Source organism: Garra rufa, chromosome 18 (genome assembly GCF_049309525.1).
Source record: "Garra rufa chromosome 18, GarRuf1.0, whole genome shotgun sequence".
NCBI lineage: Eukaryota > Metazoa > Chordata > Actinopteri > Cypriniformes > Cyprinidae > Garra > Garra rufa.
In genome coordinates, this window is record NC_133378.1 from 10,690,153 (window position 1) to 10,834,331 (window position 144,179).

General features: G+C 39.0%; 1 protein-coding gene and 1 pseudogene across 1 annotated transcript; both read left to right on the top strand.

Moving 5' to 3' along the window:
* Positions 1-45,831: 45,831 nt before the first annotated feature.
* LOC141291507 (uncharacterized) lies at positions 45,832-100,306 on the top strand (annotated as a pseudogene).
* A 766-nt stretch (positions 100,307-101,072) lies between these two features.
* Positions 101,073-101,814, top strand: LOC141291509 (uncharacterized). The gene is made up of 2 exons (XM_073823665.1): positions 101,073-101,137; positions 101,271-101,814. Exons 1-2 carry the CDS (start codon positions 101,073-101,075, stop codon positions 101,812-101,814), a joined length of 609 nt encoding a protein of 202 aa, XP_073679766.1.
* Positions 101,815-144,179: the final 42,365 nt, after the last annotated feature.

Below are 144,179 nucleotides of genomic sequence, written 5' to 3' on the forward strand. Positions count from 1 at the left end.
ACTTCAGGTGCAAAACCCGCAAAACGGCACACGTCAAAAAAAAGAGATGACACTGAGTGAATGCTCTCCTGATAGACGATGTTGAGCCGGCATCAGGATCCCCCCAAATACTTTCTCTCGCAATTATATTGTCTATTTGAACAGTGAGAGACAATATAACAACAACAACAACAAAAAATCCAGAAAAACCCATTTCAAAAAAGTTATACATTGATTTGCATTTTAATGAGTGAAATAAGTAGCCTATTTGATCCCCTATCAATCAGCAAGATTTCTGGCTCCCAGGTTTCTTTTATACAAGTAACAAGCTGAGATTAAGAGCACTCTCTTAAAGGGAGTGCTCCTAATCTCAGTTTGTTACCTGTATAAAAGACACCTGTCCACAGAAGCAATCAATCAGTCAGATTCCAAACTCTCCACCATGGCCAAGACCAAAGAGCTGTCCAAGGATGTCAGGGACAAGATTGTAGACCTACACAAGGCTGGAATGGGCTACTGCACTGCATCAAAGGGACGATGGACGGGGCCGTGGACCGTCAAATCTTGGGAGGGAACCTCCTTCCCTCAGCCAGGGCAATGAAAATGGGTCATGGATGGGTATTCCAGCATGACAATGACCCAAAACACAAGGCCAAGGCAAAAAAAGAGTGGCTCAAGAAGAAGCACATTAGGGTCCTGGAGTAGCTTAATCCCATAGAAAATCTTTGGAGGGAGCTGAAGGTTCGAGTTGCCAAACGTCAGCCTTGAAACCTTAATGACAAAATCCCTCCTGAGATGTGTGCAAACCTGGTGGCCAACTACAAAAAACGTCTGACTTCTGTGATTGCCAGCAAAAGTTTTGCCACCAAGTACTTAGTCATGTTTTGCGAAGGGGTCAAATACTTATTTCACTCATTAAAATGCAAATCAATTTATAACTTTTTTGAAACGTGTTTTTCTGGATTTTTTTGTTGTTATTCTGTCTCTCATTGTTCAAATAAACCTACCATTAAAATTATAAACTGATCATTTGTCAGTGGGCAAACGTTCAAAATCAGCAAGGGATCAAATCACTGTAAAAAATGACAGTGAATTTAACAATAATAAAAAAAAATTAAAAATGCCACTCAAATGCTTTCTAGAATAAGTACTTTGACGTGCCCCTCCCAAAAACTTCCTGTATGAAATCAAGTCATGTCTGAAAGATCATATTGAGCACAATCACAGCGTGATAATTACGGGTTGACAAATGGGAAAAGTGAGAAAACACAGCATTGTGCAGAAGACAAAGAGTTGAAGAGTCTAGGTATATTTTTGTAGAAAGATGCATCTCCATTTTCCTCTGATTTGAAAACACGTCTTAAAAACGAACAACCCAGCTCACACAAAAAATGTCAATAAAACAGAAAACTGCACCAAAGCAATTTGCTAAGGTCTTGAACTTTTTGTTTTGTTTTGTATTTTTAGTTCATTTGATATTGTATTTTATATGTCAGGCCTGTTTCACAGCTCACTTTTGAGCAATGCATGAGTGAGCATAAGGCTTGCAATATGCTTTCATAGTACTGTATAAGAGATCTGTAAACTGCTTACATCATCAGGATTCTGAAAGATTCTTTGAATAATGATAGTGTGTCTGTCACGCATTGGTAATGTGCATCAAACCTGACAAACAATGGAGAAAGTCACTCCATTATTATACCAATGGGGTTTTTCACATTTGTTCCAAGGAATAGGTAACCAAAAATGAAAATTACCCCATGAATAACTCACCCTGAACCCATCCTATAGTCTTAAAAATAAAGGTGCTTTAAAAGGTTCTTCAAGCGATGCCATAGAAGAATCATTTTTGGTTCTACAAAGAACCATTCAGTCTTCAAAGTCTTTAAAGAACCATCTCTTTCTTACCTTTTTAGAATCTAAAGAACCTTATTTTGCCACAAAGAACCTTTTGTAAAACAGAAAGGTTCTTCAGATGTTAAAGGTTCTTTATGGAACCATTTAGACAAAAAGGTTCTTCTATGGCATCATGAAGAACCTATTTTAAAGAGTGCAGGTGTATATGACTTTTCTTACTTTTTCAGACAAATACAATTCAAGTATATTAAAAAATGTCTTGGCCCTTCCAAGCTTATATGTAAATTGTGCAAGCATATTTCAGATACACTGGCCCATGCAAACTGTCACGTCAAAAGAAATCAGGACAGAAGGGGTTGAAAGTGAGAGAAGAGACGGATTAAAACACCAGGTGCAAACGGGAATGTGTCTCCCTCGTCTACTTGCGATTCAGTCAACAAAAATGAATCTTAATACTAGGTGTAACCAGGGCCAAGGATGCACTGGGCAAAAGTGTATGTTTGTCAATCAGGGAACGAATGGATGGGATGATGTTTGATGAGAATGAGAAATGAAAGAGAGAGATGGATGGGCTCAAAGTCAGCAGAGGTTAATTGGCTGTGAGATGAGGCTTTGATAGCTAATGGTGAGAATGCTGCTTAACTAGCTGAAGGTGGAGCATAGTCACATTCAGTGGGGGCTGGGAAAACAATATCGACAACCAATAGATAGAAGAAAGGACTGAGACGCAAGGTGGTTATAAATGATTGGCCAAAGGATGGGAGAAGAAACAGCCCTGTCAGAAAACCCATTTGCTGGTTTCCAGCAGGTCATTAACTGGTCAGACAGATACCATGTTCCAACAAATAGCTTGATCACCTCGAGCTAGTATGACTGAAACTCTACTACTATAATAGATATGGAAAGAGTGGAGGATCTTTGTATCTTTGGGCAAAGGAACAATAATTATTCCACATGTAGTTTTAAAAAAACGTTGAACTATTTTTGTCAAGTCAAATGTCTTTGTTATATTATAGATGTATTATGAGCTATTCGGCTTTTAGTTGCTCCAGTAGCAGCTGCGGTGTCACTATCATGAGAACATGTCCTCAGTGAAAAGGGCACACTGATTTGTTCTGCTGTACCAGAACACTGACTGTCCTAAAGAGGTCCCTTGAGGAAAGAAACGTGTACTAAATTGTACTGAATGTCCGCTAGTGCTTCAAACTGTAAAACTGTTTGAAGATTATATAACGATGAAACAAAAGGCCACTTATGCAAAATTAAAGGGGTCCTATTATGCTCTTTTACAAAGTCTTTATTTGGTTTGGGGGGTGCACTAGAACATGCTCCAATGCTTGCTGATTCAAAAAAAAAACGCATTCTTTTTCACATAATTTACATTACAATAGCTTTCTCCCCAGGCTGGCACAAATGGCTTGATTAGTTCCGGCTTTGATGAAGGTCCGCCTTCCGAAAAACGAAATGTGTTGTGATTGGTTAGCAGTTCCACTGCGTTGTGATTGGTGAACAGCTTAGACAGTGTTTTAGTCCTGCCACACCCCTTTCTAAAGCAGCAAGTTCCGTGTACAACTGCACAAACTAGATTAAAGTAATTCTTACGTTTTAAATATGGATATTTTTCTTACAAAAACACATTGGATTGCTAAAGGAGGCTTTTACCGACCCATCCGAAGACTGATGGAGAGAAAAACTTGTCTATGCCGTTCAGTCTATGCTGTTCTAAAGCTTGGGAGTTCTCAGCGTCCCACCCCAGTGCCCTTCTTCCCGGAAGTGCATGAAGAGCTCACTTCGACGTGGAAGGCACCTTTTACTGCCCAAAACCGTTCGAGTGGGACCTCCTCCCTCACCACCCTTGATGGCGGACCAGCGCGGGGCTATACAGGCGTCCCGCCTGTGGAGTGTGCTGTCGCGATGCAGCTGTGTCCTGGCGCCGCTTCCACTTGGTGGGGCAGCCCGTCGCTCCCTTCCCGGGCCTGTAGGCACTCGTCGGCTCTGATCAGCAGTGGCTATTCGGCCTGTGGCACCGCTGGTTCCGCCTTGCATGCCATGGCGTTGCTACAGGTTCATCAGGCTCAGGCACTGAAGGACCTGTACGAGGGTGGTCATGACCCAGAAGTTCTCTGTGAACTTCGTATCGCCACGGACCTCGCGCTAGTGCGACGAAGGTGACCGCGCGGTCTCTGGGTCATGCCATGTCCACTATGGTGGTAAAGGAATGCCATCTCTAGCTGTGTCTGGCAGATATGAGGGACTGTGATAAAACCAGGTTCCTCGACGCTCCGGTGTCAGATGTGTCCGTCTCCAAGATTGGTTCGCAGCGATCGACCTGAAGGACGCGTACTTTCATGTTTCAATCCTTCCGCGCCACAGACCCTTTCTGTGGTTCGCGTTCGAAGGCAGAGCATATCAGTACACGGTCCTGCCCTTCGGGCTGTCCCTCTCTCCCCGTGTCTTTCCGAAAGTCGTGGAGGCGGCCCTTGTTCCTCTCAGAGAACAGGGCATTCGCATTCTTAACTACCTCGACGAGTGGCTCATTCTGGCACAGTCTCGGGACCAGTTATGCAAACACAGGGATCTGGTGCTCACACACCTTAGCCGGTTGGGCCTTCGGGTCAACTGTGAAAAGAGCAAACTCACTCCAATGCAGAGGATCTCTTTTCTCTGTATGGAACTGGACTCGGTCAGTCAGACAGCACGCCTCACGCAGGAACGTGCTCAGTCTGTGTTGAACTGCCTGAATACATTCAAGAGCAGGACGGCGGTCCCACTGAAACAGTTTCAGAGGCTCCTGGGGCATATGGCAGCAGCAGGAGCAGTTACACCACTAGGGCTGCTCCATATGAGACTGCTTCAACACTGGCTTCATGGCCGAGTCCCGAGGAGAGCGTACATCAACTGACAAGGTGGTCTACGCTCCCGTCGCATGTCGCAACTCGCCCGTCATCTCCTCCTGTGGAGTCAAAAGCATCTGAGGTCGCTTCGTGCCATTCACATTCCTGGGTTGCTCAACTGTGCGGCCGACGAGCTCTCACGAGCTGCACTTCCCGGAGAGAGGAGACTCCACCCCCAGTCGGTCCAGCTGATTTGGAGACGCTTTGGCGGGGCTCAGGTAGACCTGTTTGCCACCCCGGAGACATCTCACTGCCAGTTGTTTTACTCCCTGACCGGAGGAACTCTCGGCTTGGACACACTGGCATGCAGCTGGCCGCGTGGCCTTCACAAATATGCGTTCCCCCCAGTGAGCCTTCTCGCACAGACACTGTGCAAGATCAGGGAGGACGAGGAGCAGGTCTTCCTGGTAGCCCCTTATTGGCCCACTCGGACCTGGTTCCCAGAACTGATGCTCCTCGCGACAGCCCCTCCCTGGCTAATACCTCTGAGGAAGGATCTTCTGACTCAGAGACGGGGCACCCTATGGCACCTGCGTCCAGACCTCTGGAAATTACATTTCTGGACAGGACGCGGAGGTTCTAGGTGACCTACCCCAAGGGGTAGTTGACACCATTATTTCGGCACGAGCGCAGTCCACGAGACATGCCTACGCCCTAAAATGGAACCTGTTCGTTGATTGGTGTTCCTCTCATAGAGAGGACCCCCGAAGATGCTCGATCAGAGCCGTGCTTTCCTTTCTGCAGCAGAGGGTTGGAGCGCAGGCTGTCCCCCTCAACCCTTAAAGTCTATGTGGCTGCCATTTCTGCCAACCACGACCTCATAGAAGGAAGGTTGGTGGGGAAGCACGACCTGGTCACCAGGTTTCTCAGGGGCGCCAGAAGGTTAAATCCTCCTAGGACCCTTCCGTACCCTCTTGGGACCTGTCTCTAGTGCTCACAGCACTACAGCGGGCCCCCTTTGAGCCTTTGCAGTCAGTCGAGCTGAAGTTTCTTTCAATGAAAGCTCTGCTCCTGCTTGCACTGGCCTCCATCAAGAGGGTAGGGGACCTGCATGCATTTTTAGTCGACGAATCATGCCTAGAGTTTGGCCCGGCGGATTCCCAGGTAACACTGAGGCCCCGGCCTGGTTATGTGTCCAAGGTTCCTACCACTCCCTTCAGGGACCAGGTAGTGAGCCTGCAAGCGCTGCCCTCGGAGGAGGCAGACCCAGCCCTAGCTTTGCTCTGTCCCGTCCGAGCACTAAGATGCTACGTTGACCGGACACGAAGCTTCAGGACCTCAGACCAGCTCTTTGTGTGTCATGGAGGCAGGCAGAAGGGGAATGCTGTCTCCAAGTAGAGGATGGCCTACTGGATAGTGGATGCCATTACCCTGGCCTATCAGGTTCAGGGTGTGCCCTGCCCCCTCAGGCTGAGAGCACACTCAACTAGAAGTGTTGCATCCTCCTGGGCGTTGGCTCGTGGCGCCTCGCTAAATGACATTTGTAGAGCTGCGGGCTGGGCGACCCCTAACACGTTCACTAGGTTCTATAGCCTTCGTCTAGAGCCAGTCTCCTCCTGTGTTCTCACCTCAAATAGGTAGAAACACAGAGAGGCCTCTGGCTCGGGTCGGCTTGCTATACTGCTCCAGAGTACCCCTGAGTAACTCTGTCGAGCTCCTCCGCTGAGCTTGACAGCCTGACGTAGCGGAGCGTCCGGCCTCAGGCCATCACTCGATGAATCCTTCAGAACCAGTAGAGGGCCAGGCTCCACATAGAGACTTAACTGCATCTCTTATATATTCCACAGTGCGCCCTAGAGGCTGTGTGTTTCCCCGGTAGACCTTCTACCATCATATGAGGGTTCAATCACCTCCAATCTTCCATATATCCTGAATTGAGTTATATGTGTATTGCTCCGAACTGCCAGAAAGGACGTGAGCTCCGCACATTCCCAGTGCTCCAGCTTCACTGAAGTGGGTGGTGCTATGCTATACGGTGACTGGTATTCCTTCATGCGAGCCCTGGCCGAAGCCAGAAAAGGGGCCCAGGAGGTTCGCTCAGGAAACTGGAAGGGACAGCAGCTGCGGCGTTTTATTAGGGATCCCAATTCGTCGGTCTCGAAGAGACGTCAAAGAGACCGACTGAGAGGGAATGTCTCGGTTACGTATTGTAACCCTCGTTCCCTGAAGGAGGGAACGGAGACGTCTCGTCCCGTCGCCTTGGCTCCTGTACCGCCGCTGTACGGCCGGGCCTTGCTCGGCTCCTCAGCGAAAACATATTTTCTATGTCTATGCATGGCACCTGCTGCTCATTATATGCTCATGCTGTGATCAGCCGCAGTTGGTTGCAATCATGCATGCCAATTTGCATCGGCTCGTTTAGTTTACACACAAAGTAGATCCAGGCGATATCCCAATTCGTCGGTCTCGACGAGACGTCTCCGTTCCCTCCTTCAGGGAATGAGGGTTACAATACGTAACCGAGACGTTCTTCTGTGTCACCTCTGTTGTACAAATTAATTTTGTTAATACTGATTTCATTTGACTGGTAACTAATTTAAAGTTAACACTGTAAATGTACTAAATTGCAAAGTCATCATTATTTATGTGTAATTACAAATATATTTAAATACACTGGAAATAAGGTTTAATAGAAGTGACATTAAAGTATGATTAGTTTACCTTAAAAGCTTGTCTGTATTATTTCTTTCTAAAAGTATATGGTAAAGTGTATTTCTTTTTCACAAGGGACAGTCCAACAAATGTAATAAGCGGAGGCTGCTTTATGTGAGAAGCGGTACCTGTTCAGGTTGTGACTGTATGTTGCCTTAAGCAGAAAATGGTGACATTTCTTGTTTTGTTACTTTCATAGATAATGACAACTAGCCTAGAGGAAGCATGGTATTTCATAGCAAGGTACATGACACATTCGGGTACAGATATAAAGTCAAGTGCTTCTAGGGATGAGCGGTTATGCATCAGTTGCAGCGAAACTCATATTTGCTGAATTCTGAATTTCATTTATGTCTTGATGTCATTTTTTTTTTAATTTGCATTTGCAGTTTTGTGCACAGAAGACATGGGAACAGGATATGTGAAATTAAATTATATGTAAATCAGTGTGTGTGTGTGTGTGTGTGTGTGTGTGTGTGTGTGTGTGTGTGTATGTGTGTGTGTGTGTGTGTGTTAAAAGTGCCTAGGCTGAATAAACTGAATGACAAATATAAGACAATGAATGTGAAAGAAAAAGAAAGAAATGAACCCCAGTGACTGAGAAACATGAAACCATGCTGCCTATGGAGAGTTTGTGTTTGTGATTAATTGTTTTTTTCTGCAGATGTTTTGCATGCTGTTTCATTTCACCCCAGACTCAGTATTAAATCTATCTTGTGGTCTTAAATAAATATGAATTTGCCAGAAAAATAGACACAGTACTGTATCTGGTCAACAGCTTCTTATTAGATATGCAGAGTGCTTCTCACAAACGCTGCAGTTTTCTTTCCCCTGTTGTAATCTAGTTTTGCTGTCATCTCTCGAGAGCCCAGACTCGATCAATATTCTAATGACAAATCTGCCTCAAGTAATTTTTCTACGTAAACAGCACAAACCATTCTTAGGGAGAAAAATCGCTCTCTTATTTTCCTCTTAACACCCCTCCTTTCCTCTTCATCCCTTGATAAGCGGTTTCATGGAGATTAGGGCTAGCATTTACGCATCTGCGTGTTGATTTAATCCAAATCAATACGGGAGCAGTGACTGTGGATACTGTCTTGATCACTGCTGATATACAACTCCCCTGGGTGTTCTGTACAAATTGCATATGGAGTAAAGAAGAACTTTGCTTGTTTTTATTTTATTTTTTTTAAATCAAAAACTCATAAATTATTTGATTTTTGGTTGGATATGACTGCTGACATAAAAAATTTCTGTTCTCAAATGAAATGCAGTCCTTAAAATGCAATCATAAAAATCTATGTGAGAGATTTACAGACCCCTTTATGCCCTTTTATTGCTGAAGAAATTAAATCAGATGAGACAACATCTGAATGGAAATGAGCTGAGCTGCAGAGCTTCTATACCACAGTTAGATTTACTGAATTTAGCACTCATAACAGCTTTAACCCTAGTTTTTGTGTACAAACCCTTCAGAGTTGAAACTAGACAAAGAGTCATCTTTTGAGAGTGATCTGAATCTAGAATGAATCTAGAGTGAATGTGAATGAGAGCAATCTGGAGTGGACTAAAATAAGTGTTTGTAGTAATTAAGTGTGTTTTAAAACCAAGTTTTTTATGTATAAAACCATTAGGGCTCAAACTGTCAGCTTTTCAACCCCATGGATTTACTGGATTTACAAGTCATCTGAATTAATGTGAATATGACAAATATGATTCAGTTAGACTCTAAACCAGTGGATCTACAAGATTTGCATGTGATCTGAATCCAGAGTGAATGTGAATGGGAGTAGATTACAGATTAACATTTTAGTTTAAAAAGATACAGAGTTTTACATTTGAACCCTTTAAAGATGCTTTGAACCAGTGGATCTACAGGATATGCAAGTGATCTGAATCCAGCGTGAATGTGAATAGGAGTACATTACAGATTAGCATTTTAGTTGAAAAAGTTACATAAAGTTTTAAATAACCCTTTAGGGATCAAACTAGGCATGCTTTGAACCAGTGGTTCCCTTCCAGGAACGTACGCTGCGTCGAAACGCTTTGGGAACGCCTCCAGCGTGACCACGCTCTGAATCACGTGTACAATCAGTCCAATGGAATCGCAAGACGTCACGTACGTGATGACGTCACCAACCAGGAAGCTTAAAAGCACGTACGGTGAGAGCAGCGCTAGCTTTCTGCCATTCAGCAAGTGCTCTATGTCTGTCTCTCTGCTTTTTCGTGCCAGTTTGCACAAATTTTATTTGAGAGAGATTGTTTGTCTGTGTCAGTATGTCCAAGAAGGGTGAAACAAGCTATAAGCAGCAACATCACAGGCCGTGTGTTCCTCCTTGCCCGCGTTTTATTACGGGTGAGGATACACACAGTCTGTGTGTTGTCTGTCTGGGAGCAGCACATGCCGCATCAGCTCTTGAGGGGGCTGGTTGCGTGCAGTGTGAGCGCATGCCGTTGCGTGTGCTCCGCTCCCGGAAAGCCCTCTTCGAGGAGGGGGCTTTCACCAGCGTCCCTCGCGGGTCTGGCCCCGTGGGCGGCTGCACTCGTGGGGTTCGCAAATGGATCTAACAGCGGGCTTGGAGACGGGCGGGTCCCTATCTTCAGCCTCACCTGTTAGATCCATCGCCCACTCTCTGGGAGAGATCCATCGCCCACTCTCCGCGCGGCGCTTCTCTTATCTTCCTCTGAGGAGGTTGATGTAGAGGGCGTTGGTGAGGATTCACCCCCTCACTCTCCCCAGTACGAGGAGCTTTTAGAGGTGGTCACTCGTGCCGTAGCCACATTAAATCTAGAGTGGCCGGCCGAGAGACAGACCGAACCGCAGCGAAGCAAATTGGATGAACGCTTCCTGCGGTCTCGGCCACCACCTCTGCGCAGGAGCCTTCCGTTTTTCCCGGACCTCCACACCGAGGTGTCGAGGTCCTGGGGGAAACCTTATTCTTCGCGGCTCTACAGCCCTTCCGCTGCACATTATTCTAATGTGGTGGGGCTGTCAGAGCATGCGTATATGGCGATGCCCCGGGTTGAGCAGACTTGCGAGCTATCTGTCCCCCGAAGCGGCATCGGCGTTGAAGGCTCCAGCGCTGCCCTCCAGAGCTCTGAAAAGCACCTCAGCTCTGGTGGGCAAAGGGTATGCGGCGGCAGGTCAGGCTGGTGCGTGTCAGCACACCATGGCGGTGTTACAGGCGTACCAAGCCGACCTGCTAAAAGAGTTGGATTCAGGTGAAGGGGCTCAGCCTGACGATCTTGCTGAGCTCCGGAGGACCGCTGATTTGTCTCTCTGCGCCACCAAAGAGACCGCCCGTGCTATTGGCAGGTCGATGGCAGCAATGGTGGCTGCGGAGAGGCATTTGTGGCTGACCTTGTCCAGTATCAAAGAAAAGGACAAGGTCTTCCTTATGGACGCCCCGCTCGTGTCTTCGGGCCTGTTCGGCGACGCAGTCGATTCTGTCGTCGACAGGCACCAGGAGGCACGTCGTCAAGCGGCGGCGTTCCAGCGGTTCCTCCCCCGCCGTACTCCAACTCAAGGGGCTGCAACATCACAGCAGTCCCAGCCGCATACCAGCCCCTCGTACCGGGAGGCTCAAAAATAGAGTTTTTTCCCTGTTGGCAGGGACCGCGGGTCTCGGCGACGCTCTAAACCGGGCTCTTCTAAGCCCAAGACAGATCTGAGGGTCGTCTTGCAGGCTAAGAAGGGCTCGGCTAAACGGCCCTGACGGGTATGGAGGGCCGTTGGGGACAGTCCCCTCTGGGGAAGAGCGGTTAACACCTCATCATACGGTGCCCGTCTCTCCTCGGTGTCCCCAGGGGTTTGTCTTGCCAACCCTGCCACCTATGGTGCTTCAGGGCGCAGCAGATCCCAGCGAGCGCATCTCTCGGCTACCGCCCGTTACCGTAGCGGTACCGGGAAGCTTGTGACCTCTAAGGAGGTCCCTTCTACAGCTGACTGGGTGTTTTCCTGCCGGTCCGCCGCTTCAGGACCCCGTGTCAGCTGTCTCTCAAACACCAGAGGTCAGCCTCGAGAGGCTGATTCCCTTAGTAGACTTTCTGGCAGCGTGGAAGCTTCTGCCGAATGTCTCTGAATGGGTCCTGCATACTGTAGAAAGAGGGTATCGCATTCAGCTCGGTGCTCCTCCTCCCTGTTTCAGCTGAGTATTTCCCACTATTGTGGGTTCTCAGCAGGCTCTGGTTATGGAACAAGAAGTAAACACTCTTCTGGGGAAGGAGGCCATCGAGGTGGTCCCTTTTCACGAGCAAGAGTCCAGGTTCTACAGCCGGTACTTCATAGTTCCGAAGAAGGATGGGGGCCTCAGGCCCATCTTAGACCTGCGCATTCTAAATCGGTCAGTCATGCGTCTCAAGTTCAAGATGTTGACTATCAAGCAGGTTGTGTCACAGATTCAGTCCGAGGACTGGTTTGTGACCATAGACCTGAAAGATGCATACTTTCATGTCTCCATCCTTCCTCAACACAGGAAGTTCCTGAGGTTTGCTTTCAGGGGCGAAGCATACCAATATCGGGTTCTTCCCTTCGGCCTTGCACTCTCACCCCGCACTTTCACGAAGTGTGTGGATGCAGCTCTGGCTCCGCTGCGACTCCAGGGCATCCGCATACTCAACTACATCGACGACTTGCTTATTCTGGCCCAGTCCGAACAGTTGGCGGTTCAACATCGAGGTGTTGTTCTGTCACACATGAAAGAGTTGGGGTTAAGACTAAACGCCAAGAAAAGTGTGCTTTCTCCAGCACAGAGGACCACTTATCTTGGTGTAATTTGGGATTCCTCCACGATGCGGGCACGTCTGTCTCCCGCTCGTGTAGAGTCGATTCTCAAACAAGTCTTGAGAGTGAAAGAGGGCCGGTCACTCACTGTCAAGCAGTTCCAGAAACTGCTGGGTCTGATGGCAGCTGCATCCAACGTGATTCCTTTTGGCCTGCTGTACATGAGACCCCTACAGTGGTGGCTCAAAACCAAGGGGTTTTCCCTTTTCGCATGATCAAGGTCACGCGGCGATACTTTCGTGCCTTGGACATGTGGAGAAATCCTTGGTTTTTAAATCTGGGCCCGGTGTTGGGAGCTCCTTGTCGCCGCGTTACGCTTGCGACGGACGCATCCCTCACCGGTTGGGGAGCAGTCATGAGTGGCTGCTCCGCCCACGGTCTTTGGAGGGGCCATCATCTCACATGGCACATCCATTGCCTGGAGATGTTGGCTGTGTTTCAGGCTCTGAGACACTTCCTCCCAGACCTAAGAGGCCACCATGTGTTGGTGCGCACCGACAACACAGCGGTGGTCTCTTATATCAACCACCAAGGAGGTCTGCGTTTGCGCCCCTTGTACAAGCTGGCGCACCAGATACTTGTGTGGTCCCAGGGGAAACTCCTCGCGCTGAGAGCTGTTCACATCCCTGGGCGTCTAAACACGGGAGCAGACATCCTGTCGAGGCAGGGGCCGAGGCCCGGGGAATGGATGCTTCATCCTATTGTAGTGAAGCAGATCTGGAAGGTTTTTGGCCAGGCTCAGGTGGACCTCTTCGCGACTCAAGAGAATGCGCAATGTCCCCTCTGGTTCTCTCAGAGTCATCCAGCTCCTCTTGGACTGGATGCCATGGTACAGATGTGGCCGAGGCTACGTCTGTACGCCTTCCCCCCGTTTGCTCTGCTCCCGGGAGTTCTGGCGAGAGTGCCCCGGGACGGGGTTCGTCTACTCTTGGTAGCCCCGAACTGGCCGGGTCGAGTTTGGTTCTCGGACCTGATTTCCCTCCTAGACGGTTCCCCCTGGGAGATTCCAGTCAGGAGGGATCTCCTCTCACAGGTGGGAGGTCACATTCTCCACCCCCGCCCGGAGCTGTGGAAATTATGGGTGTGGCCCCTGAGGGGGCACAGCTCATAGCTTCCGGTCTCTCAACCGAGGTTGTTGAGACTATCCTCCAGTCCAGAGCTCCCTCAACAAGGAAACTGTACGCCTTGAAGTGGAGACTCTTCACTTCTTGGTGCGGAGACCGCCAGTTTGACCCAGTTAACTGCCCAGTTGGTACAGTGCTGGAGTTCTTACAGGCCCGTCTCTCCGCCGGGTTGACCCACTCCACCTTGAAGGTTTATGTGGCGGCCATAGCTGCTTACCACGCCCCTCTTGGTGGCACTTCAGTGGGAAGACACCCATTAGTTACACGTTTCATCCGTGGTGCGCTGAGGTTGAGGCCTCCAGTACGCTCTCGAGTCCCTACGTGGGACCTGGCTGTGGTGCTTGAGGCTCTTTCTAAGCCTCCTTTCGAACCTCTAGAAGAGATCTCTGATCGTCTTCTCACTCTTAAGACCTCCTTGCTTCTAGCGATAACTTCTCTTAAGAGGGTTGGGGACCTTCAACACTATCATCCCAAACCTCCTCCTGCCCAAACTAACTCAGCTCTCTGTGCCCACATCAGTCTGTCAGTGGATCAACAGCTTCCTGACAGACAGGCAGCAGCTAGTGAGGCTGGGAAAATTCTCATCCAGCACCCGGACTATCAGCACTGGCGCCCCTCAGGGTTGTGTCCTCTCCCCACTGCTCTTCTCCCTGTATACAAATGACTGTACCTCCAAAGACCCCTCTGTCAAGCTCCTGAAGTTTGCAGACGACACCACACTTATCGGCCTCATTCAGGACGGTGACGAGTCTGCTTACAGACAGGAGGTAAAAGAGCTGGCTGTCTGGTGCAGTCATAACAACCTGGAGCTCAACACGCTCAAGACTGTGGAGATGATCATAGACTTCAGGAAAACCCCCCCTGCTCTCCCCCCACTCACCATCATGGACAGCACTGTAAACACAGTGGAGTCATTCAGGTTCCTTGGCAACACCATCTCTCAGGACCTGAAGTGGGACATTCACATAGACTCCATTGTGAAAAAGGCCCAGCAGAGGCTGTACTTCCTCCGCCAGCTGAGGAAGCTCAACCTGCCACAGGAACTGCTGAAACAGTTTTACTCTGCCATCATTGAATCCGTCCTCTGCACTTCAATTACTGTCTGGTTCAGCTCAGCTACAAATTCTGATCTCAGAAGACTACGTCGGATAGTCCGGACTGCTGAGCGAATCATTGGTACTACCCTCCCTACCCTTCAAGATCTGTACTTATCCAGAGTACGAAAAAGGGCTGCCAAAATTACTCTGGACCCCTCACATCCAGCACACTCACTTTTTGAACTGTTACCATCCGGTCGGCGCTACAGAGCACTGAGCACTAGAACGACCAGACACCGAAACAGTTTCTTTCCTCAGGCAATCCATCTCATGAACACTTGATCGTGGAACATACAACACTATACATTCTTTATTCATTTTTCCGTTATTTATTTAAAGCACATACTTACTTCCATTCAAATGTCTTTGCTATTTTTGCACATTGTCTGTCTTGTATACTTGTATATTGTTCTTTTTATAATATGTATCGTCTTGTCACTGTCATTCTGTAGCACTGTGGAGCTCTGTCACAAAAACAAATTCCTAGTATGTGCAAACATACCTGGCAATAAAGCTCATTCTGATTCTGATTCTGATTCTGATTCTGACCTTCAAGCCCTCTCAGTGGCTCCCTCGTTCCTCGAGTTTGCGCCTGGTATGGCCAAAGTTTTTCTGTATCCCAGAATGGGATACCTCCCTAAGGTCCCCACCGTTGCACCACAGCCTGTTGTACTGCAGGGGTTTCATCCTCCTCCCTTCCGGGAGTCCGGCCAACAGAAGCTTAATTGTGTCGCATACGTCCACAGAACTGCCCTGTGGAGGAAGGCTGACCAACTTCTGGTCTGCTACGGCCCTCCGAGGAGAGGCCGTCTTGCTGCCAAGCCTTCCATAAGCCGGTGGATTGTGGATGCCATTTCCCTTTCGTATGAGTCCTCTGGTCTCCCCTTACCATTGGGAGTCAAGGCTCACTCAACTCGCGGTATGTCTGCCTCTAAGGCCTTTCTTTCGGGTCTTTCTATCCAAGATGTCTGCAACGCTGCGGGTTGGTCCACGCCCCTTACGTTCACTAGATTCTACGGGCTAGATCTTCCAGCCACTCCTGGCTCCTTCGTCCTTTCAGCAGGGACATCCTCAGTATGGCAGCGTGGGCATTCTCGTTCCCAAAGCGTTTCGACGCAGCGTAAGTTCCTGGAAGGGAACGTCTCAGGTTACGTATGTAACCCTAGTTCCCTGAAGGGAACGAGACGCTGCGTCTCGAGGCCATACTTCCGGCATCCCTGCGGCGCTTGCTGTCTCCAGAAAGCTAGCGCTGCTCTCACCGTACGTGCTTTTAAGCTTCCTGGTCGGTGACGTCATCACGTACGTGACGTCTCGCGATTCCATTGGACTAATTGTACACGTGATTCAGAGCGTGGTCACGCTGGAGGCGTTCCCAAAGCGTTTCGACGCAGCGTCTCATTCCCTTCAGGGAACTAGGGTTACATACGTAACCTGAGACGATCTACAAGATTTGCAAGTGATCTGAATGCAAAGTGAATGTGAATGGGAGTAGATAACAGATTAGCATTTTAGATTAAAAATATATAGAGAGTTTTATGTATTAACCTTTTAAGGATCAAACTAGGCATACTTTAACCAGTGGATCTACAGCATATGCAAGTAAACTAGATCCTGAGTGAATGTGAATAGGAGAAGATTAAAGATTAGAATTTTAGTTTTAAAAGATACATAGAGTTTTATGTATTTACCCGTTAAGGATCAAACTAGGCATGCTCTGACCCAGTGGATCAACAGGATATGCAAATGATTTGGATCCAAATTAAATGTGAATGAGAGCAGATTACAGATTCCCATTTTAATGTAAAAAACGACATGAAGTTTTAAATATTAACCCTTTAAGGATCAAACTAGGCATACTTTGAACCAGTAGATCTACAGGATATGTAAGTGATCTGAATTCAGAGTGAATGTGAATAGGAGTAGAAAGATTAGCATTTTAGTTTAAAAAGATACATAGAGTTTTATGTATTTACCCGTTAAGGATCAAACTAGGCATGCTTTGACCCAGTGGATCAACAGGATATGCAAGTGATTTGGATCCAGATTGAATGTGAATGAGAGCAGATTACAGATTCGCATTTTAATGTAAAAAATTAGGGATCAAACTAGGCATACTCTGAACCATTCGATCTACAGCAGATGCAAGTGATCTGAATTCAGAGTAAATGTGAATGGGAGTGGATTACAGATTAACATTTAGTTTAAAAAGATATATAGAGTTTTATGTTTTAACCTTTTAAGGATCAAACTAAGCATACTTTGAACCAGTGGATCCACAGTATGTGCAAGCAAACTAGATCCAGAGTGAATGTGAATAGGAGTAGATTACAGATTCACATTTTAGTGTAAAAAAATGACATGAAGTTTAAAATATTAACCCTTTAGGGATCAAACTAGGCATGCTTTGAACCAGTAGATCTACAAGATATGCAAGTGAACTGAATCTAGAGTGAATGTGAATGGGAGTAGATTACAGATTAGCATTTTAGATTAAAAAGATATATAGAGTTTTATGTATTAACCTTTTAAGGATCAAACTAGGCATGCTTTGAACCAGTGGATCTACAGCATATGCAAGTGATCTGAATCCAGAGTAAATGTGAATGGGAGTAGATTAAAAAGATATATAGAATTTTATGTTTTAACCTTTTAAGGATCAAACTAAGCATACTTTGAACCAGTGGATCCACAGTATGTGCAAGTAAACTAGATCCAGAGTGAATGTGAATAGAAGTAGATTACAGATTCACATTTTAGTGTAAAAAATGACGTGAAGTTTTAAATATTAACCCTTTAAGGATCAAACCAGGCACACTCTGAACCATTCGATCTACAGCATATGCAAGTGATCTGAATCTATAGAGTAAATGTGAATGGGAGTAGTATGGAGTAGTCTAGAGATCACTATTTGTAGTAAATGAAAGGATTTTAATGTTACATCCATGCAGAGCAACAAGCTTCCTACAACAACAGATTGTATAATTAAGTTTTCATTTTGGCAGCTTGTCAGCCACCAGAGGGGCACAGTTCCTCTCAGTTCAGAGGAAGTGTTTGTGTTGGTCCTAAAGGGAAACATTACAGTTGCAATCACAAATGAGATCAATCTTAATAGGAAAATAATCTCACATCCTCCCTACTGTGCACACGCTCAGACACACCGCTACCTCCATTCCGACGTGGAAGTAACACACCTTGCATGCAAATACACACACATTACAGCCAGACAGAGAAGTATGTGCCTTGCGGCTGTGTCAGATCAATACATCATTAGCTCGGCCCTCTTTCTGCAGTCCCCATTCCTCTCTGCTTGCATCAGCACTTTTAGACCATCTACAGCCTTCACACCCAACTGCACCCATTTTCATCAAAGCTACACATTCTTTTTCATCTCTTGTCTAATTGATTTATATCAAGCCACTGTGTTAAAACAACGCACAGATAAAAACGCAAAGATGGAAGGATCAAAGAGGTGATGAGGGGAATTTAACGGAGATCAGCAAGACATGAAGAAAAATGAGCGATGTCTGTGTGCGACAAGGGATAGTGAGAGAGGTAGAAGGTGGACCAGAAAACAGGGGGAGGTGCGGAGAGTTAAATTAACATGTAATCGTGCTTTGGGCACTCGAGGCTTCAGTGCCGTGTTGACTGATGGTACCGCATTCTGCAGAGAAGCGGTCACTCTCTGCACCTACTGTGTAAACAATAGATGGGTTGTTGACATGAAATGGCATTTTTACTGTCCCATAAGATAAAAATTAATATATATTGTTGTTATTTAAAATGCAGTAAATCGTTAAACATTTCTTTGTCCTACATGGACCTGTTGCTATAAAAGCTGCAGCGTTATTCAATTTGTTTAATTTTTGAGCGAAATCTCAAAATTGTCCTATGGTGTGTCTTACTCAACTTATATAAATTAAAAACAAAAGCATTAAAATGTTAACAAATACCTCTGGAATAATTGTACAAGTGTATATTTAAGTAAATGGCAATCGCTTTTTCGTCCATATATTTCTGAAAGCGGAACCTGATACATTTTGTCTCTGAAAAACATGTCCTCTGGTGTGACACCATATCCTGATTTTAAATCGGCTAATTTTAGAGAAAACTTTAATTATTTGAAGGACCCCACTCATGATTGTGTTACTAAAGCCCGCTGTCAAGCTCATGACGTGCACATGGTCATTTTTTCATTATATATAATGATAAAAATTATACATTATAAATTTTTTTAAACATGTTGATATTGTTTGTATCAAAATTAAACTTACTTTCTCCTTTGACATGTTCAAAATTAATTAGACTTTAATAACTACCATTTCTGTCCTATGGTGTTACACACATACATTTTTTTTAAAATCTCAAAATATCGTAAAAAAAACAAAAACAAACGTTGAGTATTGAAATTGGGGGGAAATATAAATATCACTCATCATAAAATGATGTAATTTTCAGCAGTTCTGAAGGGATGACAGCAAAGTTTGTCTTGTTGTGTAGTTTTATTGTATTATTTGTATTGAAATCGTCCGACATGTCATGGGGAAAAATTATGCTAATTACAGGTATGTGTCAAAAAAAATTAGAATATCGAGGGAAAGTCCATTTATTTCAATAATTTGTTTCAAATAGTGAAACGTGTATGTTATATTAGTTCACTACACACAAAGTGAAATATTTCAATATTTCAATATTTTTTTTTATTTGTTTCAATTTTAATGATTATGGATTAAAGACAAAAAAAAAAAAAAAAAAAATCCAGTATTTCACAAAATTAGAATATTTCATGTGACCAATAACAAAAGGATCTTAAACACATGTTGGCCTTCTGAAAAGTGTGTTAATGTACTGTATTACGCCCTCAGTACTTTGTTGGGCCTCCTTTTGCACTAAGTCCAGCATCAAGGCGGCGTGGCATGGAGGTGATTAGCTTTTGACACAGTTGAGGTGCTATGGTAGCCCAAGTTGCTTTGATATTGGATATCGTCTGCATTTCGGGGTCTCTGTTCCCTCATCTTCCTTCTGACACTACCCCATAGATTTTCAATGGGGTTTAAGTCAGGCGAGTTTGCCGGCCAATCAAGTACAGTTATTTCATGGCTATTAAACCAGGTACTGGTAGTTTTGGCTTTGTGGGCAGGTGCCAAATCCTGCTGGAAAATAAAATTATCATCTCTAAAAAGCTTGTCGGCAGCAGGAAGCATGAAGTGCTCTAAAATGTCCTGGCCCATACCGAAATGTAATATATGACATATATGTCCCTATATCAGAAGTGCTACTCTCATATATGTTAAATATAGGGCAATATATTATTATCACATATATACATCTTCTGGATATATGTAGATATATGTTTATAACATATATGAATTTCCCATAGTACAATTTGTATATAAACATATATTGAAAGTATATATATGGTCAACTTTTATATGGTATTGCATGTTATGACCATATATTTTTACAATATATATTAAAATTGTATATTGTATTATATGATAAGACCATATATGTTAACAATATATATAAAAATTACCAATATATATATTGAATTTATGCAAGTTTATTAACCATTTATGCCTAAAAGATACTGCTTATTGTAAATCACATAACAAAATATTTTTTTTCTTAACTTTATTGTTTCAATTCAGTTTTCTGGGGAAAAAATACAGATGAATATATAACCTGTTCAAAAAATGCCAATGTACTAGTTACTTGTAGTAAAACGAATGTATTATGGAGTTATTGAGGGGGAAAACACTTAATGTAACTGTTTGTCCATATGTGCTGTCATCATCAATGATCTAAAATGCATTTCATTAAAATACATGAGCGATTGAGTGCGTATGTCACAATACCGCTACTGCGCATGCGCCAAAATTCAAACTCACCCGCGCTAACGGCAGAGTCTGAGCAATGGCTGGGCAATGATACAAGTCATCTGCGGTAAGATGTTTTTCTTAGTAAGTGGAAGGATAACAAATGGGCCAATACATTCACATAATAAACGACAATGATTTTATAGACGGGCACGAAGACAGACCGACATCACTGAGAGGAAACGATGAAACGCCTTTGAATGTGGCAGCGGTGCAGGTAATTTATGCTAATTTACTCAACGCTTTATACCTACGCTAATATTTCATAGAAATTAAGTGTTATATGATTGTTTTGGTCTGCAAGAGCCTCTGTCTCTATATAGAGCAGATAAGTTTTTTTAAAAATATTCCCTTGCATTGTTTTATATTTGATGTTATGTTGCTGCATTGATGTGTTTTGCAATTTGCTTGCATTAAAGTTAATTTTAGCTAACGTTATTGGGTAGGTTAATGAACAATCTGTATGGAGATACTGTGAGCTCATTGTTTTCACTGGATAAGCAATGCCACATTTGGAAATTATTTAAAGCTGTCTGACAAAAATAACGGATGAAAATTATAATGTTTATCTCTGAGATGTAGTCTAGACTAGAACTATAAAACTGCACAAAATGGAATTATTTAAATAAAAGCACCTTGAATTCATAAAGTAAATTACAGTACTTGGTTATATTGCACCAAGTGCATTGACATGTCAGTGACAAACCTAGAGTGGGTGCTTAAGAACATGCATGTTGTGTACATTGCATAAAGGTACAGTTCACTAAAGGATGTGATTATGGGGTTTTAAAAATATGGTTAATCTATCGTAGTAAATTTTGTTCATATCTTTGCTGATAATTGTGCTATTCTCGTTTGTGTCCCATGAATAGGTAATGAGTCCCGAAATTCTCATAAAACAGAAATGGAGGCCGAACCTGCAGATGTGGATGGCAGTGATGTGAATGATGGAGCGTACACAGAAAAGGTTAAATATGTAGACAAATCAAATCAACAAAATATGTGTCTCCGTGTACTATTTAATAAAATTCTAGTGCATTTAATCTATAAATAACTGTAGAGGTTTTGGATATGGTAAGATTAAACTTATTTTAGTGAATGAAGTACCACATTTCAGCTATCATGTTGTTAGGGTGGGTACACAAAATGTTATTTTTGTCCTTGCTTCTAGAAAATCCTCAATCTATCTGCTTTCTAACAGCTTCATATGGCCGTAAACATTTATCTTAAACATGGCTTTAAGCACTATAGATTATTAAAGTTTCACTTTCACTGTGACAAAGGCAGTAAATGTGGTGCGGGAAACTTAATTGATTATTCTACAATTAATTGCACTATAAATTACACTACAATGCAAAACACAGTAAATTGATAAACTGTTTGGCGTGATGACGTTTAATGCCTCCGACAGGCCCTGTAGTCCCATTTAGCAGCATGTTAGCAACCATCTTTTTTAAGAAACATAAGAGTTTAAAAATTAAAATACGAATCAAAAGTGGGGTTTAACTGGTGTTTTTTATGTCATAGAATAAAATGTGAAAGGATTATGAGTTTGTGTGAACGGCGGACCTTATTTTAGGGGATTTAATCAAAATTGTCTTTCAAAAATCCATGTAATAGTTCCACCCTGTTTTCTCCAGGCCAAAACGATGCACATATTAGGTATTATGAATGTCAACACTTTATTTAATTGATGCTAAATAGCAAATTAAATTGTAACCTTAGCTGTGAACTCTGTCATTGAGCATTTGGGTTACTATATTTTAGTTCTTCATGTATATAGAGACATATTATTTGAATGGGCATGCAGGCTGTGCTCTGTTGTTCTGCCATGTCCTTGTGGTATCTGGGAATATTTTACAACTACAACTTACAAACATATATACATAATTAGTATTCTGCAGTTTTAAAAGAATCTTTAACTTTACCAACTGTTTAATATTCAGTATATTTGTCATCTTATAGTAGTTTATCACTTTGGTACAATGTTGGATTGCAAGTCTTAAGTATATAAGTAATTTATTGTAATTATCTTATCAAAATCTAACTTTTATCCTTTTTTTTATACAGATGCTGGAATCCAGACATTTCTTCACCTGGGGCCTTCTGGGGATGGCAATAAACCAAAAACTAACCAAGCTGTGGGAATACAAACCTGTAGACCTTTAGCTGAACCACTACAATTGATGTTCTGTTTCTTATGCCTGTTCAGTGTTTTGATCAGTTATATATGTAATTGGTTCTTTTTTTATTCTGTTTGATTGTGCATGTCAGTAACATTTTTTTTTCCTATTTAAATAATTTTTGTTTAAATAAAGATGTTTCTTTGTGTAGCTTACTGTACCATTTAACATTTAAAGCTTAAGTTATGAAATGTGCAATGCACTGCAACTTTGTAGAGTGTAGTTGTCTCACATGTGTCCTGTATTTAAAGATCAAAGATCACATATTAAAATATTAAATATGCATGAAATATATGGTTTCATATATGTCTAATTTGTATATAACATAATAAAAAAAATGCATATATCTCACATATATAAAATAATTATATACATTCAATATATGGCAATACATGTATTATACATACATAAACATATATTTTTGTATGGGGTAGACTTATATGTCAATATATGAAATTGTTCCATTTTCTAATAGGAATCATATATGGATATGGCATATACAAGACATGTATTTAATACATGGGTATTTCATATAAGCACATATATTACATTTCGGTATGGGGGTAGACAGCTGCGTTGACTGTGGACAATGGACCCACACCAGCAGATGACATGGCTCCCCAGTAGGGCTGGGCGATTAATCGAAAAGTAATCGAAATCGACATTCAGAACCTATAATCGTTCAAATTTTTCCAGGACGATTATTTCGATTACTTTCCCTTTAAAAACACCGAGGCGCCAGAGTTCACAGAGGGGGGCGCGGGAGCTGAAATGCTTAGAGATAGAGACCTGTGCGTGACAGATTTTTCAGTCAGCACGGAATATGTTATCTCGTCTCACTCCTGCCCGTGAGATTCATGTTTTGTCCCTCTCCCGCCTGCAAAAGCCTGCATTGTGGTTACCTATACATATTTTTTGAGTACATCGATCTTATTCTCAACAGAAAAGCAAGCATGGGCTGCTGTGTGCATGCATGGCAGAATGCGAGCAAACAATGCTCCCTGCCTATCTCAGTTCATCGCGATCTCATACAACTCTTATAACACAATGAATATTTGCACAATGAATATTTAACAGTGTCTACACCTCGTGTGTTGCAACGAGTGGATTCGTGCGCACGCAATATTAAGCAGTGCGCAAGAACTTTTGAGCGGTGAGTGGATTCTTGCATTCCAGAAACTTCCTATTCTTGCACCTGTTAATCATTTTGAAGTTATATTGTTCGTGTTGCTTTTGTGTAATAGATGAATAACAATTTGTATGTTTTTAGATATTTTATGTTTATATATTTCTATTTTCCGGGAGTCCCTTCAATCATTTTATTCTCCCGCATCCCGCACACACACACACGAGTTTCTACCCAATCGCGCATCAAGTTTTGTCCCGCGCCGCACTCTGTTTCTGTGCAGGTCTCTACTTTGAGGTCAAATAAAGATGTATAAAATGTTTTACTAATAATTTTATATAAAAATGTTTTTAAATCATATGCTTACAATGCCAATATAGGGCAATTAAAAAAAAAAATTAAACAAGTGTAATTGACAGTATTCTGACGATCCGGCGTTTCAATCTACAAACAGAAAAGTAAAATATTCATATAGAATTTTATTATACTTATAATGTGCTAAATATATTAAAGGAGTAATGGAATATAATAACAATATATATATTTTTTGTAAGTCATTACAGTTGTTTGTTGTACATTTGTAATTATACTGAATGTCTTCAGGATGCTGTTTTTCATTACAAATTCTTTACCGTGGTAGTGGTAATCTACAAATGTATGCAAATGTATGAAAGATACTCATAGAAACAGAAGCTGTCAACTCTGCTACTGGCAAATGTGCATTTCTAAAATCTAAAACTTGTGATATATATGCATACATACATACAAGAGAAATTTTATTAAGAAGAGATACTGCTTATTTTCATTGAAACATTGAAAATAATTTATTTTGTTTCCAAAAGTGCAAGTTATTTATTTTCACTAATTTAAGAAAAATGTGACTGTTCGTTTTAAGCAATGTGTGCTTTAATTTCAGTTGTTCAACACTGATGTTCAATAAATAATCGTAGATAGTTGATAGTGTGTGTTTCCTTCAATTATTTTAAAATCAAGTAATGCACCCTTCATTCAAAAATCTCTCACTTGTAATATGTGAGCATATTTACTGTACAAAACTTGTCAGTGAACTATGAGGGCAAAAAATATATATATATAAATATAATTAAATATAATTGTATTAATAAATAAAATAATCGTTCATTAATCGTAATCGAGTTAAAATGTTCAATTAATCGAGATTTTGATTTTAGGCCAAATCGCCCAGCCCTACTCCCCAGTCCATCACTGACTGTGGAAACTTCACACTGGACTTTAAGCAGCTTGACTTTTGTGCCTCTCCGGTCTTCCTCCAGACTCTGGGACCTTGATTTCCAAACGAAATGCAAAATTTGCTTTCATCTGAAAACAAGACTTGGGACCACTGGGCAACAGACCAGTACTTTTTCTCCTCAGCCCAGCACAGACACAGTGGCTTGAAGCATGGAATTCTCCAGCTGTAGCCCATGTCATGCAGATGTCTGTATGTGGTGGTTCTTGATGCACTGACACCAGCATCAGTCCACTCCTTATGAAGCTCCCCCAGATTTATGAACCGTCCTTGCTTGCAATCCTCTAGAGGCTACGGTCATCCCTGTCACTTGTGCACCTTTTCCGACCACATTTTTTCCTTCCTCTTTACACTCTGCTAATGTACTTCGATATTGCACTCTGTGAGCATCCAGCTTCTTTTGCAATTGCGTTTTGAGACTTTTCCTCCTTATGGAGGGTGTCAGTGATGGTCTTCTGCTCAACCGTCAAGTCAGCAGTCTTCCCCATGATTCTGAAGCCTACTTAGCCAGACTGAGACAATTCAAAGGCTGAGGAAACCTTTGCAGGTGTTTTGCGTTAATTAGCTGACTAGATGGGGACACAAGGAGCCTACAATGTTGAACTTTGTCATGATATTCTAATTTAATGAAATACTGGATTTGGATTTTTTTTTTTTTTTAATCCATAATCATTAAAATTAAAACAAATAAAGGCTTGAAATATTTCACTTTGTGTGCAGTGAACTAATATAACATACAAGTTTCACTTTTTGAAAGAAATTATTGAAATAAATGGACTTTCCCTCGATATTCAGATTTTTTGGCACATACCTGTATAATTCCATATTAAATATATATTAAATAAATAACACTATGAGTGTCTAACAATGAAGATACATCTATAAATATAGTATTAAGAGTTTTTTTCTTTTTCTTAATTTGTGACCCTGGACCACAAAACCAGTCATAAGGTTAAATTTTACAAAATGGGATATATACATCATATGAAAGCTCAATAAATAAGCTTTCTATTGATGTATGGTTTGTTAGGATAGGGCAATATTTAGCTGAGATACATCTATTTGAAAATCTGAAATCTAAGGGTGCAAAAAATCAAAATACTGAGAAAATCACCTTTAAAGTTGTCCAAATTAAGTTCTTACCAATGCATATTACTAATCAAAAGTTAAATTTTGATAGGTTTACAGTAGGAATTTTACAAAAAAATCTTCATGGAACATGATCTTTACTTAATTTCCTAATGATTTTTGACAAAAAAGAAAAATCAATAATTTTGACCCATACAATGTATTTTTGGCTATTGCTACAAATATACCCCAGCGACTTAAGACTGGTTTTGTGGTCCAGGGTCACATTTTTGCTATGTCACACCCCTGGATAAATTTATGGTACATACTTTGAGCCAGTGGATCTACAGTATATCCAAGTAAACTAGATTCCGAGTGAATGTGAATAGGAGTAGATTACAGATTAGCATTTTAGTTTTAAGAGATATATAGAGTTTTATGTATTTACCTGTTAAGGATCTATAGGCATGCTTTGAACCAGTGGATCAACAGGATTTGCAAGTGATTTGGATGAGAGCAGATTACAGATTTGCATTTTAGTGTAAAAAATTACATTAAGTTTTATATTTTATATTACATTATGACCATTTATATTTTCTCAAAGATCAGACTTCACAATACATAAATATATGCATTTCTTCTTCAAAAATTGTCTTTTACAAAATAAGCATTTTTTACTGCCTATATTTGTCAACTACCCACACGCATGAAACACCTATACTTCACATTAGACAATCTCAACTCCAGGTTTTGCCTTAATAAACATAGTCCTATTTTGTTTTTGCACATTTTCATCTTCCTTTAGTGCGCAATGTTGCTGAAAAAAACATTTGCAAAGTTAAAAAAGCACAAAGTCAATATCTGATTTATAATATCTGGTAAAATCTTTATTTGTCTATTCCATTAAAATTTTAAAAAGAAAAAAAAGGCATCTGTGCATTCTTCAAGAGAAAATGGCTGAGAAAACGTGCAACAACACAAAAAGCTCAACAAAGTGAACCCTGTTCCATCAAAGATCCACAGATCAGGGCTCTAGAGTGCGACCAATTTGGTCGCACGTGCGACCTAATTTCTCAATGGTGCGACTAAAAAAAATCAAAGGTTGCACCGGTGCGACCAGCCGTTCGAGGGGAAAAAAACGAAACTCCGTCACTCTTAAAGTCTCCCTGTTGCTCAACAACAGACACACATTAGACCCATATCGTGGTCTAAACCAATCAGAGATGAAGGACGGATCCCGCCCCCCCTCTGATTGGCCGTGGTCCAGATATTCCTGTACGTGTGTGTACGTTTGAAAATGCATGTGATGCAGATGCAGTCAGGATGTCTCTACATTGTTAAGCGTTCACAATGCCTCCTCCGCAAAAACACGGACTGGATCGCGGACTCCATTCATAAAAACCGAATTTACTATGGCACGGAATGCCACGTAATACGTCGATTTCTGGATTGATAAATCAAAAGTTGGACTGTCACTTAATTCAAATCGCGATATGGACTAGTGTCTATGAAAACTGAAAAGCAAAAAGACCGTTTAAAATGAATCCTGCATGTTCCGTTTGCCTCTATGTATTAATGGTGGAGACGTGTATTATTATTTTTTAACTACACGCGTATAGACTACTGAAGCACGCGTGACGCTCCCGCTAATTTTTGGCATTTGCATCTCACATGAACAGATAAATCTCCAAACCTACTGTGTCACTTTTACCGTTTCATTTGAGAAAGCATCATATCATACAGTACACACAGAAACTTCACGGCAACCTATCAAAAAAAAAAAGTACGGTTTAACATGAAACAGAACAATATTAGTCATGTATTACTTTTTTACAGTATAATGTAGGTGTTTATATATTCCCATTTATAAATCATATATATGTTTGCCAAAAATTAAAAATGTTTATTTTTCATTTGATTAAAAATAAATGTTTATGCTTTCATTTGATTATGAGAAAAATTAAAACAAGAATTTCAAAAAAAAAAAAAAAAAAAAAAAAAATGGTAGAGCCCTATTGTTCAAAATGTTAAAATAGAGAGTTTTGGACTTATTTTTTCACTGAAATTTTTTCGTTATTACACAAAGTAGGGTAAAGTAGCCTACTGGGGGTAAAAATATGCTTCAAATAAACAACTTTATATTGACCAGATTGTTAGTTAATCATTTACAAGTCAATATTGCCTATATGGACAGGGATTAAAAAATAAATAAAATAAAAAAGTAAAAAAAAAGTGAACTTGTAAAACTGCGGTGTTAAATGTGATGGTGTTGAAAATTTGGGTGCACCTAACTTTTGTGCTGGTGCACCTAAGAAAAAAAGTTAGGCGCACCAGTGCAACCAGTGCAAAAAGTTAGTCTAGAGCCCTGCAGATCCTGACACGGACTCAGCTCCTCAACCAGACCCATTACTCCTCAAACCAACAGCGCTGCATAATCCTCAATCAGATCATCAATCCAGCTTAACCCTACCGGACGGCCACCACATTTACCTACAGTGTGAACATAGCCTAAGTCACTTCCAGTACTGCTGTTGGACTTCATATAAGACAAAGAACTTTATTTGTGATCGACAGCAGGTAAAATCACTCTTGCTGCATTCTGAGAAATCAAACATATCCATAGTCAGCTAACCTTTTGTTGAACCCTTTTTTTCTAGCCTGGATATTACAAGCCAGTGTTTGCAGAAGTGGTTATAAATCCGGTGATGAAACAGTCTGTGTTAAGCCCCTACACTGTGTATATGCTGGATTGGTTTGAAGAGGAAAAGGATTACATCCTCATCCTGGAGTATCTGCAACCCTGCAAGAGCGTGCACAGATTTCTCTATGACAATGAACCACGTAGTCTGATGTTGCAAGCAATGCTTAGAGCCAAGACTGAGGCGTCTTCTACCGTATCATCAAACCTGAAAACATGCACTGTAACAAGATTACTGTGAAATTTACAGCAACTTGCTGGCAGCAATTGGCAAGTAAGTTGCTGTAATATATTCCACAGTATGCTGACTGTAAGTTTAATCACAGTAACTTACTGTACTACTTCAATTTTTATACAGTGAATATCACAGTACCATAATTGCATTCAGATTAATATAATGCTCTTTTTGAATGAATTAATTCATGAATAAATTAATTTTTAACAAATAGTAATTATTATACTGTACTATAATGAACATTAGTGCTTTAATTATGTGTAGTCTAAAAAGAAGACACTGTTTTTGTCACAAAAATAAAATTTATTGACTTTAAATTGTGAAAATACATAAAATAGCATAGCATACAATACATTTCAATTTGGTATTTTTCACTGTGTAAACATTTTTTTTATTTTGCATAAACCTAAAAATGTATAGATTCTAACTATAAAATCTTTAGCTCCAGTACAGGGTATATATCAAACATTACATGACAAACCAGAAAATAGTTTTCATTACTGCCGCTTGTCAGAGAAAGTTTTAACAGCATTATAAAATAACAGCAATATCAATTGATTTTATTTTGAGTTAAGAAGCTAACTTAGCAAAGTTTTTTTCAATATAATTTTTTAATATCAGTGAAAATAAACAATTAACATTTATACAGTGGTGGCCAAAAGTATTAGAACACTAGTATTTTCACCAGCTAAAATCTCACAGAAATTCCACTGGATTATTACAATTAAAGGCAAAAATTAATGTTTGGAAATGTAAACTGATATTCCTACTTACACTACAGCAAAAGATTGAAATAACTGACTTAAACCCATGTTTAGCTGGGAAAAACACTAGTGTTCTAATCATTTTGGCCACCACTATATATATCAGTCTTCATATATTACAGACATCAATTAAGCTAATATTTTGGTATCTTTTGATCAAAGCATTTTAAGTAAAACAGCTCTTTATGTAACAAGTGCAAAAAGAAGACCAAATATGTGATGCAATAATTCTGGTTTCTGCATGTGACGTTCAGCATGAATCCTTTTTTTTCTTTCCTGAGATGGACATGAGCTGGCATCATTGTCCTGGGCTGGAGTCTTCTTCCCTGCAGCAAATAAGAAAAAAATGTTATTCATGTGGAAGTTTATAAGCAAAACTGACAGCTTCATTATATTTTAAAATATAGAAAATCAGATAGGGGTCTACATATCACCAAAAATATTTTCAGTACACAAATAGCAACAAATATCAAGGAAGGAATTTTATTTCACTATATACAGGGTATCTGCAGAATTTTTAAAATATTAATTTATTGCCAATTTATGACCATTTTTAAGAGCTGCACAAGTAAAATAAACACAGTATGAGTGGAGTTGGAAAATGTACGGTAACATATTAAGCCATAAAATGACATACAGTTCTGATAAAGGTTTTCACACAAAAACATTCTTATACAATGATTTTTCAGCCTTTATACCATTAAAAGAGATAAATCAAGTATATAATTTAGTATATTTATTTAAAATATAAATGTTACTGTCTTAATTGTTTAGATATGTAGAAGGCACATTAACTTTTCACATTTACAACTCTATGTGTTTTCTGCATAAAAACATGGGTCAATAACTAGTAATTTGACCATAAACAGCTGAAAAAGAAATGTATTGGAAATAAAAAAAAATTCTGTCACGAGGGGGCGCTTCAGGAGCGCTGAAATATTACGGTTGCCCTAGTAAGGGCTGCACACAAAGCAGCATTAACACTGTTTTATCAGGCATTATATGTTTAATTTAAGGTTTAGGTTTAAGATTAAATGAAAATGCCATCTTCATGATTTTGAGGACAGTCGGTTCCCTTCAGATACATTCATATAAAGACATCCGTGCTGCATTTTGACTTTGAAACATGCAGCACGCATATATCATTGCCTTTTGAAGTTTAATCCAGCCCTATCGCGATTCTTGTCTTTCTGTCCCTAACTGTAAAAGACCTTTCGAAATTATAATTAAGACTTTTCTTATACTGTTTAACGCATTAAAAACTTTGTACGGTCAGGCTGGTGAAACATTTTGGCAGCCCGACTGGAAAACACAATAGCCCCAGGACACTGGGCTAGCGATTTTGCGAGCCCTGTATTGCAATGTATTATAATATCCGAAAGACAATCGATGCATTGTGACAGCGGATGTTACTAACATGATGTAACCATTAAATAACAAACATTAATTATTTGATAGACGGAGGTTTACGAGGTCTGGTGTCTTTTACTCTGAGGCCGTTTCGCCTTTATTAGTCCTTTAGTCCTGAGTGACGCAGTTTTTCTGACAACTGGTGGCGCGAAGTAGGGATGGGCGATACCACTCATTTTATTTTCGATACGATACCGATACTTTTAAGGCCAGTATCATCGATATCGATACCGATACGATATTTCTAAACTTAACTTTTAAATTATTACATTTATTAAATAAAAAAAGTAAAATATGTAATTATAACCTTAACTTTATATTTGAAATGCATTTTAACATTTAATATGCCCTAATTTAAAATACATAATTTCATAAGGGGCTGCCAGTGACCGGCTGTTGCACAAATAAAATCCAAAATTTTTATTCTGACAGTGTATAATTTATATTAACTTTACAAAAAAACATAATCAATGAACTTTAAGTGTTAATTTAAAGAAATTTAATTTTGCACAAATTATGTAGGCTACAATTTCAGTTTGTTTATTGTGAAATAGCTCAAAAATGTTTTTATTTTCTGTCCTCTGATAAGCATTGTTCTGAGCTGCTGTTCCCAAAAGCATCAATGTTTTCTTATACTTTTGGGAAACGCATCTCTGATTGAATGCAATGTCTGAAGTGAGTGAATACTCTCTGTGATTGATTGGTTCGTTTAGATGAGTAAGAAAATTGTTATATCATGAACAGTCATACCCTAACATAGGTTATACGTCCAATTCAATGCACACTGTATGCCTTGCTTTTTGTTAAATAAACAAAATCACTGGTAAAAAAAAACAAAAAAAAAACACCTTAGTATCGATATTTTTAATTTGAGTATCGATACTTTCGATACTCGCATCAGTATCGTTATATCGATACTTTAGGATCGATATGCCCATCCCTAGCGCGAAGCCATTTTAACTGATATATGAGGACTGACGCAGCTCGAGTAAAAAACACATATTCTTATGAAAAATGTCTTGCAGTTTTAACGCCTTTCCTGTTTCTGCATTTTCGTCCGTTTTAAAGCAATATCCATCGCGCAGTATCTATCAGAAGAAAAACACATGTGGCTTCAAATGGCTAATCCACAAACAAACGCACTTCCAGTTAAAATTTTATACAGCCATGTCAGTTCTTTCCCGAAATAATGACTTTAGCAATAAAATGTTGCCATGCCTGAAAATCTATCAAAATTTAATGCTTTTTGCAATAATACGCGAACACTTACCGGTAAATGTGGATGTCTGCCCGGTTCTACCTCTCCTTCTCACGGTCAACTCTCTCTCTCTCTCACTCGCTCTGAAAGTTAAACACGCATAACGTCTCGAGTGAAAACTGTAAATATAACAATAATGACAAAATTTATGGAAAAATAAAGAGCAACTTTACCTTTCTAAGGTCAAATTGGAAAAAAATACGCCAAAATACGCCAAAAATATAATTTTACTGTAGAATTTCCCGCGGTTGTATTTTTACCCATGATGCATTGCCTATTTACAGCAACATACTGTATACATATTCTACAGTATGGATTTGTTCATTTTACAGTAATAATGCTGTGAAAACTACAGAAATTTGTTACAGTGTGCCGGTCAATACAAAGATGATGGCCCTCAAATTAACTGACATTAGTGACAGTAGCATCGTCATCAAACCTTCTGAATACAAACATAAACAACTAGGTGTGTTCTCTCCCCTTACGAAAAATAAGTTTATTCAAGTGTGCTATTAGTATACTGCTTTTAATCTAAAAAATAGGAAAGTATACTTTCAGTCTACTTCTCAGAAATGTGCTTTATATTCTTCTCAGAGATATACTTAAGATGACATTTAAGTATACTTGACTTATACTTAAAAAGTCTAAATATATTTGAGCTATACTTGTGCTCTGAGAATCTGTGTTTTCATTGTTATACGCTAGGGATGCTGTTCTTGAAGAAGAAACCGAAACAACAGATGCTTCCACATGTAATCAAACACAATCGTCAGACATAAAACAGCATCAAAACCATAGATATGGAAAACTGTTTAACCTTATGGAATAAAATGTCGACCCATGAAGAGGTTAAAATGACTGTCAAGCTTTAGGGTGTTGATCAACTCCATCTACGTTTTGATTATCATGAATAGTCTTTTTGCTCAAAATGTTGTTAATTCATTTATTATTTGTTAAACTTTCAAGTGTTTATAAAAAAATAATGCATGAAGCTATAATAAATTGTTTTTTTTTTTAACAAGCAGATACCCTGTTCTTTCTTTTGATGTATTGTATGTTCAGATATTCATATAACAAAATATATACAAATTAATACCTATGTAGGGACACAGTATTATACTTAAAGTATGATGTTAAGTTCAATTAAAAAAAAACTTACAAGTATACTTGCAGTATAAAACTACTAAACTAGTAGTTTACTGAGACTTTACTTCAAAGTGTACTAAAAATGCATAAAAAGCATTTAATTAGTAAACTATCAGTATACCTATAAGTTCACTTTTAGTATACTTGCATTACAAACTCGAAACAGATGTAAACTAGTTCCCCTTCAGTCGTTTCACTACGACGTTACATATGGGAACTCGCCTGAGAGACCAATCATCTCTGAGCCTTATTCATAAGGCCAATGAACACGGTGAGTGGTATTTGCATGCCAAGCCACTCCCCCGTACATATTATAAGATGGCGGCACGCACCACTCATTCAGATTTTCGTTTCGGATCCTCTCTGCTCGAGCCTGTTTATGCCTTTGTTCCTGCGAGTTGATACTCTCTCCCCGCTGGCACGCTGCCAATCTAAAAGAGCAACATCTAAAAGAGTGTTTGGCAGCCGTTAGCGGGATCCTGCGGGCGGCCGTTCTCACGGCCAAAACAAGCCTCCTGCTCTCCAGCGAGCAAGCCCCTTGAGTGCACAGTGGTGCAGCGGTTTCCTCCCTGGGCAGACCAGGACTAAAAGAGTAATTTCTCACAGCTGTGTAAGACGTTCTTTTCAGAATGGCTTTCCGGCCGTGCGCTTCTGGGTGTGGCAGTTTCCTCACCTCTCTGGACGGACATGAACACTGCCTCACATGTCTGGGCCGAGAACATGCTGAGGCAGCGTTCACATGGTTTGTGCATTCATTGACAACGCATGACCATGATTACGCTTAAGACCTGCTGCTCTTTTGCGCGCAGCTCCCCTCGTCGTCCTGTGGCAAGTCGTTAAGCCGTCAATGTTTTTCGGCCGCCGTGGCAAGACACGAGGGGGACTTACGAGTCACCATGCAGAACGTGCCGCCGGCTCCCAAAGCCCTGCGACCTTCTGCACCTCACCGTGATCCCGTTGAGTTGCCAGAGCAGAACGCTTCCCCGCACGCCGGGCTGAGCGTCTCCTTTTGCGCTCCACAGGAGGAAGAGATGTCTGTTGCAGCATCAGAGGGAGAGTCTGAGGGGGAAGCGTGGAGCCTGGAGGAGGCAGACCCAGCTTCTGCGCTGTTGTGTCCATTCCGTGTTTTACGCATATACGTAGACCGCACTCAGAACTTCAGACGCACCGAGCAGCTCTTTATCTGCTTCGGAGGTCAGCAGAAATGGAATGCTGTCTCCAAACAGAGGTTGGCCCATTGGGTGGTAGAAGCCATCTCCCTGTCTTATCTATATCAGGAAGAGTCATGCCCCTTAGGTGTTCGGGCCCACTCCACACGGAGTGTTGCCTCATCCTATGCATTGGCTCATGGCGCCTCACTAGCAGATATCTGTAGAGCTGCAGGCTGGGCGACACCTAATACCTTTGCCAGGTTTTACAACCTTCGCGTAGAGGCTGTATCCTCCCGTGTCTTAACATAAGACTTCAGGTGAGCGGGAGAACGGCTGGTGTCGGCTTGTTGTGCCATTCCCAAAAGGATCCGTGCGCTATTTCCCAGAATGTTCCCTCCGGGAACATTTGGCAGAAGTTTCCACGCTGCTAAGTGTTCTACTAAGGGAATCAGCCCCTCGAAGGCTGACCTCTGGTGGTTTTAGAGATGGTGAGGGACCGCTGCACCCTGAAGCACCAAGGGTGGCAGGGTTAGCAGACCGTTCTCTCGAGGGCACTGGGGAGATGTTAGTATTTCCCCAGGGGGGCCTGCCCTCAGCTCGCTGACGTCGACTGCCGCCCTGTCCTCACCCTTATCTAGCTCTTTCAGCAGGTCCGCCTGGTATGCCTGCAACACCGCCATGGTGTGCAGGCAAGCTCCAGCCTGACCTGCTGCCGAGAACCCTTTCCCCAGCAAAGATGATGTGGTTCTTAGTGCTTTGCTGGTAAGTGCCGGGGCCTTTAGGGACGATGCCGAGCCAGGGGACAGATAGCTGGAAAGCGTCTGTTCCACCTGTGGCATCGCCTCATAACCGTGTTCACGTGCCCCAGCCACGTTACAGTATTTGGAAGCTGTGGGGGAGTGAACACAGGCCGAGAATGGTTTAGCCCACGATCTCTTTACCTCAGTATGGAGATCGGGGAAAAACGGTAGGCCCCGACGTGGAGGTAAAGATTTGGAGCGCAGAAATCTTTCATTTAATTTCGTTTTAGATCTCTGCTCTCCGGCCACAACGTCCGGCCAGTCGATATTCAGCTTGGCAACGGCACGTGTGACCACCTCCACTACCTCCTCGTACTTGACAGGCTGGGAGGGCGTGGGACCAGCCTCCTCGACCATCTCCTTGTCCTCCTCCTCAGAGGAAGACAAACGGAGGGACGAGTGCTCCTCCTGGAGGGAAGAAGCCGCAGTGCGGGCTTCCACACCAGAGAGGAGAACGGATCTGCCAGAGGAGGATAGAGAAAGGGGCTCGCCCGACTCTAAACTAGCTAGCAGATCCATCTGCGATCCCCACCAATGCAAGCGCCGCTCTGCCTCAGCAGAGGCGGGACCTGATCCGCGGGGAACGCTGGTGAGGGCTCCTTCCTTAAAAAGAGCCCTCCGTGAGCGAAGCGTGCGGAGAGGAAGCCGCAAACAATGCACACAGTCAGCCTCCTCAAACGATTTTTGCTGTGGACCCAAGGGAGTGCAGTTTTGCATTTTGGTGCAATATGGACACACCACACGTTCAGAATTAATAAATTGTAATAGAACATTGCGAGTTGGATGCGGCGCGCCTCGCGCAGGCAGAGCTTATGCTTCATGAACGGACACTGCGCTAGTGTTACAAAACACAGGTCTGTTAAGAGCAATACTTTAATAAGGTAGCCTAACATTTTTTAACAAACAAATCACTCCCAAATCAGAAATTAGCAGCACAGTAATTACTGGCATCGTAAAGGGTAGGCTATTTAAATAAAAGAAGAACGAAAAAAATGGCGCGGTGTTTATATATTATTCATATCTAAATTATTTATATATATATATATATACACATTATATATAACGTTTGTGTATATAAGCCTGTATATAAAATACATAGCCTATGTATATTATTTTGAAACCCATTATAAATGAGGCCCAAACATTATTAACAAACGTGTGTGTTTATTTGAGCACTTCCGTCAGTGAACAAGCAGCCTACACAACGCTAAAATAAATCAAATAAATAATACATTTAAATATGAAACTAGCCTAAATAAGAATGTTAAATCGGCTATTAAACAAACATTCGTTGAAAAAATTCCTAAAACCTCACCCGGACCTATTCCGACAGAATTACTGGCCCGAGTCCGACTGGAACCGGTCTGTTTTCTCTTTCTCTTCCCCATTGCACAGCTGCTGTTTTTAATAGCAAAGTGATTACATTTATTTTCGTTTATTTAGGTTATAAAGTTAAATTAGAAATATATATTTGGAACACTTTTTATTTGTTAAATCACGATTTCAATTAAAATCCATAGATTTAAGCACGCTTTGCAGAACATGGAAGCGCAGCCACCAGCGCTATGTGAAACTTCATTTTTGCTCATAAAGGTAAGACTAATATATCATCCGAAACTGTAAAAAAATTATTTAAATAATTCAAATCGAAAACAAAACTCTTCCATTAGCTATAGGCCTAATCCATAAATATGCATTTAGGTATTAAAGGCGCGTCCAATGAGCAAATGGCATCAGGATCGTCAACTTCATCTTTGTGTCAAATACTAGTTTATTAATAAATAATTCAAATATCTCTTACTTTTTCCCTGACACATTCATGATAATTATTTTTGCTGGGGCTTTGCGGTCAGCTTTAGCCTACTGCGTGCATTTAAACATGGAGGCGCGGTTGTCATTGCAACAGTCACAGTCCTAGTTTTGCTTCCACCATTCAAGTGGGCCCGACTGTACTTTATAGTGTCTCTCAAATATTACTCAATTTCTCTCTCTTTTTTTTTTGTTGTTTCTGTGTTAGTGGCACAGCAGTCTGATCTTCTTCATTCTTATTTAAGCACGAATGAGAACCGTTTCGCAGGGGATGCAAGGTGTATGAAAAAAAAAGAATATTAGAATCTCAAAATTTAAAATCGAATGCCAACCCACAGAACGAATATTCGAATAATCGAATATTCTAGTCCAGCCCTAGAAATTAGAGCAAACTGGCTCTGAAAAACAGCACTGAGGGACAAACACATTCACATAGAGCGCGACTGAAAGACAGAAGCTGCCGGTTGCATTCACCGCACGTGCTTTATAGCTTCCTGGTTCATGACGTCACCCTGTCCGTGACGTCGCAAAAAGCTTTCCTATTGGACTGATTACACACATGATTCAGAGCGTGGTCACGCTGGAGGCATTTCCAAAGCGTTTCTGACGCAGCTCGACGTCCCGAAGGGGAACTTACTAAGCAAAATTTCCTTAACAGAAAGAGAACTTGCTATAAAAAATAAGCAGTGAATTTAGTGCATTGAAGTGAAGAAAAAACATTCTATAAATAGGAGCAGCAAATTGACACTTCACAAACAGCTTGATTGACAGGCGATCTGAACAATCATAAAGCCAAATCTGCCATTTTGTCCGACAAACAAATCAGACTGGAGAGTAGATTAACTTTGGTGGACTTAAACTTGAAAAAAATTGTGTGTATTATTGACGTTTTTCTGTGGTTAAAATAAAATACATTCTGATTTTCATTTATGTCTTTCGTGCTTTAAGTGAAGAAGAAAAGACGATCGGAATACGTGTCTATTGATCTTATAGAGCAATACAGAGATCTGTCACAACACATTAGAGGGGGAAACTTGCACCTATTAAGTTTGAGATTTTGGGCTTTTTGGTTTTTCAAAAAGTGTTTTTTTTTTTAAATTGTGGAAAGAAAACATCCAAAAAACACTGTTAAGTGTTTCTTTTATAGCACAATTTGTCAATAGATTTCAATTACAATGCATATTTTTAAAGGCCGTTTTCTTAAAATGAGTTTTTTCTCCTACACTGAGCCATAAATCTCCACTTCAGTATCACTTACACACACCAAACTTGATATTTTTATTCCTGTCTATATCCTGAAGGTTTTTACAGAGGGATTTGTTCATATATAAATAGCTTGATACTATACAAAATTAGATACCAAAATTCTCGAAAACTTCCGACTCTAATATGTCAGAAAAAAAGAATTTTGAAACTGACTTCATCCAGTGTTTTTTGTACTAGTAGAAATGTATGCAAATTAGCGCATATTTCATTAAATAATGCCTCATTTGCATATTTAAACCTAACACTTGTAATACACAAAAAAATGTTTGCAGTTATCAAAGTAATCAATCAGCTGGGTAAGTAAGGTGATAACTGTTAGTTAATTTTTTTACCATATTCACCTGCAGTGTCTCGCCTTAAAGAGCCACGAAACAATATTTATCGTTTAAATTTCTTTAATAAATGACAACATTTTGAAGCAACAAATGTAGTGCACAAACTATATTAGGAGATCATCATATATTAAAATTACTGGTTGGGTGGAAGGACAATAAATAAATAATTTAAAAAACCATAACATTTTACATTGAGTAACCAGAAGCCAGACTATTAAAATATGGGATTATTTTTGTGCCTATAAAACTGAACGTAACTTTATAAAACTGAAAGTAACTTTCCAAGAAACGATCAAAAATATGCCACTGCAAAAGAAGAAAAACACAATGAAAATGAAAAAATGAACTCAGTCGCACGAATTTAACATGCTCTTCAAATATGATTCATTCTTTGTTAATGATTTTCAAAGAATCGTTTTCGTGAATCATGGATTGTGAATGCGTTGCCACAGCTTTCGCTTACGCTTCGCAAATTTTCGTTTGCTGTTTTGGCACAAACCTCTCGTGGGGGCGGGCTTAACAGCGATCTACTCTGATTGGCTAATGAGCTTTTGATGGACAGTTGCTCTCTGACCTGGAAGCACAGGATATGTCTCTGTTAGATTTGTTGAATTTGTAATACATTGTCAGCACAGCTGTAATTTCCCCAGTTTCATACAATAAAAATCACAGATGAACATGTTTATTTAAAATCAAGTAACATAAGTAATAAAAACAATATCTTAAATATATAGCCTTGTGTTTTATTTTATTTAAAGGAATGTATTTGCATTTTACTTAAAGGGATAGTTAACGAAAATCAAGAACTTCAAAACCAAGTAATCACTATAGACTAATCATTTTAATTTCATTTCAGTCCTATTGTTATTTTCTTTCTTCTGTGAAACAATAAAGTTATTGTTTTTGTTTTTAAAATCTCATAACCTGAAGGCACTGTTCGTACTCTCTTTGCACATGGAATAAAGCTAAGAATGAAATCATAAGTTTTGGATTGTCAGAATACTAGATCAATAGAAAAAAATCTTAAGAATAAAAATCAAAGTACACTTTCATATTATTATCCAATTATTTTGATGACTAAAAGATACAAAATAGACACAATGTTTTTTTTTTTAAATAATTAATACATTTTCCAGCATGAATAAAAATCACAAGAACAATACGTAATGTTTCATATAAATGTTTAACCATTTAATAATAAAAATTGTAAAATGCAATACAAATCAGGAATCTGTAAATTTGATAATTCTCTTTAACTTTTATTTAATTGACAAAAGTACAAAGAAAAGATTTTCAAAGTTTCACTGACCAACTTAAATATATTTTGTAAATATAAACAAATTTTGATTTTGATGGCTACACCACACTAGAATAAGTTGGGACAGAGGCAAAAAAAAAAAGGGTTATAGAATATCCAAATAAGCTGTTTTGGAACAGTTTGTGAGCAGGGTAAATTAGTAATAGGTAAGGTTATCAGGTTTGGCTCATCAGAAAGCTATATATCAAGTGATGCTGCTGGTTCACTGGGCCAGAGCTCATCTCAGATAGTCAAAGAGACAGTGGAAATGTGTGCTGTGGCCAGATGAGTTCACTGGGAAAAATGGATGTCGAGCTGTCAGTCCCACTGATCGAAGGGAACTCGAAAAATATTAGGCCTAGAAGATTCCTTATCCTGTGGCTCCATCTAGTGGACAACATCAATATCACCGCCTTCATCTTTCAGTTAAAATGGCTGATTAGCGTCCCAAACATGATAAATTCGTGAAACTAAAGCCGACACGCTACAGGACTGTCATGAATGGAATTTGGTCTTGACGACGGATAGTGCCCAATAGGTCTGGGTCTGTTCATGGCAAAAAAAAAGTGTCAGACTGTGTCTAAAGATAATAATCTTAGAATCCAATAACCAGTCATTGCCATTCGTTTTCACAAAGATTTTTTAAATATTTAATATTTGTCACTGATACCAAGTGCAGCTATAGCGGAGAAGTGTTCCCTGTCATATATCATTCAGCATGAATTTTGTAATTTTATCAAACGTTTTTCTTGATAGGAAAAATCTCTATTGTTGTGATTTATTTCTTGGCTTTTTCAATTCATAAGTTTACGCTGCAAATTTAAATAGTTTCTTTTTTATGCAGTCAATAGCCTAAATTATGTCAGTGATTCTCTCATTTTTAAAGATGATCAAGTATTATTTTATTTCGATCGGCAGTCTAACACAAGTAAAAAAAAAAACTTTTTGCCCCATCTATTGAATACAGGCTAATTCCTTAATTTTTAACTTCTTAAAAGGAGGTTGCTAGTATCCTTATATTTTGGATTTGGATACACAGCAGACGAATTTCAAGAATTTAGATTTTTTATTATTATTATTTATTTATTTTGCCCTTAAATGGATTGATGCATGAACAAATAATTTTATTTCATCATATTCGTGATTTATTAATTTATGTAAGCTTCGTTTTGAAGTAGGCTATTCGTTCTGAAGAAAATTTAGGCTAGCATAAAGTTCATTTAATAGTCTTCATAATACATTTTATTTGTTTTTTTTTTATTATACTGCAGATCAAAATAAAATAATTTTAGATGCTCTTTAAAAATGAGAATCACTGACATAATTTAGGCTACTTTTTTGACTGGGGAAAAACGATTTAAATTATCATTACTATTTGTTTTGCTCTTTAATGGATTCTATTATTGACTTGAAATCGTGTTACATGTGAATGGTCTACATGTATATTATTGCTCAAATAAATGTTTTTAAAAACGTGCTAGAAATGTTATAATTAAGACAATTTAACATAGACCTACGCATTTTAAAAGACATGATAAAATGTGTCTACTCATAATTACAAAAAGAAAAAGAAGCATCGGACTTAATGCAAAACATAATATAACAGCTAAACAGTTCATGAAATATCATTATCACATCATCATCATCATCATACATGAAATAGACTTTATTACACGGACTGACAGCGACGGAAAGGTAGACTGAGCCTTCGTCTTCTTCTGAAAAGGCATTAAAAATTCGCCATACTTTAATACTTAATATAAACAAAGCACGACGTATTGCACACCGCAACAACTTTCCAATATGCGCGCCACTGACGTCACCGTCTGTGCTTCAAGGTCAGAGAGCAACTGTCCATCAAAAGCTCATTAGCCAATCAGAGTAGATCGCTGTTAAGCCCGCCCCCACGAGAGGTTTGTGCCAAAACAGCAAACAAAAATTTGCGAAGCGTAAGCGAAAGCTGTGGCAACGCATTCACAATCCATGATTCACGAAAACGATTCTTTGAAAATCATTAACAAAGAATGAATCATATTTGAAGAGCATGTTAAATTCGTGCGACTGAGTTCATTTTTTCATTTTCATTGTGTTTTTCTTCTTTTGCAGTGGCATATTTTTGATCGTTTCTTGGAAAGTTACGTTCAGTTTTATAAAGTTACGTTCAGTTTTATAGGCACAAAAATAATCCCATATTAAAACAGGAAAAATAAAGTACCAACAAAAAGTGGAAACACAGCAGAGGCAAGCTTTTTGCAGTGTTGCCAACTTAGCGACTTTGTCGCAAGATTAAGAGACTTTTCAGTACCCTTTAACTTTTCTTTTTTTTTTTTCTCAAAAATGTGACAGCTACTTTCTGAGACTCACCAGTGCCACACTGTGTGTGCGAGGTTTTGTTTTCCTAGCGCAGGAACACACCTCTGTCTGCATCTGTTCCATTCAGTGAGTGGCTGAGACGAGCGGCACATTCAGTTAAGGTTGTGCGCTGTATCAGAGAACAAATAAGAAAGACATTCAGTTTCTAGCTCTCTTTCGAAATAATAATTTTACAGCTAAAACCAGCTGTCTTTAAACGAGTTCACTTCCAGAACAAAAATTTACAGATAATTTACTCACCCCCTTGTCATCCGAAATGTTCATGTCTTTCTTTTTTCAATCGATAAAAACATTTCAGGATTTCCCTCCATGTTATGGACTTCAATGGTGCCCCCAAATTTGAACTTCCAAAATGCAGTTTAAATGCAGCTTCAAAGGGCTCTAAATGATCCCAGCCGAGGAACAACCGAGCAACTTACAATTGATATAGTTTTTAACCTCAAATGCTTGTCTTGTCACTGTCTGCGTGAACTCCGGTTCAAGACAGTTAGGGTATGTTGAAAAACTCCATCTTGTTTTCTTTCCCAAGTTCAAAAATGCCCTGAATTGCTGCAGAAGTACCAACCCAGATAAAAAAAAGGTAAAACAGCGATGGAGGACGATTTTAAAGTTGAAGAAGAAAAAGAGATTGAGAAAGAGTTTTTCGACATACCCTAACTGTATTGACCCAGATTACACAGTCGACACATTCGCATCGCAGAGATGAGACAAGACGAGCATTTGAGGTTTAAAAAATACAAAAATTGTCAATTTGTTTTGAAAATGACCAATCATTTCGCTAGATAAAACCTTCTTGCTCATTTAGAGCCATTTGAAGCGGCATTTAAACTGCATTTTGGAAGATCAACCTCAGGGGCACCATAAAGGTCAACTATATGGAGAGAAACCCTGAAATGTTTTCTTCAAGAAATACCATTTCTTTACAACTGAAGAAAGAAAGACATGAACATCTTGGATGACAAGTGGGTGAGTAAATTATTTGTACATTTTTGTTCTAGAAGTGAACTAATCCTTTTAACTTACATGTATTTTGTCCAACAATCTTGTGGTTGCAAACCTGGATATTTCAGCAGCACCTGACTGACACATCCGGGACAAACACCAGCTACAGGGATGACAGAGATGAGATGATTAGACATAAATGTAAATGAGTTAAAAATAATAGTATTGCTGTAAAAATAAACTAGCCCATTGTGGAGTTAAACAAACAACCCAGTATGCCAAGTTTAAATAACCAACGTTTGGGTTTGTCCATATTTGGTTTGGTCAAAATTTGGTCATTTTCAACCCCGACTGTAGAGGACAACGGTTTTGTACCTTAAAGCATTACATATTAAAAATATTGATGTTTAGATTTTACATATTTTACATATCCAGTTCTTTTTAATTCTGTTGGGAAGAATTACTTGATAGGACAATGTTTATTAAACCAAGGGTTCTGACATTTACAAATGTAATACAGTGGAGGATTAGTGTGCAAAGACATTGCTTTTGGTTAGTAAGGTTTCTGTCCAAATAAGTCACATTAATCAGCATTAACATTTCACTCAAATAACAATTTAAATGTGGAATAAACTACTGTTAGATTTAGTTTATTATCCGTTTAGTTTTTTATTAAATTACCTGTAAAAATCACCTGATATTTATACATTCAGTCCAATCATTCCGCGTTCAGTCAGAACGGAATAGTTTGTTATTGATTGAATTTCTTTGTCTACTGTATTCAATTGCTATTAAGCTATTAATATGCAAAAACTAATTGTGTAAAGACAAAAATGTACACAGTGTTACTCTTACAAACAATGGCGGCTTTGCATCCTATCGGAATGATCGTAAATACACATTATATTAATCATAAATTTTGACACGAAGTGCAATTTACGACTTTAATACACGAGGCAGGGGTCATCAGGTAAAGGTAGCCTACTTTTAATGATAAGTAACAACATATTAGGATACTTTAACTTTAAGTTTAACTTACCTCTCGAGAACAAACTCCACAAATGCGTCGTTTTGATTGAAACAAGGCTCCCTCAGCCAAGATATATTTAGACCACTTTAATTTTATTCAATTGCTATCATAATATTAAGAGACTTTCAATCAGTATAACAACAACAAAAAGAAAAACTTGCCTAATGTTTGAGTATTTGAACGTATTTGAGTATCATGGCCTGTACCTCAGTGCGAAGAATGTGGTTGGCAACGAACAGAGACGTAATTTTAATTGTTTATTTGCAATAAAAAATATAATAATAAAAAGAAAAAAGAAAGGGAGTATTATTAGTTATTATTAGAAATTTGTTAGATATCAACTAAATATGTTATACAGTTTTTACATAATAAAATAATATAATACTAAACAAGAGATGACTGCGATTAATGGCTTTATTTCTTGATGATTACGTTCTTGTATTAAGTTTATGCATCAACCGGACTCAGACTTGTTTAATTTATTATTGGGAAATGTGCTTCTGGATATAAATGCTGTCATAATGTATCATGGTATAGTAATTCGAGGGAAATGACTGAGTAAATTGAGAAAATATGCTCAAAATATACCGGAGATGGAGAACAGAAACCAGCCGGCGCTGTGGCCATATAAATTACAAACGGTAAAATGTTGTCTCTTTGTTCATTATATAAAAACAACTTGGAAACACAAAACAGAAAAGGTAAGAAGCATTATTTGAAAAAAAAAAAAAAGGCTAATTTAGGAGTGGGAAATATGAAGCTTCAGGTTTGCAGGAGTTTGATTGACAGGCGATCTGACCAATCATAACGCGGAATCTGCCATTTTAGATTGACAAACACAACAGGCAGGAGAGCGGATTAACGTTGGTGGAGGACTTTAACTTTAAAATGGTGTGTATACACAAGTCCTCTTTCAGCGGTTAAAACAAGATACCTTCTGATGTTCATTTAGGGTTTACTTCATGCTCATAACTTGTAACATTAAAGAAAACAAGATGATCGGTTTAACTTACTTGGCGCTTCAACTAAGCCGCAGCGATATGTCACGACACATTAACCAGACACAAAATTTGAAAGCTGAGACTTTGTTTTATACCTAAACTAACTTGCACTGTCTTGTCAGTTTTCTTTTTGCTCCGCGATATATTTCTCATCGCGTGAAAGCAGGAAGTGAAGCGTGAGAGCGCCATGGCTTGTCCAGCATAGCAACAGTAACCTAGGGGGTTCCATTATTATGTGACGTCACAACGCAACATTCCACACTCAGCTAGTAGTTCTGCTTCGAGCCGCATCTCGCTCTCGTCGCCGTTCAATTCAGATTTTACAACGTTTGATTTTGAGTACTAGCTTTTCTCCTGTTTCGGAGTCAATAGAGCTCAACACTATGTGTTCAGTGTCAGTAAATATTACAATGACAGCTGGAGGAAAATCCACTGACTCTTCATTAGCAAATCCAGAGGCTTCTCCTGCAGCAGCGGCTATGGAGAACAGCCCAACAGGTGAATAACAAACTTCAGTTGTGACCCTGGACCACAAAACCAGTCTTAGTTAGCACGGGTGTATTTGTAACAATAGCTAAAAATACAAAAATGAGTCAAAATGACCAATTTTTGTTTTAATGCCAAAAATCATGAGGATATTAAGTAAAGATCATGTTCCATGAAGATATTTTGTAAATGTCCTACTGTAAATATATCAACACGTTTTTTTCATTAGTAATATGCATTGCTAATAGCTTCATTTGGACAACTTTTCTGAATATTTAGATTTTTTTTTGCACCCTCATATTACAGATTTCCGTTACAATAGTTGTATCTCGGCCAAATATTGTCATATCATGATAACAAACAATACACCAATGGAAAGCTTATTTAGCTTTCAGATGATTCAAATCTTAAAGGAGTAGTTCACTTTCAGAACAAAAATGTACAGATCATGTGCTCACCCCCTTGTCATCCAAGATGTTCATGTCTTTCTTTCTTCAGTCGTAAGGAAATTATGTTTTTTGAGGAAAATATTTCAGGATTTCTCTTCGTATAATGGACTTCTATGGTGCCACCGAGTTTGAACTTTTAAAATGCAGCTCCAAAGGTCTCTAAACGAACACAGCCGAGGAAAACATCTAGCAAAACGATCAGTTATTTAAAAAAATAAAATAAATATATATATATATATATATATATATATATATATATATATATACAATTTATATACTTTTTAACGTCTTAAAAAGTCTTTAGTAGCTCTGTGTGTACTCTGTGTAGAAATTAAAAAGTGTATAAATTGTAAATATTTTTAGACAATAACCGATCATTACGCTAGATAAGACACTTCTTCCTCGACTGGGATTGTTTAGAGCCCTTTGAAGCTGAAATTAAACTGCATTTTGGAAGTTCAAACTCGGGGGCACCATAGAAGTCCATTATATGGAGAGAAATCCTGAAATGTTTACCTCAAAAAACAACATTTCTTTACGACTAAAGAAAGAAAGACATGAACATTTTGGATGACGAGGGGGTGAGTACATCTGTAAATTTTTGTTCCGAAAGTGAACTACTTCCTTAATAAAAAAAAAAAAAAAAAAAAGGATCCTTATGACTGGTTTTGTGAAATGGTTTTATTTTACATACATATGTGACCCTGGACAACAAAACAGTCTTAAGTCGCTGGGGTATATTTGTAGCAATAGCCAAAAATGCATAGTGTGGGTCAAAATTATTGATTTTTCTTTTATGCCAAAAATCATTAGGAAATTAAGTATCATGTTCCAAGAGGATTTTTTGTAAAATTCCTACTATAAATATATCAAAATGTAATTTTTGATTAGTAATATGCATTGTTAAGAACTTAATTTGGACAACTTTAAAGGTGATTTTCCTCAGTTTTTTTTTTTTTTTTTTTTTTTTTTGCACCCTCAGATTCTAGATTTTCAAATAGATGTATCTCGGCCAAATATTGTCCTATCCTAACAAACCACACATCAATAGAAAGCTTATTTATTGAGCTTTCATATGATGTATATATCTCAGTTTTGTAAAATTTTACCTTATGACTGGTTTTGTGGTCCAGGGTCACATATATATTCTATGTGGGTGAAACATTATGCATGAAATAAATTTCAATGTAAATGTATTTAAATTTTTGTATTTTGATTAGATTTTTTAATTCCACTCAGTGAAGTAGTTTTGTTGTGACATTTAATATAATGTTTTTAGTTATATTTAAAGAAAGTCAATGTAATAACCTTTTTATGTTTTGTTTTGTTTTGTTTTCAGAAAAACCTGCAAAGCTCAAGAAGAATAGCCTTTGTGCATTCTTCAGAAAGACATGGCTAACTGTCAAAAGCGCCAGCCAGTGTCAAAGTCGAGACAAAAAAGTGGCCCCTCTTCAGCCTGAGTCCGACATGGATCCAAACGATCCCAAGTGTGGTCCATCCTGCCTCGAACCAATGGCATTCGGGCATTTGGCTGATCCACAGCCAGAACCGTACGGCCTACATGATCACACTGATCCATCCAGCGTCACACCAACAAACTGTGATGAAAAGCCAGCTGATCCTGATCCACAGCCAGAACCGTACGGCCTACATGATCACACTGATCCATCCAGCGTCACACCAACAAACTGTGATGAAAAGCCAGCTGATCCTGATCCACAGCCAGAACCGTACGGCCTACATGATCACACTGATCCATCCAGCGTCACACCAACAAACTGTGATGAAAAGCCAGCTGATCCTGATCCACAGCCAGAACCATCCGGCCTACATGTTCAAACTGATCCTCAACCAGGTCCATCCAACGTCACACCAGCAAACTGTGATGAAAAGCCAGCTGAAGGTGAGTCTACTGTCATTTTAATTCTTGTGTTTTCACGCTTTTTATTATTATTAAGTATGTTTATTAATCTAATCTTTATAGCCAGGGTTTGACATTAACTTTTTTGCTTACCAGTCACTGTGGCTTGTGGTTTTTCAAAATTACTAGCCACTCAGCATTTTCACTGGCCACAATTTTGTTGTTGCGAAATTATGTTTTAAATGACTTAAGTTACTGCATAAGAAAATGTATTTCCAGGTCCTTTTTTTTTGCTTGTTTATTATTTATTATTATTAAATGCATGTGTCATCTTTCATTTCAAATTCTTATATTTTATTAATAATTTCACCTATTTTTAAAAGACACTATACTAGGGCTGTTCTAATCAAATGAAATCAAAATTCACAAAACCAATCTTTCCACTGCAGAAGAAACAGAAGCAACTAAAGTGGCCTTTCATGAACCTACAGATCTGGCCATTTAAAATGCGCGCGGGAAGTAAAGTGGTCTCGCGTGACGCCGGTGTATTCCAAAGGAACACGGAAAATACAATGACATAGGAAAGACATGATCAGTAGGGGGCAGTCATGTAACGCACTGGACTGGAGCAGGCTGAAAACATTGCTGCAAACTAAAAGGTACGGTAACCTGGAGGGGACACCTTCGGTTCACTTATGTTTGTCGTGGCCACACAAATGAATTCGTAGGAACGTCATATTACTTTTTGTCATTGCCACGAGATATTAATTCCTGGGAATGTCATATTATGTCGTGGCCACAAGATTATTTTGTCGAGGTAACGACATCCTTATGTTTAATGCATAAACAAACCTGCGTAACCATAACCCAGGATTATCAGAGATAGGTTTATTAATATTTTTTATTTTGAGTTAAGAAATGTTTTTATTAATTGTTATAGGAATTAATTCAATATTAAGTTATATATTAACAATAGGCAATGCTGTATAATCGAATGTCTGTGCGCGATGTAGACAGCATTCAAAAGTTTATCAAGAATTTATTACATACAAGTACTTCAAATTAAATAGCCCTGCAAGAAACATTTTATGCATCCTTAAGTCTTATCCATTAATTGATCCTTTTTTTCTGTAATAAATGTATTATTCGTTTATATTCAGTATGTCCCCCTTAATTTCGATCTCTTAACATTCCGAATCTAAATGATAAATGCTGACATGCCATGAAAGCTTTGATTATACTATATGGCATATATTCATTTTTAGTCTAATTATAACCTATATAGTGTTTCATTGTCGAGTGAATCATTCACGTTCCATTTGTAAATCGTATGGTCACACACGGGCATTAATACAATCATAAAGTCAAAACTTTATTGGCATAATTGTAGTTCACAATATTTGCTAAATATATGCCAAATAGCATATATAAAGTTATTTAGGTTAAGCGATTCACAATAAAGAAAAAAGTAGATAGCTCTAAATCACTTATTATTTATTCTTATTATAGGTTATTATTATTTCAATACCTGGTTAGGGCTATTTATTTTTAACGCCTGACAATTATGCCAATTACGTTTTGACTTTTTGATTGTATTTATCCCCGTGTGTGACGATACATGATGTTTTCATTTACAAATGAAACTACGTGAATGATTCATTTCTCAGTAAAACAGTTTAATATTTATATAGTCTAGTCTGTTAATTGGACTAAACAAAATAAAATATGTTCAATTCATATTTTATATGTTCAATTCTTTAGTTAAGAGAAGGAATGTAGGCCTATTTTACTGTGTGACGATAAATTATTTCCAAATGAAACTATGTGAATGATTCACTCTTCAGTTATTTGTCTATTAGTTAGACTAAATAAAATACAATATATGTTAAATTTAACCTTTATACTGCATTCCAGTAAAAACCCCAGTCATAGCACCTTTACAGTATCATTTACATTCAGAATGTTATGTAACGAGATCAAAATGAAGGAAAAAATAACGAATACAAACGAATAATACAAATATAATGGGAAAAAAAGAAGGTCAGTCAATGGACAAGATTGTGGGATACATGAAATGTTTCTTGCAGGGCTATTTAATTTGAGGCCAACATGTAATACATGTAAACACTTGTGAAAGCTGTCTACATTGCGCACAGACAGCATTAGCATATACAGCATCGCCTGTATAATTATTTTATATTGTATTAATTTCTATAACAATTAATATAGGCAAACAATTTCTTAACTCAAAACGAAATCTCAAATAATTCTGGGTTACTAATGTCACGCAGGTTGGTTTATTCATTAAACTCGTGGCCACGAGAAATGCATGTTGAGCAAAAATACATTTCACGAAAATAATATAAAGATTACAAAACAAATAAAACAAATGGAATGAGGGATATGCTTTAAAGTTCACGTAAAAGCCAAATATTAAGCGGCATCCTTCATGTTTTCTTTAATCAGCAAATACTTAACATTTTTGAATTATATTCACCTTCTGTTTTTATGACAATAAATTTTGAATTCTTATTTTTTTTTTTTTAGAAAAACGTCAGAACACCGGTCTCAAAAGTAGAAGCGAAAGTCTTGTTTACACCAGCGCGGAATTTTTTTTATTCACCGTAATTGATGGATGTCTAAAACAAAAATAAGGAGAATCCTAAAACATATATATTTCTTAAAATAATAACATCTGAACTTCATACACAACAATACGGCAACGACTTTACAACAGGACACATTGTTTTATTTTAATTTTATTTTTTAGCTTGTACACCAATGGATTTCTGATGTCGGGATATTTCAGACTGCATCTCCAGCTTAATCACTTTAGTATTAAACATACGGGTCAGGAGGCGGGTCGGGTACAATATTTATTTTTTTTATTCTGCGGTCCGAGTTGCGGGTGGGTTATTTGAAAACGGTCGGGTTCGGGTTGTTTATCCACTGACCCGCGTGTCAGGTTGGACACTAATGTTTTGAAAAAAGTGGAGCGTGTGAGGAAAGCTTTCCCCTTCTCCCTGGCATGCATTTGAATGCTGAATTCGAAATGCAACTGAATGCAGTCGGAATCCGCCCCCAGCACCCCCAAGTCTCCAAATGTTGATTACAACAAGGCAACAGACAGCATTCAACACCCCACCCCACCCCCACTCTGCCATTCATAAACATTTCGCTCTTTATACTGCATGCCGCTTAACTCTGATGCCTCATTAACGGCTACTTTTCAGAAAACTGATTAAAAAAAATACACTTCCCTTTGGTTTCCCAGAACAGACTTAAGCCTAGTTCCAGGCTAAAATGATGTAAATCGGAGCTGTTTAAAGATGAATAAAAAAAAATAAAAAAAAACTTTTACTGATCGTTGGTCGGAGTACCCGCAGTTCGTGACTGGAAGCTGTTAAGAGACAGACTTAATGAACTTCTCCGAAATAGAAGAACTACTTTTCCACTTTAAAAAAGAAAAAGAAAAAGAAAAAAAGGTGAAAAAAAAATTGCATAACTCACTGGAGCACTTTTGATACTTAACAATTGTTGTATTCGTTGTCAGTCATATAGGCTAAGCTTTATTGTTTTCAAAAGTGAGCCTTCTGTTTATTTGTCTAAATTATTTTCTATATTAGGATATAATACTAGGCTATAGTAGCCTATTTATGGACATTAGGCCAAATCTACATGGGTTTCTTCCCTTTCACTTCAGTTAGTTTTTAAGAAAAAAAAAAAAAAAAAAAAACTGCATGGACAGTGCGTCATAATAATGTACGGCATCAAAATGTAAGAACAAATCTAAAGACAATAATAATAATAATAATAATAATAATAATAATAATAAAATTAATTATTAACACTCCTAAAAGTACAGTATAGTGCTCAGATACACTTACGGTAGGTGACCTAACCCTAGTTGATACTTTATTTCAACTTTTCAATTATTTCATTAACTAACAAATAAACAAATGCCTTTCCGATGTGATATAAGTGAAAAGGGAGACGATTTCGAAAATGATTTCACCATAAGGCGGATGCGAACTCGGGTCTCCCGCGTCAAAAACGATAGGTTACTCGTATTATCACTTACGCCACTGAAAATGTTGCAGAACAGCCGTCTTTTGTAATATTTGTAAATATGGAGTATTTGCATTGTGTAAAAAATTAAATAAAAGGCACCAGACTACAGAAAATGGCATATACTAAAGAATTTATTTTTCTGGGGGAGGACCCACCCACATTTATTTTGCTTCCAACGCCCATGCTTGATGATGAATTATAGTCTACAGGATATAACAATAAAGTGCTTTTCCAATCCCGAATCCACAAGGTTTTATTCCGCATCCACCCGCTCCCGCTATAACTATATTATTCGCCCGCTGCCCGCTTAGAATAAATTTCTGAGCACCAAAATCGCAAAAACAAATCAAAATAATAATAGTAATAATACTAATAAATAAATAAATTAATTTTTAACTCTATAAAAACAGTAGTTTATATTTAACCTCTCCATTTCTATTCCTCTCTACTCAAATTAATTGTCAGTGTATCTAAAATTGTGTATCTTAGAAAAAGAAAAAGAGGAACTACCTCTTAAACATGCATATCTTAATTTGATGTTGCTTTAAAACGCTGAAATATATAATGTATTTTATTCTGAAGGTGAAAGTGGTCCAGTTATTTAACTGCCTGCGGCGCCGTCAGGATCACGTTTTTTCCCCCCTTTAATTAAGTGGATACAGCTTACAATACTCGTTCAAGAGTAAGGGATTGCTCAAAACTATGCTATTTTACATATTTCTGTTACTTGTGTACAATCACAATGAAAAAACAGATGTGTATGCTATTTGTAAAAAAAAAAAAAAAAATGTAAACAAGATGCTGGTTCAAGGGCGCGTCACAGAAATTGCCTACAATTCTGCATATAGGCTTGCTACTTATTAATTTTATTTTATTTCGTTTTGTTAAATTATTATTCATTAAGAAATTTATATTTCGCATATGGGCATTTTTATTTATTTTACATACAGCTTTTTTGGGTTTTCTCTGTGCATAAGATCTGCGCGTGATGTTCTGATGTTTATGCTGCTTTTTGCTTGTGTACAATTAACCCCTCAAAACGAATTTAGCTGTTATTAATGTGTCACAGCCACGTTTCAATTTAAATGTAATTTAACACAATCTTGTCGTTAATAATAACTAAACGTGTCGGTTGTCGTTTGGAAAAAAAACAGAAATGAACATTTCTATTTTCAATGCAGTCTAATAAAAGTTCAACAGGAAAAAAATGAAAGAAAATAATAATAAAACTGCTCCTGCTTATGAATAAATTTTTGCTTGATGATGAAGTATCTAAATAGTCTATAGGATATAACAAAGTGCTTTTCCAGTCCCGCTTCCACGAGGTTTTATTCCGCATCCACCCGCTCCGCGCTATATTAACTATATTATTCGCCCGCGGCCCGCTTAGAATAAATTTCTAAGCACCAAAATCGCAAAAATACTGTAGTTTATATTTATCCTTCCCATTTCTATCTGTCTCTTCTCAAATTAATTGTCAGTGTATCTAAAATTGTGTATCTTAGAAAAAGAAAAAGACGAACTACCTCTTAAACATGCATATCTTAATTTGATGTTGCTTTAAAACGATGAAATATATAGCCTAATGTATTTTATTCTGAAGGTGAAAGTTGTCGAGTAATTTAACTGCCCGCGGCGCCGTCAGGATCACTTGATTTTTTTCCCCTTAATAAAGTGGATACAGCTTACAATACTCGTTCAAGAGTACGGCATTGCTTAAAACTATGATATTTTACATATTTCTGTTATTTGTGTACAATCACAATAAAAATAAAAAAAAAACTAAAAAAAAAAAACGCGTAGGCTATTTGTAAAAAAAAAAAAAAATGGAAACAAGATGCTGGTTTAAGGGCGCATCACAGAAATTGCCTAAAATTCTGCATATAGGCTTGCTACTTATTAATTTGTTAAATTATTATTCATTCAGAAAAGAAAAACATATATTTCTTATGTGGGCCTATTTTATTTATTATTATATATAGGTTTATTGGGTTTTTCTCTGTGCATAAGCTCTGCACGTGAGGTTCTGATGTTTATGCTGCTTCTTGCTTGTGTATAATTAATCCCTGAAAATGAATTTAGCGGTTTACGTCAGTTGTCGGTTGGAGAAATAAAATAACCGAAATTAACATTTCTGTTTCCGATGCAGTCTAATAAATGTTCGTCAGGAAAACAAAGAAAGAAAACAAAATAACAATACAACTGCACCTGCTTATGAATAGGCTATCTTTTTGCTATTGGTTTGAACCATAATTTCAGGAAAGAGGAATCATTGAACTATTGTACTGGTATTTGTGACCAACGCCCCCTAGAGCTGGCCATGGTGTTTGGCTACAGAATGTTGTTCCTTGCGCCACCTGGTGGATATTATATGAAGTGCAACAACGTTGTAAAAAAATCTAAAAAAGCCGCTGCGGCAGGACGCGTGCCCACGCGTGCCGAATTGCAGGCTGCCGCGTGAAAATAGACGCATTTTTAATGGCCAGATCTGTAAAATGTAGCATAAAAGCATTTACATTGCAAAATGGCAACAGTATAAATAATGTTATGAGCTTGGTGTTTAAAATATATATTTTTTATATATACCTGTATAAAAATATTAAATGTTGGAAAAAATCTAAGATAAGCTACTTTTAAATATGAATGTAAACCACCAATAGGTGGCAGCAAGTGACTGTCTTAATGAATGAGTCACTGAGTCATGCCTTTAAACGATTCGTTCATACAGCTAATTCGTTCAAGAATGAAGCAAGTGCCTGGCTTTATGAATGGACCACTGAATCACTGATTCAAATGATTCATTCAGAAATGCTGAATCATTCAGTAACGAAACACCGCTGTGCTCTGTTGCTCAGAGATGTGGCTGTTCTGCTGTGATCTTCTGCTGTTGAACTATTTTCGTCGAGCAAAAACAGATAACACTGACAATAATGTACTTAATTGTATATTAACCCATAAATGCATGACTGTTTCACCAATCATTATTACATATTCAGGTCTTTAGCGACCCTGACCTATATATACAGCATGGATGGATCTCTAATTGCTGCAATAGCTACAAGCTCTCTTGATATTTTAAGAACAATTTCAGAAGAATAAAATAAAGCATATTTCGTTACCTTTTGAAACTTACAAGAGTTCAGTTTAAGCAGATGATTTTAGGATTGCCATCATCCTCAAAGCACATCTAGCGGATATTTGCAATCTCAACCATATTCTCAAAGCTATTGTTTTCAGTAACTTTAAAGTCAATATTTTGATGGCTGGCAGCTTATTCACCACATCCACCATCAAATAACAGTGACATTTATATTTTATTGGATATAGTAAAGCCATTCAAACCAGTTACATTTTTGCTGATGATATTCTTTTGTTTTATGTCTGCGATAGTTATGAGTGAAACATGTTATTATTGTCTATTAAACAGTCCCACCTCGAGCACTTAAGCTGAATTGCATGTATTTAGTCATCAGATATTTACATATTTTTGCTCATGAAAAATATACTTACACTATTACACACCTCGGGTCTCTAGCGACCCTACACACTTTGTACACAAACTTATCAGAAAACAGATATTATTTTATATTTGATTATTTTTTCTTGATATATTGTTTATAATGAATAGATTGAGGAATATTAAGAAAGTTGATGTCAAACTTGAAAAAATGAAGTAGAGAGAGGATAGTGAATGATGTCCCGGGTCGCTAAAGACCCGAGTTAACTACTCGTTTGAACTCTTGGATCAATGTCAAATTTACAATCGTGGTTTTCAGGGAAAACTGTGTTTTCTTGGCCGTGCCATGTTGCTTAACTAGGCTATGTGTTATAAATATAAAAACTACATTTTTACCACAGTATTTTTCTTCTGTGTGCATGTTCACTTGTGTTGATTTCTCCATGACAGGCTGTGTGATCCTCAACTAGCGTGACTTTGTTACTGTCAAAACATTATCCATTATTAATTGCCATTTACACCAAATGTAAAAAAGTCAGAATTATTCTCCCCAAAATGTTCTCCTCCCAGACAAGCATTAATGTCGAGCTCTGTTATAAAATTCAACCCACCAAAGTGGCTAGTGGGAGTGAGCGTGTTACCACTACTGACATCCATCAGCATTTGGCGGGTGTTAATGGCAAGCAAACAATGTTTATTCTGGGGGTGTAGACTCAAATTGGACTTCTAATATCTGGTGGTAATTTCTACCTCTTCTATTTCTGCTTGGGTTTTAGAGAATCAAACAAAAACGAAGAAGAAGCAGCAAATCGATGGATGCTTTAGAAAAATGTGGCGGGCTGTGAAGTGTGCAGCAACACAACGGAAAAAGCACAACAAGGTGTCTCCACTTTGTCCACAGCCCGACTCAGATGACCATCAGCCGGGGCCATGTGTTCCTGAACCGATGGCTTTGCAGGATCCAGTTGATCCTCAGCCAGATCCAGCTGATCGTCCAGAAGATCCAAAGCCTGATTCGTCTGACTCTGATCAAGATTCAGATGAAGCTGATTCTTTTTCAGGCCCATCTGCTTTTAAGCTAGAAGCTCCAAAATATCCAGTTGCTTCCAAGCATAGACGAATCAGAGATGGAACCCGTTTCAGAGCAGCCTGTTTGACCGATCCAACTCCTGGTGAGTCTATTTACACTTGTTAACTGTTTAACCTTGTTGAGATGTGGCTGTTCTGCTGTGATCTTCTGCTGTTGAACTATTTTCGTCGAGCAAAAACAGACAACACTGACAATAATGTACTTAAATGTATATTAACCCATAAATGCATGACTGTTTCACCAATCATTATTACATATTCAGGTCTTTAGCGACCCTGACCTATATATACAGCATGGATGGATCTCTAATTGCTGCAATAGCTACAGGCTCTCTTGATATTTTAAGAACAATTTCAGAAGAATAAAATAAAGCATATTTCGTTACCTTTTGAAACTTACAAGAGTTCAGTTTAAGCAGATGACTTTAGGATTGCCATCATCCTCAAAGCACATCTAGCGGATATTTGCAATCTCAACCATATTCTCAAAGCTATTGTTTTCAATAACTTTAAAGTCAATATTTTGATGGCTGGCAGCTTATTCACCACATCCACCATCAAATAACAGTGACATTTATATTTTATTGGATATAGTAAAGCCATTCAAACCAGTTACATTTTTGCTGATGATATTCTTTTGTTTTATGTCTGCGATAGTTATGAGTGAAACATGTTATTATTGTCTATTAAACAGTCCCACCTCGAGCACTTAAGCTGAATTGCATGTATTTAGTCATCAGATATTTACATATTTTTGCTCATGAAAAATATACTTACACTATTACACACCTCGTGTCTCTAGCGACCCTACACACTTTGTACACAAACTTATCAGAGAACAGATATTATTTTATATTTTATTATTTTTTCTTGATATATTGTTTATAATGAATAGATTGAGGAATACTAAGAAAGTTGATGTCAAACTTGAAAAAATGAAGTAGAGAGAGGATAGTGAATGACGCCCCGGGTCGCTAAAGACCCGAGTTAACTACTCGTTTGAACTCTTGGATCAATGTCAAATTTACAATCGTGGTTTTCAGGGAAAACTGTGTTTTCTTGGCCGTGCCATGTTGCTTAACTAGGCTATGGGTTATAAATATAAAAACTACATTTTTACCACAGTATTTTTCTTCTGTGTGCATGTTCACTTGTGTTGATTTCTCCATGACAGGCTGTGTGATCCTCAACTAGCGTGACTTTGTTATTGTCAAAACATTATCCATTATTAATTGCCATTTACACCAAATGTAAAAAAGTCAGAATTATTCTCCCCAAAATGTTCTCCTCCCAGACAAGCATTAAGGTCGAGCTCTGTTATAAAATTCAACCCACCAAAGTGGCTAGTGGGAGTGAGCGTGTTACCACTACTGACATCCATCAGCATTTGGCGGGTGTTAATGTCAAGCGAACAATGTTTATTCTGGGGGTGTAGACTCAAATTGGACTTCTAATATCTGGTGGTAATTTCTACCTCTTCTATTTCTGCTTGGGTTTTAGAGAATCAAACAAAAACGAAGAAGAAGCAGCAAATCGATGGATGCTTTAGAAAAATGTGGCGGGCTGTGAAGTGTGCAGCAACACAACGGAAAAAGCACAACAAGGTGTCTCCACTTTGTCCACAGCCCGACTCAGATGACCATCAGCCGGGGCCATGTGTTCCTGAACCGATGGCTTTGCAGGATCCAGTTGATCCTCAACCAGATCCAGCTGATCGTCCAGAAGATCCAAAGCCTGATTCGTCTGACTCTGATCAAGATTCAGATGAAGCTGATTCTTTTTCAGGCCCATCTGCTTTTAAGCTAGAAGCTCCAAAATATCCAGTTGCTTCCAAGCATAGACGAATCAGAGATGGAACCCGTTTCAGAGCAGCCTGTTTCACCGATCCAACTCCTGGTGAGTCTATTTACACTTGTTAACTTTTTAACCTTGTTCCTCTACTGATTGTGTCTAGTTACCCTAGTAAGTCTTTGTTTATACAAAAGGTCATTGCACACTGAGTCAAAATTTTCGCATGTTAAAAAATAGATACAACATCATGTTTACACACTGCCTCCGAAACTTTTGTCCGCCATAAAAAAATCAGATCAGGTTTGATTCTCTGCGTTTTTGCATCAATAGCAAGCATTTTGATAGGAAAAGATGACTAATGACTAAAAAATTTAAATTTCGGACTCTGATTCCTCATATGGTAATCCAAATGCAAATGATGAATCTAGTACTCCTAACCAAGAAGTATTATTTTCCTATTGACCATATTTAGTCTCCATGAATCTGATTTGAATTGGATGTGTGTATTTATTCAAGCACTGCTATTGGGCTTAATGTAAGACTGTGGAGCTTACATATTAACATGTTCCTTTGGTACATTTTTGCAGCTTCATTTGATGAAATTTACGAAGTGGGAAGGAAACTCGGACAAGGAGGCTTCGGCGCTGTATACGAGGGAATTTCGAAACTACTACGTGAGCAGGTCGCCATTAAAATCGTCCCGAAGAGAGACAAAGACCGGTTTATTACAATTGTAAGTTGTCAAAACTTAATGTATATATTTAAATGCAAAAAATATATTATGAGTTCAAGTTAAATGTGATATTGAATTCTCTTTTCTGTAGCCTGGTTGTTCCAAGCCACTATTTGCAGAAGTGGCTCTGAACCTGCTTCTAAAACGACCTCCATTAAGCCCCTACATAGTGTATATGCTGGAGTGGTTCGAAGAGAAGGATCGGTACATCCTGATCCTGGAGCATCTGCAACCCTGCAAGGACTTGCTCAAATTCATGCTTAACGACATACAGCTACTGGATGAAGCAAAGATACGTAGCCTGATGTACCAAGTGGGTCTTTCACCGTGACATTAAGTTAAACAACTTGCTGATCAACACGGAGACGAACCGAGTCAAACTGATAGACTTTGGCTGCGGTGACCTTGTGAAACCAGGCTACTTGGGTGATTTTACAGGTGAGTTGGCTTTTTGTATTACTGTTGCAGTGAGAACTGTGTTTAGTAATGTTGGGCACTTTTATAAACTGTTTGTTTAACCTAAATGTCTCTTGCTTACAGGAGGAGTCTGCCCACCTGAGTACTACAAGGACTTAAGATACAATGCAGGGCCAACAACTGTCTGGTCTCTGGGTTTTATGTTGTACTCAATGGTGTACAAACGTCAACCCTTCAGGTGTCTAGAAGATCTGTTGCATGTCAGGCTGAGGTTTAGGCACAAAATATCCACAGGTGAGAGAGAACTATTAACTGCCATTAACACTGACAATAATATTGTTTAAATACATGATGCATCAGAAATATTCTTTACGTAATACATGCTACATATTCACTGTTCACGTGTTATATAGACATAAAGAATGTACTGTACATGACTAACCAGTGGTTTTATAAAAACTTGTACAGAATTGCAGGATTTGATATGCCGATGCATGACTCTTGACCCAACCGAGAGAGCCACAATAGAGCAGGCTCTACAGCATGAATGGTTTAAGCAGGGACAAATGTCAGGAGTAGATCAGGATCAGGTACCATAACTTAGGAGGGAAGGCAGATGATGACAGAAATCCCGTCTGAGAAAGTCCAAGCAGTGCTGCCACGGACTTCAAATTATATATATATATATATATATATATATATATATATATATATATATATATATATATATATATAAAAACATGTACAGTGCCTTGCTAAAGTATTCATACCCCCCTTAATTTTTTCACGTTTTATGTTGCTGCCTTATGTTAAACTGTTTAAATTACTCTACAGTTTTTTCCCCACATCAATCCACACTTCATACACCATTGCATAAGTATTCATACCCTTAACTCATTATTTTGCTGAAGCATCTTTACAGCCTCAAATCTTTTTGGTATGATGCAACAAGATTTGCACATCAAGATTTGGCAATTATCTGCCATTCTTTGCCTCACCTCTTAACCTCTCAAGTTGTCTTTCAGCCACTCATGCTGTGTGCTTAGGGTCATTGACTACGTTTACATGGACACCAGTAATCTAATTAATGACCTTATTCAGAATAAGACAATAATATGATTAAGCTGTTTGCATGAGTTGCTTTTAGAATATTCCTTTCATGTTCCCGTTTTACATGTTATAGTACATAGATCGATTAATGACACACATCATTACGTCCACACGCGACGCTATCAGTTCATCTTCGTTATAGACTTTTGGATGTTTGGGTTTAAATTTTACAAAAGCTTGAAGTGGCTCTGGACATATGCAACATTTTTTAGAATGTGTGAGTTAAAATTTGCCGTGGTCGCATTTGTGCGAGTGCATGCTGTGCTGCTCCAAAGCGTCTGATCCATACAGCGAGCGTTTCAGAGCCAGTCAGTTTTTAGGACAAAAAAAAAAAAAACACACGCAAGCACAGTCACCGAAAGCCAGTTTAGTTTTACTTTTTTTGTTTGTTTTCATTTTGAAAACCCTGTTATCTTTGCCGTTTACCCCACATTACGCTTTGGAGGCTTTCTTTTATTCATTTTTTTATTAATTATTTTGATTGCTCAGTGTTTGCGCGCCCTGTAATAAATTGTTTAGTCGGCATAATAACAGCATGTGATGGAGTCCATGCCTCGTCTTATTAGTTTTTGTTAATAAATGCTATATAAGCTAGTTTTAATTTATTTTTGTTATGCTGTTTAATTAAAAATAACAAATCCATCTTTTAAGAATTTATTTTAATCTTAAAATTGATAGGTGTAGCCTTATATATGCAAGCAAAACCAAGATCATGAATTCGATAGTAAAAGTAAAAAGCATCCTAAGACATTCCAATAGCGGAAATCCCGTTCACAAAATTAAAATAAATACTTACAAATAATACTAATGAAAAAGGGGGTTGAATATTAAAAACGTTTCCATAAAACTAAAAATTATGATAACAAACTAGGCTATTTATCAGCAATGAGCATTGATTAAGCCCATGTTGTAGCAAAAAATAAATAAATAAAAATGAAACCAAAGCGCGACCAACTGAGAGCGTTATGCCGCGTTCCAGACAACCCGTTACCCGTGTTTTTCCAAACTTCTACCCGTGAAAGTGCACTGGAACGGCACTCAAACCCGTGAATTCCCACCCGTGAACTCGTACTAGATCGACGACGTACTCCCAGTTCCGAGTTCTGACGTGACATAGCCCGAGAAACAACAATAAAGCCTCTAGGGGTGCGGTGTTTAGTGGCACACGGTGGAAAAATAGAGTTTAGGACAATATAACGTTGCAATCAAATTATTAATACTATAAAAATAATAAATGCTTGGCGTGACTTGCCTGGAACGCTACAAAGTCCTGAGTCGTGGTTTGAAGACGTGATTTACGAGCTCAAAAACCTGCCTGGAACGCAGCATTAGTGTGTATCCTGTCACAAAATGTGGCGAAAAGTCCTACACAAGGGGAATAGTCTGATTAAGGTGTGTACATGTCTTCCATAATGCGACTAAAATAGGAATACTCCACCTGTCTTAATTCGATTTGTGTTTACTCCGATTATGACTTTAGTCGGATTAAATTAATCAAAAATCTCAGTTTACATGGTTGCTTCTTAATCAGAGTATTGTCTTAATCGCGTTAAAATCGGAATATTGTTGTCCATGTAAACGTACTCATTGTCCTGTTGGAAGGCAAACCTTCTGCCCAGACTGAGGTTCTGAGTGCTCTGGACTGGGTTTTCATTAAGGCTATGTCAAAGTTTTGGTGCGTTGAGCTTTTCTTCTACTCTGACGAGACCCTCAGTCTTTACCGCTGAAAAACAGCCCCACAGCATGAGGCTGCTACCACCACACTTCACTGTTGAAATGGTACTCTGAAGGTGATGAGCAGAGCCTGGTTTCCTTCAAACATGAAGCTTGGAATTGAGGTTCATTAGACCAGAGAATCTTGTTCCTCACAGTCTGAGAGTTCTTGAGGAGCTTTTTTTTTTTTGCAAATTCCAAGTGTGTTTTCATGTGTCTTCACTGAGGAGAGGATTGGGTTTGTCCACACCACCATAAAGCCCAGATCAGTGAGTGTTTGTCTATCTGTAAGTTGCACCTATCTCCACATATGATCATGGAGCTCAAGTAGACTGACCATCAGGTTCTTGGTCACCAGTCTAACCAAAGCTCTTCTCCATCGATTGCTCAGTTTGGCCAGGAGGCCAGCTCTAGGAAGAGTCCTGGTTGTTTTAAACTTCTTCCATTAAGGGTAACAGAGACTACATGCTTCTGTGAACCTTTAATGTAGTAATGTTCCCCTGATGTCTGTTTCTGAGCTCTACAGACAGTTTTTGTTTTACCCCAGGGCTTGTTTTTTGCACTGATATGCAATTTCATCAGTTAGACCTTTTATTAAGACATGTATGCTTTTCCAGATCAAACCCATTCAACTGAATTAGCCACAGGTTAACTTCACTCAAAGTGTAGTAACATCTGCAAGCAATTTGAATGCTCCTGAGCTAAATTTCTACTGTCCCAGATAAGTGTATGAATCTGCAAAGATGTTAAAAACCTGTTTTTTTGCTTTGCCATTAGTGTATGAAGTGTAGATTGATGTGGGGAAAAAATCAATAATTTAAAACAGTTTAACATAAGGCAGCAACATAACAAAACAGGAAAAATTGAAGGGGTATAAATACTTTCGCAAAGGCACTGTAGTATACAATATAAACTGAATAAATCTTCTTTGTCCACAGACAATCACAAAATTACATAGAAAAATAAACATTTTGTCCAAGGTGATGTTCTGCAGTAAGTGGGAACACACACATTTAATCCTGTGAACACAGGAACATGCTACTGTCATTCATTTTTCCTGAAAAATCCTGAAAATAAGAAAAGAAAAGAAAAAATAAAATTTATTGCATTAATTTTAAAGTATTCTAAACTATTGCACTCATTTCCCTGTTGAACTCTTGTTTGTTTCACACAAGTCTTTGTCTCCCTTGCTATGACAGACTGTTTAGCGATATTTATGCGAGGGAGAGTATTGTATGTCATGCGCTTTTTTGAGACGTGTTTTCTGCACTGTAAGTGACATTACTGACAGAGATTCTTCCTGCCACAGCGCACATTTTCAGCTTATCGACAATGAAATTATCATCTGCCAGAGTGGCCTGTGAAACTGGGAAATCCACCTGCAATATTTACCCGCATTTGGAGCTTGACAGGTGTTAATTTCCCATTCTAGTTTGAAGGCACAAACACTTGTCCTATTACTCAGTCCTACAACTACAAATACATTTCCATTCATGTATAACGAAAAAAATCTAGAGAGCCAATTAAAGTAGTTATAGGGTGGAGTGACATGTTTTTGGAGTTTGACAGCCCTCATTTTTTATGGATTTGTTGTATAAAAAGTAGAGCATGAAGCTGTATTTTAAGCTACATTGGCACCATTGACTTTCTTTATAAGGTCACCCCCCCCCCCCTCCCTCCTTCACAGAAGAAAAGTCATACAGGTTTGAATCAACATGAAGGTGAGTAAATGACAGAATTTTAATTTTTGAGTGACGTATGGCTTTAAGTCTCTTGTGTTTCCATATTATTAGAGCAGACGGTAATTTCCAGCATTGACCAGACGACCTTTGCACAGCCCTGACTGTCTTCCACAAAAATTGGGTGGTATATTATATATAGCAATTAATATCAATGTGCAGTGTATGGAAGCCCGTTTCTGCCACTGAATGCATTTTTTTTTTTAAGTTATTGCGACTTGTTATCTCACAATTCTGACTTTTTTTCTCAGACTAGTGTAATACAAACTCACAATTACGAATTATAAAGTCAGAATTCCAAGATATAAACCGACAATTCTGACTTAATTTCAATTAAGTTTCAAGATTCAAACGCAATTTCTGTGAACATATCAGTCTTTTTTTCTCCTCAGAACTGGACTTTATAACTCGCAAATTGCGAGTTTATATCTCACAATTCTGACTTTATAACTCACAATTATGCATTTATATCTCACAGTTCTAAGAAATTAAGTCAGAATTGTATAATATAAACTCACAATTGCAAGTTATTAAGTCAGAATTGTGAGTTAAAATGCATTTTCTGTGAACATATCAGTCTTTTTCTCCTCAGAACTGGACTTTGTAACTTGCAAATTGCGAGTTTATATCTCACAATTCTGACTTTATAACTCACAATTGTGCGTTTATATACAAAAAAGTCAGAATTGCAAGTTTATATCTCAGTTCTGAAATTGCCAGACACAAACTCAAAATTACGAGAAAAAAGTCAGAATTGCAAGACAAACTCACAATTCTGAAAAAAGTTAGAATTGCGAGATACAAACTCGCAATTGCGAGAAAAAAAGTCAGAATTGCGAATTTATATCTCACAATTCTGACTTTATTTCTCGCAATTGTTTATATCCAGCAATTCTGACTTTAGAACTTACAATTGTGTGTTTATATATCTCACAATTCTGCAAGGAAAAAAAAGTCACAATTGTGAGATATAAACTTGCAATTTTAAGAAATTAAGTCAGAATTGTGTGATATAAACTCACAATTTCTGTGAACACATCAGTCTTTCACAATTCTAACTTTATTTCTCACAATTGTGAGTTTATATCCCGCAAATCTGACTTTACAACTCACAATTGTGTGCTTATATCTCACAGTTCACAAACTCGGAAGTACAAGAACAAAATTAAGAATTGTGAGTTTATATCCTGCAATTCTGATATTATAACTCACAATTGTGCATTTATATCTCGCATTTCTGTGAAAAAAATTCGGAATTGTAAGATCTTAGCTTGCAATTCTAAGAAATAAAGTCAGAATTGCAGAATATAAACTCACAATTGTGAGAAATAAAGTCAGAATTGTGATATAAACTCACAATTGCGGGTTAAGTCAGAATTGTGAGATATAAACTCGCTAATGCGAGTTACGTCTTTTATCCCCTCAGAACTGGACTTTATAACTCGCAATTGCAAGTTTATATCTCACAGTTCTGAAATTGCCAGACACAAACTCAAAATTACGAGAAAAAAGTCAGAATTGCAAGACAAACTCACAATTCTGAAAAAAGTTAGAATTGCGAGATACAAACTCGCAATTGCGAGAAAAAAAGTCAATTGTGAGTTTATATTCTGCAATTCTGATTATATCTAGCAATTCTGAGGAAAAAATGTCAGAATTGTGAGATATAAACTTACAATTCTAGAAAATTAAGTCAGAATTGTGTGATAATTGTGTGAAAATAGTTTTTTTATTGAAATCTCTTAACCACATTGTTTTTTTTTCTGCAGCTGTATTCTCCACCTTTTGCAAACCCCATTTTTATTTTCCTGTCTTCTCATGAAGGTTCTTCTGCTCGTCAAGAGTGACAGATGCATCTGCCTCATGGGCTGCGGTCAGTTTCCCTACTTTATGTGTCATGCAGTAGGTCTTCTTTGCTGTCTTCATCTGCACTTAGCTGAAAAGAACGCACATTACACCTCTCTTTATCAATTTGCACTGGCTACCAATAGCTGCTTGCCTAAAATTCAAGGCATTAATGTTTGCCTACAAAACCACCACTGGCTCTGCACCCCTTTATCTAAATTCATTACTTCAGACTTATGTGCCCTCTACAAAATGTACCTTTCTGGTGGAATGACCTACCCAACTCAATCCGAACAGCCGATTCCTTATCCATCTTCAGGAACCGGCCAAAAACACATCTCTACCATCTTTATTTGACCCACTAACTCTAGCACCCTCTATTCTAATTCTGTTCTTATTAAAAATTAAAAAAAAACTTGCCCTTTTAGACTTGTACTCTATTCATTTACTTACTGCTTGTTTTATTAAAAAAAAACTTCTCCTTATTTATTATACAATTAACAAAAAAGTAAAAAAAGAAAGCCTCTAACACTAGCTAGCTTTTTCTTTTTTATTCTATTTTCTTTTTATTTATTATATAATTTAAAAAACTCGCTATATGTACTGTGTTAGGCTAAATGACACTTTAACATAGCACTTGCATGTTATTGTTCTTTTGTTTATTTTGATTACTTCCATTGTCCTCTTTTGTAAGTTGCTTTGGATAAAAGGATCTGCTAAATGTCTAAATGTAAATGTAAGAAGAAAACAGGAGGATATTACCAGTTTTTATGGATTTGATGACCATGACAGGAAATTAAGATTTAATGTTCTTTTTAATTACATTTTTATTTTTATGTTGAATTGAATTACCCATTATGCAAATTGATGTAAAACGTAGTTAGCGAAACATTACAACTGAATTAACGAAACTTAAATCTCCTAAAACGGAGACTAATATTTTACATATAAATACACTGATGTGCACACAATATATATTATACTTTATTTCTCTTAGAAAGCTAATCTGACTGCAGGTGGTGAAATCACCAAGAGTTTGAATATACAGAATCTCACAAAAGTGAGCACACCCCTCACATTTCAGCAACCATTTTAATATATCTTCTCAAGTGACAATACTATAGAAATGAAACTTGGATATATTTTAGAGTAATCAATGTGCAGCTTGTATAACAGTATAGATTTACTGTCCTCTGAAAATAACTCAACATACAGCCATTATTGTCAAAATAGATGGCAACAAAAGTGGGTACACCCTAAGTGAACTTGTCCAAAGTGTCAATATATTGTGTTAGCACCATTGTTATCTGGCACTGCCTTAATCATCCTGGCCATGGAATTGACCAGATCTGCACAGATTGTTGCTGGGATCCTCTTACACTCCTCACAGAGCTGCTGGACGTTAGACACATGGTGCTTCTCCAGGATGCCCCACAGGTGCTTAATAGGGTTTATAGGTCTCGAGACATACTTGGCCCCCATCACCTTCACCTTCAGCTTCCTCAGTAAGGCAGTTGTCATCTTAGTGGTGTGTTTGGGGTCAAACTGCCGTTCGGCCTAGTTTCTGGAGGTAAAGTATCATGTTCTGCTTCAGAATGTACAGTACATAATGGAATCCATGTTTCCCTCAATGAACTGCAGCTCCCCAGTACCAGCAGCACTCATGCAGCCCCAGACCATGATGCTACCACCAGCATGCTGGACTGTAGGCAAGACACATGCTGGACACCATCTGAGCCAGACAAGTTTATCTCGTCTCATCAGACCACAGGACATGGTTCCAGTAATTCATGCTCTTGGACAGGTTGTCGTCAGCAAACTGTTTGCGGTCTTTCTTGTGAGCCAGCTTCAGATGAGGTTTCCTTCTGGGATGACGCCTATGCAAACCAACTTGTTGCAGTGTGCGGCGTATGGTCTGAGCACTGACAAGCTGACCTTCTACTTCTGCAACCTTTAAAGTAATGCTGACAGCATTAAGTTCGTTGATTGACCCTTGCAAGGCCTGTTCCACTGTAACTCTGTTTCAGGGTGTTACTGAACCTCTAATAGCCTTGGCCATCTTTGTGGAGAGCAACAATTGTAATTTTTCAAATCCTCAGAGAGTTCAATTCCATGCATCATCTTGCATGTAGTGACAGTATAAATGCTTGAAAATAAAGCTTAACGTCTTTATAGTGCTGTGTTATTTCTGTGAATAAGTTGTGAAGTCTGTATTTTATTTTCTGATGTCTTTTTATTAACCAGCATTCAGTTAAGTCTCTTAGAAATCTTGGAAACAGTGATCATTGAAAAAGTTACAGAACAGTGCAAATTATGTGGCTTTTTACTAGAATGGCAGAAATGGTTTGCTATTGTTTCAGTTGAATATGTGTGGGTATAGTAATTGCAAACCCAGTTCTCTATTATAGAGCAGAGGGTGTTAGTAAATAAATCAGTGTTTTTGAGTAAATCTGTTGGGTGAATAATTCAGTGACTTACTCATATAGACAATCACTGTGTGAAATACTGGCTTAATGATGCAATACATAAATTGTGTGGATTTGTACATAACTTACATAGTTTGTCAAAATAAAATCAGCTACAATGTAAATCACTTTAGTAGAAAATTTTACTTTTTAAAAATGTTTCTTTGTCAGTAAATGCAAGCAATCGTCCACTAAATGTTATAACCAAGAATACAAACCTGTGTATTATTACAAATTAAGTGAAAGAAAAATAAGAATCCCCATCAAACCGCTGTATAGAGTAACAGAGTGAGGGATATTATGTGATTATATATGTTTTTAAAAAAAATGCATTTGTTTCGAATTCACATTTTAACAAATGGGAAGACCCAGAACATGTGTACAACGCCAAAAATACACGCTTATTCATTGGGGGCATTTATGGCATCAAGAAGAACATAATGTAAGCATTCAAATTAAACAGCTTGGTTGAATGAGGATGTACGAAACAAACCATTTGCTAAAATATTAAAGTAAATAACTAGCAAGTAGCAACACCACTTGCAACACCAAACATACGCCGTTGTTTTTCTTTATCATTGACATTTGTTTAGCTATTTGATCGATTTTGTTATTATACAACATTTCTAAACTTAAGGAGCAATTAAACCATGCAGTCTTTAATATAAACATCTAATAGTGCGTTTTAATAAACAAGTTAAAGTCCCCCTGAAATCAAAATTAAAGTTTTTTGGCTTTTAGTACGAATATATTAGCCTTAAGTTAATCTATAAGCTAGTGTGCTTCAAAACAACGACAAAATTCACGTTTACAAGATATGGACATTCAAAACTTATAGTCTTGTCACTTCCGCCAATATGAATCAACAGGCTCGTTTGAGATGCGCCTTGCCTCGCCTGAAATAAAGGCGAGAGTAGGCGGCTGCAGTGAGGGGAGGATCGAAATAAGCACAGTCAAGACGGACAGTTCTGAGCTCTGGAAGCAGAACAGATACCAACGAGATCGGCGGATATTGCGTTATTCACACTCACGTGCTGTGTTGCTGATAAACATGATATAATTTTTGTTGCTTTTATATGAAATTAAATACGATGAACAAGACACTCAAAATGCTTGCTAAGGCGTATTTATCATCCATTTTTTACTTTAATACAAACATGTATTTTACTTTTTTATAGTAATATGATAGCAATCACATATCTCACACAGAGATCGCACTGTCATAGTGTTTGGGAATGTTCATGCATAATTTAAACACATAACCACATGATATTAGATTAAAAAATAAAACAATTTAGAAGAGAACGCAACATCACAGTTGTTTGAACCAATGAGCATTAAGCTGTGTCGTCAGTCAGTCGTTTCCCATTGTGCTTTTGGTCAGCGCAGTCGGTGGAGAGCTACTGCGCCCGACTGCTCAATCCGACACAGCCGCCTCGCCATCGCGAGAGTTTTTTGGCACACGTCAGCACGATGTCAGAGCAAGTCGGATGTAGTCTCAGCCTCAGACGTCACGCCCACGGAACGTTGGCTAAACGTCTGATGCATATGGTACACTTAACTGGAAACACTTCAGGAATGTCGAAGTCGTTATCTGATTCGTTGAATTTGACCGGATTTACAGGAGACGCGATTGTCGCGTTTATATTCGGTCCGCCGGGAAACAAAGCGCAGACTGATTAACTCAAAGTTTTGCTAAAAGGTGCTTATGCAGACGCCATTGTTGTTATACACATTTGCGACGTTCGCAAACAAATTACTGACTTACTGCTTGTTCTCCCTCTTCTTCGTTATCTTTCAATGCTGGTTATTTCAATGACTGACTTGTTGCACGCCAGATTGTTGTTGTGGGGGCATTTCCACGCATCGAACGTGACGCTGAACGAAACGAACTGTGATTGGTTGTGTGACATGTCGATCAAAGGGTCTTATGGGCGGGCCTTGGCCAACTAAAGCAGCCATGAATTCCAGACCTTCAAACGGAAACCGTAAAAGGCAAATCAAATGCTCAAAGTATAAATCAAATGCTCAAATGGACATCGCAAATGATAAATCAAATGCTCAAATAATAAATAAAATACTCAAACAAAAACCGCAAAAGACAAATCAAATGCTCAAATTATAAATCAAATTCTCAAATGATAAATAAAATACTCAAACAGAAACCGCAAAAGGCCAATCAAATGCTCCGATTATAAATCAAATGCTCAAATCGACATTGCAAATGATAAATCAAATGCTCAAATTATAAATTAAATGCTCAAATGAAAACAGCAAAAGGCAAAACAAATGCTTAAATGATCAATCAAATGCCAAAACCGAGACCGCAAATGGCAAATCAAATGATCAAATGGACATCGCAAATGATAAATCAAATACAAATGAGGAGTGTCAATCAAGCATAGTGAGGGCGGAGCTTTAAGACGCGACAAGCAAGATCACGAGTAAAATCTTTGCTTGACAGGAGCGAGCTGCCATCAAAACCTGCCACAAAGATGAGTGTGAACGAACATACAATGGGACCCGGGTATCTTTCTATTGTTTTGGCACCTTCTACAATATATAATTCCTTCATTTTTACCCCAAATGCAGCGAGTCCTGCTACAGCGTGAACCACAACGGTATGCACGATAGGTCAATATTTAACATTAACCAAACGCTTTTTACCTGCCTCAAGATCTCTCAGTTTACACTCCATTCATGCACTTGAGCAAACAAATTCTACACTTATTTACCTGTTCTACATTCTTTTACTTTGTTTTTACCCTATTTTATTCCCTTCTTTTAATCCATAATGGAGTGCACATCCTGTTAGGGCACTGTTTACAGCCATCGGACGATCCGATTGATGGACGTGATTTTAAATATTAAATAAATGCACCAAATCTTTTAAATGTGAACTAAACCAACAGAAAAAAAGGAGAAGTCTGGAGATGGACGTCTTGGGTAAGGATGGTGGATAATACTAAATTTAGCATATTGTGTGTTTATTTGGGGTGTGACTCATGAGACGAGACATGATACTGGGTTCACGAGAAAAAGATCAGATTTTTAAACTTTTTTAAAGAAACGCTCAATGATGAAATATATAAGGAGACAATAGGGAAAAATTTTATTCAACTGAAAAACACTAAAAAAAAACGTAGGTGCATTTTGATATGAACTTGTACTTTATGAAGTTAAACTTCTATTTTAATGAATTATATGCAGTAATAAACATGTAAACCAAAGTTGCATGATTCTGGATAAATTGAAAAACTATTTTCTTTTATAAATTGGAGATACTTTTTTAAAACGTGCAGTTGTCGCCACCTCCTGGCGGAAGAGGATAAGCCTTACAATACATACATGTTAAGATATGTGTTTTATTCCAGTACTTATGTTATTTAAATGTCTATAACAAAGTAATAATGATTATTATTTGGTTTAGTTTGTGTTGCTCTTTCTGAATCAGCAGCAGCAAGAATGCAGATTTGAATGTCTTTAATACCTTAACATCGTAAGCGTCAGTGGAGTGTGTGAAACAGTTGTAATAGACACCGCTGAATCGTTGTCATTCAGGAATAAGATCGCGTGCCATGAGATCTCGTCACATCCCTAGTATTTATGTTAAAGAAAATTTCCATCTTTCATGATAGCATCCCACAGAACACCCATTATGAAGCCCCACATTCATATTTTTAAATCAGTTGGACAGATAACCTCAAACTGGTGAACAGATTCAAAAACCTCCAAACAAATCTGTTATCAAACATGTGGTACTTCATTCATGTTTCATTTGACACAGTATTTGTCAGTAACACAGTTGACAAAATAATGAATCAAATGTTATTTTTCATTAAAGGTTGTATCAGCGATTTCTAGCCTAAAACATAAAGTGTCAATTTCAGCTGACCTTTCTTCACGATCCGCTCGCTGCCTGCCCCATAAATTGTCTGTGAAAAAACCGCGTCTCTCTGGTCAGCCTAGGGTCCGAGATATGCCAAAAAAACAATCGGCACTACCAACCTTTCCACAGATAAACAAACAGTGTTCCAACCAATCAGCGTCAGGGGTTTGGTGTTGTGGACTTTCCTACTGGTGCAGGGATGTGAGGGAGGCGGAGCTAAAGTCCACAACACCAAATCCCTGACGCTGATTGGTTGGAACACTGTTTGTTTATCTGTGGAAAGGTTGGTAGTGCCGATTGTTTTTTTGGCATATCTCGGACCCTAGGCTGACCAGAGAGACGCGGTTTTTTCACAGACAATTTATGGGGCAGGCAGCGAGCGGATCGTGAAGAAAGCTCAGCTGAATTTGACACTTTATGTTTCAGGCTAGAAATCGCTGATACAACCTTTAATGTTAATGTTAATTTTCATTAGAGCTTAAGCTTGCCAAATAATTAATGTAGCACATTAAGGGATATATTATTCAACCTCCTAGTTTATTAATTTAAAAAGTACTGATACTGATTTCATGATTTTTTGGCTGATATGAAATGTACCCCTAAATAGAACACCGGCGCCGGCGCTTATTGCCACGGGACGCGCTCTGTATTAACTCTATTACATAAAGGGAATAAAATATAAGGTACGGTACAGGTAAATAAGTGTAGAAATTGCACTGTCTGTTTGCTCACGTGCATGAATCGGAGTGTAAACAGTGAGATCTTGAGGCAGGCTAAAGCGTTTGGTTAATGTTGAATATTGACTTATCGTGCTTACCGTTGTGGTTCACGCTGTAGCAGGACTCGCTGCATTTAGGGAAAAAAAATAAGTAATTATATATTGTACAAGGTGCCAATTTAATAGAAAAAGACCCAGGTGGTACTGTATGTTCGTTTACACTCATCTTTGTGGCAGGTTTTGATGGCAGCTCGCTCCTGTCAAGCAAAGATTTTACTCGTGATCTTGCTCGTCTCGTCTTAAAGCTCCGCCCTCACTATGCTTGATTGACACTCCTCATTTGTATTTGATTTATCATTTGCGATGTCCATTTGATCATTTGATTTGCCATTTGCGGTCTCGGTTTTGGCATTTGATTGATCATTTAAGCATTTGTTTTGCCTTTTGCGGTTTTCATTTGAGCATTTAATTTATAATTTGAGCATTTGATTTATCATTTGCGATGTCGATTTGAGCATTTGATTTATAATTTGAGCATTTGATTGGCCTTTTGCGGTTTCCGTTTGAGTATTTTATTTATCATTTGAGAATTTGATTTATAATTTGAGCATTGGATTTGTCTTTTGCGATGTCCATTTGAGCATTTGATTTATACTTTGAGCATTTGATTTGCCTTTTGCAGTTTCCGTTTGAGTATTTTATTTATCATTTGCGATGTCCGTACGAGCATTTGATTTGCCATTTGTGATGTTGGTTTGAGAATTTGATTTATTATTTGTCATGTCGGTATGAGCATTTGATTTATGATTTGAGCACTGAATTATAGATTTAATTATGACAGGTTAATATTGGGTTAATAATGAAAATTAAATATAAAATACAAAAGATTTTTAATTTGATTTTTGATACAGTTTATGCTTCCCCAAATAAGAAAATGAAATCGCATTTGAACATTTGATTTCTCATTTGAGAAGCCATTTTAAGAGTTTGATTTATTATTTATTAATTTGAGCATTTGATTTATCATTTGAGGAGTTGTTTTGAGATTTTGATTTATTATTTGATCTTTTTAGGCATTTAAATTTTCATTTTAATTTTGTTAGGAAAAAACTTCCATACTGAAGGTCTGGCTACGCGAGACTAAGTCTGACGTAACTGGGACACTTTTCTAACCGGCATGCATCTTGCGTTGATCACCGGTGATCGATTCTGCGCAGATTTTGCTCATCTCAAACGAGCCTAACGATTTTGATGATATCACCGTGTACTTCAGCGGCTCATCAAACATTCTGTCCAATCAAATGCTCTCTAGAGTCCGTAGTGTCCCGCCCCCTACACTATACATAGACGCTGAATCTATGGCTGAGATTGCTCACTTGTTCACAGTGTAAGTGTTTTCTGTTTTCTGGCATGTAGTGCATAATGTAGGCGATAGAGAACGATTCAGACATGGGGCAAATGAGGTATGGTTTCACGTTGTGTCACGCGAACCACGGCAGCTCGCATATTCTACTCCGGACTTGGCTAAGGTCCAGAGATGCAATGACACGGAGCAGATTATATGTGCGGTCGGCATATATTAAACTACAGTCGTGGCCAAAAGTTTTGAGAATGACACAAATATAAGTTTTCACAAAGTTTGCTGCTAAACTGCTTTTAGATCTTTCAGTTGTTTCTGTGATGTACTGAAATATAATTACAAGCACTTCATACGTTTCAAAGGCTTTTATCGACAATTACATGACATTTATGCAAAGAGTCAGTATTTGCAGTGTTGGCCCTTCTTTTTCAGGACCTCTGCAGTTCGACTGGGTAAGCTCTCAATCAACTTCTGGGCCAAATCCTGACTGATAGCAACCCATTCTTTCATAATCACTTCTTGGAGTTTGTCAGAATTAGTGGGTTTTTGTTTGTCCACCCGCCTCTTGAGGATTGACCACAAGTTCTCAATGGGATTAAGATCTGGGGAGTTTCCAGACCATGGACCCAAAATTTCAACGTTTTGGTCCTCGAGTGTAGAGTTAGAATTGTTGCTTAATTCCAAATAAATACATTATGATCCACAAATAAATGTAAAGCGATTGACAAAAACCAAGCATAATCACAAAATAAATAAAATGAGATCCACAAATAAATCTTAGAGTTCCACAAACATGAATTATATTCACAAGTAAAAAAATGTGAATTGCAAATAAAAAACATACTCACAAATATTTTTTATCATACAAACACAACTTTGCCCCGGCATTTATATGTGAATCGCGTACTGTGCATTTGTAGATCACTGCGCATATTTGTGAATTTTGAAACATTTCAAGCGTCAAGACGCAAACTAATCCACAAATGGATGGACTCCACCCACTTTCTACTTAAGCCAATCAGATACCGGCCACGTGGGGCTGACCAATCGTTGCACGTTCTAGCTCCAACCAATCACGTTTTTACGGTGACCGTAAGGTCACTTATGTTTGTCTTGGCCAAGACATTTAAACTCGTGAGAACATGATGTCGTGGCCACAATATATTAATTCGTGGGAACCTCATATGTTTTATTAGTCATATTCGTTATTTTCCCCTTCATTTCGATCTATTTACTTAATGTTTTGAATGTAGGTTCTATGACTGGGATATTTACTGGAATGCAGTTCAAAGGTTGAATTTAATATATATAGTGTATTTTATTTAGTCTAATTAATAGACAAATATAGTGTTTCAGTGAAGAGTGAATTATTCATGTAGTTTCGTTTGGAAATCATTTATCGTCACACAGTAAAATAGGCCTACATTCCTTCTATTAACTGATCGTCTTTTTCCGTATTTGTATTATTATTATCATCGTCGTCATCATTATTATAATTATTATTATTATGTATATATTTTAATATTTTTGTTTATATTCATTTCCCCCTTAATTTTGATCTCTTAACGTTCTATATGGAAATGATACTGTAAATGCTTGACATATGCTATATGACTGAGTTTTACTGGAATGTAGTTTAATGGTTGAATTAAACATATATTTTATTTTGTTTCGTCTAATAAATAGACTAGATTATATAATACTATACTGTTTCACTGAGGAATGAATCATTCACGTATAGTTTCATTTGTAAATGAAAACATGCTCATTTATGGTCACACACGGGCATAAATACATTAATAAAGTCATATAACATATATCAAGCATTTTACAGTATAATTTCCATATAGTACGTTAAGAGATCAAAATTAAGGGGGGAAACGAATATAAACGAAAATAAAAATATATACAATAATAATAGGCTAATAATAATAGTAATAATTATAATAATGATGACGATAATAATAATACAAATATGGAAAAAAGACGCAGTTAATTAAAGGAATGTAGGCGAGTCATTCGGGTCTGCAACGTTTGATGAGATGCTTAAGGCACAAAAAATGTCCTAAAGTGTGTTTTCAAAGCTTAAAGTTATTAATTCAAGTGTTCTTGTTAACATGATATATGATAAAACACTATTCTTAAAAAATAACATAGTGTTTTTTAATAATTTTTCATTAGTACATAGCCAATTTCACATGTCCATGTTGACCATCATGATATTTTGATCTAAAATATCACCAAATAAGTTATAGATTTTCTCAAACTTTTATTATTTTCAGCATTATATGTGTGTCAGGATTATGTCTGTGGCTGTATCCGAAATCGCCCCCTATACCCTATTCACTATTCCCTACATTAGTCCACTCGTACAGTTCACTTGAAGGAGTGAATGAAAACGAGTGAGTGAATTCGGACACTAAGTGCACCGGAAGGACTGCCGCTTTTACATAGTATTGCTTACTGTTTAACAATCATTTAAAACGGACAGTTCGAGTAGTAAGATTAAAGGATTTATCTTGAACTATGTCAAGGAGTTTATGTATAAACCTTGGTTAAACAATTTAATAATCAATTTACAACAAATTTGTACCTGTGTTGTACGCTGCATTACGCAGTGGAGGAGCGCGTTGAAAAATGAACAGATGGATGAATCAGCTGCGGGCGCCATCGTCTGGAGAGACGCGGGAATTCAGTCAGCGCGCGACTCTCGCAGTGCATTATGGGTTATCTCTAGCTGTTGAGCTTACATCGGTTGTACACTCGTTTTTGCGGTGCATTGTGGGATTGAATGAGTGCACTCGAGAACGTCCACTATGGTTTCGAACACCACTTAAAATGGCTGTCCCCTCAAATAGTGCACTATTTGAGGGTATAGGGGGCGATTTCGGATACAGCCTGTGTGTGAACCAGATGGGTTCGTCACTTTTTGAGGTCCCCCTGAAACATTTCCGTTGTGGACCGTGCTATATGCAGCGCGTTTGTTAGTTTGCAGTGCCCTCGTGTGTTCGCAGTGCGTTTCTGAGTTTGGTTGTGTTGTGAGAATTTGCAGCGCGTTTCCGTATTTGTGTTAGCGTTGCGAGGATTTGCAGCGCCTGTGTTGTCAAACTGATGAAGATGTTTTCTTAATTTATTGTCGTTTTTTTCTGTTTGCATGTGTTTTCTTGTCTGCAGCGCGTTGGCCTCTCTCGGCCACCGTAGTTTTCCCCCATTATATTTAAGAAGGGCTCGGAGATACCAGGTTTGTTTTAACGGCACAAACGGGCACAAATCAAGCACAAACGAACGGCACCGGTTTGGAAAGATTTGGACGAAATGGGGTGGAGAGTGACGTCACTGCCCCGAATTTTTTTTGTTATTTCTAAGAAATGGAAATATATTTGACGTTCATTTCAACGGCACAAACCGGCACAAATCGAGCACAAACGAATGACACCAGTTTTGTGTGATTTAGAGGAACTGGGGTGGAGAGTGACGTCACAGCCCCGAAAATATTTTGGTTATATCTAGGGAAGGAAAACAGATACAGTGTTTATTTTAACGGCACAAACGGGCACAAATCGAGCACAAACGCACTGCGCTGGTTTGGAGCGATTTGGACAACATGGGGTGGAAAGTGACGTCATACGGTCAAAAAAATAATGTTTAATATCTTAAACAACAAACCAGCACAAACGTTCGTTTTTGCGGCACAAATCAGCACAAACGTAGCACAAACGAATGGCATAGTTTTGGTCATTATTTCTTTTTATGGGGTGCCAACTTCACGGAGGTCAGCCTTCCAGAGCCTCCGCTGTTTCAGCCCGGGCTTCCAGAGCCTCCGCTGGTTCAGCAGGCCTTCCAGAGCCTCCGCTGGTTCCGCCCGGCCTTCCAGAGCCTCCGCTGGTTCCGCCCGGCCTTCCAGAGCCTCCGCTGGTCCCGCCCGGCCTTCCAGAGCCTCCGCTGGTCCCGCTTGGCCTTCCAGAGCCTCCGCTGGTCCCGCCCGGCCTTCCAGAGTCTCCGCTGGTCCCGCCCGGCCTTCCAGAGTCTCCGCTGGTCCCGCCCGGCCTTCCAGAGCCTCCGCTGGTTCCGCTCAGCCTTCCAGAGCCTTCGCTGGTTCCGCCCAGCCTTCCAGAGCCTCCGCTGGTTCAGCCCAGTCTTCCAGAGCCTCCGCTGGTTCCATCCAGTCGTCCTGAGATTCCTGTCTGCCCGGTTCTGGTCACAGAGGCCATGCATGGACTGTGTGGGTTCCCACCCACCCTCCCTGCTGCTCCAGTCCCGCCACCTCTGTCTCCTGACAGTCCCTCTGCTCACCCACATCCCACCTTCGGTGCAGAGGACTTGCCGTGGGACTGCCAGTCTCCATCGGTGTCCAGACTGAAGGATCCCTCACCATCACCTCCAGTCTCAGAGTCCTGGACTCCACCTTGGCCCTCCGACCCTGCAGCTCCACCCCGGCTGTGTGCTCCCTCGTCTCCGTTGTCGGCCGTCGGCCCACCAGCTCCTCCGGGCTCCATCCTCTCCGGCTCCGCCCCGGTCAGTGGTCGTCCTCCGGCTGCGCCTCGTCACTCCGTCCTGCCGGCTCTGTGGAACTCCTCCCTCCCGTGGGCACAGCCTCGATCCTCTGTCACTCCGGCTCCGCTGCGTACCTCCGGACCTCCATCTCCGCCGGGGTCGCCAGAGCCTTGGGTTCTGCCTTGGCCCTCCGGATCCTCTGTGTCACCTAGGACTGTCGACTCTCTGGTTCTCCCTCGGGCTCCACCGGCTCCACCTCCGTCGGTCGGCCCCATGCAGGAGCCAACCCTTCCTCCGCCATGGCTTCTCTCTCCGTCGGCTCCGCCTCAGTTCGTAGTTCCTGTACCCCTACATGGACCTGGCCCTCCATCCCTCCCCCTGTTCCACCACCCTCCAGGTTGTATTAGGTGGTTAGAGCGTCTGGAAGCCACTTCTTGGGAGGGGGCTCTGTCACGTATGTGGTTGATCCTGTCATCATGAACTCTTGCACAACACATTCTGGACTTCATTCCCCACAAGCCACTGCACCAATCACTGCATACACCTGCTCCTCTTTACCCACTGCACTGATTGCTGCGCACATCTGTTCCACATTTACTCACATGCATTTAAGCCACAGACACACACACTTCCGGGGCGAAGTCTTATTGTTCCATCTGGTCATTATTTCCGAGTATTTCTTTCCGTGTTTGTTTTCTCTGTGTTTGATTCCTGGACTCCTCCCCGTGTTTTGATTCTCGCTGCCAGCCCCGACCTTCTGCCTGTGTTTGACTACTCTTTGGATTATCCTCGTTGTTGTTGTTTGCCGGTGATTGACCCTGTATGTGTACCACGCCTTCTTAATAAATGCTGCGAATGGATCCGCACGTCTCTGACCCTCCTTGTGACAGATCTACAAATGCACAGTACGCGATTCACATATAAATGCCGGGCATAGTTGTGTTTGTATAATAATAAAAAAAAACATTTGTATGTTTTTTATTTGCAATTCAATTTTTTTTTACTTGTGAATATAATTCATGTTTGTGGAACTCTAAGATTTATTTGTGGATCTCATTTTATTTATTTTGTGATTATGCTTGGTTTTTGTCAATCACCTTACATTTATTTGTTTATCATAATGTATTTATTTGGAATTATGCCGGTATTTTACAGCAGTAAAGATAGTTTGCGGTTTGATATTCAGATTTCATTTGGCTGTAAAAACACAGTGCGCTGTCATAAACATGCAAATAATGCAGAATATCGTTCTCCATGATGTGTGAATTCTGGTGATGCTGTTCTTCTGGACGAAATCAGGATTTTTTTTCGAATCGACTTTTAATTTTATAATGCTTATAGCTCTGAAAGTTGGACACTTAGAAGACTGAAATCGGTGTCATCTCAGGATGCTTTACTGTTGGCATGACACAGGACTGATGGTAGCACTCATCCTTTTCTGCACTGGTGGCACTCCGATCCCGCAGCTGAATCCTCTTTAGGAGACGATCCTGGCGCTTGCTGGACTTTCTTGGATACCCTGAAGCCTTCTTAACAAGAATTGAACCTCTTTCCTTGAAGTTCTTGATGATCCTATAAATTGTTGATTTAGGTGCAATCTTAGTAGCCACAATATCCTTGCCTGTGAAGCCATTTTTATGCAACGCAATGATGGCTGCACACGTTTCTTTGCAGGTCACCATGGTTAACAATGGAAGAACAATGATTTCAAGCATCACCCTCCTTTTAACATGTCAAGTCTGCCATTCTAACCCAATCAGCCTGACATAATGATCTCCAGCCTTGTGCTCGTCAACATTCTCACCTGAGTTAACAAGATGATTACTGAAATGATCTCAGCAGGTCCTTTAATGACAGCAATGAAATGCAGTGGAAAGTTTTTTTTCGGGTTTAAGTTAATTTTCATGGCAAAGAAGGACTATTCATCTGGGGCCGTATGTATAAAACTTCTAAGAAATGCTCTTAAGAGTAGTCTTAAACTTTGACTTAAGTGTCAAAAAAATCTTAGTAAGAAGTAGGACTTTTTTAAGAGTAGGAGACTTTTATAAAGAATCTAAAAGCAACTTTCAGTAAAGTTTGAGACTGATTCTTAAGTTCTGACTTAAGTGTTGTAAATTAAGGACTACAATGATTGAAACACAAAATGGCCGCCCTTGACCTCTGAATCAGCCAATAGTGAGCCTGCTCATGTGAGTCACAGCAGCACAACACCAATTATTTGATAGAACTACAATACAAAACATTTAATTAAGACACTATTTAATAGTGTCAATTTCAGTGTATTTAAACAAATGCTTTGCATTGTGGAAAATTATCACAAATTATTATTAATGCTTTGAAATCCATGTCTCCTCATTTACAGTTGGAGCAATGATGTGAACAGCTCCAAGAACTCAAAGAAAGCCCACAAACTTAAAAGTTTCTTGTTTTGTAGCATGGTTTGACGGTCAGTTGGAAAGTCAATAAACTGCCTTTAAGTTGTGGCCAAGAGAGAGAAAAAAGTGTTACTGATTTTGTAAGCATATTGCATATTTGCTTGGAGTCAGTTGTTTTACTTTTATTTATTTTTTGATAATAATGCAGTAAAATGTGTCATATTTTTTGGCATTGCTGTCCTACGAAGAAATTATGAACACATGCAAAAACAAGAGAGGACCAACACAAAATTAATAACTGATTATGTTGTATTCAATGCCAATGTTGACAGTTTAGTGATTTTGTCACTAGATTTGTTGACGTCCTTCCCCCTTTTGAGACTTTGAGACTAAACCTTATTTAGATTACAACACTCTCCCACTGATATATTTATATTATATAGATCAGTGAACTTACCATTATGTCCTCATCCTCATCAGCTACATTGTGTGACTGTTTTAACTACTTTCAATTGAAAGCAGTTAGCAACATTGATCAGTGTTTTTTTTTTTTTTTTCATATTTTGATGGTTTAAGTGAAATGTGAGGTCATTAAAACCCTCCACACATCACTTTTGGTCACTGATGTGTTTGGTGAGGTTAGTGTCACAATATTTAAGACCCTGCTTACTGTGTCATCACCAGTGCTTTGCTGCATTTTTACAATCTTTCAAATTTTCCAGTGAAAATAAATAAACAAACTAACATATTATTGCAGCTAGAGCATTGATTTGTAGAGTGGATTAAGTTATTATGCTTATTACTTGGTCAATTACAAAAATAAATACATTAAAGATTGTATCATTTTATCAACTCCATATCATCATATAACTCCAATATGTCACATGTGTATTGCAAAGTGTGTGTTTCCTCCTTTTTGCTGCCATTGTGTTACTTCTAACTAGGTTAGGAGACCTCTCCAACTCTCTTAAATAATTTAGGAGCTGAGACCTAGTCTTAACACTTAAGAACTTTTATGAATCACTCTTTATCTTAAGTCCAGAAATAAGAGTAAAATTACGTCACTCTTAGAATTTTGAAACACTTAAGACTAAAATTTGACTCTGAGAAGCTTTATACATACAGCCCCTGATCACTCTTCATAACATTCTGGAGTATATGCAAATTGCTATTATAAAAACTTAAGCAGCAACTTTTCCAATTTCCAATATTTATGTAATTCTCAAAACTTTTGGCCACGACTGTACACAGCCTCAGCATGATGGTCACTATTTTGTTTTAGTAAGAGTTTCATATTGAATCTGTGGGGTAATTTATTAGTCTGTGGCTGTCATAAGCTTACAAATGCGGCTTTATTGAGCTCAACGGCTCTGGCCCGAGCAGAAATAAAAGGAACGCTATTGGCTATTCGAAATAAGTGGGCTGGGCAATATGTTTTTGTTTCAGCCAGAGCCATAGAAAAAGTTTCTCTATGGCTCTGGTTTCAGCTAAAAGTACGTCACCTCACCACGTAGAATAATGCTGCGTGTTTCAAGGGGGATGCACTTTTTTCCAGGGGTTTCAGTACAGCGTAATCGATACTGCGTCACCAGGCAGGCGTGACCTATTTGAGAATTTGCATAGGTCAAATGCACAGTTAGGGAAAAGCCATTTGCTTCAGATACCTCCACTATTGCAGGGGTTTCGTGCACTTCATATTCATATACAGTACAATGAAATATCTGTCCACGTTCGCAGGGGTTTCGTGCACTTCATATTTATATTCATATACATATACAGTGTCTTGAAATACCTGTCCACGATCGCAGGGTTTTCGTGCACTTCATATTTATATTCATATACATATACAGTGTCTTGAAATACCTGTCTACGATCGCAGGGTTCTCTTACGAGAGGTCTCTCGTACTGCGTAAGCGTAAGCTTACGCTTGGGGAAAATCCTTTCCGCGAGAGATATTGAAGCCAAAAAATTATCCTTAATTTTGTATTAATGTAAAACGCGTTGCCGCAGTGAGCAGACATAGGCGAGGCGTATTGCGTGCCTATTGGCTGCTCTGCAGCAACTGCAGCACCTATCGAGCGAGGCTTGGCGCGAAACCAGCTCCAATGAGGGCATTTCGCGCCTAATACGTCATCTCCCGCCGAAAGTGGCGTGATCCAAGCCTATAAATATCGCTCGAAGGCAGCTACACTCTGATTTTTTCATCCTTCAAGCGAAGCTCACGCATCGCTGGAGCCGGAGAAGAAGCCGCCGTCGACTGCAAGCATCTCAGCGGGACGAGCCATTGGAACTGCTGGCCACGCCGCCTTCCGTGCCTTCCTGCTGCGCTTTCCGGCGCCTATATCCTTTATAATCCTTTATAATCTACAGTGTGTGTCGCCGCTGCGATACACACTGTTTCTCTAAGAGAGCAAAGTGTCTTTTTAAAGATGCTTTCATACGGCTCGTGCAGATGCCAATGGCGACTCTGAGGACTTGCCTTGCCTTCTTCACTGAGACTGCTCCCCCGCCCGCGCGGTGTCGCGCCGTAAAAAGCGCTGTGCCCAGCGGGCCCCGGACCCTTCCTCCAGATGACAAAGCTCGCCGGTTCGCCCGCCTGCTTCATCGACCTCGTCAGCCTCTGTTCCGGACGTAAAGCGGCCGCTGTATGCCACCGCTTCCATCGACGCCGCTGACGAGGGGGGCCATGAAGGAGGAAGAGGATTTCCGTTTCCCGCCAAAGCGGGAACGCGCATGCTGCTCAGAAGAGGCGATAGCAGCCCACTTATGTCTGCCCTCCGCTGGACGGCGTGCTAAGTCGGCCCTCCCCTCTAAAGCTTGCCGTCAGACGTCAAACCTGCTTCGCCGCGCTCTCGCCGCCGCCTAGCCGCGTCAGCGCTGCGTAACATGGTCTCTCACCGTTGCTGAGAGGCACCCGTGGTTAACGCTTTCTGACGTTTTTCTCGTCTGGCCGCCGCCCCGCCAGACGCGGCCCGCGGCCCAGGATTGAGTTGAAACCTGAGCCTCCGAAATCGTCCTAGCACATCTGGGAAAACGACAGTGTACGAGTCCCGCGGTTGCCGGACCCCCACCAAAGTTATTCGCTCGTCCAGTTCCAGGAAATGTGACTGTTCCAGTGTTTTCTGCAGCCAACAAACCGGCTCCGTCGCCCGTTTGCCTGCACACAAAAGTCGTTCCCACGGCTACACAGATAAACCCCCAATAAAGTGTATTATCTGGTGTCCCGGCCACGGCCGATGGTGTTTCATGTGTCGTATGAATATGCCCACTAACCAGTGCTCATCTCTACACACAAACACAGCGCACATAAAATCGACTCAGATCGATTGCGCGTCACACGTGGTAAATGTGCCCGCTTCACAGTGCCCACAGACACCACATTATGCACTGTTGGTTTCTGTAAAAACGAAACCAACAGTGCATTAACTCTATGCTTTGGGATGTTAAATGTGCCCGCTTCACAGTGCTCACAGACACCTCATTATGCACGTCAACCGGTTTCTGTTAAAACGAAACCAACAGTGCATCCGCTCTATGCAGGCGAACGTTGTTTTGGAGTGTTAAATGTGCCCGCTTCACAGTGCTCACAGACACCTCATTATGCACGTCAACCGGTTTCTGTAAAAACGAAACCAGGAGTGCGTTCGCTCTATGCAGGCGAACGCTGTTTGGAGTGTTGAACGCCGGTGCGCGAGTCCCGCGGCTGCCAGACTCCCACCGAAAGTATTCGCTCGCTCAGCTCCAAGAAATGTGGCTGTTCCAGCGTTATCCGCAGTCATCAAGCCGGCGCTGCAGCCTGCTTGTCTGCACTCAAGAGCCGTTCTCACGGCTACCCAATTAAATCCTCAAAGGAGTGTATTTTCGGGTGTTCCGGCCATAGCCGAAGGTGTTTTGTGTGTAGCTCGCATGCACATACACATGAGCACATCCTGTCATACAAAACCCGCGCACATAAAGTCGACCCGAATCGGCTGCGCTTCACATGTGATAAATGTGCCCACCCCAGAGTGCCCACACATATCACATCAGGCAGGTCTTACGGTTTCTGTAAAAACGAACCGGACGACGCCCCGTTTACACGGCTAAAGGCTGCGCTGAGTGTGTTGAATGTGCCCGTTACTACGCAACCACATATACACACAAAGATAGCAGTCCCCGCGGTCAGTGTACCCCGAGCCTCGAATGTCACAGTCACTCGTGCGTCACAACGCACCGAAGCGACTCCGTTATTGACAGATCGGAGCGCGCTTCGCACCTACCCCCTTGCGTTACAGGTAAATGCATGGGAAAAGCTCCCAGGGGTTTCACAATGGGTGCTGGACATTATTAAAGGAGGCTATTCGCTACAGTTTCACCGACTTCGCATGTGGTATATGTGCCCACCCCAGAGTGCCCACACATATTACATCAGGCAGGTCTTACGGTTTCTGTAAACCGGACGACGCCCAGTATACGCGGCTTAAAGCTGCATCGAGTGTGTTAAATGTGCCGTTATCACGCAACCACATATACACACAGAGAAAGCAGTCCCCGCGGTCAGCGTACCCCGAGCCTTGCATGTCACAGACACCGAAGCGGCTCCGTTAGTAACAGATCGGAGCGCGCTTCGCACCCACCCCTCGCATTACATGATAGATGCATGGGAAAAACTCCCAGGGGTCTCAAAATGGGTGCTGGACATTATAAAGAGAGGCTATTCGCTCCAGTTTCGACGACGCCCTCGCCGTTACACGGCGCGCGTCGAAACCACGATAAAGGCAGATGCAGCACACCTGCTACGAGCCGAAGTGACCACTAGATCTAAGGCAACTGAACAAAGCGCTAGTGAAGCGAAAGTTCAGAATGCTCACAACCAAGAAAATCCTCGCACAAGTGTGCCGAGGAGACTGGTTTGTGTCAGTGGATCTGAAAGACGCGTATTTTCAAATACAGATAGCGTCGCGTCACAGGCGATTTTTGAGATTCGCCTTCGAGGGCCAAGCTTATCAGTACACAGTCCTGCCATTCGGTTTGTCCCTAGCACCCCGTACATTTACAAAGTGCATGGACGCAGCGCTCGCCCCGCTCAGACAGAAAGGCGTGCGAATACTGAATTATTTGGACGATTGGCTGATTTTAGCGCAATCTCACTCAATGCTCAGGGAACACACGACCATGTTACTCGATCACCTCGAGAACTTGGGTTTGAAAGTCAATTGGGAGAAAAGCTCGCTGAACCCCAGCCAGAATATCTCCTTCCTGGGCATAGAAGTGGACTCGCTGGCAATGACAGCTGACGAAGCTTTCGTCAGTGCGCGCGCTGAACGTTCAGAGCGCAGTGAGCGCGCTCTGCCGCAGCAAGTCTGCCCCGCTCAAGACCTTTCAAAGAGTGTTAGGTCTTATGGCCTCAGCATCATCAGTTCTACAGTTAGGGATGCTCTGCATGCGCCCACTGCAGTTCTGGCTGAGAGCGCGAGTGCCGCGCCGAGCGTGGGCGTCCGGTCGACTCCGTCTCACGATCAATCAGAGATGCGTTACAGCCCTGATGCCGTGGAGAACAGCCGGCTGGTACCAAACAGGTGTCACTCTAGAGAGACCCTCGAAGGTGAAAGTAGTGTCCACGGATGCGTCCACCTCGGGATGGGGAGCGCTGCTAGACGGCAGACCGTCGTTCGGCCAGTGGTCAGAACGCGAGAAATCGCTGCATATCAACTGCCTCGAAATGATGGCAGTGGAGAATGCGCTGACATATTTTCTTCCCTTATTGAAGGGAAGTCATGTATTAGTCCGCTCCGACAACATATCGGTAGTGGCTTACATAAATCGCCAGGGCGGTCTCAGGTCCAGAAAACTACATGCACTTGCAGAACGCCTTCTGGTATGGGCTCATCGCAACCTGTGCTCGCTGAGGGCAGCGCACGTGCGGGGGACCCTAAATGTAGGACCAGACAGACTGTCCAGGAACAATGTTCCGGCGGGCGAATGGTCGCTGCACCCTCAGACGGTGCAACTATTATGGAAAACATTCGGCAGAGCGGAGATAGATCTATTTGCATCTCAGGACAACGCTCATTGTCTAGAATTCTTTTCCAAAGCCAAGGACGCGCTAGCCCATGCGCGGCCCCGCCGTCCTCTTTATGCTTTTCCCCCAGTCTCTCTCCTACCTCAGGTGATAGAGAGGGTGAAGGAGGAAGGGTGTGCAATACTGCTAATAGCGCCGTTTTGGGGGAACCAGCCTTGGTTCCCAGCGCTGATGCAGATGACGAGCATCGCACCGTGGCCAATACCTGTGAGGAGAGACCTCCTCTCGCAGGCGGGCGGCGCGATTTGGCACCCTCACCCCGAGCTGTGGTCCCTTCATGTATGGGTCACCAGGGAATATATGATGAACTCCCCACAGGAGTGATATCAACGATCACACAGGCTAGGGCTCCATCTACTAGACGGCTCTATGCCTCGAAGTGGTCGATATTTGCGGACTGGTGCACAGCCCGCGGATCTTCACCCACAGACTGTGGAGTGACAGATGTACTTTCCTTCCTACAAGAGCTGCTGGACAAGGGCAGGTCCCCGTCCACGCTCAAAGTTTATGTGGCGGCCATAGCAGCGTTCTCGAGGACAACGCTAGGTCAGTCAATAGGGAGGAACGATTTAATCATATGCTTCCTTAGAGGAGCTAAGAGATTAAATCCACCCAGACCGCCTTCAGTCCCAACGTGGGACCTTTCTGTGGTGCTGGACGCTATGAAGGGCGGACCATTCGAACCACTACAGGCGGCTGAATTAAAATATCTGTCTCTTAAGGCTATATTCCTCCTAGCGCTCGCTTCAGTAAAGCGCGTAGGAGACTTGCACGCGCTCTCCGTGGGCGCGACATGCATGGAGTTTGGACCTAACGACTCTAAAGTTATACTCAAACCCAAGCATGGATATGTGCCAAAGTCTATTAACACACCGTTTCGAGCACAGGTCATTGCACTGTCTGCTCTGCCGGTTGTGGATGAAGAGGCTGACGCGAGACTCTTATGTCCAGTGAGAGCGCTAAGAGTCTATGTGTCTCGCACGTCTGCTTTTAGACAGACAGAACAGCTGTTTGTCTCGTTTTACGGGCATTCTAAAGGAATGGCTGCGTCAAAACAGACTTTATCCAGATGGATAGTGGATGCTATTGCACTGGCGTACGAGTCCAAGGGCATGCAATGCCCGCTGGGTGTCAGAGCACATTCCACGAGGGGCGTGGCCTCGTCGTGAGCTTGGTCGAGTGGGATTAACTTGCAAGACAGTTGTACGGCGGCAGGCTGGGCCTCTCCGTCTACATTCATAAGATTCTACAACTTGGAGGTTCCCGCCCTACAGGCCAAGTTGCTATCGGTCTAGATATTAACAGATATCTAGACCCATGTTCCAAGTTTATCCAGGTCGTTTACCTGCCCGGATACACCAGGAGCCAGTGTTTCTAGGGTCCTAATCCCCTTATACGTTCAAGCACGTTCAAGCACTATATGAACCCCGGGCTATCGCCCTCGGGTCTATGGTATCAGATCTTGGCATGCACAGCGTTTTACATGGGGTCCCCAAGCGTAAGCTTACGCTTACGCAGTACGAGAGACCTCTCGTAAGAGAACGTACTCGGTTACTAACGTAATCTCGGTTCTCTCAGAGAGGGAACGAGTACTGCGTACCTTGCCGTGCAAGCGCGTGCTCTGGGCGCTTTTATGATGAAAAAACCAGAGTGTAGCTGCCTTCGAGCGATATTTATAGGCTTGGATCACGCCACTTTCGGCGGGAGATGACGTATTAGGCGCGAAATGCCCTCATTGGAGCTGGTTTCGCGCCAAGCCTCGCTCGATAGGTGCTGCAGTTGCTGCAGAGCAGCCAATAGGCACGCAATACGCCTCGCCTATGTCTGCTCACTGCGGCAACGCGTTTTACATTAATACAAAATTAAGGATAATTTTTTGGCTTCAATATCTCTCGCGGAAAGGATTTTCCCCAAGCGTAAGCTTACGCTTACGCAGTACTCGTTCCCTCTCTGAGAGAACCGAGGTTACGTTAGTAACCGAGTACGTTTTCGTGCACTTCATATTTATATTCATATACAGTGTCTTGAAATACCTGTCCACGATCGCAGGGTTTTCGTGCACTTCATATTTATATTCATATACAGTGTCTTGAAATACCTGTCCACGTTCGCAGGGGTTTCGTGCCCTTCATATTTATATTCATATACATATACAGTGTCTTGAAATACCTGTCCACGTTCGCAGGGGTTTCGTGCCCTTCATATTTATATTCATATACAGTGTCTTGAAATACCTGTCCACGTTCGCAGGGGTTTCGTGCACTTCATATTTATATTCATATACAGTGTCTTGAAATACCTGTCCACTAACGCAGGGGTTTCGTGCACTTCATAATTATATTCATATACAGTGTCTTGAAATACCTGTCCAAAATCGCAGGGGTTTTGTGCACTTCATAATTATATTCATATACAGTGTCTTGAAATACCTGTCCACGATCGCAGGGCTTTCGTGCACTTCATAATTATATTCATGTGTCTTGAAATACCTGTCCACGTTCGCAGGGGTTTCGTGCACTTCATAATTATATTCATATACAGTATCTTGAAATACCTTTCCAAGATCGCAGGGGTTTCGTGCACTTATTTATATTCATATAGTATCTTGAAATACCTGTCCACGAACGCAGGGGTTTCGTGCACTTCATAATTATATTCATATACAATATCTTGAAATACCTGTCCAAGATCACAGGGGTTTCGTGCCAGATACACTTCATATTTATATTCATAATGAAATACCTGTCCACGATCGCAGGGGTTTCATATTTATATTCATATACAGTATCATGAAATACCTGTCCACAATCGCAGGGGTTTCGAGCCCTTCATATTTATATTCATATACAGTGTCTTGAAATACCTTTCCACGATACCGTTGTAAACCATGATTCATTTTCGTAAATAGACGCTACACGTTTTACATTTCTATAACGGCTGTTTATTTGTTTTCAAAAATCGTTTAAATGTAAGATTTTAAAACATAAAAATAACCTGTATGACTGTGTTGTCCATCCATCAGTGCTGATCCTAGGTTTTGAAATGCCCGCGCAAAAAAACTGACTTACTGCGCATGATCGGTGACCTCTCTTAATATATATATATATTTTTTTTTAGAAAGGGGCGTTTTCCCAACGCCCCCACCCAGATAGCAGACCAACACTGAATCAACATTGAATCAATGCTAATGCATCAATCATATTATCATTGAATCAATGTTGAAATTTAACATTGTTTTTTCATCAGTTTTGCACCCTGAAATAATGTTACTTCAATGATGAAAAATCGATCAAGATGGTCATTAAATCAACATTTCTTCAACTTAAATTAAATCACTTATTTAACATTGAATTAACATAGAAACATTATCAAATCAATCATGCTTTTTACTTTTTTCAATCAGAGAACATGCATGACTGTAATTAATATGGTTTTGAATCAATAAGTCACTCAAAGTAAACAACATCCTTCAGTTTACATGCAAATGTGTTTATTTTTGCCCCACACTGTTTGAACAAGAAAATAACATTGAATTCAGGTAAAACAAATTATTAAAAAAAATCCAAACAACAAAAAACTTTGTGGTAACTTAAAAAAATATAGGCCCTGATTCGCAGACAGCGCTTAGCTTAAATCAGGACTAGACCTTAGTTAAATTAGGCTATTTAAACAGCTTTTATAAAATGCAAGGGAAAAACACATTACTAGTGTGCATCTGAGACAAAGCAATGGCATTTAAATATCTGTCAGAGTAAGTTATTTTCAGTTAAGAGAGCTTAAACATGAGTTTAGTTTGGGACTAGCCTTGTGAAATGGGGGACAGAGCTTAAAATACAATGTACAGGATATGATAAAATGAAAGACAAAGTGGCCTTAAAACATGGAACAGTTAATTCTGAATTTATAAAACAAATGCCAGGAGAAGAGCCTGTAAAAACTGACAGCATATAACAAATGCAACCTGCATCTGCAAAATGGAAGTAAATGGAAATTAAAACCATCAAAGCTAGAAACACTAAAATACTAAAATACCACAGACTGAGACATTGCTGTTCAGGTCTTGAAGTTTGAAGTTTTTCCATGGATTGAAGCTACTTTTCTTATTAAAAAAAGATGTCCTTCATTAAACAGTCTGATAAACTTAGGGCTTTCCACAATAAGGCAATGTCCCCAAGCCATACAGGACCACAATGGAGCCAATGTTGCACTGTCACAGAAATTATGATATCTGAGGCCTTCCTTTTCTCAGCTTTCACTTGTTGTAAGGCATCTAAAGTATAAAAACAAACAGGATGTTAAAACTGCATAATGTTGTTAAACATTTGATTAGTAGTGTGTACTTAATGTACTACAAAATTATGTGCAAATTGTAATTAGAATTTAATATGGCAGATGAGTGCGCTTAAAATAAATATATTTTTTTTCTCCAAAGTTAAGATCTATTGAAAACATAATTAAGGCTTTTCTCATTAAAGTGAAGATATTTAAGACTCTTAATGGATTTAAATTTGATCAAACTAAATTTAGGACAAAAGGACCCATGTGGACCCTGACTTACCATGCACACCCTGGAGCCTGGTGTCTGTAAATTGAGTTTTTTTTTGTTCACGCTGATCTTTCAGTCTTCTACTGCCCAGTTCATCTGAGAAGCTGGCTCACAGCATCCTGACACGTGCCTCCAACAGCAAAACAGCCGACCTAAAAGGGTGTCAGGAACATATTTGCACAAAAAAAAACATGGAGAGGTTACAAATAATTGTCATGGGAATGTATATATATATATATTTTTTAAGTTATAAAACATTAAAAACAGTATTCACTTGGTAGATGCGTATTGAATGAAAAACTTGCTTTTGTCAATAAATAAACAAATAGAATAAAAATAAATTAATCTTAAAATGTAAATTACCATCACACATCTGGCATCTTCACATTAGGGATGTTAACCGATGACCGTTTGACCGGTGGTTGACCGTATCAACGTTAACCGGTCAAAGTTGTCGGTAGTCGGTTAAAAAAAAAAGTGCCGGTGCGTCTTTTACGCATTCTGAAGGTGCCTGTTTTATCCATTGGTTTTATCATGTTGCAGTCTATTAGGCAACATTCCGCATAAGATGGGCTTAGATTTGGAAATACATTACATCTACATTTCAGTGGTAACCGATAAGGTGATGATGATCATCATCTTTCTTTAATATGGTTAGCACTACCTCAACTAAAGCGGCGTCTCTTCGGAGCTGTCATTTTCTTAAATGAGCCGTGGCAATGTTTCAAATGAGCTTCTAACCTAGACAAACGCCTTTATTTTCAAAGCGATCACCTTGTACCCAAACCATTTGAAACTAAGGAGCCATTTGTCCTACGATTACATACAACAAGCTCTTCGGCGCCGCGTTTGCGGGACTCATGTTTCGCGCTGTAGGGGATTTTAAAAAAGTGACATGAGTGGCAGTGTGTGTGTGTGTGTGTGCGGGAGGCAGAGCGGCAGAGAGAGGCCGCGATCACACCGAACGCGTTTTTGCAGATGGAGGCGCCTCTTTTGAATGGTTTTCTGTTGGCAGTGAGCGTTCTACGCGCTGCTTATGCGTCCCAGGCGCCTCGTGTTTTCACCGCCTGCTGCGCCTCGCGTTTTTGCAGGAGCGCTCTGAGCGCGTGAAGTTGAAAAAAAAAATCAACTCTGAGCGGAAAAACGCCCAACGTCATTCGCGTTCTTTTCCATTGTCCAATCGAATGAATGGAGAGGCGGGCCTTCTGTTGTGGTGACGGAATTTTACGGTTGCTTAAAAAGTCCGGAGACTGCAAGAAATAGAGGAGAAACCTTTTGTGTCTATCGTGGGTAACCCGGAGCTGTATTATTTAGGGTTTCTGCTAATATGACAGTTTACTTAACAGCATAAAACTAAGATTTTAGAGCGCTCGCGCTATAATCCTTTGATTTGACTGACAGGACAGCTGTTTTGGTCGTTGCTTAGCAACATAAAAAAAACGCAGCACGCTCTTTTATTAAAAGTCACCAAAAAAAGGCAGTGCTGTGCGCCTCGCGTTTTTAGAACTAAAAGACGCGTTCGGTGTGATCGCGGCCAGATGCGACAGAGTTGCGAAATTGCAGACGCGGCTGGAAATGGCTGTTATTTCAAATAGCGTACCATATTTTAAACTAATCGGTTAACCGGTTTCAACCGGCTAATGAGGCTCGGTGGTCGGTCAAGAAATTTTTTAGTTTTCGCCATCCCTACTTCACATTAAAGAGTCCACTCTGGTAGCTGCCATCTCTTGAAGCCTCAGACACTGGTTCAGCCAGTTCTTCAGTCCTGATGTGAGCAAAGCTGTGAAATGTCCTTCTGATGGGCCTATAAAAAGGAAAAAAATGGAGGGTGAAAAACACTGTTATTAGGTTAAGCAAATTCGTTTTGTGACATACTGACTTAAGGTGTTAAAAAAAAACTAAAGTATTAACGTTATATCAAACTAATATATAAAAATATATTAAATAAAATAATCAAATGTATTAAACTAATTACATAAAAATTTAGAAAAATCAAACAATGCAAGGTTTCCCCTATTTATCAGTCAAAGAAGGAGCTGAGAGAAATTAAAATTAGGTCGGTAGGACGAATAAGAAATTTGTAAACATATTTATTACATTAAAATTTTCCATTCATATATTTTTTCAGGATAGAATGTCAAAATCGCGATCAGTCTGCTTGTGCTGTCACATATTGTTGAAACACAAACATTTAAACAACACTCTCACTATTGTATCTGGTAGAGGTTGGTGGAAAAACAAGCCGAAATGTAATATATTTAACAAAAATTCTCACCTGGCCGGTCGTTGGTCCGGACGGCGCGCGTTCATGTGACTCATCGCAGACTCGCACTCACTCGGACTTGTCCAGATAAAAACACACAAGTTGTAAGGAAGATGAATAGTGAAATACACGCGAAATGAAATAAAGTCCATGTAACGGTAACTTACTTCTTTTCTCTGAGGTGAATCAATAAACATCTGTCAACTGTCGTCAAATAAAGGGAACTCTCTGTAACAAAAGTAAATGAAGTTACACGGATTATTTTATTATTATTTCTAAGCGTTATATTTTATGTCAATTTTTAGAAATATTTTATTACTTACCTCTAATAAAACAGTTTGACGTTGCCTCGTCTGCGTCCGTTTCGCATTTGAAATCTTGAATACCGCGCTTTGATTTGATTGGCAGTTGGCGGCCAGCTTTAAGTTGCATTACTGCCACCTAATGGATTGGATTGTGGCGCATAAAAAACCCTCTGAATTCTCTCTATTAACCTGTATTCTTAGGTGATTCATTAAATGTATGCAAATTCTATATGATTTGAATCATACTTCTAATGAATATATAAATCATATAAATAATTATAATTTAAATATTTATTTATAATTTGAAAGTATTTTGCTTTAAAAAAATAAACAATAATTTAATATCAAATATATATCTGGATGACCACAATAATTATAAAGACATTCATTGGAGCATTTATTCATTATCAGTCTCTGGCTGAATGTGCTCCTCTAGCTATAGCCAAAAACAGCTAGCTAATCACACATTATTAGCAGCAGTAATAGTAGTAGTATGTTTTTAATGATTAAATGCAACGACTACTACTGTTACTGCTGCTAATAATATCCTGCTGGTTTATCTGACTTCTATCTAATGGTAACAGTTCTATGTTAATCTACACACTCTGCAAACAGTTTTATTTGTTTATTTATTGGTGCTGCTAGTGGTGATGAGTTCACAAAATTAACAGAATTTATTGTTTGATGTGCTCAATACATTTCAGGAAAATGTGCCCTATTTAAGTTTTGAATGAGGGATTGACAGTCTAAGTTCCACTAGTGAAATGCTGACCAAAAATCAACATTGATTCAATATTTTTTATTTCAACACAGAAAAGCATTGAATTATCAACATTGATCCAATATTATTTAGCACTGATTTTTCAACCTCAACCAAAATGATGATTCTGATGGAATTTCAACATTGAATCAATGTCACCTTGCTATCTGGGCAGGGACGCCCATTTTACGTCGTGGTAATAAAACCCCTGGAATTTAGTGAGTCCCGTTTCAAGGCACTTCAGTGGACCTTTAAAAATAAGTTGAGTCGAGTTATATACAGCAGTTTAATGATGATTTCACTTAGTTATTTTAATTTTTTATTGATACTACATTAAATGGCGATTAAAATAAACAACAAAAACACAGAATGCAAAGTAATATATAGATATGTAATACAATTTGTATTTGCGTAAAAACGACCAACTTTCAAATAATGCGATTATGCGCAGCTGCATGGCGTCACAATTGCAACGTTCCACAGCCGGGAGTTGAGAGTCGAGCCGCACAGCATCTCTGCATCTCTAGTGTGATCGGTTCAGTGAGAATCCGAGCAGAAGCAAAGATTGTCATTTGAACAAACACTCGCTATTTCCGTTGTTCAACGCTTCATTTATGAGCACTAGCGTTTCTCCTGTGCTGGAGTCAGTGGAGCTCAAAACTATGTGTTCAGTGTCAGTAAATATTACAATGACAGCTGGAGGAAAGACCACTGACCCTTTAGGAGCAGAGGCTTCTTCTGCAGCAGGGGCTATGGAGAACAACAGCCCAACAGGTGAATAACAAACTTTAGTTTGTGAAAGGGTTTCATTTTATACACACACACATCCTAATGAGTACCAGAAAGAAAGTTTTGTGAATTTAATATTTTTTTGTCCTTAAATTGTTTGCAAAAAAAAAGAAAAAGAAAAAGAAAAAGAAAAAGAACATTTTGAAAAAATGTATGTCCTCTGTAGAGGACACCAGGATTTTAAAATGTCCTGTTTTTAAAATAAATAATGACATAAATAGAAATGAAATGGCCAAACCAAACAAACTTTGTGTAAAATTGATTCTAAACTGTTGTGAAAGACATAACATAATAATTTGATATACCATTTTGCTTTATGCAGTATGTTTGTAAAATGTCCGTGAATGGCTTTTCCCATTGTGTGTTTGCATATTAATGCATTTTTGGGGCAACGTGTAATAAAAAAAGCAGTGTAATAATGAGAGTAATAATCTGCAAGCTTTCCATAATAATACACTACCGTTCAAAAGTTTGAGTCAAAATATTATTTCCATAAGGGTGCTAAATTTGATCACTAAATTAATGTCAGCTATATTTAAAGACAAAGTAGAGCGAGAGGTCAGGGTGAAACTTCTGAACATTTGTTATTTCTGAAAAGCCCTGAATGTGCTCTTAACATGATATCCAAAAATAATATATAAAAAACTGTGACCTGTAAGGTCTCAGAGAAAGTCATACATTAAAATATACATTAATGTCTATAGAGGACAAAACTCCATAGGTATTTTATATGTGTGTATATATACATATATATTCCTTAGGGGTGAAACCTTATGTGCGAAATAAATTCAAATGAATATATTTATATTAGATTTTTAATTTCTCTCTGTAAAGTAGTTTTATTGTGGCATTTAATGTTTAATGTAAATATTTCAGTTACATTTAAATTTAAATTTACAACTTTTTTGTTGTTTTGTTTTAAGAAAAACCTGCGAAACGCAAGAAGAATAGCCTTTGTGCATTCTTCAGAAATACATGGCTGGCTGTCAAAAGCGCCAACCAGTGTCGACGTCGAGGCAACAAAGTGGCCCCTCTTCAGCCTGAGTCCGACACGGATTCAGCTGATCCCCAGTGTGGTCCATCCGGCCTCGAACCAACAGCACCTTGGCATGTAGCAGATCCACAGCCAGAAACATCTGGCCTTGAGCCAACAACCTCACAGGATCAGACTGATCCTCCACCGGGTCCATCCAGTGTCACACCAACGAACTGTGATGAAAATCCGGCTGTTCCTGAGCCAACTGAAGGTGAGTCTACTGTCATTTTAATACTGTGCTGATTTTTCTATTAAGTAATTTATTAATCTAATCTTTACAGTATGTTCATTAGTTTTGGTGTCTTGTAAACTATGTTTATTCTTAAGGGTGTAGCCTCAAAATTTGACTTCTAATATCTGCTGGTGATTTCTAGTCTATTATTTCTCTTTGGGTTTTTAGAAAATCAATCAAACAAGAAGAAGAAGAAAAAGAACATCTGTGGATTCTTCAGAAGAACATGGCGGGCTGTGAAACGTGCAACAACACAACGGAAAAAGCACAACAAGAACAAGGTGGCTCCACTTTGTCCACAGCCCAACTCAGATCCAGTGGATCAGTCAATCCTTGAACCGATGGCTCAGCAGGATCTAGCTGATCCTCAGCTGAATCCATCTGTTCTTGAGTCAACGCCTCTGCAGAATCCAGTTTATCCTCATCTGGATCCAAACATCCTTGAGGTGACGGCTCTGCAGGATCCAGCTGATCCTCAGCCGAAACTATCTGTTCTTCAGCGAACAGCATTGCAGGATCCAGTTGATTCTCAACTGGATCCATCTGTTCTTGAGCCAACAACTCTACAGGATCCAGTTCATCCTCAGCTGAATCCATCTGTTTTTCAGTCAATGGCTTTGCAGGATCCAGTTCATCCTCAGCTGAATCCATCTGTTTTTCAGTCAACGGCTTTGCAGGATCCAGTTGATCCTCAGCCGGATCCAAAAGTCTTTAAGCCAATGGCTCTGGAGGATCCCGCTGATCCTCAGCCGGATCCAAACGTCCATGAGCCGACAACTATGCAGGATCCAGCTGATCCTCCAGAAGATCTGCAGACTGATTCGTCTGACTCGGATCAAGATTCAGATGAAGCTGATTCTCTTCCAGGCCCATCTGGTCTTAAACTAGCAGCTTCCGGTGCTTCCAAGCATAGACGAATCAAAGATGGAACCCGTTTCAGAGCAGCCTGTTTCACCGATCCAACTCCTGGTGAGTCTATTTACACTTGTTAATCTTTTCATATTCCTCTACTGATTGTTTCACATCTGCATCTAGCTACCCTAGTAGCTCTGTGTGTTTATACACACATGACTAATTCCTCATACAGTAATCCAAACGTGAATGATAAATATAGTACTCTTGACAAAATTATTTACCTGATTGACTATTTTAAGAAATATGGTTTTAAAGGAATTGAATCCTGCTGTTTTACTTTCATATACGGTGTGTCTTAATTCACATACTGTACTACATTTGAATTCGAATTTACTATATATTCAATTTCGGACGCAGCGTTAGTCTCAAACATTGACATTATTTAGTCTTCATGCATCTGATGTGAACTGGATGTGTGTATTTATTCAAGCATTTCTATTGGTAAGAATGTTCCTTTGGTACATTTTTGCAGTTCCATTTGATGAAATTTATGAAGTGGGAGACGAGATTGGAGAAGGAGGCTTCGGCACTGTGTACGAGGGAATTTCTAAACTTCTACGTGAGCAGGTAGAATCACCGCTTCATGCATCAAATGCACAAATCAATATGGATTTTTCAAATAAATTTAAATGGAAATATTTGTAGTAATGATAATACACTCAACCCTTAATGTTAATTTCCAGATTTTGTATGACAAATAGATAATTTACCTATTTGTAACATCCAGTGCCCTTACAAAATTACTTTTCGAATTTTGTTTTATTAATTTATGTCTTTATTTTGCAGGTTGCCATCAAAGTCATCCCCAAGTGTGGAACAGACCGGTATATTGAAATAGTAAGTTGTTAAAATTCAATGTACATACTTAAATACTAACTACAAACAGTACAAATTATGTTTTAAATACAAGTGAAATATAATATTGAATTCTTAATTACTAAACAATTTTTTCTGTAGCCTGGCTGTTCCAAACCATTGTTTGCGGAAGTGGCAGTGAACCTGCTCCTGAAACAACCTCCATTAAGCCCCTACATCGTGCATATGCTGGAGTGGTTTGAAGAGGAGGATCGGTTCATTCTCATCTTGGAATATCCTCAACCCTGCAAAGACTTGCTCAAATTCAGGGCTAACAACATGCAACAAGGGAACGAATCACAGATACGTAACCTGATGTATCAAGCGGTGCTCGGGGCCAAGCACTGTCTTGACCGAGGCATCTTCCACCGTGACATTAAGTTAAATAACTTTCTGGTCAACACGGAGACGAACCAAGTCAAACTGATAGACTTTGGCTGCGGTGCCCTTGTCAAACCTTCAGGCTACTTGGGTGATTTTACAGGTGAGTTGGCTTTTTGTGTTTCTGTTGCCGTGAGATGCCAGCCTTCTGTTTAGTGATATTAGGGACTTTTATAAACAAGATGTTTAACTTTTAACCTGAGTATCTCTTGCTTACAGGAGGAGTCTGCCCACCTGAGTACTACAAGGACTTAAGATACAATGCAGGGCCAACAACTGTCTGGTCTCTGGGTGTAATGATGTACACAATGGTGTGCAGATGTCAGCCCTTTATGCATATGGAAGGCATGGTGCATGGCAGCCTGAGTTTTAATGTCAGAGTATCCACAGGTGAGAGAGAGCAATTAACAGTAACACAATGCAAATACTATTGTTAAACGCATCAAACATAATACATTTAGCATGTTTCAGAAGCTATTTTCATACTTGACAACATTTGACATAAAAGAACATACAGTATGTGACTAACCAATGCTCTTGTGAAAACTTGTACAGAATTGCAGGATTTGATAAGTCGCTGCCTTACCTATCACCCAAACGAGAGAGCAACTATAGAGGAGATTTTAGAGCATGAATGGTTTCAGCAGGGACAAATGCCAGGTTCAGGTAGTCACAGATAGGATCAGATGACTTTGGAGGTAAGGCAGATGATGAGAGAAATAGCTTTGTGAAAGTCCCAGCACAAGCTTTGACTTCATTCAGCAGATGCTCCAAATCCACCCCTGTGAGGAAAAACTGCATAGAGTCTTCAGAGCAGCAAGATTAGTTAAAAAAAGCAGCAAATTTGGTGTGGGGGGTGGGGGGGGGACAACTTAGAGCAAAAATAGTGTAAAAACCAATACACTTAGAGAAAACCTAAAGATAATCTAGAGCACAAAAATGTAAAATTTAAAAAAAAATTAGTTTAAAAATTTAAAAAATGTTAAAAATGAGAAGTAGCTCCTTGTAGCTCCCTGGAGCTTCATTTTTTTGTTGGAAACTATTTTGCTATCACTCTCTGTTGTTTAAAGTGATAAAATATAGCTTAATTCCCACCAAATTTCTGATATTAGCTGTCAAACTAATCTGACTAATCTGATCGTTTACTTTTATTTTATAACCGCGAATGCAGCGCGTTAGCATTCCGTTAGCCAGTTAGTTTGCCTTTCGTGTCCCTATTTACATTTTTTATTTGCGTCTATTACCTATCTATTACCGTCTATTGCGTTTTTCCTTGTTCTTCATGAGTTCATCAAACAACAGTGGTAGGTTGGAATCATTCTACAATCACGGTAATGGTTTCTTCTCCTGTTATTGTTGTTTAGGCTGCTTGCCACATGTGTAGCTTATCTATCTCTCTTGGCAGTGAGGGATTCACATGTGATAAATGCATGGAAAATAGTTAGGATGACAGAGAAGATTTCAGAACAAGAGACACGCATCCAAACTTTGATAGAGGGTAGTAAGAATGTGTGGGCCTTAGATAGGGCTTTGGATGTGATGAGCTCAGGGAGTCCTGTATATTGTTTGGTTATGGTTTAAACTGTGGGTGACTGTGAGACGGCATAGTCGCGGGTCAAAACACCGCTCTTCCGTTCCGATCAGAACATCAAACAGGTTCTCCCCACTCAGTGAAGCACCCACTGAGAAACCTGATGAAAGTGCTCTAGTTATTGGCAATTCTATTGTACGGAACGTGAAAATGGAGACACCAGCCACCGTAGTCCAATGTTTATCGGGAGCCAGAGCGCCTGACATCTTGGCAAATTTAAAAGTGCTGGCTAATGTTATATGTAAATTCAGTAAGATTGTTATTCACGTCGGCACTAATGATGTTCGACTTCGCCAGTCGGAGATCACTAAAAATAATGTTAAAGAGGTGTGTGAACTTGCAAGTACGATGTCAGACACTGTAATATGCTCTGGTCCCCTCCCTGATTACCGTGGTGATGAGATACATAGCAGACTGCCGTCACTCAATGGCTGGATGTCTAAGTGGTGCCCGCAAAATAACATAGGTTTCATAGACAATTGGACAAGTTTTTGGGGCAGACCTGACCTGTTGAAAAGAGATGGTCTCCATTACTCCAGGGGTGGTGCTGCTCGTCTCTTTAGAAATATGGTGCATAGTCTTAGAGTTTGCACTTGACTAACTGGGGCCCAGGTCAGGAAGCAGACAGACCATCTAAACCGACCGTCTGCTAGCCGCCTCACGTCACAGAAATCAGTTAATTCTCAGCACATAGAGACCCTTTCACCTAGATATCATACTATAGAGACTGCGTCTGGTCCTCGAGCTAGAAAAGAGTTAGTGTTGGCTGCAGAAAAAGTCTTAATAGTGGGTGATTTTAACATCTATATTGATAATGAAAAAGATGCAATAGGAACAGTCGCATGAAATGGATGTTGGTGGCTTTGAAATTCTGCAGCAAAGCGATGACAGCTTAAGAAGAATGGCATCTACGCTAAAATTAGTCTGTTTTGTTCTTATTCCGAGGACACCGTAGCCACCAGATCCAGTCTATATCCAGATCAGATGGTCACTGTGTCCCCTGGATCCATTCCACACCCAGCCCAGATGGTGGATCAACACTTAAAGATGAACTCTACAGCCCTGAATGTCAGCCGAGACTACATAAACTAGAAGAGCCCTGGAGATGGAAAAAAAAGAACTCACCTAGACAGCCGTTGGTGCAAGACCACGGGAACCAGAGTCCTTTGCAAATCTGACTTTGCTGCAACATGGAATTTTTGCACTATTGACACTATTGTCCTATTTAATACTGTAAAGTTGCTTTGACACAACCTGTATTGTTAAAAGTGCTGTATAAATAAATGTGATTGATTGATTGATTGTTTGACTGATTGACTTCTACTTATTGTAACTCTTACCCTCTTCCGCCAGGAGATGGCGACAACTGCATGTTTAAAAAAGTATTTATTGTTGAATCATTCATTCAGGAGATTCCAATAGTGAAACAAGTCTTTATTAATTGAGACACTGACTCCTTCATTTTTTTTTTTTTTTTGTAAGAATATATATTTTTAAAAGACTTAAGCAATGAACATTTTGTCAGAACAACTAGTAAATTACGTTATTTTGTTTAGATTTCTAATCTTTTTTTCTTCAAAATTGTAAGAGAATCGTGATCTCCAATTTATAAAAAAAAGTTTTTAAATTTATCCTGAATCATGCAGCTTTCGTTTACAAGGGTATTACTGCATATTATTCATTAAAATAGAAGTTTAATTTCATAAAGTACCTGCTGATATCAAAATTTGCACCAAAATGTTTTTGAATTTTGTTTTTCAGTTGAATAAAATACAGTTTTTCCCTATATATTTCATAATTGAGGATTTTTTTTTAAACAAGTTTAAAAATCGTGTTCTCGTGAACCCAGTCTCGTGTCTCGTCTCGTGGGATAAGTAGTAAATTTAGTGCACAAAACAGAAAAACTGAAGTTAACTTATGCTGCGAGATCACAAAGATCAGTTTCTGATTCTCGTTAGTATATTCAAATTATTGGGTAAGTGGAGGGAAATTTAGTTAATAAAAAATTACATTTTATAAAACTTTTATAAACTTTTTGTAATGCTGTTTTTAGAAATGAGGATGTTCTCAAAAATAGGTCTTGTCAGATTTAGCTCAATTCTGGATAAAAACTGGTCCCCAAAGTAAGGTTAAGTATGTAAATACGCACAAACACACAATTTCGTTAAAATTTGTGTGTAAATACTAGCTCACATTTAGTTATGCTAAATAATCTTTTTAAAAAAGTGCCTATAAAAGACAATTAAGCCAGGGTTTTTTTTTTTTTTTTTTTTTTTTTTTTTTTTTGGCAGCCCTGGGCATTTTAAAACAGCCTTCTTTTATGTCCCACAGAAAAAAAAGAAAAAAAAAGTCATACAGGTTTGGAAAGATATGAAGGGCAGTAAATTAATTTTCAATTTTTTGGTGAACTTTTCCTTTAACTATCCCTTGTGTTTTTATCATATTATTAGATTGGAGTGATTTCTCAATGAAATAAGCTGGGAATAAGGCTGTTCGGTTGTTTACCAGATGACCTCTCCACGTATGGTACGGAATATTGATAATCTATATCATTGTGCAGCAACTTCTGTTCAATAAAAATACACTGTAAACCCTGTTTGTATTCTCCTCATGGAGGTTCCTCTGCAGGTCAGGAGTGAGAGATGAATCTGCCTCATGGGCTGTAGTCAGTTTCTTCATTTTATGTGTCATGTGGTAGGTCTTCTTTGCTTCACAGATGCCAACTCTTACGCATTTATTGTCAGATGCATGCTTTGCGGCTCATAGGTTTTTTTGAGCAGCACAGGACAGGATTTTCCCATGCTGCACAGATCGGCCAAATGAGAATATATGTTTTATTTGGCCGGACCATTATGGCAGATGATAGGCCTGTGTAAAATCTGTATTATTTTTTTCAAATTAATTTTTTTCAGGTTTTTTTTTTTTTTCTCTAGACTCTGTTATAATGGTTAAATGAAAAATAATTGTAAATGCATGTCTAATTATTTGAAATAATGAACCTTAGACAATTTAACAGCAATTTATTAAAGGTTTAACAAAAATTACATTTTGGGGGGCCTATGAAATAAGTTTTAAAATTCAGATTCAGTTTTATTTTTACCAAATTCTTTGTTTTTTTATGATTTTTTAATTGTTTCATTAAATTTATGTTCATAAAATTATGTTCAAACGCATCTCAAATTAACTTTAAATTTATTATTATTATTATTTTTTTTTTTTTTTCAGAAATACTGCTGTGTATTCACATTTTACTGGTAGAAATTCTGGTAAATAATTCTACTGATAAATATTCCTTATACAAATGTTTTAATAATAGTACTTTCATTAGGTCCATTAAGTAATATATTTCTGTCACAGTTTCTTCAAGTTAAAATGAACTTTTATTTTGAGGGGTTGCTGCAGACCTGTAAGTTTCTGTTTTTACATGATATGATGATAGTTTTTCTCAAAAGAAAGGGTAAAATGCTGATGAAGTGAACCTTTTTGTGGCTTAATATTCATAGACACTAGTCCATATCGCGTTTTGATTTAAATGTAGTGACTTCCTTTTGATCGATCTATCCAAATTCCGATATTCCGTGACATTCTGTGTTATACAGTAAATAACATTTTTATGACTGGATTCCACGATTCAGTCCATGTTTTCCACATGGTGGAAATCATAGGGCCCTACTTACAGTACTGAAAAAAGCTTTGTATTGCAATAGAGAAGTAAGCACACTAATATAGAATAAAACATGCATTTTCATGCATCATAAAATAAACTTTTAGCTTTCAGCTTTTATAAATAAGTGATTAGCCTATGAAATCCTAATAAATATATATGTATATACAGTCAAGCCCGAAATTATTCATACCCCTGGCAAATTCTGACTTAAAGTTACTTTTATTCAACCAGCAAGTTTGTTTTTGACCAGAAATGACACAGGCTTCTCCCAAAAGATAGTAAGACGATGTACAAGAGGCACCATTGTGGAAAAAAAAAAATTACTTATATTTTATTTACATTTGGAAAAAAAAGGCATGTCCAAAATTATTCATACCCTTTGCAAACTGTCACAGTCTATGGGAAAATCCAAAGTTCTATACCATTCCAAATAGTCCAAGCTGTTCTAAAGCATCCTAATTACCCTGATTCATTGGGAACAGCCGTTTTAATCAACTCAACAGGTGAAAAACAGAGGCTCTCTGCTGTTGCTTTGTGGACAGTCATTGGAGCTCATCGCTAAAGATGAATGGGCAAAAATACCAGTGGAGACATGCAGAAAGCTTTTCAGCAATTATAGGTGTTTGATTACTATAATAGCCAATAAAGGCTTTTCTATTGATTATTGAGAAGGGTATGAATAATTTTGAAAATGCCACTTTTTTCACTTTTAATATTTTTTTCCACAATGATGTTTTAATGGCACCCGGTGGCTGTTTGTGGTATAACTCCTAAATAAAATTTCACAGGAGCCTAATTTTTTTATATCAACTTCAAATTTGGAACATAACTTATTTAGACATAAAGCTTTAATTTTATAGCAATTTTGGATTTAAAAATATTTAGTAAAATAATTATTTTATATAAAATAAAGAAATTGGTACAATGATATTTCTTTACAGTGAATTTATACTTCTATAATTTATTGATACTTTAATATTTTGAAATGATTCCACTTCTGCAATAATCTGCGGATTGTCTTCTTTAAAGATTATTTAAAGAAGATTAGATTGATTCAGTCAACAAAATCTCACCCCAGCCAGTTAATCTACAGTAGGGATCTGTTCTAAGGATACTGAGTAAAGTTTTCAGAATTTGAAAAAATAAAAATTTTGTCATTATTGTTCACCCAAAATCATAATCTTTGACTGAAAACTGCTCGCTGTTACAATAAACAATGACAATGTACAGACAGGGATTTTCAAACATCAAAAAGTACCCTAAAAGCACCTTAAAAGTTTGTGTTGTAATTTCTGAAGCCATGTTATAGCTTTGTTTGACAAACAGCACTATGCAGTAATCGAAATTTTTTTTTACTATGCAGTAAAAAAAATAGGCCATCTTAGTAACTGTCTCAATTATTGACTGTAGTGAAAATCACCTCAGGACTTCAGTATTATTACTGTAATGTATTCATCGACAGTTTTTGTATATTGCAATGAACTACGGTACTTTGGCCTTAGCACAAGCTTTAAGAAAATATACAAATAATTTGCGTTTTCACCTGGTAGTTGATAAAACTGTTGAAAAAAAAAACCTAGCCTCCTTTTTCTGCAGTCTGCTACAAATCTAGATGTTATTTTAATGATCAAAAGCATATGAATATGAAAATACTTCAAACAGCAGTGCTGAGGTGTCCATTGAATGTGAATGGGTGCAGTGTGTATTTTGTTCAAACAATTCTGGACATGAGAATTCCTCCCTGTCCATTTCTTCACCATTTACTATACAGAAAGGAATACAATGTGTGCTTCATGCAAATAGTCTCTCTCTCTCTTTCTCCTTCCCTTTCGCTCAACCTTCGTTCTCAGTTGCAATGAAATATCATTGGGTCTGTAATGGACACTGACTCTAAAGAGAATGGAAATGCAGGCATGAGTGGAATATAGATTAGAGAGTAAAGCATATCCTTCAGCAAGACCGTGAAAAAGCTGTGACATCGGCTCTAGAGGGGCATTTAAAGAAAAGATTGGAAAAGAGAGGGAAGGGGCAGATGGAAGTGTCACCTTGAGAAGAAGCAAAGGGAGGGGAGGGGGAGTCAACCAGCGCCAGCACTTTTCTCTCTCGACACATAACACTGCGCCTTTCTTCCAAAAGAAAAAACATACACTGCATTAAGTCGCTGAATGTCCTTCAAGGAAACCTCTTCAAAACGGCTCTATCATCAGCAATCAGTGTTAATTATCACAGAAAAAATGTCATAAAATCTGTAAACAAACAAAAGTAATGCATTTACAAAGAACATTTTAGCAAGTTGCCAACAATATGCTGCTCTAAGGCTCTGTTTACACCTGGTATGAAGATGCGTTTTGGTTGATCGGATCACAAGTAGATGAGAAAAACACATTCCTGTTTGCACCTGCTGTGTTAATCCATCTTATAAGTCCACTTTCTTTGATGCAAGGGTCTTTGGGTGGGTGTGTATGGGTTTCAATCGTGATCCTTCGATCTAATATTGCTTGTACAGTTTATTTATAAAAGTAAATGCTAAGAAATGCTTATGCTCTAAGACCAGAGTGTTTTTCCAGAGGCTAGCATATTTTTTTCAATTGTTTTCAATGGGAGTGTCCCGTTTTTTCAAATGGCAGAAGTGTTATTTCTTGCTGCTGAGAGTTGAAGAGTGTGACCCTGGACCACAAAATCAGTCATAAATAGCACAGGTATATTTGTAGCAATAGCCAACAATACATTGCATGGGTCGAAATTGTCAAAAATCATTAGGATATTAAGCAAAGATCATGTTCCATGAAGATGTTTTGTAAATTTCGTACCGTAAATATATAAAAATTTAATTTTGGATTAGTAAGCATTTCATTTGGACAGCTTTAAAGTCGATTTTCTCAATATTTAGATTTTTTTGCACCCTCAGATTCCAGATTTTCAAATAGTTGTATCTCAGCCAAGTGTTGTCCTATCCTACCAAATCATACATCAATGGAATGCTTATTTATTTATTTATTTATAAGCTTATTTAACTTTCGTATGGACCCTTATGACTGGTTTTGTGGTCCAGGGTCACATATGTATATTGTGTCCACAAGTGAACGAAGTAATAAAGCTTGAATATTCCTTTTGCAAAACAAACAGAACTAGATGTTTGCAGTGCTTCTCACTGCCAATCTTGATTTTCCTTGTTTCATTCACTTGTTCATTGTTTCCATCTTCTTCATTATTTTTAAACCCATTTACAACTTTCACACATTCATTGCATTCCTCATATACTCTCAATCAAATTTCACTCATTCATCCACCGCCCACCTTCACAATCCCAGTCTCCCTTAGCTCTCGACATTCATTTATTTATTCCCGTGCCTTGTTTCTTCTCATCCAAGTCAATCCCTGCTGCTGCTCTGTTCTTCATCTCCGCAGGCTTAAGTGTCTAAACTAAGTGTGTTTGTGTGAGAGCTTCTATTAGAAAGCATGTATTGATCTGTGCAGCTGTGACTGATCATTCAGGGCTCGGGCAGGTGTCTCTGGAGTGTAGTGTAGCTACACACTACAGAAGTGTGTAATTTAGTGTTACGATACTTTCTCCTACCCCTGTTTAATTTAGAGGGTTCGGGAAACCAGATTGACCCACTTCACTTCTAATACAAGCCATTACATACAGTCAAGCCTGAAATTATTCATACCCCTGGCAAATTCTGACTTAAAGTTAATTTTAATCAACCAGCAAGTTGACACAGGCTTCTCCCCAAAGATAATAAGATGATGTACAAGATGCATCGTTGTGGAAAAAAAAATATTTCTCATTTTCATTTATATTTGAACAAAAAGTGGCATGTCTAAAATTATTCATACCCTTCAATAGAAAAGCTTTTTTTTTTTTTGGCTATTACAGCAATCAAACGCTTTCTATAATTGCTGACCAGCTTTTTGCATGTCTCCACTGGTATTTTTGCCCATTCATCCAACTCTTTCAGGTTGGAGGGTCTCCTTTCCATCACCCTGATCTTTAGCTCCCTCCACAGATTCTCAATTGGATTTAAGTCAGGACTCTGGCTGGGCCACTGCAAAATGTTTTGTCTGCTAATAATTTCTTCACCACTTTTGCTGTGTGTTTTGGGTCGTTGTCATGCTGAAATGTCCACTGGTGCCCAAGGCCAAGTTTCTCTGCAGAATGCCTGATGTTGTTGTTGAGAATTTTTGATGTATTGCTCCTTTTTCATGGTGCAGTTTACTGTGATTAGGTTCCCTGGTCCACCGGCTGAAAAACACCCCCAAAACATTAGGTTCCCACCACCATGTTTGACAGTGGGGATGGTGTTCTTAGGGTTAAAGGCTTCTCCTTTTTTACGCCAAATGAAGGCTACATTATTGTGGCCAAACAATTAAATTTTTGTTTCATCTGACCATAAAACAGAAGACCAGAAGTCTTCGTCTTTGTCCAGATGAGCATTTGCAAAGGCCAAGCGGGCTTTTGTGTGCCTTATCTGGAGAAGTGGTGTCCTCCTTGGTCTGCGTCTGTGGAACCCAGCGGTGTTCAGTGTCCATTGGACTGTCTGCCTTGAGATGTTGCCACCAGCAGAGCCCAGATTCATCAGGATGGCCTTGGTGGTGATCCATTCTTTTTTACCTCTCTCACTATCCTCCTGGCCAGCACAGTTGTCACTTTTGGCTTCCGACCACGTCCTCTGAGATTTTTCACAGTGCGGAACGTCTTGTATTTTTTAATAATACTTCAAAACATTTAGATATGGTCTTATATCTCTTTCCTGACTTGTGAGCAGCCACAATGCGCAGCCGCAGGTCCTCAGTGATCTTCTTTGTCTTAGCCATGACTGTCCACAAACCAACAGCAGAGAGCTTCTGTTTTTCACCTGTTGAGCTGATTAAAACAGCTGTTCCCAATGAATCAGGGTAATTAGGATGCTTTAGAACAGCTTGGACTATTTGGAATGGTATAGAACTTTGGATTTTCCCATAGACTGTGACAGTTTGCAAAGGGTATGAATAATTTTGGACATGCCACTTTTTGTTCAAATGTAAATAAAAGCTGAGAAATATTTTTTCCACAATGATGCCTCTTGTACATCGTCTTATTATCTTTTGGGAGAAACCTGTGTGTGTCATTTCCGGTCAAAAAAACTTGCTGGTTGAATAAAAGTAACTTTAAGTCAGAATTTGCCAGGGGTATGAATAATTTTGGGCTTGACTGTATATAAACACTTATTTACTCTTTTTACACTGAACTCAACCAGTATGGCACAATTATATACAAAAAATAATATCAGATTTGATACTTACTTTGGTATTAAATGTATTTTCAGAGAATACCATGGTGTTACCACAAGTCCAATGTCCAAAAACCACATCCAAATAACCGTGGTACTTTTTTGTTAGCACAGGAAAACACACTCATACATTTCTTCCAACTGTGGCTAGATCTGCAGTGAAATATGTCTGCACACTATAAACACCAGAATCCAATATTTGGAGCTACCCACAGTCTAAGAGAGAGAGAGGTTAGGCTGAGGTAAAAGCAAAGCTGCTCTGTGGTATTGTGGCAAGAAACCTCGGCTGATTTCACGCAGAGCTTAACCGCTTTGACCATGTAATAGAGTGGAGAAAAGAACAAAATAATCCTTCTCCCCCTCTCGCCATCCCTCTGTCCCTCTTGACCAAGAATCACTGTTCCTCTCGGAGCAATCACAGGCTCTGAGCGAGCAGGCTGGTATTATTGTGTGATACAAGGTTAAGACAGTGTCTTGCTGGCTTTTGTGGAACTATAATGCACCTCAAGAGCAACATTTTTAGAGCTGCAGTCACAGAGATACAGTGTGTTTTAGTTTCTCTGGCAGTTAGGATGTGATTTATAGCAATAATTACAAAATAGAATGTCAGCCCTCATGAGGTTTTTCTACCTCTACAATTGACCATATGCACGGATTACTTCCTTGTTTTAGACAAGCCAGCTACGTAATTTCTGGTCAACTCTATTGTGTTGTAATATGTGTATTTTGCTTGTTTTTTTTTCTGCATAATCCATTCACAATAGAAGAAAAGTTTTGTTTGTCTAAAGGGAGCCAAACGGCCATGTATACCGTTTCAAGAATGACAACGTGAGTTTAAAAAAAAATATGCCAGTAAATCGGCCAAATATGCTTGAGTTATTGCTATGATTGACAGTAATAACCGGACGAAACATCTGACAAGCTGATGTCAAAAAAAGAGCTGTGCATTAAATGATTCAGACTAAATTCAGAGTTATAAATCTACAGCAGTAACAAGTTTTTGTTGGTTAAATATAGGCTATTTAATAGCTTATTTAATTCTTAAACCATTAATATTTAACTTATTTAACTTGTCGTGAACTATATATAAGTATTTAAATAATTCACCCTTATAGGCTGTTTGTGTCTGAGCTTATTTATTTATTTTAATGACTTTCTGCACTTGCTATACTATATACTTCAGTTCGGTAAAAGTACTACAATTTATTATACTAGTAATTTTATAATAAATCGAAAAGCAAGACTAGGGAGTTGAAATGGCAGCCAATGATTGATCCTCTGCTGCCATCTTCTGGTTATTTGGGTGATTTTTTTTCCCTAAAAATATGTTTTTTTTTGTGAAAAGACATTTTTTTTCCATGTTGTCTTTATGAATGAAAATTGAATCTATGAAGTGAATTTTATTGCACAGCTGTAGAGTTGAAACATACGTTAAATATTACAAATATATGTATGCAGTGACAAAAAGGAACACATAATCCTTTATTTGAGGGAAATAAACAAACTTTTTGTACAGTTATGTACAGTTTTAGTATGTTTTTGTAGTGTTTCAGTGTGTGTTCAAACTTGTCATGTTTGGTTTGATTAGAACAAACTCTGGTACGATTGCTCTGTTAGTGCAGTTCTTTTGAGTAAGTGTGAACGCTGCCATCTGAACCCTGCTCCAAACTAACTCTGGTGCAGTTCCAATGCAATATGAATGCAACAAGGACCAAATACTTGTGTCATTTTCCTGTTTGGTCAGGACCAAATGCACCAGATGAACCGAACTACAAGTGTGAACACATCCAATGCAAGTTAAAAATCTGTAATGTGATGTGATCGCTAACAAAACATTACTGTCACTATTGAAAATGTGCTGTCACAGTGTTTGGTTTAATGTATATTCAAACTAATGAATCCTTTGAAACTTTGAAATCAGTAAATTTATTGAACTTTTTGCCTTTTACAATCAAACCTCATGAATCACACTTGAAATATTGTTAGAATTGTGACTGTTATTGATTTACCTCTAAAAACTTCTTAATAAAATAGCAAAAAGATATATTTACAGGTCAAATGTAAACATAATAATACTCGTCACCTTAAAATTATAAGGTTCTATCTGCATTCTGAGCACTTTTGAGATATTGAGCTTCAAAGTTTTTGTGTTCCATAGACTTCTGTAGATAGAACCATTTTTGTTTTCTAAAACAAAGGCCCCAAATGTACATAGCTTACAAAAGAAACATCAAAAAATTTAAATAAGTTGTCATAGAATAAGAATATGTGAATAACTCAATTTTGACAAAAATGTCAGATAGAACCTTATAATTCTAAGGTGACGTACTGTGTTTTGGTAGTGACAAATTTGGGGAGAGCACAAATATTCCAAAACTTTCCAAACTGAAAATACAGTATGTGTCCCTGGACCACAAAACCAGATGTAAGGGTATTTTTTTTAAATTGAGATTTATACATCATCTGAAAGCTGAATAAATAAGCTTTCCAATGATGCATGGTTTGTTAGGACAATATTTGTTCAAGATACTATTTGAAAATTTGGAATCTGAGGTCAAAATACAAATACAAAATCAAATAAAAATCTAAATACTGAGAAAATCACCTTTAAAGTTGTTAAAATGAAGTGCTTAGAAATGCATATCAAAAATTAAGTTTTAATATATTTACAGTAGGACATTTACAAAATATCTTCATGGAACAAGATCTTTACTCAATATCCTAATGATGTTTGCCATTAAAGAAAAATGGTTAATTTTGACCCATACAATGTATTTTTGTCTATTGCTACAAATATACCAGTGTTACTTAACACTGGTTTTGTGGTCCAGTGTCACATATGAGAATGAACTGCACAATTACTAGAAATGTGTACTTTGGATATTATACAATTTGCATACATACAACATTCTGGCACCAGTTCTGTAGAATGGCCCATATTCTGCAATTATGCACGTTATATTAAATCATTAAAAGGGAAAATGCTGCAATATTAATGGAGTTCTGTTTATTCAAACCAGCCGGCTGTAAGAACCCTGCTGTGTAGCATATTCACATCCCCAGGTGTGTTTGCATCTGACATGTTCATTAACTATACACACATGCAAACACACTCTACTCCCTAGTTGTACCCTTATTAGGGCCAGCAATGAAGGGTAAAATTAGTTGAAGGAGGGGTGTGGGTTATACTGAGTAGAAGTTCAACTGTTCTTGATAAATTAGCAAACCTCCTCTGTAAACATTTGGAATCACGTCCAACCATTATAATCAATGAACTTGCGTTTGTTATTGACTTAGTAGTTGTTCTCAGGAAAAAGCATCTATGTCCATAATGCCTAAGCTGTTTCATTGATAAAGGGGTTTATTGTTATTAGTTTAGAGTGCCCTCTGCTGGCAACTTCTAATTTCTTGTTCAAGAAGCAGAATGATCATATTAAACAGACAGGGGGCGCCAAAGTATTGTTTTTAATTGCAATTTGATTTCAGTTTAGTTTCTCACACACCGGCATAAGAATGATCCAAGATCTGCCACAAAGTCAATGATCTTATAACCTTTAGAGCTCATTCTGATCATTATGAAGTGGATAAGCATACAAATAAGTAAAATGACCCCACTAAGAATAATAAGTGTATACTTTGTCCCAGTACACTACATCATTTCAAAGTAGGTGTTGGTGCATGAGCTAATTAAACTCCACGTTCCAAGCCAAATAGTGCAGCCGCCTCCCAATTTATGAACCCATGGTGCACCAAAGCCTATGAATCATACACGAACAATGTGTAAAATTTTAGGGAAAAGACATTCCATAGAGGTCAAAAACATTTCCAGAGCACAACAAAACTAGATGAAAATTCTAAGATTAGTATTTAAACCCAAGCTAATTTACTGCTACCCAGGAGACCAGCAAAGCTTGTTTGACATAAACCGGCAGGAATGAGGGAGGCTCCCCTGGAATGGTGACCACAGAAAATGAAGCCTGCTTTCCACGCATCAGTCCAGAAAGAGAGAGAGAGAGAAACAGGCAGCTGAGGAAATGGGGTTCACTTTCCGCACAGCTGGGTGAGAAAGAGAGAGAGACGGGGAGGGCACTGGTGGTTTTGTAGGGGTTAGGAAGAACTTGGGAGAGATTTTGGAAAGAGAGGCTGTGGTGAGAGTGCTGACGCACAAGTGGAACATGAGTGATCTACGCAGTCAAAAACTCAGTGTAGTACACACACGCACATTTGACAGCAACTAGCATGTCTAACAATATCGCCAATACCCAGACTTTAATCGTCAAGAAACATGGAACTCAAACAAGTTCTACACGCATCTATCTCATAACCATTTGTGTATGGACTTCATTTTTTTTGCACAAGGACGTCATGCATCATTGCATGCTCTCACTGCATTCCCCAATGGAGTTATATCTCATCCAGCTTAAAAAAACAACCCCAGACTGGTCCTGCTCCACTAAATCTCACTTGTGGCACTATGCAATTCAAAGAGGTAATGTTCTCCTGGCATCCATCAAACTCTTTTGGACCATCAAGCGTTTACAAACTGGCAAATGGTGTGGTGTGTTTCATCACTGTTTCCAGTGGCAGCTGCTGATGGTGTCTTTATTTCTTGTGTTAAAATGAAAATGCAAGACCTGAGATTTTACTTTTCCCAGACCTTTCCATGGTTGGATGGTGTGGTGTAGCAGGCATGGAATCCGGAAGGTAGCTGGATCAAGCCCTGAAAGCCATAAGCCTTGAGGTTTCACCATTGTGCCAAGACTTTTAACCATAGTTTACTCCAATAGGATTGTCACTGTAAAGTAAGACACTTTGGATAAAACAACTGCCCAAATGAATTCTTAAGCTGCCCACTTAACTGGAGACACCTTGATAATGGAGGGGATGTTAACTGGGGACCGAGTACTAGAGGTCTTCCCAAAATCCGTATCGGACTTCTTACTCAAACTTAATGTGCAGAAATGAATTTTTTTTAAAGAAAAACCTGACCTGAGACAAACCCAATGAAATTAGATCCGAGTCTGACCCGATGGCCTTTAGGCTGTTTTCGAAACCCACTGGACCTGCATAAAAAGTATTGACAGCAGGAAAATCCCGGTGTCCTGCTGTTTGATTTGGCTGCTGCTCCATTAATTATTTACTTATTTATTATTACTTTGTATTTTTTGTACCTACCTGATGGATATATGTTATTTCTGAGTTTGAGGTTAAAAAGTATATAAATTGTAATTTTTTTGTTGTTGTTGAAAATAACCGATTGTTACACTAGACTCTTATTCCTGCATTGAAAGTTCAAACTTGGGGGCACCATAGAAGTCAATTATGTGGTGAGAAATCCTGAAATGTTTTCCTCACAAAAACATAATTTCTTTACGACTGAAGAAAGAAAGACATGAACATCTTGGATGACAAGGGGGTAAGTACATTATCTGTAAATTTATGTTCCAGAAGTGAACTCCTTTAATTCAAAGGTAAAAGGAGGATATGGATCCAAAAAAACCAGGGCTTATTGGGTCCATTCAGAAAAAGCACACTTATTTTAATTACCCGAGACCTGAGGCCACTAATACCCAACCCTGTCCTTTGTCCGAGTGACTTGTAGAAGTTTTGGACACAAACCCTCTCAGGTCAGACCTCTGGTTTTCAGATCCAAGTGGACCAGTGAAGACCTCTCCCTGTGTAACTCTCACTGGTGCTACTCTAGTATTTACAGAGAAAAAAGAGGATAGAAAAGACTATTTGTTCACCAAGAACTGGAGGTGAGAAGGAGCTTATTGATCATGCTCATTTTAAAAATGTTCTTGTTCAGGATAAAATTGCAGTGTACAAAAGTTTGAGAAGTGAAGGAATTGTGCATCCACCATTATCTCTACAATTTATTGGTATATAATCTTTTTATTTAAACTGATTATTTCCACTTTTTTTGTCTTTTGATAGCATGCCACTATTTTTTACTTTTACCTTTACCCTGGTCTTGCATAGCCAGACCTGCAGACTGACAGCAAGAGGTCTGGGAATCTTGGCCACTTTGGACCATCCAAGAGGCCATATGACTGACAGTTAAAACAACCAATCATGTTTCGTTTTGCTGTTTTGTTAATGTCCCCACAATAACAGACAGTCTATTCCACATGCTTTACATTTTTCAAACACTTCAAATCCATTGTTTAGTTGATCCTGATAAGCGCTTATTGTCACAGTTATAAACACAACAGCTTTCTTCTTTGATGAGGGGGTTTGGTGTCACGGAATCTTTCTTTCCAGGTAGAACGTTAAAGTACGTGACACACACATCTCTCGGAAATCCTGTAGAATTCAACCAATCCGATGGCGACTTTGAAACTCCTGAAGTGTTTCCAATTTTGTGTAACATATCCATCGGATGTTCAACCAGCAGTCAATGGTTGTGACATCCCAGGTAAAAAAAAAAGTGCACTAAAATACACTTTATTTAAGTATACTTAGTACACTTTTCAGTAATGTACTAAAAGTGCTCTATTTTCGCACACTAATTTTGTACTTATTGTACTAAAAAATAGTATTAAGTATATGTTAAGATAAACTTAATACCATCTAAGTGTACTCAACTGTGCTATTTTGAGACACCATGAAATTGAACTAAAATGTGCTTTTAACATACTATATCTGTATTTAAAAATATATATTTAGTTACAACTAGAAATACACTTGAACCCTACTTTTAAACATTTATAAATATATTTATGACTAATTTAAAGTATAACAATAATATATTAAAAGAATATACAAAGTGTGAAAAAAGTGTGCTAAAATACAATTTAAGTACACTTAGTGCACTTCCCTAATGTACTTAAAGTGCTCTATTTTCGGGCACTGATTTTGTACTTAATATACTAAAAGTTATTCTTAAGTACTCCTTAAGATAAACTTAAGATCATCTAAGTATACTCAACTGTGCTATTTTGAGACACCATGAAGATGAACTAAAACGTGCTTTTAACATACTATCTCAGCATTTCCAAAAATGTATTTTGTTACCACTTATAATACACTTGAAACATATTTCATAAACCTTTAAATATACTAATTATACATAAAAAATAAACTTACTGATTATTTAAAATACAATAATAATATATAACAAATGTATACAAGGCGTATTTATAATGTATTGCCCACATGTTTTTATTAATAAAAAATACACTTATTAATTATTTAAAATACATGAATAATATATAAAAAATGTATACAAAGCGTATTTATAATGTATTGGCCACATATATTCATTAATGAAAAATACATTTGTTGATTATTTAAAATACATGAATAATATATGACAAATGTATACAACGCGTATTTATAATGTATTGCCCAAATATTTTTATTAATAAAAAATACACTTGATGATTATTTAAAATACATGAATAATATATAATAAATGTATACACAGCGTATTTATAATGTATTTTTTATTAATAAAAATATGTGGGCAAGACATTATAATTACACTTTGTATACATTTATTATATATAATTGATATATTTTAATTAATTAATAAGTGTATTATAATGAATAAAAATGTATGGGCAATACATTATAAATACGTTGTCACGAAACGTGTAGCAAAGCAAAAAATAACGTCTTCAATAAAAAGTTTTCAATAAATCCTCAGGCAGAGTAACGGTAGACAGGAATGGCTGGAGAAGACGCGCACACAACGAAGGAACATAGGTGTAACGCTTGTAGCCGGACAAAGAAACAAGGAAATCAAACAAACTTATAAAGGGGAGATAATTACAACAACAGGTGGAGGGGATCACACTAATGAGCAGGAAGACCAAAAAAGGGCATGGGAGAAACCAAACAGACAGTCCAATGGGGGAAACACTGGGAAAAACCAAGACAAACAGTCCAAGGGCGTGACATACACTTTGTATACATTTATCATATATTATTCATGTATTTTAAATAATTAAGAAGTGTATTTTTTATTATTAAACATATGTGGGCAATACATTATAAATATGCTTTGTATACATTTATTATATATTATTCATGTATTTTAAATAATCAACAAGTGTATTTTTTTTTGTAATAAAAATATGTGGGAAATACATTATAAATACGCCTTGCATACATTTGTTATATATTTATGTATTTTAAATAATCAACAAGTGTATTTTTTATTGATAAAAATATCTGGGCAATACATTATAAATACGCTTTGTATACATTTGTTATATATTATTCATGTATTTTAAATAATCAGTAAGTTTATTTTTTATGTATAATTAGTATATTTAAAGGTTTATGAAATATGTTTCAATCCTATTAGAAGTGGTAACAAAATACATTTTTTGGAAATGCTGAGATAGTATGTTAAAAGCACGTTTTAGAAAAGTTATTAAGAATAACTTTTAGTATATTGAGTACAAAATTAGTGGCCGAAAATAGAGCGCTTTAAGTACATTAGGGAAGTGCACTAAGTGTACTTGAATTGTATTTTAGCACACTTTTTTCACACTTTGTTTATTCTTTTAATATATTATTGCTATACTTTAAATTAGTCATAAATATATTTATAAATGTTCAAAAGTAGGGTTCAAGTGTATTTCTAGTTGTAACTAAATATATTTTTTTAAATACAGATATAGTATGTTAAAAGCACATTTTAGTTCAATTTCATGGTGTCTCAAAATAGCACAGTTGAGTACACTTAGATGGTATTAAGTTTATCTTAACATATACTTAATACTATTTTTAGTACAATAAGTGCAAAATTAGTGTGCGAAAATAGAGCACTTTTAGTACATTACTGAAAAGTGTACTAAGTATACTTAAATAAAGTGTATTTTAGTGCACTTTTTTTTAACCTGGGAGAATTACCACACTCAAAATCAGTTTAAGTGTTAGTGCTAATAATGCATTCATATTAAGTGTACTTTAGTACAACTTTTGAGAAAATGTACTTCTACTACAATACATTACTAAAAGATTTTTAATAAAATCAATTTAATATAACTTAAAATTACCACACTCAAAATCAATTTAAGTGTTAAGGCTTATAGTGCATTCATATTAAGTGTACTTAAGTACAACTTTTGAGAAAATATACTTCTACTACAATACATTACTAATAGATTTTTTATATATTAACTTATTTTAAATTTAGGATTAGTATGTAAACAGTCTACTAATAATCAACTAATGTTTAAAGCATTTAAAGCACACTTTTGAAAAACACTAATAAAACTCTTTTGCATGTTTCTTCTGTAGTATACTTTATTTTAGTACACTAAAAATTTATTTAAGTATTACTGGTATTTAGTATACTTTTTTCAAGTGTACTTAAGTCCTACTGAAGTATAAACATACTTTTAATTAGTGTATTTATAGTGTATAAACATCACACTTTTTTAACACAAAAAAATAACAATGTACTAAAAATGTATTTGCGGGTATTTAAGTGTATTTTCATTGCATTTAAGTATTTTTTTTTTCACCTGGGTATCTGAGGCTGAGACTTACTGCTGTTCACCTTCACTCACTATGGCAAAGGTGAAAAACTCTGGCCCTCAAGGTCCTCAGTTCTGCAGAGTTCAGCTCAAACCACAATAAGACTCACTTGCCTGTAGCTTTTAAGAAATTCTGAAGACTTATAGCTTGTTCAAGTGTGTTTGATTAGGGAGGGAGCTAAACTTTGCAGTGGACTCAATGAATAAAGTCATTTATTTGCCTGTTAGCAGGTAAATGCAGTAAGCTTCTCCTCACTTTTTATAGTTGACCATGAAAGCTCAACAAGAGAAGATATTAAAGAACTGATATACACTTTAAAAGCCCTTGATGATTTACTGCTTGTCTGTACTTTTGAATCTTCACCTAAGAACAGCAAATGTGAATAAAATAACCCAATACTAAAAGTTGTGGTGTGCATATACTTTTAGCCATAAAGTTAATATTTCAGACAGATTTTGTGACTATAAAAGCAATTTTCACCTTGAAAATGACCCATACCTACTTGACTCATGACTTGTGACATCATAACAGCCCTCAGCCAAACCATAAGTGAAATATCTGTGGTGTCTAAGACTCGATTATTGCGGTAAGAATCTTTTGGTTCTTCAGACTTTTATTGCACAATAATTCTGCCACCACAGACATGCATTTCATTTTATTAGCGCAATAAATACGCTCTGTGGAACCCGCCTTTGTAAGGAAGACAGACTAAGCGAGACATTGAGAAAAGACTCTTCTTTTCTACCGTTTCCAACCATAGGAACTAGCAAGGAGTTGCTTGTGTAGATAAGATACAAGAGATGTTGTTGTTGCAATGAGTCAAACGCTCTCCTCTGCGTGTTCAAGGGAGTGTCCCTCGTAAGAGTCAGATCGAATTAATTCCTAAATATTGTTCTTTGCTGAAGTATTGTTTGAAATGTCCCAGGCTGAGTGCTAAAGCATTGTAGCCGAAATATGGTAGTGATTAATCTAACCAGTTTGTGTTACTTTCATGCTGTTATGGCACTCTATCAAACATCAGTAAGATTACAAACTCCATATGCACAGTCAAAGAAAGACGTAGCCCATGCTAATATTGCTGCACAGTGCATTTCACTAATGGGATTTTGTCCAAAAGGTCCAGTTAACCCCCTTTATTGGTGGTCCTGGATAGATGTCTTAAACAGGTTGCTTAAAGCAGTGGTTCTCAATCCTGGTCCTGGGGGACCCCTGCTCTGCACATTTTGCATGTCTCCCTTATTTAACACACCTGATTGAGATCATCAGCTCATTAGTAGAGATCCATGAACTGAACTAACGAGCTGAAGATCTCAATCAGGTGTGTTAAATAAGAGAGACATGCAAAATGTGCAGAGCAGGGGTCCCCCAGGACCAGGATTGAGAACCACTGGCTTAAAGGAGTAATTCACTTTCAGAACACAAATTTACAGATAATGTACTCACCCCCTTGTCATCCAAGATGTGTCACGGTTCACGCATCTGCCGTGTTCTCATGTCTCGTGATCCGTGTGTTAATTACGTTGTACGTCATGCTCATTCAGCTCAGCTGCTGATCAGTCCCGCACCAGGTGTCACTCATTCCCTCTGGCTACATAAACTCACCTGAATCTCTTCTCCCCTGTCTGACAGTTCGTTCTGGATGTTGGATGTACGTTTGGGTTTTTGTCTCGTTGTGTGGATTGTCGTCTGGGATTTGTGTCTTCGTTGGATCTGCGCTGGGACTCACGCCTTCACCACGGAACCATCACGCTTCATCTTCACCAGCCATCTAGCCCTTGTGCCACTCAGCCGAGAGATCATCATCATCATCAACCTTTTTTCAATAAACCTGGTTTTTCACACTGCACTTGCTTCCTTCACTTTATTACCGTTACAAGATGTTTATGTCTTTCTTTTTTCAGTCGTAAGGAAATTATGCTTTTTGAGGAAAAAAAAAAATCAGGATTTCTGTCCATATAGTGGACTTCTATGGTGCCCCCGAGTTTGAACTTGAAGCTCTAAACATTCCCAGCTGAGGATCCATAGCCTCCTTTTGCGCTCATATGTTCATGTCTTTCTTTCTTCAGTCATAAAGAAATCATGTGTTTTGAGGAAAACATTTCAGGATTCCTCTCCATATAATGGACTTCTATGGTGCCCCCGAGTTTGAACTTGCAAAAGGAATAAGAGTCTTATCTAGCAGTTATTTTCAAAAAAAAAAAAAAAAAAAGGTCAATTTATATACTTTTTAGCCCCAAATGCTCGTCTTGTCTGTTCTGGTTCATGACAGTTGGGGTATGCTGAAAAACTCCTGTCTCATTTTCTTCTCCAACTTCAAAATCATTCTACATCGCTGTTTTACCTTTTTTTTGTAAAGCACGTTTGTAGGACGATTTTGAAGTTGGAGGAGAAAATGAGATAGGAGTTTTTCAACATACCCTGTCTTGAACCGGATTACACAGAGTTGACGCAGAGCTAGACAAGACGAGCATTTGAGGTTAAAAAGTATATAAATTGTCAAACTTTGTAGAAAATATCCGATCGTTTCACTAGATAAGCCCCTTCTTCCTTGACTGGGATGATTTAGAGCCCTTTGAAGATGCATTTAAACTGCATTTTGGAAGTTCAAACTCGGGGGACCATAAAAGTCCACTATATGGAGAGAAATCCTGAAATGTTTTCCTCAAAAAACATAATTTCTTTCTCCTGAAGAAAGAAAGACATGAACATCTTGGATGACAAGGGGGTGAGTAAATTATCTGTAAATTTTTGTTCTAGAAGTAAACTTCTCCTTTGATGATATTCAACATTTCTTACAAAAATGTTTGTGCTTCAGACACACTAAACAGTGTTGCTCATGTGCGCCCAATGTTTGATTCCAGCTCACGTCATGCACCAATCTCTATTTTTTGCAGATGAATAGATTTTGTAGATTACATCCATAGCATTGGACTGATGTGGCAAATGCTTCGCCCCCTCTACCCGTCATTTCCTATCCTCTGCACTGCCTCCAACATTAAAAAGGCCAAAAATAAAAAAACAAGACCATACAGTTATTGTAAAACAAATGTGTCACACATTAAATTAGTCTACTCTATAAATGCTTCAAAGCATTCTGTTATACCATATAAGTTTCCACACACCAAACTGCTCGAGTGTTTTTGCACTCTTGCTGTTTCACACTCTCATTTGTAGTACATCTAAAATTGGCCGCAAACCCCAAAGCTTCTTGACACTGAGACTAATGTCTTGTCCAATAACAGGAACAAGGGAGCCATGTTGGGTTAAGCCCTGCGACCTGTGAAGGCTGAGAGCGAAAGAACTCACACACATGCACACAAACACACACAAAGACGGGGGCAGACGGCCAGCTTCCAGTCTCATTGTTTCAGGAACGGAAAGAAAGGCAGTGAGAGCTTCCCCTGTTTTCCTCGGCCAGTCCGACGCGAGGATGGAAGTGTTTCTTGACAAAATGGTGCTGACAAAAATAGTAGCTTTCTTCCATTCAAAGCCCAGTTAGCTGTCATGCTATCTACTGTCTAAATAGGCCACTGCTTTCTAAAGCCAAAAGTATACTTTTTATGTGAATGCTTAACGTACACGAACAACCAAATACATCAAAAGTCTCCATTAGAGACAATGCAAGTATAGGCCTGCAACTGTAAATCGATGCACCACGATTCGTGGATTGATTCTGAGATTTTCCGCTTGCATTACGATTCTCTCTGGAATTGTTTCTGGGCTTAGTTTTTAACAGCAGGTGGCGCTCTAATAATATTTTTAACCGCACACTCAAATGCTCATGAAGAAGAGCACTGAAGACCTCTTGTGTGTTCGTCTGAATCATGTAATTGCATCTCGGCTCAGAATGCTTTTATGAGCCAAGATTAAGGTAAACGGTCCAATGTGAACACTCTTTTAATTCATTTCAATTTTTTGAACTTTACGAATGATTATTTTAGGTTCACGTGTGCGTAAAGGAACTGGACACAAGCAGAGTGCGGTTGTTTCTAAAGCATGCAGTGCCATCTGGTCTTCAGAATCGATTCAAGAAAGAATCACGATGCATTCGGAAAATCTCTAAATCGATGCAGAATCGTTTCTCGATTTGCGATGCATCGATTTATTTACCCAGCCCTAAAGCAAGACTACATGCACTTGACACATTGATACTAGAAAGATTTATCCTCGTCCAGTGGCTGTGCTATTTCTCTCCAGAAGTTAGAAGCGATAAAAATGTTATTGTACTCATTGTTCCCCATCAACACATGTGCAACCACAGGAGTCTATAGCTGTTGGGGTCTCGAATAGTTTGCTGCTGTTGTTTTGTTTTTTGCATTTATTTGTCGGCTTTGAAACCATGGCCTGGGCCTTTTGGCTGCCACCAGAATTCAAGGTGCATATGTGACCAGCTAATTATTCTTCAACATTGGTGCTATAGAGCTACTGCAAAAACAGAAGTTCAAAGACAAAATTGTAATGATTCTGTGATGCATAAATTTACGTAACGCGCACTGTATAGATACTCTTTCATACCCCTGAAAACCAAAGTATATTTGGACCAAAATAATGCTGCTTACCTTCTTAAAGAGCATGTTATGTTTTTTAAAAATGTCCTAATATTGTGTTGGAATCCCCTACAACAGGTTTAAATGCATCTAGTCAAAAAACATTGTAATTTTCTCAGAATATACATTTATACATAGTCATTTGTCAGTGATTTTGAAATGGTTTGTTCGAATCAGCTTTAAGTGTAATGTCTGTAAACCCCTCCTTTCCATAAGCCTACTCTGCTCTGATTGGTCAGCTGGCCAAGCCTGTTGTGATTGGTACAAAAAGGGGTACTTGAGCAAGTTAGCGAGCACTACCAGCTGTGTTGCCAAGTCAGTGATTTGAAGTGACCCCAATAACGGCATATTTAGCCCCTGGAATGCAAATTTACCAGGGGAACCCCAACAAAAAGTGTGTATTTTACAACCTAGAATGCGATTTTTAATGGGGGACCCCCCTTGGAATGTGATTGGGATAGTTTTGAGTAGCAATTGGGCGGGTTTTGTTGTGAAAACCTGGCAACCCTGATTCACCTTTTAATGAAACAATAATATAGTGCTCCATTCCATTCTTAAAATAATGACATAAAAACATTTTGTTTAACACTTATGCAAGGAAATCGTGCCCACAACTAAAGTTTAAAGTTTTAAACCAAAATATGTCTAAGTTACATTCTTTACTATTAAATGAAGTAATTAGAACAGCGACAGTCTACATTAATCTACACATTTTTAGGAAGTAGTGGGTACACAGCAAATTATCAGAACTATTTTAGCAAGATGGTAATATCATGGTTTACCTGGATACCTAAAGCTGCACTAGGTATGTCACATTAGCACAAAAAAATATAGATATTTTGAGCCCTCAATTGAAAATGTACACATAATGTGTCAATCGTACTTACAGGTTGTGGTTCGGAGACACTTGTTGGTCCAAAATAAAGAAAATTAGAAGCCAAAGAAGATAAAAACCCAGATTAGAGAAGCAGTTCTCGGTAAAATGACAAGCACACAACAAAAGGTTCGAATTGTATTGCTGTGGTATAAAGTAAACATAATTTTAACCACTGATTCTTCACATCATCATCTTTTGGCAATGAAAACAAAACAAACTTGCTTTTACAGCGCAGAATGCAGCACCTTCTCAACATGATGTAAAAACGAACTAGTGGAAGTGTTTGTGGGCAGGTCAGACTGCTAATGTGTTTCTTAGTGACGTAGATCAGTAACAGGCAAAATATTCGAAATTATGACGACTCGTTAGACGATTCTGAGTCGACTCTTTCTTTTGAGAGACAATATCTTTATGCAAGATGCACTGTTTTGATTAACACATTTGCAGACTGTTCACATTGAAGGATAGCCACATTACAAACTGCAAAAAAATATATTTTTCGAAAACCCATATGACCTGCTCCTTAAAAATGCAGCCTATGCAGAAAGCACACTAGGTTTTGGAACAGAGCAAGTGTGTATTTTTGTGCATGCATGCATTTAACCTTGGATGTATCTGCCGCAAAAAGTGTCCAAACAGCTTCTCCACATAGCTTCTCCAGATGTACTGTACATGAATCTGTACTTGTGTGTCTGTGTGCATGGGTTGTGTGTGTACTGTATGTGTGTGTTGTACTGTAAGTGCACTCTGGGGCCACTCTATAGCTGGTATTTATAACCGTGCTGTCAGGCCCTGGCTGCAGTTGGACCGTGGGAATGTGGCAAAGTCTTTCTGTGGTATTTTTAATGTTTGTTATTAAATATTCCCACACGGGACCATGACCAAACCATCGCCCCCTCCCTCTCTTTCTCCTTCACCCTGCCTCCCTCCGTCTCTCTCTCTCTCCTCTTCTCTCCTTCTCACTGCATTCTTCTTTCCCGAGGAGGAAAGCCGAGCGGGATCCGATAACAGCCAGGCTCTGGTTTCTGTGGAGATCCGGGAAGAGCGGCGAACAACTGTTACTGCAGCTGGATTTCAGCAGCGTAAGCCACGGTCAACAGGAAGATGTGTGTGCTTGGGGCTGCGAGCGTGAGTGATCAAGCGTGGGTGTGTGTTGTGTTTGCAAGTGTGTGTGTGGTCTTCGGGATTGTTTGGGTGTACACACATACACAATAGTAGTTGAGTTAGTAAACCATTGTACACATATCAGTCTCTCATGGTGTACAAAAGAGGAAGTCTAATTCACAGCACACACACAAGGATTTCGACACAACCACAGGCACTTAGAGTGAAATGCAGCCAGAGATGTAGAGGAACAGGTGATGTGTGTATGTGTGTGAATGGGCGGAGAACCGCCAGACAAGATTTTACGGGTGTCAGCTCAGGGCGGCACATCGCAGGGAAAGTATTTCCTCTCCACGGCTGTGTTTGTTTGTATGGATCTTTGCTGCAGCCCGACGGATAAAGCGTTCAGAGAAAGGAGAGGGTTATCTCGCACACACAGAGTTCACGCAGAGGCCGTCATTGGAAACGCCCTGGTCACAAGTCTCCAGTTTCGGAGTCTGATTCATCTCTCCCAAAGTAATTTGTCTCATGTAGACTGAATCTATGTGGGAGGAATCATTTCACCACTCATGATACACACATACACATAATTTCCAATTTCATGTTTGTGAAACGAGTCTTGGTAAAATTCCCAATAATAGTTTGTAGCAGCCCCCGCTATTTCATATCTGTGAGTAAACTTGCCTCAATTTGAGGGAGTTTTTTTGTGTGTGTGTCTCAAGTCTCAACATGAACGGTTAGTTTTTAGAAGCCTGCATTCAGTTCCATTCATTTTCGTTTTAGTCTGGCTGTTTTAAAGGAAAGGTGACTCTGGTCAAAACTTATGTAGAGCAGTGGTTCCCAATCCTGGTCCTAGAGCAGGGGTGCCCAACCCTGTTCCTGGAGATCTACCTTCCAGCAGAGTTCAGCTCCAACCCTGATCAAACACAACTGAACCAACTAATTAGGATCTGAAGGAGCACCTGATAATTACAGACAGGTGTGTTTGATCAGGGTTGGAACTGAACTCTGCAGGAAGGTAGATCTCCAGGAACAGGGTTGGTTCCAAGGAACCAGCCTGGTTTTAGCGTTTTTTTTTTTTTTTCAGCAGGGGTCACATTTGGTCAGTTACCTGGATGCGCGGCGATATTGGAGATACTCAGATGTAAACAATGGCATGGATTGCATGATTAATGTACTATTAATATGTTATTCTACTAATTTATGTTGTCTAACCAATGGAAAGAATGTGTGGAAGCTGCTAAATCATATACAGAAGGACTTAGTAAGCAGGAAATGGTAAGCAGGAAATTTAGTTTTTTGATAAACTAAAGTTAATAGGTGGTAAAAGGTGGTAAAAATTAATTGAGATATTAGCCTAATATTTCACCTACCTGAACGGAAATTATAAGAGCAAACACGAATGTTGTCAAGATTCTTACCCTGGAAATCCTGGTTCAGTTTGGCCAAACACAAACGTCTAATTTCTTCAGACAGCTTTTGAACCCTACTTCTTAAAGGGGTCATCGGATGCCCATTTTCCACAAGTTCACATGATTCTTTAGGGTCTTAATGAAAAGTCTATAATATACTTTGGTTAAAAATTCTCAATAGTAGTGTAAAAATTTTACCTTGTCAAAATCAGCTCTGCAAAATGAGTCTCAACTCATTTTAAGACATGGCCCCTTTAAATGCCCCCGAGCTCTGCTTGCCCCACCCCTCTCTGGGATTATGAGACATAATATTTACTTTAGCCGTGTTTAGCCGCATTTAGTGGCAAAACTTGCCAACGAGCACATTATTAAGAAAGGCCATTCACAAAGATGCATAAAACAACCTTTATACTCACTTCTGCTGTGGGGGAAGCAGTATCAGGAATAATTCACACAAACATAGAGCATATGTCGATCGGGATCGTCGCTTTCCTTTTAAAAAACGAAAGTGACGTTTTCCTCTGCGTCTTCAGTAAATGACGACTGCCGTGTTCATTATTACATCCAACAACAGAACATCTCAATCGCTCAATCTGAGATATTCTTGTCTTCCCCTGTCGACACAAAGGCAGTCGGAGTCGGACTGTTTCAGCTCGGTGAGGGCGGGTCTAAGGCCAGGATTGGGAACCACTGGTGTAGAGACTAGTTTAGGGGTGTCCAAACTCTGTCAGCTAAAACTAAAACCAGCCTAGGATGGTGGGTTGGTTTTAGCTGGTCAGCAGGCTGGTTTTAGAGGGGTTTTGGCCACTTTCCCAGCAAGGCTGGCCAGGCTGGTCTTAGCTGGTCAGGCTAGGAGACCACCAGCTAAAACCAGCCTGGCCAGGCTGGGAGACCAGCTAAAACCAGCTATGTCCAGCTTAAACCAGCTAAGACCAGCCAACCAGCCTATACTAGTTTTAGTTGTTTTTTTTTTCAACAGGGCTGAAGAGCCGGTGTCCTGCAGAGTTCAGCTCCAATCAGCTCCAAAACATCTGCCTGGAAGCTTCTAGTATGTTTAGTTTAGACTCTGATTAGCTGGTTTAGGTGTATTAATTAGGGTTGGAGCTAAACTCAGCAGGACAATGGCCCACTAGGACCAAGTCTGGACACCTCTGAAGTAGTTCTTGGATGTGGGCATCAAATTCAGTTCCTTGAGACCCACTCTCCTGGGTTTAGCTCCAACCCTAATTAAACACACCTGAACCAGCTAATCAAGGTCTTCAGGATTACTAGAAATTTCCAGGCAGGTGCTTTGGAGCTAAACTCTGCAGGACAGTGGTCCTCAAGGACCGGAGTTTGACATGTGGCTACCGCAGCTACCCTGAAACAACCCTGTCTTGACTTCTGGAATTACCAAACTTACTGCACTGCTTCCCTTAAAACATTATTATTTTATCAAGGTTCTGTTTTATCTCACTGTATCGGTTTTTGCTCACCTCTTACAGTAAGCTGACTATTAAGCTGACTAGAAAGTAATAGTAAGTCAAGACTTGGGTAGTCTTAGCCTCAGACGTCACGGGCCAGGACTGTTGGGTGAACATCTGGGCCCATATTTACAAAACATCTTAAGGCTTAAAGTAGCTCATAACTTGCCGATTTAGTAGAAAATCTTAAAAATAATGTGTGAGTCAATCCGAAATTTAATGTTAATCCTAAATCTAATTTTTAGCACTAAAACTAGCTCCTGAATCTGTGAAACGTTAGGGGTAGTGAAGAGGACTCCTAGATCACTAAGACCAAAACACACTATCCTTCCTGCTAAAAAAAGAAAAAAAAAAAGAAAAAAAAAAAAAACACAGAAATTCTATTGGTTTCCACTACAAATAACATTACAAACCACCAACTTTTAACCATTAAAAATGGTTTTCTGTTTTGGGACATGTTCCATTAGGATTTAGTGGTTTTAACAAGCCAACAGTAGAAAGCAACCAATTACCAGTGGAGACCAACAGGCACCATTACAGTTACCAATAAAACCAGTACTACAATTCCCATTATAACCAGTAAAACCATTACAAATTCAGTGATGGTTTCTATTGTTTTTTTGGTTGTTTTTTTGTTGCCTCAGAACGTAACTAAACTCAGCAAAAAAAGAAACGTCCTCTGACTTTCAACTGTTTTTACTTTCAGTAAACGTAATGTGTAAATATTTGTATGAACACTAAAAGAGTCAACGCCATAAGATATATATATAAAAAAATGTTTCACAGACATGTGACTAACAGAAATAGAATAATGTGTCCCTGAATGAAGGGAGGCTCAAAATCAAAAGTACCAGTCAGTATCTGGTGTGGCCACCAGCTGCTTGAAGTATTGCAGTGCATCTCCTCCTCATGGACTGGACCAGATTTGTCAGTTCTTGCTGTGAGATGTTACCCCACTCTTCCACCAAGGCACTTGCAAGTTCCTGGACATTTTTGGGGGGAATGGCCCTACCCTCACCCTGCGATCCAACAGGTCCCAGACGTGCTCAATGGGATTGAGATCCGGGCTCTTCGCTGGCCATGGCCGAACACTGACATTGCTGTCATGCAGAAACTCACGCACAGAACGAGCAGTATGGCTGGTGGCACATGGTAATGCACGTTCACGCAGATGAGCAGGGCCCCTGGGCATCTTTCTTTGGGTGTTTTTCACAGTCGGTAGACAAGTCTCTTTAGTGTCCTGCGTTTTTAGAACTGTGACCTTAAATGCCTACTTTCTGTAAGCTGTTAAGGTCTTAACGACCATTCCACAGGTGCATGTTAATTAATTGATTATGGTTAATTGAACATGCATGGAAAACATTGTTTAAACACTTTACAATGAAGATCTGTAAAGTTATTTGGATTTTTACAACATTATTGTTGAAATACACAGTCCTGAAAAAGGGACGTTTCTTTTTTTGCTGAGTTTATTTTAGAAACACGCTTCATTTATTTTTACACATATACCCATGCATCTTCTTTGCTTATGGTTATCCCACCTCTAAATGTTCCTAAATTTTCCTTTGATTATATCCTTGTTTTAATTAACAAGTTGTGCAAGAAGTAACAGCTGTTCTTGTGTCCAGTTTGGTTTTCTTTTACATTTGCATGTCTTAGTATCAGTCATGATTATTCTACTCTGTTAATTAAAAGGCTGTTTATATGCACATCTGCTAATTGTTTACGAGAAGTACACATGTAAGAGGCTGACAATTAGCTGAACATATATTTGTTTAATTAGTGACACTTGCATTTTACAATCTTTATTTGAACTTTTTTTATTTTTAAACCTTTATTTGAATATGGCAACATAATTTCACTATATTCACTTCATTACAATAAATAGGTTGAGGAATACTAAGAACGTTGATGTCTACCTTTAAAAAATGAAGGAGGGAGTTGGTAGTGAATGACATCCCGGGTCGCTAAAGACCCGAGGTATGCATTTAAGGGTTACAAAAGCTATGGCCATGATATGTCACTAACCTAACAAACTTGTGTTCTTTGTATCACCCTATTACCTTGCAAGCATGATTTGTTTCCGTGTGGAAAGAAAAAACCCTCTGTGTCCTTACTGCAGGAAGTTGCATAAAGCCAGCCAATCAGATTAGAGATTGCCAGATCGAGAAAGTGATTTCCAGTTTGGTGTGTTGTCTAAGGCTGACTTAGCTCCTAAGTACTTTTGAACCAAAGCCATATCTGCAAAATCCAAATCTTCCTATTCTTGCAGTATGTCATTATTGTGGTCGGCAGCCAAAAACCAACTGTTTATGACTGAGCACAAGGTTCAGCTGAAAATATCAGGTCCAAATACATGCACCGACAACATTAGGGCCTAAAGCGCTTATCGTACGTTGGCATATTGTTGGCACTACATTTCTGTACCGATCTCTTTTCCCTTCCCGCTCCCTAAGTCGTGCATTTTTAGTATGCATGCAAGAGTACAATTGCACAGACATTTGGAGAAAAAAGAAACAAGAAAAAAATGCTTTCCGCACAACGAGCCAGATATATCCTTGTGGTTTTCCATGTGTTTATTTTGATTTTCTGGTGGGACGACATATCTAAGGGAAAACCATAACGACTCGGTGCTGGTGCTTTCCCACCGGGGAGCGTCATTCCGATAAAAATAGTGAGCTCTTTTTTTGGAAGGCTTCACGAAGCTTGGAGTGTGCATCCCCAGGGCTTCGCGTGGATTAGCATTGCTTTTGCATATGGAGGGCCTCTTTTCCGTCCGGACTGAGCTGCTGCGGATGTATGTTGACGCTGTAACTTCATCTCAGCTTGATCTCTGAAACAATAGAAGGGCCACTGCTGGGATTGGCACAGGCCCGTTGTTTTGTTTTGATTCACATAAACATAATTGTCACGTTGGCAAGGGATGCATTCTTTTTGCTTCTTTTTTCGTTCCCCGACCAGATTAATTTGGTGTATTTGTTTACCGAACTCCCTTCCATTGTAATTCAGTACTTATTTTTTTTCTCTTGCTCTGTCATTCCTTTCGTTGTTCGAGGACTCATGAACTGGGGCTGAAGGAAGTTTGTGGGTTGGTAGGAATTGTGGAGTTGGAAAAAGCTCCCCGGTTTGACTTCTGGATTTAACCTTGCTCGGTTTGAAGGTCTGGCACTCAGTGTTACATGCTACGCTCAGCTGAATGCTTCTCATACTCTGGTCAACGTGTTTCTCAAGTTGCTCTTAAGTAACTCAAACTCCCTAAACTCTCTGACATCAAGACTGCAGTTCCTAATGTAGTTGATGAATGACTCTGGATTTAATTTAGTATGACTCACTAGGGGAAATTCACTAGTATTCTCAAAGGGAAAGTTTATATATGGAACGTTGGACAAAACCTGCGACTTTAATCTTAATTTGGTATGTACCAAGAAGGCCTGCAGTCTTAGGGGAAAAAAAACTGGTGCCATAACTTTGCAAAACTTTATTTACCCCTAAAGGGTGCATATTGGTCCCAAAAATGTATATACTAGTATGTTTTGAAATAGTACTGGTAATGGTATCGTTAGCATTTCCTGGCAAACACTCCCCCCCCCCCAGAGGTACATAGTTTGAAATATTCTTTGCTAATGGAACCACAAAACTTTTGAAGTCAGTCACTTAAACTGTATATGCCATGTAACTAATATTTTTTTTCTAGTCCCAAAACCTTCATTAGCGACTAGTCTAAACCTAACATCAAAGGCTTCCTAAATCTAGATAGATAAATATAAAAGTGCTACCAAGACCAAGACTATTCACATCATAGGTCATAAGGTTTTTTTAAAGTGTCCTAATATTGTGTTTGAGTCCCCTACAGCAGATTTAAATGCATCTAATGTCAGAAAACATTGTAATTTTCTCAGAATACACAGTCTGAGAAATTAGCACACCCCTGGCAAATTCTGATTTAAAGTTACTTTTATTTAACCAGCAAGTTTATTTTTTTGACCGGAAATGACACAGGCTTCTCTGAAAATATAATAAGACAATGTACAAGAGGCATCATTGTGAAAAAAAAAAAAATATATATATTTCTCCGCTTTTATTTACATTTTAAACAAAAAGTGGCATGTCCAAAATTATTCATACCCTTCTCAATAATCAATAAAAAAGCAATTATAACGCTTCCTATAATTGCTGACCAGCTTTTTGTGTCTCCACTGGTATTTTTGCTCATTCATCTTTAGCGATGAGCTCCAACTTTTTCAGGTTGGAGGGTCTCCTTGCCATCACCCTGATCTTTAGCTCCTTCCACAGATTCTCAATTGGATTTAAGTCAGGACTCTGGCTGGGCCACTGCAAAACGTTAATGTTTTTGTCAGCTAACCATTTCTTCACCACTTTTGCTGTTTGTTTTGGGTCGTTGTCATGCTGAAATGTCCACTGGTGTCCAAGCCCAAGTTTCTCTGCAGACTGCCTGATGTTGTTGTTGAGATTTTTGATGTATTGCTCCTTTTTCGTGGTGCCGTTTACTGTGATTAGGTTTCCTGGTCCACCAGCTGAAAAACACCCACAAAACATTAGGTTCCCACCACCATGTTTGACAGTGGGGATGGTGTTCTTAGGGTTGAAGGCTTCTCCTTTTTTACGGCAAATAAAGGCTACATCATTGTGGCCAAACAATTCAATTTTTGTTTCATCTGACCATAAAACCAGATGAGCATTTGCAAAGGCCAAGCGGGCTTTTGTGTGCCTTATCTGGAGAAGTGGTGTCCTCCTTTGTCTGCGTCTGTGGAACCCAGCGGTGTGCAGTGTCCATTGGACTGTCTGTGTTACGATACGTGCTGGACTGACGAGACGAGGTAAACAATAAACATTAATATTTAATATAATCTTCAGATAAGCAGGCTGGAACACTCAGGAACAGGCAAGAGAATCCACACACTAATACAACATTTAACGACCGACAGGGAACTGAAAACAGAGACTGACTTATAAAGCAAACTGATTGATAACACACAGGTGAAACAGATGACGGTGATTACACAAACGAGGACTAAACCAAATGATAACAAAATGACAGGGGGAAGATAAATGGGCAAAACCAATGACAAGACAGACAGAACTGTGACATTACGCCCCCCTCCGGAAAGGCGCGTCCTCGCGCTGTGGAAAAAAGAAAAAACGAGAGGGGCGGAAAAACCAGGATACCAGAGTCAATGAAGGAGGGGGTTCCGGCGGAGGACGCAACCCCCGGAGGAGGACCAGAACAAAAGTCCAGGTGACAGAACAGACAGTCCAGAGGGGCGACGACGGAGGGAGGAGCCAGGGAGGACATGGGTGGGGCTTAAGGCAGGAGGAATCGACCCAGACCGCAGCCATGATGACGGCCCACTGTGGAGCCGACGGAGGGAGGAACCATGGTGGACGAAGGCGTGCCGACTCCATGGGGCCGACCGACAGAGGCGGAGCAGATGGAGAAGGAGCCCGAGGCGAAGACGGAGAGCCGATGATCCGGGGTGACGCCGAGGATCCGGAGGGCCAAGGTGGAACAGGCTCTGGCGCCCGAGGCGGAGGCGGAGTCCCGGAGATCCGCGGCGGAGCCGGAGCGACAGAGGATGGAGGCTGTGCCCGCAGGAAGGAGGAGTCCCAAGGAGCCGGTGGGACGGCACGATGAGGCACAGCCAGAGGAGCAGAGTCCTGAGGAGCCGATGGGGTGACGACTGACCAGGGCGGAGCCGGAAAGACGATGGAGCCCGGTGGAGCTGGTGGATCGACGGGCAACGGTGAAGAGGAGGGCGTCGAGAGCCGTGGTGGAACCGCGGGGTCGAAGGGCCGAGGCGGAGTCCTGGACTCGGAGGCTGGAGGCGGAGCTGAGGGATCCTCCAGCCGAGACGCCGATGGAAGCTGGCAGTCCCGCGGCGAGCCCACTGCACAGGTGGTGGGCTGAGGGTGAGCTGGGGGACTGACTGCTGACCTGGGAGACTTTGGGCGGCTGGGCGGAACCAGCGGGGACTCAGGACGGCTGGGCGGAACCAGCGGGGACTCAGGACGGCTGGGCAGAACCAGCGGGGACTCAGGACGGCTGGGCGGAACCAGCGGGGACCAGGCAGATTCAGACAGACGAGGGCGGGTGGGAGGGAAGTCTATGCAGGTCAGTGGCTCAGAGAAAAAGTCTATTAAGTCACATGAGTTATCTTGGGCAAGATCCGAGAAGAAGTCTATTAAATCCCCAGAATTAGATCCAAGCTCACCCTCAGCGGTGGTGCAGTGGGCAGGGCTCTCTATCGCCCTCTCTTGCTCCACGTGACAATCCACCATCACGGATGTTGATGCCGGCTCTCGCACCTGGTCAGATGGGTCAGGCTCTGTCGTTCTCGGCTCTGACACTCCATCTGCGGTGGGCTCGGGCTGTAACTCCGCATGTCGGGGTGATGTTTGGCTGGGTTCTGGGTCGTGAGTGGGGCTGACGTCCTCCTCGACGACGCCGACAGTCCAGGAAGATTGGCAGGACGCCAACACCCACTCGATGTAGTCCGGCAGGCTCTCTTGAGGACCCTCCACGGATAGCAGCGCCTTGGTGGTGGAATTCAGTCCCAGGTGGTAGTAGATGCATAGGCTGCTATCCGGGAAGTGGGAATGTTCTGCCAGGAAGATGAACTCACGTGTATGGTCCTCAAGAGAGCGTTCCTCCTGCCTCAGGAGGATGAGACGAACAGTAGGGTCCATAATGAATCAAACAAAAATAAACAAAACACTGAGGGAAAATAAACGGGAAAATAAACGCAGGGGAAAGTGCCGGGTAAACTGTTTCGGTCGGTCGTTCCTGTTACGATACGTGCTGGACTGACGAGACGAGGTAAACAATAAACATTAATATTTAATATAATCTTCAGATAAGCAGGCTGGAACACTCAGGAACAGGCAAGAGAATCCACACACTAATACAACATTTAACGACCGACAGGGAACTGAAAACAGAGACTGACTTATAAAGCAAACTGATTGATAACACACAGGTGAAACAGATGACGGTGATTACACAAACGAGGACTAAACCAAATGATAACAAAATGACAGGGGGAAGATAAATGGGCAAAACCAATGACAAGACAGACAGAACTGTGACAGTCTGCCTCGAGATGACTGTACATGTATACGTTAGTAATTAGTCAGCTAGTAATTAGTATGATTGGTCAGCTGGCCAAGCCTGTTTTGATTGGTACAGAGAGAAGTACTTAAGCAAGTTTGCTAAATCTGTGGTTGTTTTTGATGACGCTGGTTGAAACGACCACAATAATGTCATATTTAACCCCTGGAATGCAAATTTACCAGGGGAATCCCAACATAAAGTGTTTATTTTACACCCCGGAGCGCGATTTTTAATGGGGGACCCCCCTTGGAACACGACTGGGCTAGCTTTAAGTAGCAATTGGGTGGGTTTTGTTCTGAAAACCTAGTAACCCTGAGCATGCACCTTTACATAAAACAATAATATTGTGCTCCAATCCTTTTTTGAAATTACATAAAAAAAATATTTTGTTTAACACTCATAGAAGCGAATCGTGCCCACAGTTGAAGTTTATGAAGTTTTAGTATCATCTGCATAAATGTGGTATGAAACTTTATGAGACTGAAATATAAAAAAAAAGCGGTAGCAAGTACATTGAGAATAAAATTGGACCCAGGATAAAGCCCTGGGGTATCCCACAAGTGATGGGAACTGAGCTTAGAGAAAATTCACCAATTTCCACCCAAAAACTCCTATTTTATTATCTAAAGCAGTACTACAAATGCCTACAAGATGTGCTGATCTACTGTATCGAAAGAAAGCTGCACTAGGTATACATTGCATTTTAGCACAAAAACCTTGATATTTTGAGCACTCAGTTGAAAATGTACACATAACGTATTAATTGTACTTACAGATTGTGTTTTGCAAATGGTTGTTTGTTTAAATAAATAAGATTAGAAGCCAAAGAAGATAAAAGCCAAGATTAGATAAGCAGTCCTTGATAAAATAACCAGCACACAACAAAAGGTTCAAATTGTATTTGTATTTGTAAATTTAACCATCGTATTTCAGCAATGAAAACAAAACAAATTTTGCTTTCACAGCGCAGAACACAGTGTCTTCTCGACATGATGAATTATGTAATTATGTTACCTAGTCATGTCTATCGGTAACAGGCAGAAGATTTGAAAATATGATGACTTGTTATGGGTGATCAGAATCGACTCTTTCTTTTGAGAGACTATCTTTTATGTACAATGCACTTTTTTGATTAACAACTTTGCAGACTGTTTAAATTGAAGAATAGCTACGTTACAAACTGCAAAAAGTATATATTTTTGCGAAAACCCATATGACCTACACTTTAAACATCTTTAAAATGAAAAAGTCCAAAAATGACGTAAACAGCTATTACCCCTTACCCAGTTTAACGCCTATGGTGATTCGGCATGTTTACGACAGCGGTTTAGATCAGAGAGATTACTCATGATAAATAATAGTTTGCGTCATGAATGATCTGTTTCTTTATCCCTTTGATACGCTACCAGATTTCCCCAGGTTGTTTTTTGTGATTGTTTGTAGCATAAAAGAATCAATGAGTAGCTGTTCAGCCCTGACATGAAAAAACAAAAACAACCAGTCAATGTTCATGAAACATTTTGGGCTCTTTGCTTAGAAGAACGACAAACACAGCGGCAGTAGACAAAACAACGATTGTCCGTCTAATTGTTCCCGTATTCCCTGCGAGGCTAATATTCCGTTCAGCTAACTGGCAAAGACATACCAAATCCCAAGCCACATCCTCCTCTTTTGATAGCGATGGGATGAGTTAAAGGGAAGCTGTCTGCTCTAAAGCCAGATTTAGCTTTTTACACTAAACAACTTAATTGCATCCGTGGCTGTATACGCAAATGCTGTGTAGTCTATTTACAGCATTACGGCATTAAATCATAGACGGATAATGGAAAATACATGTTCTTGCTTTTTAAAAATAAAACTATAGACATGATGAAATGATGAAATAAAGCTTAAAAGGAGATATGTGACTGAGAACCACAAAACCAGTCTTAAGTAGCACTGGTGTATTTGTAGCAATAGCCAAAAATACTTTGTACAGTATGAGTCAAAATGATTGTTTTTTCTTTTATGACAAAAATCATTAGGATTTTAAGTAGAGATCATGTTCCATTAAGATATTTTGTAAATTTCCTATCGTAAATATATCAAAACTTAATTTTTTGATTAGTAACATGCATTGCTAAGAACTTAATTTGGACAACTTTAAAGGCAATTTTCTCAGTATTTAGATTTTTTGCACCCTCAGATTTTCAAATAGTCATATTTTGGCCTATCAACAAACCATACATCAATATAAATCTTATTTATTCAGATTTCAGATAACATATAAATCACAATTTCATAAAAATGTACCCTTATGACTAGTTTTGTGGTACAGGGTCACATATATGTAATTACATAGTTCATAAACCAGCTAATGTAATATGTCACAGTGTCCATTATTCTTCGAGTCTGCAGGGACCTGCCCATCTCTGGACCTGATCAAGCCTGGTTCTCTCTGTCCCTTCTTAATTAACTCTCTCTCTCTCTATATCTCTCTCAGGGTGGGACAGCAGCTACGCACAGATTGAAGCTGTGACTAATAAGAAACACCAAATGGAGAGGAACAAACAATGGCTCGTCTGTGCCTGGTCAAATATGGGGTTTGCCCCTGATGATTGCTAGCAGGAGGAAATCATTTCCCCTATTGGCACTGCATAGAGACCTTCATGTCATGAGTGCTCTGTGTGTGTGTGTGTTATCAAATAATCTCATACTGATTTTGACCTTTAAATGCATGTCCAGAGGCTGTTCTTCAGTTGGGGGAACAGAACTCCTACTACTTGAAGTTGGGTTTTGTGGGATTCAAAAGATCTGCTACAAATAAAAAAAAAAATCCTCTCATTATAGTGATAATTGTGGTCCACAACACAACTAAAATGATAATGACAGAGGAATAGATATTGATGGAATCATTTTCAGAACAATTTTTGAAATACAAAAGCATTGACAGCCAATCAGAATCAATTTACCTTTAAAGAGCTTGAGCTTTTAAAGCAGCAGGTGAAACTACAGCTAATGTGTGGATGCTGATGTAGTTATAGATATCTTTATGGTTATAGTTCTTGGTATGAACACAGTTTTTTCATGCACCTGTCAAGTTTGAGATTTTGGGCTTTTTGGTCTTTCATTAAGTGTTTTTTTCAGACTAGTGGAAAGAAAACATCCAGAATACACCTTTAAGTGTTTCTTTTATAGCACCTTATTTGTTTGTGTCAACAGAGTTAAATTACAATACATATTTTTAAAGGCCGTTTTCTCCTACACTGAACCATAAATCTCTACTTCAGTAGCACTTACACTCTTAAAAACAAAGGCACTCCACGATGCCATAGAAGAATCTTTTTTGTTTAAATGTTCCATAAAGAACCTTTAACATCTGAAGAACCTTTCTGTTTCACAAAAGGTTCTTTGGGGTGAAAGAAGGTTCTTCAGATTATAAAAAGGTAAAGAGATGGTTCTTTAAAGAACCTTTGACTGAATGGTTCTTTGTGGAACCAAAAATGGTTCTTCTATGGCATCACTATGAAGAACCTTTTAAAGCACCTTTATACCAAACTCTAAATTTGTATTTATTTAGGTTATAAGGTTTTTACAGAAGGATGTGTTCATATATAATTTGCTTTATTTTATACAACATTGTATTCCCCCATAAATAAATAAAATATACAGTTTTCAGCCTGTTCTAAGTATTTTCTGAATTATGGAGTGACAAAATGAGATGCCCAGAATTCCCTCAGTAAACAAGAATTTTGAAACTGACTTCATCCAGTGTTAAGATTTTTGTACTAGAAATGTATGCAAATTAGTGCATGTTTAATAAAATAATGCCTCATTTGCATATTAAAGCCTAACATTTTTGAAAACTTGCAATACAAAAATGTTTGCAATTATCAAAGTAATCAATCAACTGGGTAAGACAGGCAATTCGTTTTTTTTTTTACCTTATTCACCTGCAGTGTCTCACCCAAAAAAAAATACCACACTGAAAAAAAAGATATTAATTGAATTACAAAAAAAATTTAAGTTAAGTGGTTGCAATGAACTTATTTTAGATGCATTTAAGTAAAAAACGTTGAAACCTAGTCAACAAAATTTGTTTATTTAAATGTAGCTAAAATAAATTGATTGCAACCACTTACCAATGAATATTTTTTTTTTCAGGGCATGATTTACTCACCCTCCAGCCATCGTAGTTGTATATGACAACTAGATTGTAGTGTATGTGCCTGAAAAACTGAAATGTGTGTTTATGGTGTTGTGGGTGATGTTCTTTAAACAAGCTTTAAAAGGATAGCTCACCCAGAAATGAAACCAGAAATGAAACTTACCCCATGATTTACTCACCCTCAAGCCATCCTAGTTGTATATGACTTTGTTCTTTCAGACGAATACAATCGGAGTTATATTAAAAAATGTTATATAATTGTTATATAATGTTATATAATTAAAAACGTTTTTTAATTCAACTCTGATTGTATTCGTTTGAAAGTAGAAAGCCATATACATCTAGGATGGCTTGAGGGTGAGTAAATCATGGGGTATGTTTCATTTCTGGGTGAACTATCCTTTTAAAGCTGGCTCAGAACACCACCCACAACACCATAAACACACATTTTGTGTTTTTCATGGGCAGGCACATACACTACAATCTAGCTGTCAGAACTGACAAGATTTTGCACTGAACATTTTGTTTAAATCACAGTTGTTTGAATGAGAGAAATTGAATGAAAATGTTTTAGTCTGAAGGTCAGTGGGGTCCAATGTTGTTTGGACAGTCTTCAAAATATCTTCCTGTTCTACAGAGGAAATCAAGTTATATCCAAAACAACTTAAGGATGTGTAAATTATGAAAGAATTAAATTTTTGGGGGGGTAAACTATCACTTTACGGGTCTGTCTTTTTGTGTACTTTTGTTTTATTGCATGTTTGGCTCATGGTCTAAAGCTGTTGGAATAGGCGGATAGACGACTACACAATGTTTTGTTGTTCTTCCACTTCACTTTTTTTTCTTTTCCCCTGCTGTTCTCTTGTTCTCTCTCTTTCTCTTTTCATAGTGCCGTATTTATTTTTGCCTGCCTACGAGAGTTAAAAATGGTGTGTTTCAGCAACATAAATGGTTTCCTGTTTTGATGACTGTGTCCCCTTTACCAATTCACACACACACACACACACACACACACACACACACACACACACACACACACACACACACACACACACACACACACACACACACACACACACACACACACACACACACACACACACACAAACATAGCAGAAACACAGGCAAGATTCAAGCTGTTTTACTGACATAGTAGAAAAAACCTTTAAATTGTCAAAGTTAGTATTTTTATGAACTTATATATTTTATATACATATGATTAACAAAAGAACAGTTACATCGAGGCCTTGTATTTAATATTCCGGGCTGATATTCTGAAAAACTGCAACTTATTATGGGTTGTTGACATACAGTAACATGGGATTTTCACTGTCCCACAAGATTTCTTTATTGGATGTATTATAAGTTAAATTGTTGTTCTGCTGCTTAATTATAAACAATAATACTGAGTATTGGGAATATACTGTGCCATTTATATAGAAGAGTCAGAGGTCAAGAGGGTAGGTCTTTTGCAATTTCTTAAAGGCATAGTTCACCCAAAAATGAAAATTCTGTCATTAATTACTCACCCTCATGTCATTCCAAACATGTAAAACCTTTATTCATCTTCTCTACACAAATTAAGATGTTTTTGATGAAATCCAAGAGCTTTCTGACCCTGTATAGACAGCAACGTAACCGACACGTTCAAGGCCTAGAAAGGTAGTAAGGACATTGATAAAATAGTCCATGTGACATGAGAGGTTCAACCATAATGTTTGGAAGCTATGAGAGTACTTAATTAACAAAATAACAACTTTATTCAACAATTTAATCTTTTCTGTGTCAGTCTTTCACATGCTATCTTCAGTGCATCATGGTACTTCCATGAACATGCATCGAAAACTGACACAGAAGAGAAGAAATTCCTTCTAGACTTCACCAAAAATATCTTAATTTGAGTTCCAAAGATAACAGAAGATCTTACAGGTTTGGAACGACATGAGGGTGAGTAATTAATGACAGAATTATCATTTTTGGGTGAAGTATCCCTTTAAGGTTTATATCAGCGAGGACTTGATTATTCAGGTGCTATTAAATATCCATGACGGCATAACAGCGATTGTGCGTATGACAATAAATTTGGTAAACTAAACCAAACAGGGTGGTGGAGTGTGTCTGTGGGCAGGGGAAGTCCTGGAACTTCCCCATCACAGTTTTAAGGTTAAAATGTACATATTTCATATAAGGGAATGTACATACAGTGGGGAAAATAATTATTTGATCCGCTGCTGATCTTGTACGCTTGCCCACTGACAAAGAAATGATAAGTCTATCATCTGAATTATAGGTTTATTCTAACAGTGAGAGATAGAACAACAACAAAAAAATCCAGAAAAATGCATTTTAAAAAAGTTATAAATTGGTTTGCATTTTAATGAGTGAAATAAGCATTTGATCCCATATCAATCAGCAAGATTTCGGGCTCCCAGGTGTCTTTTATACAAGTAACGAAAGGGAGTGCTCCTAATCTCAGCTTGTTACCTGTATAAAAGACACCTGTCCACAGAAGCAATCAATCAATCAGATTCCAAGACCAAAGAGCTGTCCAAGGATGTCAGTGACAAGATTGTAGACCTACACAAGGCTGGAATGGGCTACAAGACCATCGCCAAGCAGCTTGGTGAGAAGGTGACAACAGTTGGTGCGATTGTTCGCAAATGGAAGAAACACAAAATAACTGTCAATCGCCCTCGGTCTGGAGCTCCATGCAAGATCTCACCTCGTGGAGTTTCAAAGGAATCAGGCCAGAACTACACAGGAGGATCTTGTCAATGAACTCAAGGCAGCTGGGACCATAGTCACCAAGAAAACAATTGGTTACACACTACGCTGTGAAGGACTAAAATCCTACAGTGCCCGCAAGATCCTCCTGCTCAAGAAAGCACATGTACAGGCCCGTCTGAAGTTTGCCAATGAACATCTGAATGATTCAGAGGAGAACTGAGTGAAAGTGTTGTGGTCAGATGAGACCAAAGTTGAGCTCTTTGGCATCAACTCAACTCGCCGTGTTTGGAGGAGGAATGCTGCCTATGACCCCAAGAACACCATCCCCACCGTCAAACATGGAGGTGGAAACATGGTTTGGGGGTGTTTTTGCTAAGGGGATAGGACAACTGCACAGCATCAAAGGGACGAAATATGGGGCCATGTACTGTCAAATCTTGGGTGAGAACCTTCTTCCCTCATTGAAAATGTTTTGTGGATGGGTATTCCAGCATGACAATGAGCCAAAACACACGGCCAAGGCAGCAAAGGAGTGGCTCAAGAAGAAGCACATTAAGGTCCTGGAGTGGCCTAGTCTCCAGACCTTAATCCCATAGATAATGTGTGGAGGGAGCTGAAGGTTTGAGTTGTCAAACATCAGCCTCAAAACCTTAATGCCTTGGAGGGGATCTACAAAGAGAAGTGGGACAAAATCCCTCCTGAGATGTTGACAAACCTGGTGGCTAACTACAAGAAAAATCTGAGCCTTGTGATTGCCAACAAGGGTTTTGCCACCAAGTACTAAGTCATGTTTTTGCGAAGGGGTCAAATACTTATTTCAGGCATTAAAATGCAAATCAATTGATAACTTTTTTTGAAATGGGTTTTTCTGGATTTTTTGTTGTTATTCTGTCTCTCACTGTTCAAATAAACCTACCATTAAAATTATAGACTGATTTTTACTTTGTCTGTGGGCAAATGTACAAAATCAGCAGGGGATCAAATAATTATTTTCCCCACTGTAAGTCATGTCCCTGGTCCTTTATCACCCTTCACCTTTGCTTTGCATTTTAAATAGTCATGTATTGTTACAAAAGAAAAAGCACATATGTGACCCTGGACCACAGAACCAGTCATAAGGG

Bases quoted from the DNA above. Each gene is read 5' to 3' on its own strand.
- LOC141291509 (XM_073823665.1), top strand. From the start codon at position 101,073: ATGACAGAGAAGATTTCAGAACAAGAGACACGCATCCAAACTTTGATA. The intron at 101,138-101,270 runs GTGGGCCTTAGA...CGTTCCGATCAG, and splicing joins ATAGAGGGTAGTAAGAATGT to AACATCAAACAGGTTCTCCC.